This window comes from Misgurnus anguillicaudatus, chromosome 19 (assembly GCF_027580225.2).
Source record: "Misgurnus anguillicaudatus chromosome 19, ASM2758022v2, whole genome shotgun sequence".
Lineage (NCBI taxonomy): Eukaryota > Metazoa > Chordata > Actinopteri > Cypriniformes > Cobitidae > Misgurnus > Misgurnus anguillicaudatus.
The window spans coordinates 15,430,941-15,575,119 of record NC_073355.2 but is presented as its reverse complement, the minus strand read 5'-3'; the positions used below and the strand labels follow the sequence as shown (position 1 = coordinate 15,575,119).

At 37.6% G+C, this 144,179-nt stretch overlaps 6 protein-coding genes across 13 annotated transcripts; 4 read left to right on the top strand and 2 right to left on the bottom strand.

The window, feature by feature from the left end:
* The first annotated feature begins 63,207 nt into the window (after window positions 1–63,207).
* On the top strand, window positions 63,208–114,131 carry mrtfbb (myocardin related transcription factor Bb). 3 transcript variants are annotated; one of them, XM_055189548.2, is made up of 17 exons: window positions 63,208–63,365; window positions 70,621–70,704; window positions 76,710–76,923; window positions 92,642–92,707; window positions 94,281–94,336; window positions 94,566–94,641; window positions 96,301–96,462; window positions 96,603–96,772; window positions 96,988–97,098; window positions 102,433–102,680; window positions 103,409–103,577; window positions 103,660–104,364; window positions 104,443–104,523; window positions 107,719–107,865; window positions 109,240–109,374; window positions 109,472–109,532; window positions 109,615–114,131. In XM_055189548.2, exons 3-17 carry the CDS (start codon window positions 76,770–76,772, stop codon window positions 110,049–110,051), a joined length of 2,778 nt encoding a protein of 925 aa, XP_055045523.2. In that variant the 5' UTR covers window positions 63,208–63,365; window positions 70,621–70,704; window positions 76,710–76,769; the 3' UTR covers window positions 110,052–114,131. The 3 variants fall into 3 exon arrangements, with proteins under 3 accessions (XP_055045523.2, XP_055045517.2, XP_055045527.2); XM_055189542.2 differs by having other exon boundaries at window positions 76,707–76,923; XM_055189552.2 differs by lacking the exons at window positions 63,208–63,365; window positions 70,621–70,704; window positions 76,710–76,923 and adding an exon at window positions 85,677–85,956.
* A 6,877-nt stretch (window positions 114,132–121,008) lies between these two features.
* snrnp25 (small nuclear ribonucleoprotein 25) lies at window positions 121,009–123,052 on the bottom strand. Its single transcript, XM_055189529.2, has 5 exons — window positions 122,631–123,052; window positions 122,424–122,514; window positions 122,228–122,333; window positions 122,077–122,151; window positions 121,009–121,323 (listed from the first exon to the last, which is right to left on the bottom strand). Exons 1-5 carry the CDS (start codon window positions 122,835–122,837, stop codon window positions 121,266–121,268), a joined length of 537 nt encoding a protein of 178 aa, XP_055045504.2. The 5' UTR covers window positions 122,838–123,052; the 3' UTR covers window positions 121,009–121,265.
* Window positions 123,053–123,150: 98 nt separating this feature from the next.
* On the top strand, window positions 123,151–124,138 carry polr3k (polymerase (RNA) III (DNA directed) polypeptide K). The gene is made up of 3 exons (XM_055189534.2): window positions 123,151–123,449; window positions 123,545–123,632; window positions 123,736–124,138. Exons 1-3 carry the CDS (start codon window positions 123,339–123,341, stop codon window positions 123,861–123,863), a joined length of 327 nt encoding a protein of 108 aa, XP_055045509.1. The 5' UTR covers window positions 123,151–123,338; the 3' UTR covers window positions 123,864–124,138.
* A 394-nt stretch (window positions 124,139–124,532) lies between these two features.
* cdip1 (cell death-inducing p53 target 1) lies at window positions 124,533–134,150 on the bottom strand. Of its 5 annotated transcripts, none has more exons than XM_055189526.2 (5): window positions 133,978–134,150; window positions 129,325–129,463; window positions 126,831–126,941; window positions 126,396–126,663; window positions 124,533–126,208 (listed from the first exon to the last, which is right to left on the bottom strand). In XM_055189526.2, the coding sequence occupies exons 2-5, from the start codon at window positions 129,407–129,409 to the stop codon at window positions 126,097–126,099; spliced, it is 576 nt and encodes a 191-aa protein (XP_055045501.2). In that variant the 5' UTR covers window positions 129,410–129,463; window positions 133,978–134,150; the 3' UTR covers window positions 124,533–126,096. The 5 variants fall into 5 exon arrangements, with proteins under 5 accessions (XP_055045501.2, XP_055045485.2, XP_055045476.2 ...); XM_055189510.2 differs by having other exon boundaries at window positions 126,780–126,941; window positions 133,978–134,149; XM_055189501.2 differs by having other exon boundaries at window positions 126,780–126,944; window positions 133,866–134,148.
* A 3,411-nt stretch (window positions 134,151–137,561) lies between these two features.
* Window positions 137,562–139,832, top strand: LOC129431509 (intercellular adhesion molecule 1-like). The gene is made up of 5 exons (XM_055189442.2): window positions 137,562–137,809; window positions 138,293–138,553; window positions 138,657–138,980; window positions 139,218–139,457; window positions 139,717–139,832. Exons 2-5 carry the CDS (start codon window positions 138,397–138,399, stop codon window positions 139,785–139,787), a joined length of 792 nt encoding a protein of 263 aa, XP_055045417.2. The 5' UTR covers window positions 137,562–137,809; window positions 138,293–138,396; the 3' UTR covers window positions 139,788–139,832.
* Window positions 139,833–141,317: 1,485 nt separating this feature from the next.
* Window positions 141,318–143,760, top strand: LOC129431502 (intercellular adhesion molecule 4). Of its 2 annotated transcripts, none has more exons than XM_055189428.2 (5): window positions 141,318–141,455; window positions 141,872–142,135; window positions 142,218–142,553; window positions 142,794–143,030; window positions 143,274–143,760. In XM_055189428.2, the coding sequence occupies exons 1-5, from the start codon at window positions 141,392–141,394 to the stop codon at window positions 143,363–143,365; spliced, it is 993 nt and encodes a 330-aa protein (XP_055045403.2). In that variant the 5' UTR covers window positions 141,318–141,391; the 3' UTR covers window positions 143,366–143,760. The 2 variants fall into 2 exon arrangements, with proteins under 2 accessions (XP_055045403.2, XP_073713118.1); XM_073857017.1 differs by having other exon boundaries at window positions 143,204–143,328.
* Window positions 143,761–144,179: the final 419 nt, after the last annotated feature.

Genomic DNA, 144,179 nt, shown 5'->3' with positions numbered 1-144,179 from the left:
TACTTCATAGAGCAGAATGAACTGAACAAAGAAACATGCAAGCAAATATATTAGCAGATCACAGAATATGCCAATTAGTTTTAAGGAAAATGTCCTTGTTGCACACAAAATTTCGCTTTCAGATTAATTTTTAGTAGCCATAAAAATGCACATTTGTACGCACACAACACCCATCCCACACTTTTCATCTATGATTATTGTAGACAACAATTCTTAGATGCTACGCGTGGCGATAGTATGGAAAGAGGTGAGGCCTTCACTCCCCCAACCTTCTGTCAGGCACAACCGATCTCTGTCTTTGGCCATGTGGAGTGTGAAGTGAGCCCTTGATCATTTGCTGCTTGATAAAAAATAGCACAACGTTTGTGTGACGCTCCCTTGAGAGGAGAAACCAGTGGCTGAAATAAATAATACGATTTCAAGACATCCCACGGATGAGTATTTTAAGTGAAAAATATGTGTGAAGTGATCATTGGGATTCTCTGTTTGCATCATCAGTGACTGCATCATCAGTGCTTAACGTCATGGGGTGGAATCAGTCTGATATTAAAGAGCCTTTTAGTCTTTTTTTTCATTTGAAAAGATTTGATGAACGTTATAGCAGCACTTAATTATTTTCAACTAATTGAAAGTTATTAACTTCTTGAAGATTTTGCTACTTTGAATACATCAATGTACTCAATTTCTATATAAAGTAAAATGTAAGTAAAGCTGCTTTGGAACAAATGTAAAATGCGCTAAATAAATAAAATTTAATTAAATAGTTTCAGAAAGACTCCTTCAAGTGCTCTCCAAAGTCTTGCCTCTTCCAAACACAGTAGGTGTGTTCGAGATCATCCGGTGCTGCGCAGACCGATGGTTTGCCGCTTGCAGTCGAGGGAGGAACTGAAGACGGAGCCGTCAAGCCGGACACCTCCTGCTTGCCGTAGTGACGTGTGCGCCGTGTTTCCTTGTTTTTGATCGCGAATGAAGTGAATTAGATGCTGAATTTGATAAAAACAAATCTTTTAATAAAAAGTTGCAACCAGAAACATTTTATATCGAATAGATTAATTGCTGCTTATACTGTATACCCAAAAAAACGTGAAACAAGCCTGTATTATTAAAATACAAATAGGGTTTGTTATTTTCATTTTTATTTTATTACACGACACAATATAACATTTATGCATAATAACGTGTTTTAAAACATGAATTTATAATGTTTATAAGTGGAACTAAAGGTTGGATTAAACTTGAAACGCACGTGATCGTTGTCATCAGTGAGGCGACCAATCACGTAAAGCTGTGTCTTCATCACAACTCCATGCAGCCGCTCTTGAGAGGCTGCACCGGCTGAGCTAGCCGGCTACTCTCGAAACGCTCTCGCGGTACTTAAAGGAATATTCTACTCATTTTCAATATTAAAATATGTTATTACCTTAACTAAGAATTGTTGATACATCCCTCTATCATCTGTGTGCGTGCACGAAAGTGCTGGAGCGCGCTGCGACGCTTCGTTAGCATTTAGCTTAGCCCCATTCATTCAATTGTACCATTTGGAGGTGGAGTTGGAGGTGACCAGACACATCAACGTTTTTCCTATTTAAGACGAGTAGTTATACGAGCAAGTTTGGTGGTACAAAATAAAACGTAGCGCTTTTCTAAGCGGATTTAAAAGAGGAACTATATTTTATGGCGTAATAGCACTTTTGGGAGTACTTCGACTCGCCTGAAAAGTCCGCTCCCCTTCTCCCTCTCATAATGGGAGAGGGAGGGTGTTACTGCGCCGAGTCAAGTACTCCCAAAAGTGCTATTACGCCATAAAATATAGTTCCTCTTTTAAATCCGCTTAGAAAAGCGCTACGTTTTATTTTGTACCACCAAACTTGCTCGTATAACTACTCGTCTTAAAGGTAGGGTAACACATTTTGAAAAATGCTAACGGTAGCCGCCTAGCAATGAAATCCCGATCCCACTCTCAAGTCAAACCGCCATCCAAAGTCACGCCTCTTCCAAAACACATGAACACGCACAGATCAGACGGTCACATCTCATGTCTCATTCAGCAGTGAGAAAACTTTGCAGTACAAAGTCGAATAACACTTCCAAAATAACCAAACAACTGGTTTACATCTGAATTAGTTTAAGCACACGTTCGGTTGTGTAGACGTAGTAACTATATCGTTACGCTAATCCGTAAACGAACTCAAATTTCATAAGCAACACAATGTTTCATCAAAGTAGAATATCTGAATCCATCTCAATACAAACATATCGCGTACCTACCTTACCAAAATAAACTGTGCAACGACTCTTTCAGACCCTTTGCGTCCTGCAGCTGTTTGCATCTCGTGGTAAGCAGTAAAGTTACCGATGTTAATTTGGGGTTTTGCTCTTGCTGATACAGGCAGTTTTTGCTGTTGTTGTTATAAAAGATAACGCAGTGCCGCATGAAGTCGAACACACCTATTAACTTTTTAGCTCTTCATAGCTAGTCTTTTATTTTTAACCTTTTCTAGTGCCATGTTCTTGGTCTGCCAGGTGTAATGAGACATGCAGGTTTTCAGGCCTGCAAAACAAAACCACTCGAAAACAAGCCTAATTATCTTAGCCCAAATATCATTTTTCATATTTTCATAAATAAAATAATTTTAAGAAAATCACCTTTAGATTGTAAGCAGGAGATTGACTGCCTGGGCAGGCTGTGCAGAAGTACGCAAATACATAGCAGGACATCCTATAATTGCATTCGGTCTGAATGCAGTGATTGGATGAAAGTTTTATAGTCCTTCCACAGAAGATATGTGTTTATTTAGACCACATTACTTAGTGAATGCTATCAGGATGTAAAGAGATTTTCAACCAGCCTAAAAAAAATTCAGGAAAAAGTCGCCCGCCCTGTCTTTAAATGCATTATATCTGTATAAATATCATTATAAAGACATCTGCTACATTGGCCAAAATAGACAAATAATACTGAGTGCCATTTAAAGGGCACCTATTGTGCAAAATTCACTTTTACAAGATGGTTGGACCTAAATGTGTGTTGGCAGTGTGTGATCACTGTACAGTGGGAAAAAAAATCCACCCACTCACTCCTTTTTTAAATCTCAATTAAACCAAAGCAGTCTCTTTAGACATTATTCATTTGTTAATGTGATGTCATACTGATAAAGCCCCACCCACGGCCACTGACTGACAGTCCCTCATTGCCATAGTATCCACCTTTAGCGAGTTGTACTCTGTCTGCCATATCTCAATAGTGAGGTAATATTATCTCAGACTGTATTTACAGGGATCAGATCAGTTTTAACTGAAAGCACTTATTGTCTATTTTGGCAAGGGAGTGAGGAGCAGTAGCTCATTTGCATTCAAGTCATTCCCCGCCAGCTATTTTTTGAAAAGTTGCCTGCCAGCATTTTTTGTGATTTTCACAAAAGTTTTACAAAATGCCTTCTAGGAAAATGTTCTACTAAAAATATACACACATACAAATATATCAAATGAAAGAACAGACCTTCTGCTTTCAAACAAACGACAAACAAACAAACAAACATCTTCATCCTATCTATATTTTTCTCTGCTTATACTATAAAAATGTAACTCTTAAAATATGGGATATATAATTGCATTTTTGTGAATTTTGTGAGAGATCAAATTCAGAACGATTATCAAAACATACACAGAGTTTAAAATTGGTAAATAAAATTTTGGCTTCAGTTTTTTCATAAATTGGGTAAGTGCACCATCTAGTGAATAATCACTTTATTGCCGATTACCATAATAATTTATCAGGAACATATTTTTATGCAAATGTTTTCTATTAATTGACGAGATAACTTGTCATTGGCGGGGAAAGAGTTAAATGTACAGACACGAAAACACGCTTTTTGGCGCACATCTAAATAGGGACATTTTGAACACGTTATATCAAACGATCTGTGGGGTATTTTAAGATGAAATGCCACAGACACATTCTGGGCACACCTGAGACTTACTACATCTTGTAGAAATGGGCATAATATGTGCCCTTTAAAAATTAACTGTTCAAATGTCTTTCTTTGTTGCATTGTTTAGAAAAACAGGTAGCGTCAGGCCCTGATTGGCCATCGGGAGGGCCGGGAGAATACCGGTGGGCCGGTCTATTTTTTTTGGCCATGAGGGCCGGCGTCACGCCACCGGGTTAAAGGATGCTGTCCCTATAGGCTGCCAGCACTCACAATATTATCCAGCCCCACTCTTTGTGGGTAGTAGATGTCCCCACCGCTTTATGCCCAAGTTGATTGTGTCCCGACCACAGAATTCTTGCATTAGGGTCCTTTAACATCTAAAACGCATGAAAAAGGCAGGACGTGCCGCTTTCTTTTGCTTTTCAAAATGCTCGCCTGTGAACACGAGTTTTGTTTCAGGTGTGATTTGACTTTTTCAACCCAACAGGTAATCTCAAGATCCACAATTTTCCCAAAATAGAAATATAGGGGAAAACACAAACACACAAACCATTAGCTGAGCCAAAAGTGGATATGATGGAGCACCTAAACACAGTAAAACACCAAAACATTTAGATCCCAGAAGACAACCTTCAAATGGGTTATTATAGTTTTTGCATTTTGAAAAAAAAGAAACAATTCACCATTAAGACAAATAGTTTTCTTAAAGGAATTCAGTTTGTACATACTGATTACAATTCTGTAAGGGTTTGCACTTGACAAAGCACATAACCCGGTTTCAATTGCATGAGCTCATGAAAGAATGGATTTTTGGGTTGTTTATATTAAAACGCATGGCTGTACTGAGCAGGCGTGCACCACAGAAAATGACAGTGACATTAAAGAGGATTGTGTGACAGAGGAGAAAATAAATCTGCAAATTGCATTTGTTTCTCAATTCCCATATCCAGGCCTGCTTTAGCAGCTGGCTTTTCAAGATAAAACAAACCGTATTTGAACATTTCAAAAAGCTTGTAATGCCCATCTAGTAAACAGACCAAATATTTTTGCCGTGCCTAAGCGTTAAAGCTTTCATGAAAGATTTCTGTCAGTTGTATAAATATTGTGATCCCCCAGTAGAGCTCATAGCGAGCAATTGTTCCACTTTTAGCGTATACACAAATAGTATTTTCAAACTTAAGTCACACACTAGAACTGAAGTATTAATTTTATTTGTCGTGCTTTCTTATACATTATAGTAGTATAAACATTATATTAGTAAGCTATTTGTGCACTGTAAAAATACTTTGCTGCCTTAAAATTTTTTGTTAAATCAACTCAGATTTTCAAGTCATGTCAATTATTATTATTTTTTTTTAAGGTATATTTTTTGACAATTTTTGCCTTTATTTACACAGTGATTCAGAAGAGGACAGGAAAGTACAGGTAGAGAGGGTATGGGATCGGCAAATGACCACGAGCCGTGAATCAAACTCGGGTCGCCGAAAGTTCAAAGGCACCACATGACGGAGCGTTGCCCACCATTGGTTCCGAGGTTAATTATTTATCTTGACAAGAGATGAGTTGTTACAACTTATAAAATAAGTTGACTTGAATCCGAATAGATTCAACAAAAAATGTTGTGGGTATACACTCACCTAAAGGATTATTCGGAACACCTGTTCAATTTCTCAATAATGCAATGATCTAATCAACCAATCACACGGCAGTTGCTTCAATGCATTTAGGGGTGTGGTCCTGGTCAAGACAATATTCTGAATTCCAAACTGAATGTCAGAATGGGAAAGAAAGATGATTTAAGCAATTTTTAGTGTGGCATGGTTGTTGGTGCCAGACGGTCCGTTCTGAGTATTTCCCAATCTGCTCAGTTACTGTCATTTTCACACACAACCATTTCTAGTGTTTATACAGAATGGTGTGAAAAGGGAAAAACATCTAGTATGCGGCAGTCCTGTGGGCGAAAATGTCTTGTTGATGCTAGAGGTCAGAAGAGAATGGGCCGAATGATTCAAGCTGATAGAAGAGCAACTTTGACTGAAATAACCACTCCTTACAACCGAGGTATGCAGCAAAGCATTTGTAAAGCCACAACACGCACAACCTTGAGACGGATGGGCTACAACAGCAGAAAACCCCACCGGTACCACTCATCTCCACTACAAATAGGAAAAAGAGGCTACAATTTTCACGAGCACACCAAAATTGGACAGTTGAAGACTGGAAAAATGTTGCCTGGTCTGATGAGTCTCGATTTCTGTTAAAACATTCAGATGGTAAATTCAGAATTTGGTGTAAACAGAATGAGAACATGGACCCATCATGCCTTGTTAGCACTGTGCAGGCAGGTGGTGGTGGTGTAATGGTGTGGGGGATGTTTTCTTGGCACACTTTAGGGCCCATTAGTGCCAATTGGGCATCATTTAAATGCCACGGCCTACCTGAGCATTGTTTCTGACCATGTCCATCCCTTTATGACCACCATGTACCCATCCTCTGATGGCTACTTCCAGCAGGATAATGCACCATGTCACAAAGCTCAAATCTTTTCAAATTGGTTTCTTGAACATGACAATGAGTTCACTGTACTAAAATGGCCCCCACAGTCACCAGATCTCAACCCATTAGAGCATCTTTGGGATGTGGTGGAATGGGAGCTTTATGCCCTGTATGTGCATCCCACAAATCTCCATCAACTGCAAGATGCTATCTTATCAATATGGGCCAACATTTCTAAAGAAAACTTTCAGCACCTTGTTGAATCAATGCCACGTAGAATTAAGGCAGTTATGAAGGTAAAAGGGGGTCAAACACAGTATTAGTATAGTGTTCCTAATAATCCTTTAGGTTAGTGTATGTCCCTTAAATATGTAAACATGGTTAAACCTCCTTTAATCAGGAAAAAAACTCTTGCACCGTGAAGTACGTGCATATGCGTCATTCACTCAGTTCTTCTTCAGTGCACTTAAAGGATTTTGCTAAGAAATCATTGTGGTGTTGAGCTTATTCTGTCAACAAAGCTGTATGTCTGAATGACCTGAAGCCGGGATTAAGCGGATTTGAAGCCAAAGTATTTCATGAACGTATATTACGTGCCAAGAGCATTCGGTCAATATCATTATCTCAGATTTGACAGATAAAATCCCTTTTTTGATGCATTGCTCCTGAACCAAAGACAAAGTTCAAACTTTTCCTTCAGTTTCGCATGACAACTTTACTCAGCTCAAAGCTTTTCGATGTGTTAGTTGTGACTCATACAATGTTTCTAAGAGCAAACGTAATACATAATTAAATATCCGAATGATATTATGAGCCGACAGTCAGAGAGCCTAATATGATTTTATTGTCATGCACATACATAAAATATCACATATATTTGCATTTCACGTTGTCGCGGAGGAACAAACATAAACCATAACACACAGTAATGTTTTATTAATGCGTCTGATTAGCGTACCCCTGAACTGACAGTGCTGTAATACTCGCTGGCTACATCTCGGCTATAATGAGTAAACTGTCAGAGATATACATGTACGGTGAGTGTCAATGCTTCAATTTGTTTCCTTCCAACATTTCCATACGGACTCTCTCTCTCTCTCTCTCTCTCTTTCTCTCTTCAATCAGTCATCCTCAAATCCCTCTTTCCCAGTGGAAAAAAGCATGAAACAAGTTGTCCGATTTTCTTTCTCCATTTCCTGGGCGTTTGAAAAGTCATTATTGTGTTTCATCTGGCATGCTGCTGGTGCTCCTCCGCTCCAGTGAACTGTGATTGAGCAGCCAAACATCAGCATCAGAACTGGCCTTTCTCCGCTCGCCCGCCAGGGCACGGCCCTCTGCCACTCCACCGGTAATTGAAAAAGGAAATGAACGTGATACCTGCTCTGCATGGGTCCACTGCTTTACTCGAGGGGACGTGCTGATGTGAATCTGGTCTATTCTGTTTGAAATAAACACAAAGACAAAGAATACGAGGGTGGAATATATTGTGTCAAGGACACAATGGTCTATGCTCACCTGGTCACGGGTTAAAGTTTATTCGTTGGAAACATGATCAAATGAAATGCGTATAAAACAGAAATCACTTGAGAGTGGACAGTATTGCAATAATATTAAATTTAATATGAATTAATATTTGCTTTATGTTCATAGGTTTTTATGTTTGATTGGTTGTTACATATTTCTATTTAGGTATTTTACATAATACTCCTTACTCTTTAAAGCTCCCCCTCTAAAATGCTCAGTCTACTCTGATTGGTTAAAATGGTCCCGTGTTTTGCGTTCTGTCACCAACTGTATCGGAAATGCCCTGCCCCTTGTCATAACCGTGAGCTTCAGCTTCTCAGGTGTAAACAGTAATAATGCCATCAGTTTTTCTTTATCAATTCGAAAACGAGTTTGAAAATGAAAATGTAGAAGAACAAGCGAAACGACCTTTGCAAGCGTGACTTAAAGGGCACATATTATGCCCATTTTTACAAGATGTAATATAAGTCTCAGGTGTGCCCAGAATGTGTGAAGTTTCAGCTCAAAATACCCCACAGATCACTTGTTATAGCATGTCCAAAATGCCCCTATTTGGGTGTGAGCAAAAAAGCTACATTTTCATGTGTACACCTTTAAATGCAAATGAGCTACAGCTCCTCCGTTTCTTACCAACAGACGGTGAGCTCTTTTGGTTAAAAAAAGATGGATTTCTTTAAATACAGTCTGAGAAAATAGCATGACTTAGTAATAAGTTAACCAGTCAGTCAGTGGCCTTGCAGGGCTTTGTTTGTGTGGCATCACATTAACAAAAGAATTAAAACAGCATGTCTAATGACTAATTACTTTGGTTTAATGGGGATTTTTTTCATTGTATGGTTGTGTTCACACACTGCAAACACACATTTAGGTCCAAACACCTTGTATAAGTGAATTTTGCATAATATGTACCCTTTAACTCTTTCCCCGCCAGCATTTAAAAAAAAAATTGCCAGCCGGCGGCAGCATTTTTCATGATTTTCACAAAAGTTTAATGCCTTCCAAAAAAAGTTCTTCTTTAAGCATATAAACATACAATGGGCCATATTTTAACGATCTGAAATGCAAGTGCGAAGCGCAAAGCGCAAGTGACTTTGTGGGCAGATCTTGGGCACTGTTGCTATTTTCCCTGCGGGAGAAATAACTCTTGCGCCAGGCACAAATCAATAAGTGGTTGGTCTGAAGTAGGTTCATTATTCATAGGTGTGGTTTGGGCGTAACGTCAAATAAACCAATCAGAACGTCATCCAACATTCCCTTTAAACGCAAGTGCGCAAGTTCCATGGCGGGTTGCTATTATTATGACGGATTTACCAGGCGCACGCCAGGAGCGGTTCACAGCCGAGGAGACTGACGTTCTTGTAAGAGCAGTCAAAGACAGAGAAGTTGTTTTGTATGGGGATGGGAGAAACCCGCCCAAATCAGCGTCGGTTCAATAGGCGTGAGAGGAAATAGCCACAATTGTCTCATCAGCTGGCATCCCCATCGTTGCACCAAGCGCTACAATGATTTCAGGAGACGAGGGAATCCCAAGCTTGCCAGCATAAATCGTGCACGCCGTGTAACGGGAGGTGGATCTGCCTCTACACATGACCTGACGCCAGCATCGCTGCGTCCACCCCCACCGCTGAAAGCCAAGAAACGCAAGCAGTCCAACCCCAAAGTACACTTACAAATCAAGTTCACATACATTAAGGTTTCTTATGAAAACATTTTAATTATTATTTACATAAAATAAACGTTATACAGCCACACAACAAACTTATGAAAACATTTTAATCGTTATTTGCATGATCATTTTTTAACAAAGCCACACAAAATAAATAAAATCTATCACCACAATGCTCACCACAATGATTTCCCTTATCTCGTGTGTTAATATTTTTTATTGTAACAATTTATGATTTGCAAAAATAACTGTTGCATCTGTGTAAATTAGATAAGCTTATACCACGGGTCTGTTGAATGCTGCATTCTGATTGGCTGAGAAATGTTCTATGGCTGTTGATTATTTTTCTGTAAACCGCACACCTAACTTGTCAAATGTCTTAAAAACAGGCACCAGAGCAATGTTTGTGGTAACCGTGGTATAAGCGGAATAATTGACTCCGGTCCTTTGAATTATTTGAAAATAATGCACACCTGCGGTTTTAATTTAGTATTTTTTGTCTGATACATTTCAGATGCATGTTACAATCCATTTACTTAACATACAGTAGAGCAGATTTGAATCTTTATCACCAGAACTACACGTGGTGAAAGAGACTTAAATAAGTCAAATAATTGAGCCTGCAGCTAAACACTACATAAACATTCATCTTTCAGGACAGCAGAAAAGTGGGTGGAAAATCCGGGTTGATCTGAAAGTGGTAAAAATGCATAATAAGGGGCCAATCACATCAAACACGTTTTAAACGCTTGGAAACGCAAGGCACTTTTATATTGCTAGGCAACCACCGAGGCAGCTGTCTTGTCAATCAAATACCGAAGCGTGAGCGCTCTTTTGCTGTTAACTGTCATATTAGCAAAAACTTTCAAAAGAGGGGGGTTGCTCTGAACTTGATCAAGGGTGAGAGGTGCACAAACACACAGGAGGGAGTGAGTGACTGCAGTCAGGTTGCTCTGAGCATTTGTAAACTTCTGTGTCACCACAACGAAAGACCCGCCTCTCCCTTTATTTGATTGGACAATGGAAAAACGCGAATGATGTCGGGCGCCTTTCCACTCTGAGTGCTCCTTCAAAAACGCGTGGTGCGGCAGGAGGCAAAAACGCAAGGCGTGCATAACGCTAACTGCCCATAGAAAACCATAAAAAAGGCGCCTACAACTGTGATAAATGCATTTGGTGTGATTGGCCCCTTAGACACCTTTAAAGGTACAGTTTAGTTTAATTTAAGCATAAGATCTATATGGGTTCAGAAACAACAGGGTGAGTAAATAATGGATAATAATGAATATTAATTTGCTTATTATTAATTTTTTATCTAAAGTGACTAAGAGACTAATAAATGCCCACAGCCCACAGAAGAGCACACAGACTCTTCAGGGACCTGAAAACACAAAATAGTCCAGCCAAATTGCTCCCTTGTGTTTCCTTTTCACACAAATTGACACCTACTGAATGAAACGGTGCCATTTACAACAAAGATCTCTGGCCATTAAAGCAGTTTGATAGCAGAGGGGATAGTATACCAAAAATGAACATTCTGTCATCATTTCCTCACCCAGACAGGGTCCAGGACTAGGCCTTAGTTATATAAGGATATTTTACAAACATATCTTACAAAACACCATTTGTGCATCTTGAGACAAAATAATGGCACTTGATATGTCAAAGGTCCGTTCTTTTTGCGTTTTTGTGAAGCTTTGATTGTGTTTACAGTGCGCGATATAACATGTGTTCATTTTTCACGTGTAAAAAACACAGTATTTTTCACACAATTGACTTATCTGTATAGCTTTGTTTTCACTGTCTAAATAACGGGCTGATGTCTTCCTTGTTGTATGAAGTCCCTCCTTCAGAAATACGTAATGAGTTCAGATTGTGTATTTTATTCAGTGTGTTTTGATTCGATAGCAGCTTAGCTTGCAGTTAGCTTAGCTTGCCGTTAGCTTAGCTGGCGACTGACGTATTCCTGTGGGCGGAGTTTAGTCAAAAAACTGTTGTAGTGATGTCATTAAAGCAGGAAGTAGAGGACTGTAGTGCAAACTGGCCGTTCACGGTATGCTTTGAAAGGAGAATTATGTTAAAGAAAATATATCGCCTGGCAGTGAACTTTATCACTTTACAGGTATTATTTATGCTATTATAGCAACACACTAACTAGGGTTTAACAACGGGATCAGAAAGAACGTGACCTTTAAGTTATGTCGGTGCAGAATGTTTTTAAAACATGGAAAACCACCCCATAATGTTGCAAAAAAAACTACCTTTTCATCATTGAAAAGGGCTTTCCAGTGGGTAAACAGGTGGAGCATGGCACTGCCAATGCCAAGATCATGACAAAAATGTAAATCCTCAATACACAGCATATTGCTTTGGATAAAATCATCTGCCAAATGCATTAATTTAAATAAAAAGTTGTTATTGAAAATGTGTGTCCTTTATAGCTCTTAAATCTCATTTGTGCCAGTTTGGAGAGGCGTGATTGGTTTATGAGACACATGAGAGTTGACAGTGTTTGCCATGATTAAAAGAAGATTTGAATGAGAGCTGCAGCAAAGGGCTCTCATTTTCATAAAACATTTGATCTGTTCCTCACACAAAGACACTTCAGAAGACCTCCTCATACTTTAAGTTAGATAAAGCTTTTCCCTCATTTTTGGCGCCCTGGCCAATGCTTTTGTTGTGCAGTATTCATGAGATGAGTGTGACCATTTTTCATAACATCTCTTTAATGCTCCACAGAAGGAAGAAAGAAAGTAATATGGGTTTTGCACAATAAGAGCGTGAGCAAATTATGAAATGATCTTCATTGTTGGATGAATGAATATTTTAATCTCACATACTTATCCAACAGATTGTAAAGAAAACCAAAGACAGTTCAGTTCAACATTTTTAATATAATGGGTGATTATTACAAAAGTCCACCTTCTTGAAAAACCACACCACCAAAAATGCATTCAATATTGGATACACACTTTTATTCAGTGGCGGCTCGTGACTGCTCATTCAAGGGGCGCTAATTCAAAATAAGTGTTCGGAGTGTCATGTGTGTTTGTTGCGTCATGTAAACCATGTGCATCATGTATTTTGTCAAAATAAGTGCCTGGGTGATTCTCACGAAACCATTGAAACACCACGGCACTTATGATTTTAGCTTTAAAATGTGTAATATAGTAACATTAAAAAGCGTCAAAATTAACACAATACTGTGTTCTACCTTGCACAATGTGTGATTTCAACATAAGAATTTATAATTGGAAATTTTATCTCATTTTCTGCTGAAATTCTCATTACCGCAATGTGTCCGGCTGTGTTTGAACATGCGTTATGTTGTAATTTAATCAAATTAACACAAAAATATTAAGAAAAAAAAAATGGATGTTTTGCTAGACTACTTTAGACGACAGAAAAAATATTTACTGAATATTCATGTATAATAATGATGAAGAAAAATTAGGAAAATGATGTGTCCATACCTGATGTTCTCATCCTCCGCAACACTTTTTGAGAACAGTTTAAGCACACATACAGAATTTTAATAAAGTTTGATTTTGAGTGAGCAAGCACATGGACCAGTTACTTCAAGATGGCTACCAGGTAAGATCATTTTTTACAGTTAATTTGAAATATTGTCTTGTCAGAATGCTTACACGACATTTTGATTATCATTACCGCAACAGATGCTTATTAAATGTTAATTTAATTAATAGAAGCATAATACTTTGATTTTAAATGCATGTGCAGAATCTCCAAATTATGTTCTTTCAGGTTTTCATGTCATTTTGAAAATATGTCAGTGTTGATGTTTTCTGACTGTTGCGGTAATGAGATTTTTTAGGACTAATTTTTTAATTATGTTACAAAAAGTGTTAAATGATAAGTAAAAGTTTTTAAATTAATGTTCTCATTTACTCCAGACTTTGTTTTTCAATGTCTGGTGGGAAAAAAAGTAAATGTAAGCAATTTTTACATTTTCATGCTTGACATTTTTAAAACCAAGTTTTCGTGAGAATCACCGTCTGCTGCACAGGTGTCAAAACCGTTTATGATAAAAAGAACGCTAGACACACCATTACGCATGAGATTATGCGAGTATCTGGCAAACGCGAGCGTCTCTTTTATCATGAATTTGCATCGAGCGCTACATTTTGGTGGTCTTCTCTAGACAAGGACAAATCAATCTATGTAAATGTAAATAGCGATAGCGATAGCATAGTCTAGTCTCGCATTGCACTGCTTTACTACAGATCTGCCACTTGCTAAGATTCCTTCTAATCTTGTACATGGATTTTCAAAAACATGTCATAATTTTGTCATTACTTGACATCCACAGTTTAATGGACCTTTGAAATGTCTGAATCAGGAGCCACAATTTCAACCCCTATTGCAGTAACTCTCAACAACTTTAGCTACCCTAAGCAAATGCTCCTGATTCATAAATAATGGACCCACGGCCATCCATCCAAACTTCGGGTATGTAGTCTGAGCCTCGGGCAGCACACCCACAGATGGATTACAGATTACCATCTGATGCATATTACACACAGTAATGGCAACAGATCCAGTCGGTTAACTGACTACAGTGTAACTTCAAGGATATAAGTGCATGAGGAAGTACAGTTTTAATTACAAGATGCCAGGTTGCTACAATAACTGCTTCAGCAGATGATCCGGTCACATAATTTGCGAAAGTTTGTTGAGGTTTATGACAACAAATCTTAAAATGTTTAAAAATATTTAGTTTGGTTCCAAAATGCAATAAATCCATTTTGACAAATTTCGGTAAAAACTTGTTTTCTATACCAAGAAAGTGACTAGATGAAAACCACTATTTGCTGTTACAAACGTTCACATAGCATCTTTAGGTTATAAAAACATAAAAAATTCAAATCCATAACTTGATTTTCAAAGATTTATTATAAAAACTGATTATTTTTTCCACAAAATGCAATAAATCCATGCAAGTTTTTATTCAAAATGCTATAAATCTATTGAATCAATAGCCTATATAAATGTGCATTCATCTTTGCCACGTTATATTCATTTAGTTGACTAGTTGTACACACTAATTAAAAATATGAACATTAATGTCATTAATCAAAACACTTACTTTGTCATATTAAGAACACTGTCATTGCTGCGGTTACACTTGACGTCGTCACTTAACGTCCTGCTCGATTTTTGTTGACTTTGAGTAAAATTATGGGAAGTTTTTCATAAGATCCTCTAGGGGCAATGTGTTATCATGACAAAAACTTGATGCTGTCGTCTCCCGAGTGCCTCTTGCCAGTGGCGGCGCCAGGGAGGAGCTAGGTGGTGCTGTAGCTCCGGCTATAATATCCATAGCACCCACCCAACACCCCCAAGAAATGTCTGTAATTTTTTATATTTATATTTTAATGTTTGAATAGTGTTTTCATGTTGTTAAAAAGGGAGTTAAATAATAATTTAAAAATATATATTTAGCTAAAATATCATGACGCCCAAACATGTATCTTCTTTGGCCAATGGGTGCAGCACCCGGTGAACTTTTGACCTTAACGCACGGCAGTTTTTGATAGCGAGTTTAGAAATGTAGCCAAGTAAAATACACAAAAATGGATACACCAAAAACTACCCGAGGAACAGCAGTGGACACACTAGGACCAGTAATCTGGCACTTTTGGCTATAAATACAAAGAGAACGAGGACCCTTGACTGCGTCAACATCATTGATTATGCTGTTTTGAAGACGTCTATGATAAGTGCTTGATTTTCCCCTCTGTTGGCTATTACAAATTGAATTAATTTGGTGTTTAAAGAACAAATCTTGGCTCTGCATTGTTACATCTATAGGGTGCATACCCCAAACGTGTCATTCTTCCCGGACGCGTCCTGTCCAGGATTTCGGTGCGTCTTCCGGAAGTCATATTTGTTGACCGCATACGCCATTCAGTTAAAAACATAAGAAATACAATCGTAGTTTCATTCTTACCTTAAAATGTAATGGTTGCTTTTCTGTAATAATAATAATAATCCTCTATGACGTATGCGGCAGAAAAATTCTGCCAGAAGACTTCCAGAAGATGCACCCGAAATCCTGGACAGGACGCGTCCGGGTCCGGTAAGAATGGCACGTATGGTCACCCTATGATGCTCCAACAATAGAAACAATGCTGATTCATCACTAGTGTTGGTAACTGGCTGTGCGATTTCGTGATCTGAGCATTTTAAGCCGAAGCGTGCACAGTGTCTGTTGCTGCGTTTGCAGCTCCGTTGTGTTCAGGGCTAGACTGTGGCAGATCTGTGAAATATTATTTTCAGAGGTTTACATTGGCAGGCTTATGTATGTTGTTTCTACAGCCCTTGTGTTGAATACTTTTACATAGTCGTGGAACGAGTAGGCTAGTTAATGCGGGCGTGTACGCGTGTATAAAGGGTGGTCCGATGCGACCTCCTTAATGAAACGCCCCAAAATGTAAAGCACCTTCTCTTAAGTGTTGAGCATCCCCATAGCACCTGCATCAGAAAATCTCTGGAGCCGCCACTGCCTCTTGCACAAATTATTAGATGTTGATGGCTTACGTTTCTTTCACGTCACAGAAAACCACCACAGGTTTATCAATGCCATTAAAGTATTATTTTGTTTTTGTTTGTTTGTTAATCATGAGGTACAAAGTAGATGAGGAAAACTAGGATTCTGTGTACTCAGCGGGCCACCATTGTTTGTTTACATTGCGTGGAATGGTGCGCTGCCTGTAATCTGTTGAGCGGATTTATGGCATTCTGTAGAAAAGGGGGAGTGCCGTGTATTGCATTTTGGGAAAAAAGGGAGAAAAGATGACAGAATAACACGGCGTATATTGGATTTTGTGTAAAATTAAGAATTAACTTTTTAATACTGACCTGATATAATACTGATAACTCATTTTTTTTTCAAAAATGGCATTTATTGCGTTTTGGAACCAAACTCTTCATTTATTTATCAAAATTGTTTGAGATACTTTTAACAAGTACACAAGACGCATGCGACTTACAAAAAGTACATTTAAATCAATGTAAATATTTAAATATCGGTTTACTTACAAATCTTATTTTTTGGGTTGCTAATTGGTATCAGAAGAACGCTTAGAAATGAACCCATGTTGTCAGTCTTCACTGTCTCAAAAAATGCTCCCAAATTGTCATTTGAGCAGTACCCATTAAAAGGTCCTAATGTGTACCATTTAGGTACCCATACAGTATGTAGGTCAATGACGTGACGTTAATTATTTTGTGTCCGTATGGTTCAAATTTCAAAATAAATTTGCAGATTATTTGCATTCATTCTCATTTTTGATGACGAAGTCAAAAATTTCTGGTTTTATTTCATTTTGAAAGAATATTTGGGGGATAACTGCAAAAATGTCAATGTGGTGTAACCGGTCTGTGTCAATTGGTGTAACTAGTATTTTTTTTCAAATGAAAATATAAATATATTCATAAAAATTTTTTAATAAAATATAAGCATCTAGTTTAGTGTAATATGATTTTTTTTTTTTTTTACATCATTTGTCAAAGATTATTTAGAAAACAGCTGTTTTCAGCATATGTCAGGACAAATATTAGAATTTACATTTAGAAAATAACTAATACAATTATATTTTAAAATGTTGTTTTTTATGCTTATATGCCACCAAGGTGGATACAAAATTTAAGATTTCTCATTCTTTGGCGCAATTTGTGGTTACACCATTTGACATTTTCAGTTCCATTCAGTCTTAATTTTCATAAAAATGTAATGCATTTTTTTTATTGCATAAAATTAACAGAAATACAATATGTGCATTGAAATAATCCTGATGCGTGCTTTTAAAACAAGTTTTTTAAAGATTCTCGCATTTCTCATCTTGCCAAATCGTTTTTGTCACCGACCCATGTACACTGAAAAAATGATTCATTGAATTTAATAAATTTTAAGGTAAGTGGTTGCAATCAATTTATTTAAGCTACATTTAAACAAAAAAGATTTGTAACGTAAAATAAAATATAAAAGTTTTTTTTAAATGTAGCTTAAATAAATTGATTGCAACCACTTACCTTAAAAAAATTGATTAAATACAATGAATCATTTTTTTTCAGTGTATACTGTACATTTGGTACTGATATGTACCTCTGAGGTACCATTATGAACTCTTTAGGTACAAATGTGTGCTTTAAGGGTACTGCCCTTGGTGACAACTACACTGAAAGAAATTATTTATTGAATTTAATCAATTTTTTTAAGGTAAGTGGTTGCAATCAATTTATTTAAGCTACATTTAAACAAAAAAGATTTGTAAAGTAAAATAAAGGATAAAACTTTTGTTTAAATGTAGCTTAAATAAATTGATTGCAACCACTTACCTTAAAGAAATGTATTAAATTCAATACAATTTAGTGAACCAGCTCTCATCAGCATAGGTAGACCCTGAGGTTTCAACAGTTTATTCTCAATGGTCTTTTATAGCCCCATCACAAGAGGTCCAAATCATTACACCTGTTTCCATAGTTACATGCACACTATGTTCTCTGATCATCATTCACAGGTTAAACACTGAGTCTGCTTCACCTTACTTGTTCTTCCTGCAGATCACTTGGTCTGATATTGTTGTTTCTTAGTCATGATCTAAATATTCAGAATATTCACCAACTATATTTAGCTGTTTTAACACTGTCCCAAACACAGCTCTTGTAAATCACACTTTGGTAACATTGAGCCACATAAAAAAAGGCAATTGGACTGCAGTGTTGTTTTAATATCCCATACACTGACTGTTGAGAGATAAAGTGTATACTGTAAAGTGTACACTCTGGTGTAGCTGCGACATTCCCAGATGAGCCAACAGATGAGCACACCTGTGAGCTAAGTAATAAAAGTGGCATGTTGACAATTTCATCGCTCTGGTGGTTTGCGTAGACATAAAAACATTGAAATGAGACTTGAATGCTTTCCTTTGCAAGTATTGTGACGTAATTAGGCTGTTGACAAGCAAGCCTGCACTTTTATTACAGTGTACTGCATATGATAGACAATATAATGCCGTGTTGAGAGAATGTTTTTTGTCCAGCGCTTGGCTGCTAGTCTAACACTTCACAAAACACAAGCATGTACTATAAGTCACCAGAATTCACAGTTTTCTATATGGCAGCATTTCTGTGATATAAATTTAGAAGTTGTTCAACAAAAATTGACATGTGGAACATTACTGTACGTGTCATATTAATGATTAATGTCCTCATGCTGCGCAAAAAAATTCAGCACACAAAATGTATATGCAGACCCCTGCGAATATGGGCAGCAACTGGATATAATATAACACACTAAAGTGTTGTTTTTATTTACACAATATGAATGTTGATGTGTTTGCACCCTTATTGTTGCTTTTGATATTATTGTAGCTACAAAAGATTATGTGATACTGTTCCAGATTAACCTCAACCTGAAAACGGTCCTCTGTCTTCGTGTGATTTAAACTTTGTGATAAACCGAATGCAAAATGTATGAGCTTCACACGGCCGCAATCACACGGCTCTCCTGATTTTGTTAAGTGGTTAATGTCCTCAGGGCAACATTATGTTGACCTTGGGACAACTTTTCCCCAAAACAGTTAGATTTCAGAAATGAGTTTGTCTTAAGTTTAAGCTTACAACCAGGATTAGCTGCTTCTAGACCTGTGTTTCCCAATCCTGGTCCTTGAGGCCCCCCTGCCAGAAAGTTTTAGATGTCTCCTTATTTAAAAAACACCTGATTCAACTTATCAGCCTCCTTCAAAAATGGTAAACATGTCTCCCTAACAAGCTGATGTGTTAAATCAGGTGTGTTCAATAAGGAGACATCTAAAACTTTCTGGGAGGGGGGCCTCGAGGACCAGTATTGGGAAACACTGTTCTAGACCAGTGTTTTTTTACTTATTATTTTCCTAGATTGATCTCACAGAAAGTTGTGTTATATTCACAAAAAATGTATTCATTTATTCATTTCTATTACAAGAAATTCAACTTTTTTCGTGCGTTGAGCAAAAATGTATTTTATGTGTCACTAAATTCTATAAATAGTTTTTCGTGTCCGTGGCACGACTTTCTTTTTTGTTTCATTTTATGTATTGTTTTTCATATTTTTTTCTATTTTCTTACCATTGTCGCTTGGGGTTGGGGTTAGAATCACTTTCTGTTACATTTTTAAACATCCCAAAGCCCGATTTATAGTCTTGCGTTAGCTCTACGCAGTAGGTTATCAGTAGCCTGTGCGTAGCTCTGCGTAGCCTAACGTGCACCTCGCTAAATTTTTAACAGCACGTCAGTTCTACGCTGTTCTACGCTGTGATTGGTCCACCAGAACCACTCCCGTCAGGTAAAAAAACAGTTTCATAGGTATTTCTGTTGCGAAGGTGAAAACAAAGATGAGCCAAGTTGAGGAGTGATTTAACGCAAACTGCAACAAAAGTCGCTGTTTCTTTACTTCCGTCATTGCTGGTCTTCTCAAATCATACAAGTTGCTGTTTCTTCTTCGTTTGTGGGTTAACTTGCCAAGCTTCTTCTTCTTTGACGGCCGCGCTGCTACTGTGGTTACACGCGTGCAAGGCCGCCTTAATGCACGGGCTTACCTGGGCTGAAGCCCAGGGGCCTCCCAAGTTCAAGGGCCTCCCAAGTTTGCGTTCATGACGAGCTGAAAATGTCATATTGTTTTGTAACTTGTCAGGTTTTCTGTCAATCACTCTAATTGCACGTTACATGGCTGCTGATTGGTCCGTTGTAACTTAACGTGAAATAAAATGTCAGCGGGACGCACCTATAGCCGACAGCTTAGGGCTGGCGGCAAAAAGAAGTCCTGCGGATATTTTTTGCTACCTGGGACGTAACATAATTTTTATTCCGCGTAATGTAATTAAGTGCGCGTTGTCAACTTGACATTCCTGCACGTTAGACTGAGTGTGACAGAGAAACGGGAAATAATCCACCAACAAATGAAAGAGTAATATCTGAAATTTCATAATAAGCATTAGTGAGGTGCAGCTCTCTCTCTCTCTCTCGTTCGTGCGCGCGCTCGCTCGTTCGCTCTCTGTGCTGGTTCAGCTGAGTCTCTGGCATGCAGAAGTCTCTGACCCGTGCACAAGAAACTGTGCCGCTAAATTAAGAAAGGAGTTCCCGCACATAATGCTGTTAGTTGTTATAAAGTTTAAGTTTACTCGCATTTATATCAGTGACGCGTGCTCAGCTGGAGCGATGTAGTTTGACGCGACGTCAGCTCACAGTACACACATCTGTTGGTAGAAAGACGAGAAAGAGACGCAACGGTAAAGGTGCAAGTCTAAAGTAAAGAGCGACAAAACCATCTCAAATGATCATCCCCTGATAGCACCATTATAATCTCATTATCTAAAGATCTTATATACAGGTATGTTCCCTGTCTGTCTTGTGCATATTCATACTTGGTCGTTTTACATGCTTATGTATCAACACGTATGCATAAATACTAAATACAATGCATACTATATCTTCAATAGCCTACAAAATAAATCACTGATTAAAAAACAAGATTCTGTCTATAAAGACTTAGGTTTTGTTATCATTAATGCATTTAACAAGATTATGTCTATAAAGACTTATCTTTTGTTATCATTAATGCATTTAACAAGATTATGTCTATAAAGACTTATCTTTTGTTATCATTAATGCATTTTCACTTAACTTATTATATTTTTAAAACTGTGGTGAGCATTTAGTTAGTGAGTGGCAATTTTCTGAAAATTATATTCCAAAAACTATATAAACATAAAGCTTATAAACATATAAACTTTTACACATTTTGGTTTTATTTTCACCACAAGTTGCTGTGTGTGGTTGTTAAATAAATCTAATGTCTTGTGTTTATGCTCAAGTGGACTCAGTGATATGTTAATAACAATATTATGGTGTTTTCTGGGTCAAAGAGGGAAAACTCACTGTTGTATGTCTCGAAAGAAACTAATGCATTTTGTGATGTAGATTACCTAGATATTACACTTAAAAAAGAGACTATAAATCGACGGGAAGGGGGGCCTACAAAACCTCTTAGCCCCGGGGCCTCACATTAGGTTAAGGCGGCCCTGCACGCGTGGATACTGCCTACCAGCGTGTTTGTTTAACGATATAAGCTATTAACGAGTCCTTAACCCAAACCCCAATTCTAATTCCAACTCCAGACGAGAATAGTTTTAAAAGCAGAAGAAAAACATGTAGAAACCAATATATAAAAGTACATCCTAACCCAAACCCCAATCTAACCTCAACCCCAAGCGACAATGATTTAAAAGGAGGGAGGGAAAATGAAAAAACAGTACATAAAATGACACGAAAAATGAAGTCGTGCCACAGACACAAAAAACTCTTTATAGAAATTCTTGAAACGAAAAAGACATTCGTGCTCAAGGCATGAAAAAATGCTGGATTTCATGCCATGGACACGAATAAATTAATCAAATTCTTCGTGACTATAACACGACTTTCCGTGAGATTATGTTGTGTTTCCTTCTGATTTTAGGGTTCAGGTTGGGGTGGGTTTAGGTTTTATTTACAAAAATGTTGTCTTTGGGTCAACACAATATGTTGTCCTGAGGACATCTCTCACTTGCAAAATCAGGTTGAGCGCAATGGCACGATGCATAATGTAGTGTGGCAACAGCTTTACTGTTGCATTGTGATTGCGATAATGATATCCATCCATCCAAAAAAGGCCCTTAGCTGTCACTGGGGTGGTTCCCTCTTTTCAAAAAGTAGACATTTGCTCGTAAAGAGTTCATATAAGTACCTCAGACGTGCATACTGTACTGGTACCAAATAATGTAGATTAGTACTTCACAGGGTACATATTGGTACCAAATGTATACCTAAATGGTATAGATTAGGACCTTTTTAAAGGGAACTGCCCCAGTGCCCCATTTTTTCCGATATTGTACTTTGAAGGTACCTAAAATAGTATTTTTATGTTATAATAGCATATCATATAGCTTATGAAGTAGGTTATGTCATAAATCACTTGTGAACTGTATTTCAGTTCATCTCCACGGTAGTTGTCTAGCATACAGTACTGGTGTAGTTGTGATAGTCTTCTGAAACTAACGAGCCAAACCTTGACATCATTGTTTAATCCACAGCATCAGGAAGTAAATAAACCACAGAGAGACTAGCAGAACGAGAGATCCAGTTGTCTCAGTTGACTAGTGGCATTTTAATCACTGCTAAGAGGACTTCAAACACAACCTCTTCGAAATGGAAGCGAGTGCCAATATTTATTTTCGGTCTGAATTTCAATTGCTTTCATGTCAAATGTGATATAATCTCCTTAAGCTCTCCATTCCTTAATTATCATTTAAAAACATGACATTTGATTCAACCTCTTGTTTCATCCAAACCACCTGACGCATTTACTGTATAAACACTGAAACGGGGAAAAAAGGTGTGATGTTGCGCTTTGGCAAGCCATGTTCAAACAACCCACTCTACATGATTCATTTTCGATTTAACATGACTCAAAATAATTCCTGGAGAATCCTACCAACCTTGACCAGCATTTTTTTATTTTTTTTATTATTGGTGCTGTACATTGCAGCAGCACAAATGTATACCACATGACTGGTTGTCATCAGAGACATTTGGTAAAATGAGAGAAAAAGCACATTTAGTTATACTAGCATTCAATCTTCAAGCCCCAAGCTCCAAAACAAATCGTTAAAATCCAATATTTACTGTGTTTCGCTGGACACAGAAGGCAGAATGCAGAACGCCTCAGGATGAAAGCTTCACTCCCCATTCACTTGCTATTTTGAGTGAACTATCCTTTCAAGATCAAATACAGTAAATATAACTCACAATAAACTCTGTTGAGACATTTTCAGGCACTTAATGAGCGAATGGAGGTTTTGACAGCATGGTCTGTGCTCCCTTTAGGCCATGGGAGGTCATCACCATATCCCCACTTGTTTGGTCAGCTCCGAAGCGAACGTGCCAAGAGGTTGTAACGCTCTCTTTTCACAAAACTTTTCTTTATATTCTTTAATCAGAGAAATATTTCACTTTGTGCACTCTCATTACACTCTACCCAGACTGCTGGTGGTTGGTGGAAACCACTTTACTTTAAGACCTCTTGACAGTCCAATATCTCCACTTATTGTTGTAAAAAAAATATGTAAATCCATATTTATACCAGATAAGTACCATATTGGGGAGGCGGTTGAATAAAATATGGTCCTCGCCGTCCATCTCACTAAAGATCAAGTTTTGCATGTCACCTACATTATAGTCCCGACAACTATCTATGCCAGTGAGACCCTACAAAATATCTGCAAGCATCAAAAACAGACTCAACGTCTTCCAGCACAAGATACGATATTTCAACCACATTACCAATGAAGAGGTATTCTGGAGGAGTGGTGTGTTCAAACTCCATAACATCAAAGAAGACTACAACTGGCCCGGCACAAGATGGCCATGCTATGGGTACCCCATGGCCTCAAGGCACTCAACATGGCATGCAACAATGGCAAAGCTTTCGCCCAAGATCGTAATAGAGCGTAATAGTCCTGCACTATCTTCTACGCAGCATCTGAAGTTTGCATATTATTTATTATTTCTCTCTCCAGAAACCACTCGCATGCATTTTTGTTTATGATAAAACCATAAAGGAGCGCGGCGCGCCGTTCTATGCTGGTGAATGATCTGTAGATATTTGACGAGCTCCCTGATCTCTGCTTTAATCATTTCTCATCGTGATTGTTAATATGCATTTAAAACCACCGTTTTGAGGAGCTGAACGATATATCTTGTTGGGATGACGCATGGGTATTTTCGTTTATTATAGCTCAAATGAGCACTTGACGCAATATTCTTTTATGCTGCTGAATGATCTCCGTTTCAACGCAGTAAGTGACGAGCTAACTTACCTGATATCTGCTTCAGTCCAGTTTGCTGACATTTCTCGTCGTGAATGTTGTAAATCCCTCATTTTAAAGAGTTGAACCAACTTCATGTTGCCAAGACACGCACGTCCTCACTACGGCACGCACGTCATTGTTTATGCGTCTCATTTATCATTTCCTGATAATTGCTTCAATCTAGTTTGCGACATTTCTCGTCATAATTGTTGATATGGATGTAAATCTCTTGTTCTAAAGAGCTAAACCATAACTTTTTTTTGTGATGACACGCGCGTCCTCACTATGACACTTACGGCATTGTTTCGGCTTCTTGTTCACACAGAGGGTTTTCCATGTATCTTACTAGGTCCTCTTTCTGGCAACAATCCCAGAAGATTTATGGGACGTGTTTGGGTTCACACAGAAGCTTGTCTGGAAATTTTACAGGTATTTTCTGGGACCAAAGGTTTGTGTGAATGGGGTTTATGGGAACATGGCAATCACGCTCAGATCCACACCAAAACAACTGCCCGATTGCAAACAAACTCTGGAATGGTTCGCTATAAATGTGAAAGTAATCCGACCCAATGGACCAACGAACAGGCTATCTTATTGCTTATTAACTATAAACATAACCTGATACCTCTTTGATAACTGAAAGCCACACAATAATCATGCAAATCTGCGTTCTGTCAATCCTGATGGAAAACTTTGAGGGGAAACACAGAAAATAAACAGATGCACTCTGATGAATTAAGGAGAGTTTACTTGCATGTGACTTGTCCATTTGGAAATATTGCCATTACACATTAGCCATTTAACACCCGGTTTCGGAAGAAAACAATTGATCTACAGGTTTGAAAAACGCTACGTTTACAAACATAGGGAATGTGTGCAATGTGAAAAAATAACAATGTAACTTTTTTATATGTTACTTTTGTAAACCCACCCGCTGCACAAACAGATCCTTCTAATATCCCAAAGATAAATTTCTACAATGCCTTTTCCATTTTAGACCTGTTCAAGCATCCAGGATTTCGAACCATAAAAGTCACAAAAGTGTTCCAAGCTGGAAGATAGGTAGGAAACCCCTGTTCATGATTATTTTCCCATGGTTGTGAACCGCAGATCACGACTTCATGGACACAGGTATGGTCTAGTGCTGATAAGGTATTCATTGCACAGGATTTGGTCACACATTACTCACAGTGAAGGTGGCTGGATAGGATTGAAGCTCTGCTGCTGGTTAAACCTCAGCTGGATGACTATCAGAGGTGGGCTGTTTCTTCAGGGTTCACATAGAGCAGGAAATTAAGGATATTCTTTTTTTTAGTGCCATGTTGGAATACCACTTAAAATAAACCTCAGGAAATGTCTGGGTTGACTGAAATAGAATCTACAGTATGGATTTTTCAAGATCTATGAGCTAGTCTTTCAATTGCTGCTACCCTGCAAGTAAGCCTACGATGGGCCTGTATGGGCATAGCCCAAGGGCCCCGCACAGGCCTGCCCACCGGCGAAACGCCGGCCCCCCAGCGCCGGCCCTGCACGGGCAGCCCTCACTTAGCCCCCAGGAAGTCCTCACACAGAAAAATCCCCAGAGTAAAAAAGCGCTGCTGGATGTATATATTGTCCCAATCGTTCAGAGTGTTAAAAAGTAACAATAAAGCAGAATTAAAAGCTGTGTTATCCCCTTTCTCACCATCTCTGTCTGAAATCTAAAATTGCATTTATAAACGCTATATCAGATTGTTTTAACATGTATCCTTATAGATAATGTCTGTTTTATATTTATGCTTGAGTATTGTTGGGTTTGAATATTGTTGTGATGTTTATGTTTTGTTTTAATTTAGTTAGCTTATTACGAAAGATAGACTGTAATTTTAAACGCCATATAGGGCATTGTAAAGGGCAATATTAAGGGAGAATTGTAATGGGTAAGACATTGTCGAGTTTAATTTAAGTTTTGTTTTCTACTTTAAAATGAATTTCGCTTTCATCATTTGTCTCTTAAAGGCGGAGTCCACGATGTTTGAAAAACGCTTTGGAAAAGGAGACGGGCCGACTACCAAAACACACTAATAGCCAATCAAATCAAATCAAATGCCGGGTTGCGTATGTGTGGGGCGGGTCTATCAACAGAAGGTGCAGATTCTATTGGGGTAGGGGCGTGTTTGTTTAGGTGATTTCAAATATCATCATTGGCTTTCAAACATCATGGACTCCGCCTTTAATTTTAATCGATGTTTTGTTGTTAAGTTTTGTAAATATAAATGAATAAAAACAATAAACTTAACGTCATTAATATTTATTGCTTGTTTAGCTGCTTGCGCTTTTAGCTATTTCTGTGTTGCTAGCGCAGGACGTGCACGGACCTCGCACACTTTTAAAAATAAATGCAATAAGCATTTCTGTAGGCTAAAGCTATACTTCACCTCTTACTATGTTTGATTGAAGTTTGCATTTGCTGAAATTTATTTTTGCTTCAAGTTCGTTTAGTACTGTTCACTTGAATGCTATCTTTTTAAATCATAAAGACCTTTCTGTTTAGTTATAAAATCAACATTAACCTATTAATCATATTAATATGTTGTAAGGGGGAGCTAGAACAGTATAAGACTTTCACATTTGGGTTAAAAAATAGTGTCTGTTGTAGTTGCCAGCAAAGGACCCAGGTATGAATTTTGTCAATATCGCACACCCCTAGGCTGCATAAATGCGCAAAGGTAAGTTATTATTAGAGTAATAAGTTATTTTACACCTTTATGCGCATTCCCAGTTTCGTGATTGGTCATGTTTCATGCGTTTATGGTTGTGATAGTGTGGATGAAGATTCTTTTTAAAATGCCAGTATAAACGAGGATCGTTTTCATTTTAAAATGCCGTTTTAAAACGCAAATGCTCTAATATAAACAGGGTCTTAGTATCGGAGGAATGACTAACAAATGAAAAAAAATCAACATGGGAACATTTTACCAGTGCAGTTTATTCCATTGGGGCTGAGGAGAAGACACTTCCAGTAATTAAAAAAGTGGTTTGACATTAAATAATGGGCCAAATAACGCGTCACAGCACACTGACGTGACATCAGTGCAACTGGATGAGGAAAGACAATGGCAGAACTTTCCACCTTGGACAGCTGCATATAACCAGCATCATCGGCACGATCTTTGAAAACATGCTCCCTGTGGAACGAATGGTTTGCCAAGTCCTCCAATAAGGCAAGATAAGCCATTGCACTGTGTCTAGCATTATTTACAGCTTTCTTTTATAGAGGTAGACACCCATTTGACGTAAAATCACAACAAATCATTAACTTCAACACTGATGTACTAAAACTAATCGTTTTTAACACCTGGGTGTGAATAATAAATACACAAAGTGTTCTTTTAACACTGAGGATGGTATAGTATCGCTATTCTACCACTAGATTCACTGCGTAAGCATGCTCAGGGGTGTGCGTATATTTACACACATTTCTACGTATAAGTGCAAGTTGGTAAATTCCACACTGTTCTTATGCACTCATTACACACACATCTGTTCGTAAGCACGGTTGATAAATGAGGCCCAAGGAGATGGTCAGTCAGATTTCACTTTTTTTGCAACCCAAGTCTTTTTGCACTTTTTATACCAATGTAGGATGATTGCCATATGCCATCCTCTCAGCTGCAGTGGACACACATCATCAACGCTTGAATGTAAAGGCCGCTGATGGTGAATAATTCTGAATAGTTTTTTTTTTGCTCTTCCTGTGCAGCTATTATCCCTCATTCAGAACTCTGATCAATGTGTAAGACATTGCAGTCTGTCCCCGAGGATGCATTTGGAAGAACTGAGGCTGCCTTCCTGCTGTGACCGAATCCTAAATGGCGAGATGAAAGAAGGCTTTGAACCTCTGAATATTGCCTCTGGATAATAATAGAGAATAAAAGTCTTACTAATAATCATTAAACATGCAGTTTATACAACGATGCCTGTCTGACATATTCTTGGCTATAAGACAAACAACAAATCGGTTATGGTATAGATGATAGATGTTAAACTCAGGACTTGTCTATTTGTATTTATATTTTTACTACATGTATCACACCTTTTACACATTATTGACATTTAAGGGACTGTGTAATATATTGATGGGACAATCTTGCGTCTCGATCAAGGACAATAGGGATGGATCATGGTTTACATCTTACAAAGATCAAACCATCAACAGTCCAGTTACCAGATCTGAGCTTTAAAGGAAAGCTCACCCTAACATGAAAGTTCAGTCCTCATTTTGTCATAATTCCCCCCCAAAATGACTCAGGTCGGTTCTTTACTCATAGCTATTGTATATAAGTTTGCTAAACTTTTCCTTTATCGTCTACCGAGGCAATCACATAGCTATGAAGCAACATAAGAGTGAATGAATAACGACATACTATATATGTTTTGACCACCTCCCTGCACAAAATGGTATGTCACAAAACGCTGAACAGCCATCAGATGACCTGCTTCCACTGTAGAAAATGATAAAGTGGATCAAAGATAGCCAAGAACTGGCCTGCGTGATGAAGCATCGTGTTTTTCATGACAGCACCTTTCTTTATTACACTTTGATTGATGACAGTCACCACAGATGTAAATGATGTTTGATTGTTAAGGTGATCTTGAGAACAGATGTCTTTCATGAGCCGACTCTACGGATTGATCCGCCCTCTCAGCCTCCCTCTATTAAACATGAGCTGTCATCTGCTCCAAGGATCTGGGAAAAGTCTAAGTCTAATTCAATTTCCAATACTCTGTGTATGACAAGCACTTTGAACATGTAAACTGTACAGTATGACCCGAGAGGCAACCTTTCGATCTCTTTGATGAAGCCAATACGAAAGTGACTAAAACTGCAATTCATCGACGCACGGCCAAGATATGGCGGTGGCAGGCAACGTCTACTTTAAGCTTCAAAAACGATCTTCACAAACCAATGGGTGACGTCACGGACACTACGTCCATATTTTTTTACAGTTTATGGTATGACCTCATCCCTGAGTAATAATACAAAAATCATACTAATTCAATTCAGATTTCTATCGTTTTTGCACCCATTGACTTCCATAGGAAAAGCAAATACTATGGAAGTCAATGGGTGGCGTCAACTGTGTGCTTATCATTTATGAAATTATGTTTAACAGAATAAAGAACCTCAAACAGGTTTTGAACAACATAAAGGTCAGTAAATGATGACAGAATGTTCATTTTTGGGTGAACTATCCCCAAGCCCGGCACCAAGCCGGGCAGCATGAAAATCATTATATACTCATAATTGAAAATGATCAGTCATTGCTCAAAAATTTCTCATGTACTAATACAGTATGTGCGTTGATGTAATAAACTACACAAAGTGACTGAAAACTCTCTAAATATTTATTACATGTTATTTGGTCATATGAATATGGCATCCATGTAGGTACAGTAGGCATTCAATCATCAGACATCATCATTGGCTTTATATACATAAACTAATTGAAAAGGCATTAAAACATAAGGTATATCTTACCTGGTCAGGCTGGTCACGCTGAAAGGCCATCTTAACCCAACTTGACCAGGCTGGAAGCTTGGCTAAGCTGGTTGGCTGTTCTTAACTGATTTAAGATGGTCCTCCCAGCCTGGCAAAGCTGGTTAAGTTGGTCAAACTGGTCTTGTAATCTGGTCAAGCTGGTGGGTCAGCTGGTTTTCAGCTAAAATGGTCTTTTAGCTGGTCTTTTCAATAGGGAAGATGGATATAACATTTGTGTACATTTCCATTTGTGTACTGACTGACCCAAATACGAGACTCCTGTACCAGGGTGGGTGATTCTCATGAAACCATTGAAACACCACGGCACTAATGATTTTAGCTTTAAAATGTGTAATATAGTAACATTAAAAAGCATCAGAATTAACACAATACTGTGTTCTACCTTGCACAATGTGTGATTTCAACATAAGAATTTATAATTGTACATTTTATCTCATTTTCTACTGAAATTCTCATTACCGCAATGTGTCCGGCTGTGTTTGAACATGCGTTATGTTGTAATTTAATCAAATTAACACAAAAATATTACGAAAAAAAATAAATGGATGTTTTGCTAGACTACTGACAGAAAAAAATATTTACTGAATATTCATGTATAATAATAATGAAGAAAAATTAGGAAAATTATGTGTCCATGCCTGATGTTCTCATCCTCCGCAATACTTTTTGAGAACAGTTTAAGCACACATACAGAATTTTAATAAAGTTTGATTTTGAGTGACCAAGCACATGGACCAGTTACTTCAAGATGGCTACCAGGTAAGATCATTTTTTACAGTTAATTTGAAATATTGTCTTGTCAGAATGCTTACACGACATTTTGATTATCATTACCGCAACAGATTTAATTAATAGAAGCATAATACTTTGATTTTAAATGCATGTGCAGAATCTCCAAATTATGTTCTTTCAGGTTTGTCATGTCATTTTGAAAATATGTCAGTGTTGATGTTTTCTGACTGTTGCGGTAATGAGATTTTTTAGGACTAATTTTTTAAATTATGTTACAAAAAGTGTTAAATGATAAGTAAAAGTTTTTAAATGAATGTTCCCTTTTACTCCAGACTTTGTTTTTCAATGTCTGGTGGGAAAAAAAGTAAATTTAAGCAATTTTTACATTTTCATGCTTGACATTATTAAAACCAAGTTTTCGTGAGAATCACCCGCGTACACAGACAAACTTTTACTGTTTGCTTTCCTGCGATTAGGTACAAACCTGAAAATATTCATACTGGAAATTTTTTAAAAAATTGACTAAACTATGTGGGTGCTGTGCTTCACTATTATAAAATAAAAGGAAATACTGTGCATGGCTGCATTTTCAACTAATGCCACATCCACAATACGCTTTCAATTAAAAATAAATTTTTCCAATAAACACATAAATGGATTGGAAAGCACTTGTAATGCTCCCGCATCACATTAAGCAAACTGTTTTCATGCTGAAGTATTACACAGAAATCATCTATCAGTTGATGCATTATTTGTACTTTGACGTTTGCTCTGATCTGTGCCGTGGCTGCGGAATCTATGAATTGGCGCTTAAATAATGCAAACTAAAAGACAGGGGTGAACCGAAACCCGGCATCATTTTCATAATGATGTGATGCTGAGGTAGTGATTTAGATGCAGTTAGACCAATGTTTGCATACATGACTGACCGTGGCGTGCCAGAAGGCAGGACCCAAAGAAAAAGGTCAAAGAAATGCAAAAACACACACAATGAATGCAGAATGAAAAATGCAAAAGCCGATTCCTGGACAACTTTTTTTTATCCAAAAAGAGGGAAAGATGACATATACATTCACCCTACTGAAATGTCTAGAAAAAAATTATGTTATTCGTGTACTGAAGAGACAACAGCCTATTAGTCGCTGTTCATTTTTGTATTTGTCAAATCATCAAGTTCTTCAAGGAATTCTGGGATTTTTCTTTGAAGGCTAGGATGGAAACCTTGATAACAGCATTGTCGTGTTTGAAATGCGTGTGCTCTTTGAGAGGCACCGGAGCCCCGTCAAGTGATTATTTCAATCTCCTTTTGATTAAGATGCCGCAATGCTTTTTAATACATTTTGCAAATACACGATTCTGCTTTCTGTTATTTGTGCTCCTGTCTATTATAAACGTCACTGTGATTCGATAAAGCGAAGGAGCGGCTTAAATCCAAACAGACTTTTTCTTCATCATTCCTGTCAGAAAATCATTTAAAATACTATGCAGTGCTGTAAACTCACTAATGCTTAAGCTTTTATTTTTCTATTGTCAGACTTGCACACATTGTAAATCCTTTCTTGTTGACATGCGGCCAGTAATCCGTAATACTCACAATTCCATGTTTCTCCACCTTAACTTGATTCTCACGTATTGAGTTTTGCCGGCTGTGCTGAGCAGGATCAGCGAGCCCACGGGGAACTGAACGCTGCGTGTGATGAAGTCAATAAACACCTTTAGTTTTCAAATGTTCAAATCCAGAACTTCAGGAATTCCAGATGAAAGACTTAAATGCTAATTTTACCTTATCCCAAGCAAACACTTCCCATAGGCACATCAATCAAGAATTTGGCCCGTCGCCCTTTTTCCAGCATCCTCAAGTCGCTACACTATCAGAATTAAGGCACAAAGGCAGCACTCTTTCCACGAGTAGACTTTTGTACTTCAAAGGAACATACTGGTACCAAATGTATGCTTATATGCATACATAAACAGTACATATGAGGACCTTTTAATAGGGTACCATTTGTTCTGAGATTATACTTCCTAAACCTTAGTATTATAGATGGTAACATGTCTTTTACCTCTAAAACGTTGCACATTGTGCAACACACTGCAACTTCACAGTGAAGTTCACCCAAAACTTGATGTCTTTATTCATCTGTTCATAACACTTATGGTACCTTCTCTGTTAGATTTCTTCATCATGCTTCCTTCTTGCGGCTTGCATTAGCTAACCTATCAGGCTCCTCAGTCCGTGACAATGAACCTATCTTGTCGGCCAATGTGCAGGACTCAGAGGAAAAGAGCTGGCTGGTGACACCTCCTATTCAGCACTCGGCTTCCCAAACCCATCGCAGGACTTTTACTTTGTGACAGATTATATTAACGGCATGAGACATTGATGGATTTGCTCTATCGCGAGGTGCAGTCTCTGCCTTTTCACACTCAAATCACGCACATCAATCAGAAAACTTTCCCGCTGAAAAACCTGTTCCTTTTGGACATTTTTTCAAACATTGCTGCTCTAGCAATGCAGAAACAGATTGCTGATGTTGAGCGGGGACATTGGGATGTGAAACTGGAATTAGTCCCACTGAGATAATTTTCTCACTGTAATGAAAGCCTCAGATTTAATTTTCACTGTGAGATTTGATTCTATGACAGAAGGGATTTTTTGTAGACGGCGCATCCGCTCGCTTGCCTTGAGCCCTGGAGGGCGGCCATTTCGGTTCGCACGCCTCACTCTTATCACAGGGGGTAGTGAAATTATTCTCACCCTTGGTCATCTATTCACGTTCCATTTCTTTCTTGAAATGGTTTTGTTTTGCTCTTATTTCAACGGCTTCATTGGACTTTCTTATCTCTGGTTCACTTTCAAATGAGGTGCATTGGACTCATTTTTCACCATTCAGGAATTTGATCTCTTTTTTGCCTTTTCATATTTCTTATTTACGATGCAATTTTGATAGAGCATTCAGAGCCTGACTGAATGAGTTGATTCAAAATTCGCTTGAAATTTCCCCAATGGTTTTGTATGTATTACTAACTGTTTATATGGCCCTTTTACTGCTATCACGTACCCTAGTGTGCTTAATAGCTCAAAACATTGAATCTAAAAGCACTCAGCAAACAATACATTACTGTATTTAGGATATCTCTTAAAGGCTGTTTATGTATTTTGATGCTGTAAATAATTGACTCAAATTCATCAGGGAATCACAGCAACATATTTGTACAAATACAGTAAAGTACAGTACTGTGCAAAATGTCGAAAAGTTGTTTGAGTAAAGTTTTAATCACCATCTATTTTCCCTTTATTTATTAAGATAAAAATAGAAAATACTGGAAATATGTGAAGAGTTTGGTTCCAAAATGCGATAAACACCATTTGAAAAAAAATGTTACCACCAAAATCAGTATTGTATCTGGTCAGTATTAAAAAATAAATTCTAAATTTTACGCAAAATATGATATCCGCCATGTTATTCTGTCATCTTTTCTTTTTTTTCAAACCATGACAAATGCCTGTCTTTATTCTCTGCAGAATGCATTAAATCTGCATAACCAATCACAGCGCACCATTCCACGCATTGTAAACAATAAGGGCGGCGCTTTGAATAAACAAGGAATCCTAGTTTTCCTCATCTACTTTGTACTTTGTGATCAACAAAAAAAAAAAGAATAATAATAATACTTTTGATATCATTGATAAACCTGTAGTGGTTTTCTGTGGCGGGGAAGAAGCGTAAGCCATCAAAATCGAATAATTTACGTGAGAGGCACTTGGGCGATGGAATAATGCCAGCTGTTGTTTGTTCTCACACGACAGCATCAAGCTTCTGTCATGCTAACACATTGACCCCAGGGGTCTTATGAAAAACTTTCCATTATTTTACGCAAAGTTAACAAAAATCAAGCAGGACCAAACATTTTACAGCTGATCGCTGTCAAAAAAGTTCAGCGATGACGTCCCATGCATGACAGCAGCAATGACAGTGTTCTTAAAATGACAAACTAAGTGTTTTTTATTTAGTAATGCCATTAATGTTTTTTTTTAAATCAGTGTATACCACTAGTCAACTAAATGAATATAACATGGCAAAGATGAATGCACATTTATATATTGATTCAATCGATTTATAGCATTTTGAAAAAAATCAGTTTTTATAATAAATCTTTGAAAATCAAATTATGGATATGAATTTTTTAATGTTATTATAACCTAAAGATGCTATGTGAAAGTTTGTAACAGAAAATAATGGTTTTCATCTTGTCACTTTCTTGGTATAGAAAACACGTTTTTATCGAAATTAGCCAAAATGGATTTATTGCGTTTTGGAACAAAACTCTTCATGTACATGTCACCAGGTGACGATCTGTAAGGGCGGAACCAAAAGTTTGGAAGACGGGTTCCGCCCGACGATGGTTCCGCCCGGACGACTAACTCCGAACACCGGAATTTCCGGGGTTTCCCCAAACACAAAATCAGGCCAAACTAGACACAGGTGAAGACAATTTACACAGCGATTTCTGATAGGTCGATCAGGAAAACAAGTAGAGTACAAAAAGGCCTTTGAAGAGATCAGAAGGAGGTTGTTGGTGTACTTTGTTCATGCTGTGTTGGGCCGCTGTTTTGGTCCACATCGATCCCTTGGGGAAGAAAGAGGCAGAAGGTAACTAGGTGAAGAAGTTTGTTGACGGATTTACTTACGAGTGTGTGAAACCCCGAGTCTACAAGTGCAGTAAACCCCAGGCTGTGAGAACAAACAACGAGTGAGTAACCGCTGTTGTGTGTATGGATGCAGTATTTAGAGTCGGCTGCTATTGTGTACTCTGGGTGTATGTAAGGTACCGGGCCCCACTGTGAAGGGAAGCGTGGGTGAGCCATAGGACAACAGGAAGTACGAACAGGCTGTGAGAACAACCAACGAGTGAGTAACCGCTGTTGTGTGTGTGTGGATGCAGTATTTACAACCAGCTGTTATTGTGCACTTTGAGTATCTTAAAGGTACCGGGCCCCACTGTGAAGGGAAGCGTGGGCGAGCCGCGGAACGACCGGAAGCACGTAACAGGAACCACTCGCTCAGGGAAGCCGTCTGCTGTAAGTCATCTGGCCCTGGGAAACACAAGAAGAGCGGGTGAGCCAAACAGGTAGCTAATAACACACAGGGGTTGTGCTGATTTTCCATTGTGTACTATTCCATCTCTCTTGCGACGAAAGCGACGCCTAACCAACCTCACTGACCGGTCGAGGCTAGGTGGTCCAGTCCCGAAATTCACGTGAGTGTGTTGAGTGCTGTGGGTGAGTGAAATTATTATTGAGTCTACACAAAGTTTGCTGTGTGTGCTGTGCTTGCAGTGCCTAGAACTGCCCCAGCCTCGGACGATTTGTGAGGGAAGAAGAACACGTTGTGGCTCGTGCCCCGTGCGAAGAGGAGACTTAAATCTCTCGGCCCCCTGTGTGTCAGTAATAACTGCATCACTTTGAAACTAGGCAGTGGTGAAGTCCAGCGTTACATCTAAGTGAGTAGCAACTAAGTGTACTGTACGGATGTTGGGTCGTGGCAATATTTGATTCTATCCCCCAGAAGTCTATGGTGTGTGCGGAGCCTCATCGAGAGTTTGCCCCAGCTCGCGGCCCCCGGCTGTCCAAGCAAGGAGGGAGAGCTAGGGAAGCGTTCGGCTCCGTGGCACTCGACCCATCAACCCTATGACACCCCTGAGGCGTAAGTAGACGGGTGGAGGTATACGGTGCATGAACGCTGTTGCGAAAGCCCACTGTCCGAAGGACACGAGACGTCTAAGCCCTGTGAGTAACTTACCTGTGTAATGTGGTAATCTGTCTATGCTTATAGCAGAGTCCTGAGGAGGAAACGAACTGTGAAATACCTACCTTTGCCCTAGTGTACCGCCTCGCAGCAAACGAGAAGTCCAAGCCCTGTGAGTAACTTACCTGTGTAATGTGGTAATCTGTCTGTGCTTATAGCAGAGTCCTGAGGAGGAAACGAACTGTGAAATACCTACCTTTGCCCTAGTGTACCGCCTCGCAGCAAACGAGAAGTCCAAGCCCTGTGAGTAACTTACCCGTGTGATGTGGTAATCTGTCTGTGATTATAGCAGAGCCCTGAGGAGGAAACGAGCTGTGAAATGCCTACCTTTGCCCTAGTGCACCGTCCCGAAGCAGACGAGAGGCCCAAGCTCCATGAGTAACTTACCTGGGTTTTGTATTAATCCATATGTGCCCACAGCAACGTCCTGCGGAAGGAACGAACTGTGTGGAAGGATTCAACTACTTACCTTTGTCCCAGTGCACCGTCCCGAAGAGAGTGAGGGGCCCCAACAAGGGGAACCTGAGGGTGTAGGAGAGACGGAGGAAAAAAAACAGATTAGTCGCAATACCGTGTTGAAAATAAGCCACTAACAGTGTTTACCTGTTTTGCCTCCAGGAGAAAGCGGAGGGCGCCACGGGTTCAAGAAACAAGTGGACAGGAGACCGGGCCCCCGCTCCATGGTTGAAGCCGCCCTGGGGGGCGAGAAGAAGTGTTTTTAAAGTGCCCTTTCCCCTTTTCCCCTCCCTTTTCCTTATTTTTAATTATTTAAATAAAGATATATTTTTAAACGTAGTATACTTGTCTGTCTGGTCATTGGAGTGGTCTTGGGAACCTCCTCGAGGTGGAAAGTAGAGAGGGGCGTGGCCTTTTAGTCAACTTGGGTCCGCCCCGGCCGTGACATACATAAAAACTTAATTAACAAAATTGCTTCTTCTGGTAAAAGTCTGTATTTAGTGTGACCTCTCTTTGCCTTAAACTCCTTTGAGGAGACTGAAGATTTAATTAAAAATTAGGCCTTTATTTTATTTAGGTTTAAGAAAGCCCGGAGGTTCCTGCTATTGCTCAGGTGTAAGACGAGGTCACGCTAAATAGTTCACACTTTAGCATTAAGGGTGTCACGATTTTAAATCGAAATCGATCGTAATTAAGTCACAACCTCGAACTTCGAATTAAAAAATGGGATCGTCAATCCCGATGTCCGGTCGGCTTGCCAAGCGGGGGAAAATAAACTCTCAGAGGTGCCTTTAAAAACATCGGTCCAGCGGAACGCAATTTATATTTTAAACACGAGGGATGTATTGTTACAACTTTTTGAAACGCATATCAAAAGGGGATTATTTACTACCTAGTGATCTGACTTTGAACAGAGCGCAGCTCTCTGCATGCAAGTTACGCGAGAGTGAGAGGATTTTTGTGCAGCGGGTTATATTTAAAACAAAAGGGATAGTTAGCCTCAGCTCGCATGAAACGCATAAAACTGAACGAATACGCAAGGATTACTTATTAAGTTTATGTTTAGACTTCGGACAGATGACACGTGAGATAAAGAGAAGCGCAGCTGCTTATGACGCACTGGATTTATTTCAGATGCTAGGAGTCCAACACGCGCACATTAAGTACATGTGCGTGCAAGAAGGAATCCTCACTCTACAAGCTCTCTCGCGTAAAGTGAAGCCCACAAACCCCCATGCGAGCAAAAGCACGCAATGTGCATGATAATGTGAAACTATAATAATAATAATAATAAATAATAATGGCATAGCATTTTTTTGTCTTTCAAAAAAAGTACAAATCGAGAATCGAATCGAATCGTGACCTTAGAATCGAAAATGTTATCGAATCAAGGATTTGGAGAATCGTGACTCCCCTATTTAGCATATAAGTTTATCGGTCCCTTGTTGGCAAACGCTAATTACACTGGCTCCATCCACCAATGTGTGGTTGGACCACTAAAGTTCTGTGGCGCAGGCTGTAGCGCATATGACTGGACAACGCTAGCTCACGAGAACTCGTACATATTTTACGAGTTGGATAATTCGTATTAATTCATACGACCACATTCGTACGTTTTGGTATGATTTGCCTTGACCCCTGAGATGTTGGGGTTAGGTGTGGGGTTAGGGGTTTGGTTTCGTTGTTGTTTTTCATGAGAATCATACGATTTTGCACGATTAACTTCATATGAATTTATACGAATTAGCCAACTTGTAAAATATATACGATTTCTCGTGAGATCAGGATGGGCTGGAAGTGGCTTTTGAAGCGATGTCCCTGGTTCAAATCTGCCTTTTGTCAACCTTGCTCTTCTCCCTTTTCCTATCGCATATCATATCAAAAGGCATTTATTTAAAAAATATATTAATTCTGAAAAGTGTAACTAAAGTTCCCAAAGAGTGTTTTTATTGCAGGGTTAAGGGTCGGTGTAGGGAGGGCTTTTATTCTCCCAATAATGCAGCATCCATTTAATAATTTTAATATAATCATTTACACTTTATGTTAATTATTGCATCCTGTTTATCTACAAAAATACAAGGTGCAAGTAATAGCTGCTAATATCCATAGCATCTAATTACTGTTCACCTAATTAATTTTATTTTATAAATGAAACGTATTTTCACCTACTGTAAATAGCATATCCCTAAGAACATTTATATATTTTTACTTAGTGTAAATAGAATATATCTCTATATTTTTTTACTACAAATGCTTTTGCCCAGTACTATATATCCATCCCAAATGTAAAATTAATAATATACAGCTGATCCGAAGATGAGTTCATGCTTTATTTAAAGCCCATTACTATGATAAATACTTTCAACTAGTCGGAAAACTCCATAATAGCCTACCTAAAAAGTTTTTGTTCTCCCTGGTGGTGGTTTTCTATCTTTGGGAGCACTTTTTATAATTTCAGGGTTAGTGGGCAAAAACATTTCTGTTCCTAGAGACCTGGTAGTGGTTAGATTGCTAGCCAAAGGGCTCTTACCCAAAATTGACAGCCGATGACATTTATGTACACACAGAGACTACAGCACAGTATATTTCAAGTGTAAAATACCCATTCTGAAATAACAGAACAAAAAATCCAGTCAGAAATAAGCTAACGTTATTTTACATAAAGAAAACTTGATTATAAACGACTCAAATTTCTTGAATTGATATAAAACCCTAATGATAATTGCACAGAAGGAATATTACTAGGATGCATATCATTGGTTATTTGGCGGGACACATTCAGTGCAATGATTGACATCTGTGCCGTAATGATAATGATATTGAATTGAAATAATGAATTGACGATGATAATGACAGCTTGATTATGTGTCATTTACATCATCACTATTAACGGTAATGCAGTCATTTTGCTGCAAGACTAGAATCACAGATCTCACCGACACACTTTATCCAATCTAAAATTATTCTGTGAGCACATGTGAAATTACGTCCACGTGCCATCTAGATCTCTCAGTCAAGAAGACTGATGTGGGACCTCGCTTCAAGATCCACGATAGCGCTGTAATTACAGACTATTAGCAAAGCAAATTAACAGGTTTTAAAAACCCTTTTTATGTGTGCCGATGCACACGCTGAGAAAAATATGGAAATGGATTTACTTTAGTATGAATTAGTGTTTCGCCTATTTAGTTACATGCAAATCGCCACCGTTGTGATGCAGTTCTCCCATATTTGATTTTACTTTTAATGCACTTGGGGAAAAATACTAGCATCCCTTAGATTTAATGCTAATTCAACCTTTCTAGAGCCTTTGGGTGATTGAATGTGTCAAGTCACTATTGTTCTCATCCGCATGCACCTTTTAAACACCATTCAGGATCTCTGACATACTGCCAGCTGCTAAAGCTTTGTTATATATGTCCCTGTCTTCATATAAAAGCCTGGACCGCTGCCCTTTGAATTGAAGTCTTTTTAATCCTCAGGTTAAGGCGTTCCTACTTATCGCTTAATGCGAATTCGTCTTCTGTGACTAGACTGCATTATGTTTCGCATATATTACGCACATTCACATATTGCAACATGCATTTGACATTCATTTTCAGGCTGTGATTGCTTTTTTAATGTTGTTTCGCACCTACAACGCAGTGAATTGGAACGCATGACGTGCCTGTGTGAAACGCTGGCAAATGTGTTGTGATGATGACTGTTTGAAACATTTATTTGCTGGTGAGGGATGCGGGTTCAGTATGACACTTTTTGGACAGGAGTGGGTGTTCAGCCCACATGGAAAAATGAGTGGAGAGCCTGCAACAGGCTTTTGTTATTCCAAGTACCGGGCTGTTTGGGAAACATCATGTTCATATTGTTTTCAAAAGCTCAGATTGTTGTTTTGCTAACGTCACAGGTATACTTACAGGCAATAATGCTAAAAAGACGTTTGAGTCACAGAGTTTTATTTTTCATCATTTTCGATCAAACTGTTTGTACTCTGCAGATTTTTCCTTTCATTATAATTTGATTGTATATTTATCTTTTCCCAGCATATGCACCAATTATTCGTTTTCCACATGTGTGAAGAAAAAACAATTGACCCTTAAAGAGATATACTCATGCTCATGCTGTTCCAAACCTGTATGAATTTCTTTTTTCTGATGAACACAAAATAAGATATTTTGAGAAATGATGGTAAACACACAGCAGATAGTGACCATTGACTTCCCTATTAGGAATAAAAAAATATGATGGAATTTAATGGGTACCGTCAACTGTGTGCTTACCATCATTTATCAAAATATTTTCTTCATCATTTATCACAATACTTGCAAAATATTTTTTCCTACTTTAGAAGTCAATGGACACTATCTGCTGTGTGTATACCATCATTTGAGGATAAGTAAATGATGACAGAATTTTCATTTTAATCCCTTTAAGCACCACAACTGTTTTCATCTGGTCCAAAAGAATCAAATGTAAGACCTCCAAACAAATATGCTCTAAAATCTTTCTGGTTTATATGCCTTACTTATAAAATGGTCAAATTGGAATAGTTTGCGATGAGAGGAATTGGATGTGGGGTGTCTGCAGATGGGCTGACAGGCCACTTTTTTCTTTTATACCATTATTTGGCACACTCAGAATGCAGGAAGAGAAGTAAGTGGTTGTCATGACAACAGCTGAAAAACAGTCTAGATGACCATTAGTGAAGGATACCTATTAGAATGGCCCATGATGAGATGCCCCCTTTGACCTGACATCATGAAAAGCTGCAATACCCCCCCCCAAAAAAAAAAACAGTACCACATATATGATGCACTTCACCACCTTAAAGGATTAGTCAGTTTTCTTAAAAAAAAAAAACAGAAAATTTACTCACCACCATGTCATCCAAAATGTTGATGTCTGTCTTTGTTCAGTCAAGAAGAAATTATGTTTTTTAAGGAAAACATTGCAGGATTTTTCTCATTTTAATGGACTTTAATGGACGCCAACACTTAACAGTTTTAATGCAGTTTAAAATTGCAGTTTCAAAGGACTCTAAAAGATTTCAAACAAGGCATAAGGGTCTTATCTAGTGAAACGATTGTCATTTTTGGCAAGAAAAATAAAAAATATGCACTTTTAAACCACAACTTTTCGTCTTCCTCTGGTCATGTGATGCATCAGTGTGACCTCACGTAATACGTCATCACGTCAAGAGGTCACGGATGGTGTATGCGAAACAACGCCTCCAGTGTGGAAAAAGAGGACCGTTCCGACGTTGTTGTATGCGGAATGATACTAATTAATTTCTTTGTGTCAGTTTATTGTTTAAAATGGTCCGCAAATATCATATATGTAACACGTGATCTTTACACGTCATTACGCAATTACGTGAGGTCACGCTGGCGCGTCACACAGCCAGAGGAAGACGAGAAGTTGTGGTTTAAAAGTACATATTTTTTATTTTTCTTGCCAAAAATGACAATCGTTTCACTAGATAAGACCCTTATGCCTTGTTTAAGATTGTTTAGAGTCCTTTGAAACTGCAATTTTAAACTGCATTAAAACTGTTAAGTGTTGGGCTCTATTAAAGTCCATTAAAATGATAAGAATCCTGGAATGTTTTCCTAAAAAAAAACATAATTTCTTCTCGACTGAACAAAAACATACATCAAGATTTTGGATGACATGGTGGTGAGTAAATTATCCGGATTTTTTAAAAGAAAATGGACTAATACTTTAACATGTAGCTTAATTGCTACTGCAGTTGTTTTCCTCTGTTGGTGCTCATTTGCACTTAAAGAAACTGTTTAAAAAGTCACAGAAGTGAAATAACATTCAGTATAGAGCCGGTCTTTCAGAACAAAAGCAAAGATTTGTTTTAGCATAACTAACTGTACATTCCCATTGAGTTGTTCAGCACTAAAACACTGAACGAAAGACTGAACAATGTATTGGCTTGTATAGCAGAAAAGCCAAAAGACTTTTGATGTTTAGTTGTGGTAGAGCTCATCCAACACGGTTGATTCTGACAGTTTCTCTTGCTTAATTGTGCTTCAGGGGATTGCGGATAGAAATCTTGCCTCATTATAATAAATATGTAAACTGTTCTCATTTTTATCCCAAAGCCTGCATTCAGTCATTCTTACAGCACTTAGAATGAGAACTGAATTTGAAATGACTTTCAATCAGCAGGGTCGAGTGGAAACGCGGCACTTGGGACGCTGTGGGGCTTCTGGTTTCTGACAATGTTTGAGATGTTTGAGTTTAAAGCTCAGGGTGAAGTGTAACACTAAAGGATGAACTCTAGTGAACTATATAAGAATCCAGAAGTATGGATCTGATGGATGATTTTCATATGAATCGATGGCTTTGACTCTGCAGTGGATCAGCACTTCAATACTCCGGATCTCCGTCCGCTCCAGTTTACTGAGCACACTAAAGTCTCTTCCCAAATAGTGGACTTTCTCTGTTTTTCTGTGGTGAAATACATTTCTTTAACATGCATTAAACTATAACAGCACTTTCTAAATATATTGTTCCCACTGAACTTTGAAAACTGGTGAGGTACTACAAATAGTGTAGCTCCTGTTTGGCAAATTGCTTTATGTTTAAATACTGAATGTAATGTGAAACGTAATTAGAAAAAGACATGAAAACATGCTATTTGTTTCTGGGCTTCAATCATCTAATTATAATATTTTTGCTATAAGAAGTAAACTTTTTTAGAAATGAGAAATGAGAAGTAAGATTCAACCTTGATCAAATTTGCTTTTCCCTGCTGCTGTTACCTATCACAACATAATCACTTCAGGGCTTTAGACTCGTATTTGCACTTTTCATTTTCGTACAGCGGCAAGAGAAATCAGAATAACGAGACATTAGGGCTACAAGTAACATTAAAATATAAGACTGAGTCCATCCATAATTCATCTGCGTGCCTAACATTCATACCCATCATATCAAGGCTATGCAAACACGTTAATGAGAAAATAAATTCAGAGCTTATCCTGCATGGTATGGTATTAATGTAAATTTAAACCATTTACATTTATATTGACCTCATATGGTTATGGTGGGTTAAACCATAACTAAAACTTGCCAAAGAAATGACAGCTATGCTAGGAAGTCGTATACCCAAGGGACAGAAGCTATACAGTATGGCAAATGATTGACAGACGTTTTATTAGCAGAACCCTGCTGTAATATAGACAAGCTCCGGCTGTTCAAGGATCTGTCCATAATCTAAATTAATTACTATCTGGTGATTGATCTTATTCCACCATTAGCATTAGCTTCATCTGTTTCTATACAGTAGGTCTCGCCCATATGTTACTGTAGGCAGATTCTGAGGCGTCTAAAGAAAAATATGAACTTATCTTTAAGTATGTTTTTATTTGAGTGTTTTTTATCAGAAAAATCTAAATGAAATTAAAATGTTTTGTTATGAAAGGCACATAATATGCAAAATCCACTTTTACAATGTGGACATAAATGTGTGTTGGCAGTGTGTTAACACAACCAACCTACAATGAAAAAAATCCATCTACTCCTTTTTTAATCCCCATTAAACCTAAGCAGTCTCATTAGATATGCTGTTTTTATTCTTTTGTTAATGTGATATCACACTGATAATGGCCACTGACTGACAGTTCTTCATTACCATAATTTGTGCCCTCAGCTAATTGTGTGCTGTCCTCCATATCTTATAGTGAGATACTATTGTCTCAGACTGTATTCACAGGAATCAGATCTATTTTATCTGAAAGCCTTCACTAGTCCCTTTCACACAGTCTTTACTAGTAATTTACTGGTAAATTGCAGTTAACATGTCATGTGTGAACAGAAGCTTTCCGGTAAATCAGTGCTCCCAATTTACCAGTAAGCGCTATGTATGAACGAAAAATATAGGATTACCGTCATTTAGAACGGACGACGTCAGACCGCGCTGCCAGATCAGAACGTTTTTTATACAGGTGACGCGTTTACCCCCGAATTGTTTACGGACGTTTCCACACACATGCTGTTTAAAAGTCAAGCACACCTGAAGTTAACATCCAAATTTCTTCACGAAAGTTGTTTAAAACAGCTTACCGTCTATTTGCCATATTGCCGACGTCCTTAGCACACTATCTGTGAAGCCTAATGTGCAAACGCAGGTTGAAGCCGCCTCACGCAATTTGTTTGGTCACGAGCAACTTCGCGACCGTTTGCCACAGATGTGAAAACAAAATACGGACCGTGGATATTAAGTCATAACCCGCCGTTGTTTACATATACGATACGGAGCTCACCGGCCGCGCCCCACAGGTAACTTCCGCTTTTTCTCAGAGTTTACCTGTATTTTGATACTGATGTGTAAATGATGTCTTACTGGGAAAAAGACGGAACGTCACTGCATGTGTGAACAGCACATTTTTTTATTTACTGGTAAATTCATGGTAATTTACCGGAATTACTGTGTGAAAGAGGCTACTGTCTCTTTTGGTAAGGGACTGAGGGCAGTAGCTCACTTGCATTTGAAGATACAGACACGAAAACAGCAAGGGGCATTTTGGACATTATATAATGATCTGTGGTGTATTTTGAACTGAAACCAGGATGTACTGTACTCAAAAAGTTACGACTAGTTGCATAAGATTGAAATGTTTTGTTTGCAAAACTACTGGGAATTGTTTAAATTACAGTCATTACTGTTATTTGCTAATAATGTATTTATTACATTACATTTTCCAGTTGTGTGATAGCCAAAAGAAACAGTATTCATTCAACTCACATTTTTCAAAGCAGCATGTGAATGAAAATTACAACAAAGCGAAGTTTGCATCACTCCCCAAAATCCCACAGAAATCACCATCATTATTTATAGCCATTTTTTATTACATTATAATTTGTCTGGTTTTTAATGAGGGTGTCTGTATTTTCAAAGATAACGCAATGAGCTTGCAACCAAATCACAGAGAATCCCAAACCATCACATGTCTTACACGTCCATCTCAGTTCTAACTCGGGTCTAAAAAAGCTCTCTGATGCCAGTCTACCCTCAAAATATTATGACATTGCTGAGGAGAGGTGAAAAGAGTGTCCTCAGGTGTAGTTTGACAGCGGTGTTGGAGAGGAAAGAGAGAGTGGATGGAAAACAGTGCTGACATTTAGGACAAGACGATGGCACTTATCCGGGTAGGCATGACTCACACGGTTTTACAATCAGTAGACCAACACCAACTTGTCTCATTAATAGAAAACTCTTAAGGTCGCCATGAAATGGAAGTAGCGATTGTCTTATTTTCCCCGTGGTGACATGTATCCGGGTGAAACAGCTTCTGAAAAAAACTGGAATTCATAAAAAAAATGAAAATACCTTTAAAAAATCTCTATTGGTATTGTAATAATATAGGCTTGTTTCCCATTATTTTCGGGCATACAGTATAAACAGCAATTAAAATAAAGATATAAAATGTTTCTGGTTGCAACTTTTTATTAAAATGTTTCTTTTTAACAAATTCACCATCTAATTCACTTCATTCACGATAAAAAAAAGGAAACATGGCGCACACATCACTACGGAAAGCAGCAGTTGCCAGTTGCATAAACATAGCCGTGACATTACTGCGTCTTAAGAAAAACTAGAAATTAGTTAGGGCTAATCAGTCTTATTATTTGGATTTAAATTAGACCAATCTACCTTTCAATGTAACATACTTAAAACAGTTATGATCAGTCTTGAAGAAAAAAAATCATGACTAACTTTTAAAACTAGTTTTATGCCACTGGCCACTGGTGTCCGGCTTGACGGCTCCGTCTTCAGCTCCTCCCTGGACTGCAAGGGGCAAACCTCGCCGATCGGTCTGTGCAGCACCGCATGAACTCGAACACACCAATTGTTTCGAGGAGTGGAGGAGATTTGCGCTTTTGATTAAAGAACAAAGGGCACATAAAAAATAATGAAGCTCAAAGATAAGTAATTTGTTTAAATTTCATTGAAACTTTAACATTCTAATATTTATTTTAGCGATTTAGTATCCGTAATAAGTATAGAAAAATATAGTATATATGCAATAAGCTACAAGAGGCTGTGCCGCTGTGCTGTATCGTGGAATAAGTTGTGGCACATTAATTCATATTATACAACAGTTCTTTCTGGTTCTCGAATCTGATTGGCTAAGACCTATGTGATATTGTACTGATAAGGGCACAGTAGCCGCTTCACCTTTCGTATCATTCCGCCACCTAGTGAATGGAGGTCCTAAACAGGCTCATCTCTGAATGGAAAAACATAGACGCCCTGTTGGTAAACACTCTCCATGTGTCTTATTAGTTCACTAGCTCGTAAATCAGTCTGTGAATCCCCAATCGGAAGCTATTATTCCGTCAAAGATCAGCGCTCTTGGATGTTATGTTAAAGTTAATGGGAGTAATGTCTTGTCACATCTTGTGGACGATTAACACTTGGAAAGGGGAATGTAAACAGTCATTTTTTTCTGGAGAAAATGTAAAACACTGTGGAACTGCAGGTAAGCACCGCAGCTTTTAAATGTGGACATTGATCATTTATTTAATCGCGACGTGACTATTAAAACATGTTATGAGATATCGCCACTGGTATATTTATAAGCAGCATGCAAAAACATCTCTCTGACACTTATAAAAAACAGTTTTATATAGTACTAACAAGAACGAAGTCTAATAATAACCGAGTGCTCGTATCGCGTTAAGAGTAAATGGGAAACCAATAGTAACATTAAACAAGTATAGTTTTATTAACTTTCACCTCGCGCCAAAACAATAACAACACAAAAGACACTAAATATGAATAAGAAAACAAGTAATAGTTTTATCATGACACCAAATACTGGTGATTTGATCTAATTTTTGATCATCAGGCCAACATGAGAGCCAAGGAATCCCTGTCGGAGATGTAGCCCAGAGAGGGCGGTTGTCAGCGGGGCGAGTGAACACTGACGTCCGCTCATGCTTTGGTTCTCATACGTACCGAATCTCACTAAGCAAACGTTCAAACAGGCGCTATCTTTACTAATCGACTGTACATTTAAATATTATACATATATATTCTCGACTAAACTAATCTTAAAACTACACTTTGTGACCAAGAAATTGTAATATTTAAAAACTGCGAATCCGTCCATTGAGTTAATATGAGATTCAAAGCAGCCGAAAATGTTACCTGTCATTCTGGCCGCCCTCAAATCCGTGGCGGAAGAAGTAGTTCTCAAACAAAGAGGCTTTTAAAAATTACTCTGTTGTTGTTTTCTAGTTTTCGTTTTTCAAACGGGTGCTGTCGAACTGTTGTATAAAAGCAATATCGCTCTCGGAGTCGTGTGATATAGAGCTATTTCACACTCCTACTCGATATTGCTTAAATACAGCGCTAGCCTCAAGAACCTTAATGCTTATATATAACGGTTAACTATAAAATTCAAATATTAAAGCACATAAAATGTGTATTTAAAAGCGTTTCTTTCGCTGTAAAAATATATTCCCTGACCGACTGTGAACAGTAACAAAATGTTTTCACTATAAAACAATGCAACATGAAGTTGAAACAACTTGGAGGCTGTTTACACTTGGCATTAACATGTGTTTTCGTCGATCGGATCACAAGTGGACGACGTTAATGCCAGGTGTAAACGGTGTTCAAAACGTTTTGAGCTCGTCCACTTTCGACCACTTTCAACCACATCCAGAGGTGGTCGAAACCATTTTCGATCGGATCGCTTTGGAGTTGCGGAACGCACATGTGGCTGAATGCGTTCGAACAGCCACACGCGACCACCTTCTCTCCGCCCATTTATCTAATCTGAGGTATTAAACACAAGTTTAACGTCTTTTTTGACTTCTGGCATGAACATTCGGTGAACAGCGCTATTTTTAGCCTTTCATTGATAAAACTAAGCAGCTGATCTCCGTAGTTTCGTTTTGAAAGCGTGTGAAAGTTGCGCGATCCTGTTTCATCAATTGCGCTGAAAATTCAAAGAAAGCTCTTACACACTCATGTACAAAACACTGTGCAGCATGTATACTTGCTAAACAAGCAGTGCACTCCGACATAATATTAGTTTGCGTCCATATAAACTCATAATTACTCCCGCTCGGGTTTGAATGACAGCAGAGAGACTCGCCCACCGTCTCACAGACCACCCCCTCATAGAATTCAGCACAGAAGCGGTCGAAAGTGGACAAAAGAGACGGATTTAAATACCAGGTGTAAACGTAATGTGTCTCTCTCGTCCACTTGTGATCCGATCGATGAAAACACATCTTAATACCAAGTGTAAACAGCCCCTTGGTTTTGTAAGTCAATTCAACCTATGACTGTTTTAAGTGTTGATTTGTAATAAGTTGACATAACTTAAAAAAACAAGTGGAAATTGTTTAACTTAATTTGTTAAGTTGACGTAACATAAAAATGAATGTTGATTAGACATAATTTTTTACAGTGTATGTTTATGTTCCTAAGGGTGTTACAAGGGTGATACACAGGTGCACAAACATAGCCGGGTGTTATCGTGAATAAAATAGAATCAAAGACATTAAGTAACTGTTTTATAAAGTATATTATTATACTACTAATGTATTTTGTTACAAATAACAAACACGTTTCCTCTTTTTTTTTTTTATAAAGACAAACCAACAGTTCAACAGCCGCACTTGGATCATCTAAGGACACTTGAGATCCTCAGAGGGCATCAAAAGGAAATGCCGGCCTACAGGAACACCTGGCTCTCCATCTCGCTGTGTAATACGAATCACAATGACTTCGATCTGTTCTTCTATTCAGAGCCTGTGTCAACACAATTCCCCCAAACGCCAAATGATCTGAGTATTTCAGATCAGTGGCTGGATCAGAATAACAACTTATGAAAACAGGATAATCAATTGGTCATTATTCCTAGTTTCATAAAAGTAACGTACAGGTACGTCTTACAGTAACTTACTTCATTCATCCTGCAAATACACAAATGTGGCAGGACCCCAAATTAGTACTAAGGGTCAATTACCTAATTTGTTTTTAATCAATAATTTAGACCTATATAATGTATTGTTGGCTTTTGCTACAAATATATCCATGCTACTTAAGATAGTTTGTGTGGTCCAGGGTTACAAATATTACTGTAATATCGAAGAATAATAGACACTATACTGTAGTCTACCCTACAGCACAATGCAATAAAACAAATCTTTACGGCCTATGGTTAACTTTATCTTCAAGTATCAAGTGTTGGTCCCTTAACATACCCTTATAGATCAGCAGTCTATCAAAAGTTTACTTTTCTTTTGAAATTCACATAAAACAAGCATATACTTCATCTTGCTAGACGTACCGGGTTACTTTAATGAGACAGTGACACCAGCACCACATTTCAAAGCATTGCTACTGTCAGCGTTTGTCAGCAACCTCAAATATTTCCCATCTGTCTCAATACCGCCATACCTTACCATTTATTTCTCCAACAGTTTCTTCTCACACTCTCAATCTCTACTGAAACACTGAAGGCACTATTTCATATCAGCTAGGAAGTCTATTTGTTTTGCCCCCCCCCCCTTTTTTTGCACTGTGTAAATTTACTTTCTCAAGTCGTATATCTCCCTACCCACAAACAATATTTCTCATGTTTTATTGCTCCGGTCACTTCCACAGTATCGAACTTGACAAGCTTGTTACACTTTCACAAACAATCGCATACGCTATAATCTCTACAAGAAGTTTCTTAGCGTGTATTTTTTGACAGATGAGAGATTGCAGGTGCGATGTTTGTTTGTCTGAAGATGAATTATTAAAACAAGCATTCTCAGAATAAAAAATAACAAAGCACTACAGACAAAAACTGGGCTCTTGTATAAACTCTTCACTGTTGTTTCTTTCTCACACCTACGGTTATTCATCTAGGGTTCAAACTGGGGCGGAGCTTGACTTGTCCGTCAATGGATAGAAATAGAAGTCTGGTTTACATTCAAACCGGGTGTGCCTCATAAGCCTTGAAAAGTGAAGCCTCTGGCTCTTTGATCGCCCCCTGGTGGCAGGCAGCAGTACAAGTCATAACCCCGCCCTATCCATTCAAATGAAAAGGACTTTGCGATAAATAAAAAAAATATTTACACTTCCAATAAAAGTTTTCGAAAGATGGTTTTGGTCCTTTCAAGTAGTTGTTATCACGCTGATATATGCTCAAGTGTTAATTTTTGTGATAAGTTTCATTTTAGCTTGTAATTTGATGCTATAGAAACGGGGCGTGTCGTTATGATTGGAGTGGTTGAATTGGTCGCGCGAGCGTTTGGGCGGAAATTTGATACCGCGGCTCCGCCTCTGGCTTCACGGACGATTCCTTCTGCGCATGCCTCGGCTCCAAACTGACGTTTTTACGTAACATGGCGGCGACCGTGGTCGGACATTTTTGGCTTCAATTCATTACAATGGTGGGAGGCGACGTCGCGTCGTCCATCTTTTTTTTACAGTCTATGATTCAAACCCTAAAAATCAGTTAATTCCTGTATATAAACTAGACAATTTATTTAGGATATTTTAATTATTTCAGCATAAGACTTGTCTTGAGTGCTTACTTCACAGTATCCCAGGTACCCACCAGTGATGGCTGGTGACTTCTTTTTTTGAAGCGCGCGATGCGAAGTTCGTCACAACATGTATGTAGCTTCGTCATGTGTGGTTCATCATTTCAAAACATGTGTTCTGCGCTTTGAGAGATCGTGTCATGCCAAAATAAGTGCCTGCTGCCTTGAACTTGAAAGAGACGCTCGCGTTTGCCAGATACTCGCATAATCTCATGCGTAATCAGAGTTTACTGTTAAGGGAGTGTCTTGCGTGTATTTAGGGAATGTGAGCGTCTCTTTTATCATAAACGGTTTTGACGCATATGCAACAGGCACTTATTTTGACAAAACACATGATGCACACACAATCTCTCCACACGCAGGACACATATTTTGGAAAAGGGAACCACACACGTGACAATCAGAACACTTATTTTGAATTAGCGCATCCTCGGAAGAGCAGTCACAAGCCGCCACTGGTACCCACTGAAGACCCATAACCTATACTTTTGATAAAGGCTTTGAACCAGTTCACGAAACGAAAATGATAACCAGAAACGTTGCACGTGTTTCAAAGGCTTGCAAATGTTAACACTTTAGTTATTTTAAACAATTTAACCGCAAAAGGCGCTAAAGTGCGCACATGCGGTTGAATGTGTCCGGTCCAACTCCAATCAAACGTGATTATCCCTATGCCCTTCAAAGATCCGAACTCTTGATGTATAACTTGAGAGAGAGTTGCGCTGCTGTGTCTTATACTGTAGTCCGTTAAAATACATTTGGCGAATAAAGTACTGAAAAACAACATAAGTTTCACTTTATGTGGACCGACCATTTATGCTGCATCCTCTTCCCGAAGCGCTGTTTGGAATTTGTCCTCTGTCTGTGTGTGTGCGTGTGTTTAAGTGCACTGAGAAGTGCATACACGGAGAGACGCATTTCAAATAGCAAGTGATCAATCTTTCTGTTCTTGACAGGACACATACAAACAAAATGATCTCGAAATACCACAGTATTCTTTTTCTAATAAAAACATTTGTTTAAGTTGTTTGCCAATAAACGACATTGCAGAAATTTGCCTTGTCTTAATTCATGTATAATGCTGAAACAAATGTAGGCATGTCAGAATTGCATTTATGCTGATTACATAATGTAGCATTTCTTAATGTTTGACGACAAGATAAAAACTTGTGGAAAATTATGTAGACTAATAATTTAAGTTAAATGTCCTAATGATTAGCCTATTTATATGTCCCACAGCTGACATGGAACAATATTAACTGGTTCGGGAACGTTTTAACCAGTTCAGGAACATCAATTTTAGGGTTGAACCGAAAACCGGAAACGTTAAAATACTGTTTCAAAGCCCTGCTTTTGATACTCAACTTGTACATTCAGTCAAACATGGATGACCCAGAAATATCTTTCAAACCACATCCTGCATTATGACCACTGTGCCTCTAAGGAAGGTGCTTAACCCCATTTAACTGGCTTGTGCATATGCTCAATTGCTCACTTTCATAAAGACTCATTGCACAAAAAAAATGCATAGAGAAAAAATTTACTGTGGGCCTTTCTCCACTAGGCCAATATGTAGGCTACACTATGAAGCACATTAATGGACCCCTCTAAGCCCCAGAACAATGATGCCCCACTTATGACAACTGCCCTGGATTTATGAAAAGCCAACAATCAGTCTGTACCTGCAGAGATGTTCCTGCTGGATCTGAACAGCCGTTATTACACTCTCACCCAGGTATGTTTGTTTATTATAGATTTTTTTGGACTATAATTGGTTATGCTTTTAGCTAACAGGTGTTTAGTACTCTTAGTTCCACTTGATACATTTCTGAGCCTTTAGAGCTGTTTAGTCAAAAGAAAATACTCTGTGTGTAGATATTACATGGATAATATACAGGGACAAAAACTTGGTTTCTCAAAATGTTAATGCATCTAATCAAACTAAGACAGGGTGGGGGTGTTACTATAAATAAAAGCTGACACAATTCTGAATGTAAAATTGGGAATGAGACCATTTGTCGTATCTCTTTGTGTAACATATTTTAAAATAATGTGGTGGTTTAGGTTAAGCCAGGACTAGGCCTTAGGTAAAATAGGATATTTAAGTCATTTTTAAAAGCATAATTTGTGAATGAACGCTAATGGTGTGCATCTTGAGACACAACACTTGCACTGATATATTTTAAGATATGTCAGAGCAAGTTGGTTTTGATCAAGACAACACTAACATTTAAGTTAGTCTGAGACTAGGCTAAAGCCCTGTCTGGGAAACTGCCCCAATGTGACCCTGGACCACAAAATCATTCATAAAGGTCTTTTTTAAATTGAGATTTATACATCAACTGTATAAACATCCATTGATGTATGGTTGTAAGGATATAACATTTGACAGAAATACAACTACAGGTATTTGAAAATCTGGATTCTGATGGTGCAAAAAATCTTAATATTGAGAAAATTATTTTTAAAGTAGTCCAAATAAAGTCCTTAGCAACTGCAACCACTCAAAAAACATTTTAATCAACCTGATCTCACAAAATATGTGAAATAGTCACGCATTATTTTGTTCAGTTTTGCGTGGAATTTCCACCATTTTCACGTATTGGTTAATTAACAGTTTTTCTTATTTTCTTACAATTGTCGATTGGGTTTGGTGTTAGAACAACTTTCTTTTACATAAAATGACATCCTTACCCAAACTTACCTAAACTCTAACCCTAACGTCAGCCTACAATGGTTTAAAAAGCATACAAAAAATAGTATAAACCAATACTTAAAGTGACATCCTAACACAAACAGCAAATCTAACCCCAAACCGAAGTGACAATAGGCTTTATGCCCAACTGCACTACTTCCTGAACTTCAGCCAGATCCTTGTTTCCTGTCTGCCATTGTTGGACAAACTAATTAATCCAGGTGTGCCTGACCTCAGTAGTCACAACAACAATAATCAGACACCTGGATTGGTCAGTTTGTCCAATGGTGACAGACAGAGGGCAGGAAGCTGGCTGAGGTTCGGGAGGTGGTGCAGCTGGGCATAAAGCCTATTGTTGTAACCAATACGTGAAACTGACACGGAAAAGAAATGCGTGGCATGGGCATGTAAAATTGTGGAAATACGTGACAGTGCCACGCAAAACTGAGCAAAATAATGTGTTACCATTTCGCGGAAATTTCTGAGATCATGTTGTTTTGCTATTTTTACAGTAGGAAATGTACAAAATATCTTCATGGAACATGATCTTGCATAATATCCTAATGATTTGTGGCATAAAAGAAAAATTGATTAATAGCTAGACCATGTATTTTTGGCTATTGCAAAAAATATATCCATGCGACTTAAAGGGACACTCCACTTAAAAAAAAAAGGCTCCCCTAGAGTTAAACACCTGATTTAAACCTTTTTGGAATCGATTTAGCCGATCTCCGGGTCTGGCGGTACCACATTTTGCATAGTTTAGCTAAATTAATTGAATCTGATTAGACCAATAGTCATAAAAAACATTTAATTTTCCGTTGGTCTTAGTACACGATGTAACTTCAGAAGAGTCACGTCTTAAATAGGAAAAATATTGAAACACTTTGGCTATTTTTTAGCACAATGCTAATGGTCTTATCAGATTCAATGGATTATGCTAAGCTATGCTAAAAGTGGTACCGCCAAACCCGGAGATCAGCTGAATGGATTCCAAAACGGTAAAACTAAAATGTTTAACTCTAGGGGAGCTGGAAAATGAGCATATTTTCAAAAAAAGTGGAGTGTACCTTTAAGACTAAAAAATTACAGTACTACATTAGCTAGCTATTCAGTTGATGATGCACAAAAGCTTTGAATTAAAATGATCTTTTTGGACAAGAAGTGTAAGTGTCATAAACTTTCGTTATACACAGAGCTTATTTAGTGACAATCCAAAGTCTATACACTCTCAGAAAAGGTACATGACGGTACAAAACTTCTCACTAAGGTTTTTCAAACACTTAAAAGTTCATCCAGTGTTGGTACTTCTGAGGCACTGGTACTATACCTTAGATGTACATACTGGTACCTTATATGTTAAAGATGCAATTTGTATAATCCGTGCCGCTAGAGGGCGCCAGATCAAATCAATAACAAAACGTAGATTAATGATGCTCTGAAGCAGCGTGGACTGGTGGGATTTGTTGTCTTTAACTCAAACGCTGATGGCCATCAATCAGACGGGAACGAGAAATCATGTTACACATGAGGTAAAGTAATCAAGTTTTATAAATGTTGTGTTTGATGACATCGGTTTTTTTTTCATTATGTAAGCTTTCATGTCATGTTCAAAACGCAATTGTTAGTCATAGATGTTACAGTATTAGTCCAATACGATGGTTTGTTAAAGGGGGGGTTCAATGGTATTTCAAGCATACAGTTATACACAGTTATAAAGTTGTTTCCTGATCCTAAACGTAGGCAAAGTGTCAAAAAAGCAGTTGGACATGTTACAGAGTATTTCTGTGCCGAATGCACTTCGCCAGGGTTCGTACAAGTTTCGGAAAGTTTTTTTCGATTACAGTTCCAACTGACGTTTCAGGGGTTTTCTATACGTATCACTTCTTTAAAAGGGCACTTCCCCCGGAAAACCCCGCCCACCCATCAATCAGCGGGAGACGCTAGAGCTTGCAAACAGCTTATCACGCCACTCAGCTTTGTTTAATTTCAAAAGTCAACAATGACACGAAAGATGAAGTGTGTTTTTGGATGTAAGGAGAAGAAAGCCAGCCTTATGAAAACTATGGATATAGTTTATTATCCGGGGTAGCAGCGGAGTTTTGCGTGTGTGTTTGATGCGGTGGATTTTCCCAACCGGGTCATGACGAGTTGAATGCGGTAAGACTTCTGTCTTATGATGGAAATAGTCGCGTGCATATTATATAAATGACACGAACATGTAGTGAATCATAAGTTAAAACAGTGTTGTATAGTGTTGCATGACTCGTACTCGCTCCTCCTGCGGTATAACTCCTCCTTCTTCGGAGATAAAGGATGTCATACTACTCTATAGGTACTCCAGATTAACATCAGAAATGCAGAAACAGCGTGTGTTACGTGAGCTTTAACACATCACAGAATTAAGTGTTCAAATGAACAAACTTACCATAAAAAAGCGAGTGGCCTGACAGACGCTATTACTTCCGCTTTTGTCCACGACACTGTTGTCATGTGGTTTTTACGTCAGTAAAAGGGTAACTTAGATATTAACGTCATTTACAGGTGACTGCACTGCCCTGTGTCACTGTTTAGGGCAGAAATTTTCTCATAATTTACAAGTAGTTGAAAGCATAGATATTGTTAGTAATCAGCTGGACAAAATATATTACACCGGACTAGTGGTTTTTGGATATTTTACTGCAAATATCTTACAAACTGTACCTTTAATATCTGTATAAATGTCACATATTAAGACCTTTTTTAAAGGTACCGTCTCAGTTACAAAAAGGTACAACTGTAGTGTAGTGAAAATCAATGTGTTTTTTTTTTTTTGATCGAGGGAACCAATCTCTTGCTAACCTCTGGGTTGGCCTACAAATTACATCATCCCTGCGTGACACTGTATTGTCACACTGCTGCACCATCCAGACAACCTAAACCAGCATAAACCAACCTGGACCAACATGGAAATCCTAGTCTTTCATAATGGACCGTAGCTTAAAACTTATTTCCTGTTAATTTAAAAACATGCAAATGAATTCATTTGAAAAGATTTGACCAATTGTTCTTTCAAAGATTTAACTGTAAGGTACGGTATAATAGTTTAACATACAGTGGGTAGTTAGCAAACCAAAAATTCAAAATGTTATGTTTTAAACTAAACAATCAACCATTAAATGGCTGGGTCATATTTCTGCTCTCTCTTCAATGTCATACCCTCCGGTCTGGTTGGCATGAGGGACACACACCACTCTGAATGTCAAATAACAATGCGACATTTTGCTCTACCATGGGATGTCATTATGGACACTTGTAGAATGCAGTGTGAATTCTGAAGCCTGGCAAGACTTTAAGTGTCGCAGTATAAAAATGCACGAGTGCCACAAACAGCTGTAAACGGCTTCGTCCTCACGTCATCATACTGTAGGAGGGACACTAAATTACACGCAGATGTTCAGCTTTCAACATCCATCTAATGAAAAGGGTTTCATTACACACCAAATAAAGCTTCCCTAGACCATCCCCATACTCATTCTCTCTCTCTCTCTCTCTCTCTCTCTCTCTCTCTCTCTCTCTCTCTCTCTCTCTCTCTCTCTCTCTCTCAGATATATTGAAATATATCATAAGATATTTGTGTCAGCATTTAACTTATGTTGCTGTTCTGAATTAAATGTCAGCAAGGCTGTGTGAGAGTTAAATTTAGAGGATAGAAAATCAGTCTGGTATGACAACAATGGATGGCTTTGAGATGTCCTCACTAATATAATAAAACAAACCTGTGCATGTATAAACCATTGCATACAGTGCTTAGATATTTATGTATGTTATTAATTATCGTGATCTATTTATAACAGGGGTCACTGCCTGGAGTCCATTGTCATTACTCATGGCACCTTATTGCATATAGCAGAGTAATTACAGACATTTTTTATTTAATAGTAGGCTATATGTCGTTCAAGTTAATTTCATGTAGCCATTGCCATTTGCTTCTGTAAGACGTTTCCACATAAATGAAGTTTTCAAGCACTTTCTAATTTCCTCAGACATGTTTTTCCTTGAAAAAAAATAATTTTGCTCTGGCTTAATGGATCAAAACCGAATGTCACACTTCCCCCCTTCCCAAAAATAAAAAAAAAAACAAAAAAAAACTAATGTGTAAAAAATTTACCCAAAAATAAATAAATAAACAGTGCGTGTACAAACATAGAAATACTATACTGCCCTCTTATGGTTGTGTGATTAAGTCCCAGTGATGTGGGGTTATGTAGCTTTCAGGGAACTATAGGTTTATGATGTTTATTTACATTTTATGCTGCTATTTGGACTTCTTTGTAAACTAATAAGATTTGTATTTGGAATTTTTTTTTTGTATTGTTCTTTGAGGAAATAAAAAAAATAAATATTCCTAATGTTAGTAAAGCAGAAAGAAATTGCTTTCAGGGGATAATTCAACTTACAAACAATTAATTAAATAATTAAAGAAATGTCATTATTTCTTTAAATCCTTAATGTGTATAGTACTAATTTATTTTAAAGTAATAAAGTTAGTTTTATGGAATGTATTTGTATTGACTTTTTAAGTAGAAATGACTCCATGTAACTCCATCCTCGAATATATTTAATAACTGCCATGCTTTGTTGTTATTTTCCCTTCTCTGTTTTGTATTTCTATTTCATGTGAAGCTGCTTTGGTTCGATGAACAATTGTTAAAAGCGCTATGTAAATAACAGTGCATTGAATAGAATTTTGTAAATGGTATCTGATATAACATGAGAATACATTTCTTTTGGGGTTGGTAAAGTGAACAGGGGAGAGTGAAGCACAAAGTAATGCTTTTTGGCTTTAACCCTTTCATTCAAAAAATATTTAAGTTTAATTAATCATAAATCAACACACACATCTCTGCTTTATCTGTCTATAGATAGATATCCACACATTCATCCATCCATGATCATTTTTCTAACCATCTTTGTGCATCAATGCATATAAATAGATTTTTTTTTAAGAGACTAAGAAAACTAAGAAAATAAATCATAATTATGAGTTATTTCCCGTGATATTGTCTTAACAGTTATCATTTTGATTAATAGTATTGGCATTGTTTCATTTTATTTTCATTGTGTACCTGAGGCTTAATTGTAACACTTTGTTACATTTAACCCTGCTGTGTAAAAATGTTTTCAATCCCAGCTATCGGTTACTACACTAAAAATACTTTGCTGCCGTACATTTTTTGTTGAATCAACTCGGATTTAAAAGTCATTTCAACTTACTATTATTTATCTTGACTAGAGATGAGTTGATATAACTACAGTTGAGTTGTTATAACTTATAAAATTAAGTTGACTTGACATGACTTGTAAATCTAAGTTGATTTAACAAAAATTTTAAGGCAGCAAAGTATTTTTTACATTGTATGAGTTGCTGACATGTTTCAAAATGATGTTACGTTTTAGATAACAAGACAGTGATTAAAATAATATGTTTCGATTTGTTGACTTACACACCCAACTCAGAAATTGAAGATAAAGGAATTTATCCCATGCCTCCAAAACACTCTTTGTTCAATATCTTAACCAAAACACTTTAAAACTTTCACAAATTCACAGATGATCATCTTGTGACAGTAAGAGAAAAAGACAGATTGCTCGGCCCTGTATAAATATGTAAAGTAGATGTGTTACAATTAACCGTTTGTTTGTGGCTCGCTCTCAACTATCAATGTACAAAATACTATTAGTAATGCCACACACACTTTTTCATCCAGTCTTATAGTTTTTGTTTTTTGTTAAACCTAAATCAACAGCAGTTTTCAGTTTCAATAGTTTGCATATTATAATCCTCAATAGAAATTAACATGAACTTCATTGGTTCAAGGTGCACTAAAATCTTAATTTATTTTCAGACTAGTGATAAGCAGATGTAAGGTATAGCATTCAGGTTAAAAGCAATGCCAAAAGGCAAATGAGGCAAGCAGCATCATCTGCACAATCATTAATATTATGTCCTTACTGCACTTTTGTTAAGACGTTCATTTGCAACTTGCAGATTTTTCCATAATTGTATGACTTAATAGCCTATTATATATGAATAACTGTTTGGATCATGAAAGCACCTGAATGGATCCAGGCCGAGTTTGTTAAATGGCTATTAAGCTTAATATTGTCCATAACCCACGCAATCTAGTGACGTCAGAGACGGAAGTCATTTTAAATGATTACTCTTGTCTTGGGGATAACACGTAGTAATTATTCACTCACTAAAAGACCATAAATGTGCATTGTTAAAGTAAAAAGGGGTTCATTTTGATTTTATATTGATCTTAAAGGCAAATTGACCACTCAGTGATGCCTTGCCATACATAAAAGTATAGCTTAATAGTATAAGCTGTTAAATGTACAGAGGCTCCTATTATATAAGACACTGGCTGTGCTTTTTGACAATAAAATACATTTTTTTTAAATTATATCTATATTGGATTTGCCATTTTGTGAATTCAGTCAGACAAGCAATGAAAGGGTCAAAAGAAAAGTTTAATTTAATCTAGAATCAAATTAATTCCTTCCACATCAATGTCGCGAAGCCACAGCTGCACCACAAAATGGTAATATACACACACAATAAAACTTCAAAACAAAATATTTTCATATAATACAGCACTGTCAAGTTTCATTCATTCATTTTACTTTTCAGTTCGATTGTTTTGGTTGCATAAACAAGAAACTTAAATAGTGTTTGGGGTTTCAAAGTCTCTCAGGCAGCTGGGTCTCTATCCTGACCATTATCTCACTGTGTGTGAGCAGCGTGTAAAGATTCAGAGCGCTACAATGAGTCACATCTCACGCCAGCACTCTCAGAGATACAGTTGGCATGCAGTCTTCAGCCTGCTTCCCCAGCACACCCCCTTCCCTAAACCACACACTATTCTGGGACATGATTAAGCCTCTCACACCTCCACCAACAGAGATGTGTGGGCAACGTGGGATATGATCATCGACTAGCATGTGGGAGTATACATGAGAAAAGGAAACTGGGGGGGAAAGAGGAAAAGGATCAACCTTTCATGACTCACACTATTTTTTTAGTGTGTTGTTTTGTTGGATCTCATCTGGTTTTAACAGATTATGTGTTATCTACTTATTAAATGCTCATAAGGGCATTCACACAGGTCGTATATTAATAAGGTGTGCTATAGCATGCGGTGTAAATCATGCGGTGTTTCTTATGGAAAATATAAACTTCAAAGGAACTACTTGCTAACTTTGTCATTTATGGTTAGTTGTTAACATCATAAACATCATAGCCTATACAGTCACCCATCAGATGTTGCATTCTTCTACATATTGAGGTGATCTTAGATATTGTAAATAATTAAGAATAAATATTTCAAATGCCCTTTTTGTTTGCCTTTGCATACTTACATTGAAATCCGACATCACATATTTTTTGGAAAGGTGACATTATATTTCAAAGAGCATTTCACTAATTATTTGTGACACAGTGTGTGAAAACCTTGTTCTTTTTACTTTTCTATTTTAAATATACAGTATACAGTAATGTAGACTATGAAGAACATTGTAGTAATAAAGAACATTCTGTGAAAATATAATCTTGATATCTTTAATATTGACTTAGTAAGATCATGTCAAAGATTGAATTAAAGTGAAATAAGTGATTAATATCAAACTGGTATCACAGACAGGGTCACGTTTTATTAGTTTTAGGCATACAGCTTTCATCTTCTAGATTTATCCAAATTAATTTTCATAATGGCCCTGTCACATCTCATTTAAATGACAAAAGGATGTCAAAAGGATGACAAAATACTGATGATATTGGGAAATTAATGTGGGTGGTCACAGCACCAAAATGTATAAAATTATACATTTACATGTTTATACACTGGTATATAAGACTGTTATGACTGGATAATAGAATGACTGTAAATATTTTTTTAGTAGTGGTAGAAGTAGTAGTAATAATAATAATAATAACAATAATAATATAATGATAACAAAATAACAATAATAATAATAATAATAATAATTATCATCATCATCATAATAATGATAATATTTATAATGTTTATAATGTTTATGACGGTAAAGAGCTTTACTTTCAAAGTAAATATTTTATTTGTAGTCTTGAAAAGACAGTTCACCCAAAAAATTGTATTCTCTTATCATTTTCTTATCCTTATTTTGTTTTAAACCTGTATGAATTTATTTTTTCTGATGAACACAAAAGAAGATATTTTGATAAATGATGGTAAGCACACAGCTGATTCAGCTGATAAATAATGAAGAAGATTATTTTGATAAATGATGGTAAGCACACGGTTGATGGTACCCATTGAATTCAATTGTATTGGCTTTTCCTATAAGTCAATTACCATCACGCTGTGTGCTTACCATTATTTATCAAAATATTTTCTTTTGTGTTCATAAAAACTCATACAGGTTTAGACAAACACGAGGATGAGAAAATTATGACAGAATTTTCATTTTTGGGTGAACTATCCCTTTAAACAAGTTTAGATGATCGATTATAAAGTGCCTACACCAGATGGCAGTGTCATACAAAAACAGGATGTTTTGTATATCTGTAAAGTTATGCTCTATATACACTATATTTATTATAAACATTATTTCATGTTCTGTATATTAAATTCAATCGAGTTATGATATATCTATAAACTCTCAGAAATAAATACTGTATATTTAATCTATTTAAAAAAGATATAAATATATATTCTTGCAGGTATACTTGTTAAGTGTTGTTGTTCAGAATCATAAAACTAGACTTAGAATGATGTTAATTTCAATCTTAATTTTTGAGTGTTGTAGTTCAGTTGTGTTGACTTTAGGAAGTTGGGAAGGGTTAACACAACTTCATTACATCATCTGCTCCAGCGACACACAATAAAGAGCGGCCATCTTTACACAACACTAACAACTGCTGCTCCTGCGTGAGAAAGAAGAAAGAGAAAACAAATGACCTGCCGGGATTTTCATTTCTACACGTGTCATTTATCTGAGGACATTTAAAGACAGTGGTAAGATTTAAATCCGATGTTTTATAGCCTACCTGTTGCTTTTATTGTTCTGTAGCCTACATTGTGCAGTGTGAGATGCAAATGATGATACACTGACACATACCTGCACTATAATTCATAACAATGAGTCATAAACTCTACCCAACGGCTTGACAATTTATTTATACTGTAGTTTTTCACAGCTGTACCATTGTGCCAGTTTACAACTAGTTGTAATTTGAGGTAATACCAAGCAACGCCATGAATGACACGATATGTGCCGGTAAAAGATGATTTGCTTGTTAACTCTCACATTAAGTTAATAGTTTCATATTTATGACTTAATGTAAACACGCATGTAATAGCCTAGTTTCGTGACAATGTCATTTTCAATACTTTCTCTTTTATCAGTTTTTCACTCTAAGAAGAAAAATAAAAATGGTCTGTCACTGGGTCATAAAAGGTGTACTGTCTGTACTATTATGTACCAGGTGTGCTGTACTTTATGTACTATTTGTGTATTTGTACTATTAATACACCTTTGGGGTACAACAGTAATACACACAGGTGCTACAAAGGTAACAGTTAGGGAAAAAATTTTGTCCATTTATCAGTGCACTATTGAACTATTTTGTTACATATTTCTAACAGTACTTTGTTACCCTTTGGACAAAAGTGTGTGCTTCACACAAACTTCACAGGTGTGATGCCGTTGGGTTTTGGCTTGTGAGGTATTTGCTGGCATGTACTACTGAAATGATCTTTGTAGTGCCTTGAAATGTTGTTAACTTTGCACACACTCATGGCATTATGGGTGTGTCTGCAAGGCGACATTGTTGAGCGCTCCCGTGCAGCGACCTTTGTGGCGTGATGTGATTTTGTGAAGGCATGAATGCTGCAACACAGCTTGTGTTTATTGCCAGAGGCCTGACTCATTATTTGGCAGCATTAATATACCTGAACTTCATCTGGACTGTAGGCCATGTTTTATATGGTAAACTTTCAGGAACTTTCATGTAAATGTAAACCAGAACATTCATTGGGTTTGATCCAAAGTTTTTATTATATTAATATAAAGTGCCGACAAACTGATTCGTCCAAGAAAGCGAATGTACTGATTAAGTGTAAATGCGGCTTTTAAAGGGCAAAGCCGCCATATGTTTTAACTTTGTTTATATGTGCCAATCCACCTGCATAATATCAGTTGCCAACGTTATTTGATGCTGCAGTGAACTTTTTCACCCAAATCCTTTGGGGTGGCTTATATAAGCGTTATGTTAGATTAGGCTTCCAATCAATCTTAGTAGTAATTGTTTATTAAAATTAGATTTTTAAAATAACACACTGTTTTTGTATTCGTTAGATTAAGGAAAGAAAATTATTTCTAAACATAGCTCGCAGAATGTCTGTAATGCAAATGTTGACCTAAGAAAAATAAAGCATTTTTTACTGATGACACATTGTGTCCTATCCAGCACAGTTGTCAGCTAACCACAGTACATTTCACCTACGTGACATATTTCTATTTATGCATTTGATGGATGCTTTTACATACAAAGCAATTTACATTGCATTCAAGTTTTTGTTCGAACACATGTCATGAAGTTTGCGCTGATAACACAACGCGGCAACGTTTATCTGCATATAAAATTGAACGAGATGTTCCTGTGACTCAAAATCGGAGGAATTCTGACCATGCTTAAGAAAACGTCCAGTATTGATATTGCCTTGATGTTTCATGTCTACATACACTTTTTTTTAGGGGACCTTAAGACCACAGCTGTGTTCAAGCAGGACTTGAGAGCTTGACGTCCTGGTATTTATAGTGACTGTAAGCATGATGTGTCCCTGGTGGTCTGGACATTGTTTTCTTAGTCTGCTCCGTCGCCTGTTTGACTTAAAGCTTGAGTCTTCAACATTGTTATCGTTACCTGTAATCTTTGGGTAAATGTTATTTTGTGCATTTGAACTGTAGTTTGGAAAGTTAAAGTTCACAAACAGGAATGACATCATTGCTTTCGCAGTTATCACTCTTCCGTTAAATCAAACATTTTCCTTTTTTTTTTTGTAGCTTCAATACATCTTTATTTTGCGGTTTTACAATCCTGCACTGCTCAAATAACACAACAACATTTCACTGAGATGTCATGCGATGTGACTTCATAGGCCTTGATGTTGATGAACCGGATTTATGTTCATGCTCGGGTGCCCTGAAATCAAAAACTGTCAAATCAAGCAATTTTATGTGCAATGCTTACTGGTAGGATTCTCTGTATGGTTTTCTTATTGTAGTATATAAGAGGATAAAGACTGAAGCTTTGACTGGTATGAATTTAATTTCACTTATTGTCATTGTTCATTTGATTTTTACTAGGAACTGTGTGGCATTGATTTTGGTTTTGTTTTTGATATGGTTTTATTTACCAAAATGCAAAAAAGTACACCATAAAAGCACTTATTTCATCACTTTGGTTAATGTTCGAAATGAACAACAGGTTTAGGTCATTGTTTGCCACATTGTTGCTTGAAGGAAATGGCATGCTATCATGAATCATACTGACAAACGTTTGATGTCCTGGCTAAGCTAGTCCTGTTTCTTGGAAATTATTGAAAAAACACAACGCACTTTCAATCTGGTTGTTGTGATCGATTGAAGAAGTCAATGCATGGGAACCAGACAGGCAATTTTTAAAGGGAACATCACTTTAAGGGAACCTACAGTATTATGCAAAATCCACTTTTCCATGTGTGGACATAATGTGTGTTGGCAGTGTGTGAACACAACCACCCTATTAAAAAAAAAACACCAGCTCCTTGTTTTTAATCCCTATTAAACCATTAGACATGCCATTTTTGATTCTCTTATCAATGTGAGGTCACACTGATGAAGCCCCGCCCACTTACAGTCCTACATTACCATAGTTTCCACCCTCAGCGAGTTGTACTCTCTAGGTGAAAAAGTAGTACACTTCCATAGTGTACTTAAAGTGCTTTATTTTCGGACACTAATTTTGTACTTAATATACTAAAAATCCACCTTTAGTACTTCTTAAGATGTTATTAAGATCATCTAAGTGTACTTCACTGTGCTATTTTGAGACTCCATAAATATGAACTAAAATGTGCTAAAAATGTATTTAGGTACCAGTTGTAGTAAACTTGAACCCATCTTTGTATGAAAGTTGAGTTCAAGTTGAATACAAGTGTTAATACTAAGGGTGTCACGATTTCGATTTTAAATCAAAATCGATCGAAATTAAGTCAAAACCTCGAACTTCGAATTAAAAAATGGGATCGTCGATGCTACCACGCCCCCATGTCACGTTCGGTCGGCTTGCCAAGTGGGGGAAAATAAACTCTCAGAAGTGCCTTTAAAAACATCCATCCAGCGGAACGCGATTTATATTTTAAACACGAGAGATGTATTGCTACAACTCCTTGAAATGCATATCATAAACAGGATTATTACCTAGTGATCTGCCTTCGGACAGAGCGCAGCTCTCTGCACGTGCACGAGAGAGCCGCCAAGATGCAGCGGGTTCTATCTTAAACAAAAGGTATAGTTTGCCTCAGCTCGCATGAAACGCATAAAACTGAACAAAACCGTAAGGATTATTACTTTAGTTTATGTTTAGACTTTGGACAGATGCGAGAGCGCGTGCACCTGAGACAGAGAGAAGCGCAGCTGCTTATGACGCACCGGTTTTATTTCAGATAATAGGAGTCTATCTGCGTGCAAGAAGGAATTCTCTCTCTACAAGCTCTCTCGCGCAAAGTAAAGCCCACAAACCCCCACGCGAGGAAAAGCACGCAATGTGCATGTTAATGTGAAACTATAATAATAATAATAATTATAAAAATAATAAAGGCATATAATTTTTTGTCTTAAAAAATTCATTTAAAAATCGAGAATCGAATTGAATCGTGACACCAGAATCGAAAATGTAATCGAATCGAGGATTTGGAGAATCGTGACACCCCTAGTTAATACATTTTTAATACAGAGATTGTATGTTAAAAGTGCATTTTAGTTCATATTCATGGTGTCTCAAAATAGTGAAGTACACTTAGATAATCTTAAGAACATCTTAATATACTAAAACTTCATCTTTGGTACTTCTTAAGTACAAAATTAGTGTGCAAAAATAAAGCACTTGAAGTACACTATGGAAGTGTACTACTTTTTTATTAACTGTATTAATCAGATCCAACTGTATTAATCAGATCCAACTGAAAGCGCTCCCTATCTGTTTGTTACCGTGGGTTCACACCAGCCGCGTTTGAGACGTCAAATTCGCGCCTAGTTGCCGCTTGAACATTTTGAGTTTACTTGCTTCATTCGCGTGTGAAATTCTAGTCATCAATACATACACATGATAATTTGCGTCATGGATGGGGCTTCTGCGACTCCGCTCGCTTTTTGTAATCACGTCAGTACTAGAGCAACCTCGTGATTGGTTAACGTGGTGCATTTTTCCACCAACGTAAAAATTTTTCGACTCGTGCGTTTGCCACGGCAACGCTCAATTCGCGCCATTTGCGCTAAACAGCTCATTTGTGCCGCGCCACCTCCAGATGCGCGTCAAACGTGTCTTTATATGCGTCTTTATATTGACTTAACATTGAAATCACTCCCGTTTGATGCCTCTACCGCGGCTGGTCTGAACGCAGCATGAGGCAGTGAGGAGCTGTAGCTCATTTGGATTTAAAGGTACAGACATTAAAACAGCCCGATTTAGCTACCACCCAAACAGGGGCATTTTGACATGCTATAATAAATGATCTGTGCGGTATTTCGGTAAATGGACTGCATTTACAGTATATAGCGCTTTTAACAGACCTAACGCCATCCAAAGCGCTTTACAATTTGCCTCACATTCACCCATTCATATACCGATGGCGGTGTTAGCTATGCAAGGTGCCAAACAGCTCGTCGGGAGCAGTTGGGGTTACGTTTGCTTAAGGAAAGCTTGACACTTGGTCCGGTGGAGCCGGGGATTGAACCACCAACCTTCCGGTTTGTAGACAACCTACATGAACCACTGAGCCACTGCCGCCCACAATCAATTTCGCAACCAACCAATTTTGAGCTGAAACTTCACAGACATATTCTGGGCACACCTGAGACTTATATTACATCTTGTAAACAGGCCCTAATAGGTGCCCTTTAAGTGAATCTGTGAACCTTTCTGTTGTTTGACTCTAAATAAATCTAATTAGTCGATTGGTTGGCAGCGGGCTATTCTGGTTTATGGTTTAGCTATCTGCTCATTACTGAGGTCCCATTGCGTTTTTGCCGGGGAGGTTGGTTGAGGGAAGTGGGAAGGGGAAAAGCCATGTCCAATCTGCTCCGGGACGGTCCCTTGGGATTCGGTTGGCTCTCTGGGAAAGTTGGTCGAAATGTGGGATCATTTTGGGGACTGGCAAAGGAATTTTCCCCTTTTCTTTCCTCTCCTCGCTCGAGCCGGTCTCGCTGTGTTTTCTTTCTCCCGATGCTTCTAAAAAAAACATGGAAAAGCGTCGGTGGGCTTTTCATTTTTATCCCAGATGCTTTTTCTGGCTGGTCTCACAGTTATATATAGTAACACAGCTGACCCCCTCCGCTTCACGGTGTATGAGTCATTCAGTGTTTGTGTGGGTTGAAGTTCTCATTGTGTAGTAATGCTGTAACACGGCCATAATTTGTTCAGCCAAGCCGCTTGGATCCGTGTTAGGACTTTACGGAACAACTGTTAACTATTAAAACAAACACGATATACACCGAAGGATTTTCCATTCAATACAACTCGATTTAGACTGCCTTTTAAGCAATTTGTGTTGCACATTCTGCTCAAACAGAAAGTCCATTATAATGCGTGATTGTGTTTGTTTGCGAGCCTCACCATGCAGCCGCAGTCCAGCTCCTCAGGGAGACGTAAATTGTTTGTACTAAGAGGTCTGTCATGCATTTCCTTCTTCCTGTTTTAGGTGGAGTGTAAATGCATCCCAACGCAAAGTATCCACAGCAGATGAGGTGTGGCAAAGGCTCAACCAAGTCAAGTTTTTGGCAGCCGGCGGTCCGATGGTGTCCCCGAATGGCTCAAGTTTCCTTTTCAGAGTCGTGAACGTAATTCTGTTTGAGGTTTCGAAATTGTGCTGGACTGTGAGAGGCTCAATGGTGATCTTTAGCGAGAAACAGCCGAACTCAAAAGATTGAAAGCAGGAAATTTAAGCAGCTAAGAAACCAAGCCAAGGCTTAAGTCAATGATGGAGGCTTATATGCCTTGAAAAGTTAAGACATTTATCAGGCTGTTGTTTTTAATTTGCAGAAGATCATACAGTGTTTACCGAGTCACTTAATCTGCTTCCCATAGAAAAGAAGTGTTTTTGCTTAACTCAATATGCGTGTAGTCTCTTAGTTCACTTATTCTTCATAGCAATAAAAAGAAGTAATAGATGTGGGAAAGGAGCCTGAAAATTGGCTTGATAAGCACAGTTTACTCTCTCCTGTGTTAATGCTTTTCCTATTAAAAGAGGAAGTTTTGATGTGAAATATCTGTGGGATTTGCGTGGTGCAGTCTGAATCATCACTGTTTTTAGAGATGGCCTGTTTATTTGAAATGCATGGGAAATACTGAACAAAAAAAACTTTATTGCACTTGTGTGCTTGTGTAAAGCTCAGTGGAAGGGCATTGCATTAGCGGCCAAAAGGGAACACGGGGAACATGCATACTGATAAAAAAGTACTTTGTAATGCACTGTAAGTCAGTCTGTAAGCATGCCAAATGTGTACATGTCATTTTAATAACATAATTGCTCAAAAAAAAAAAAAAAAAACAGAGGTGCAATGATACTACTATTACTGAGTGTGAATAAGTAAAGTACGCTGTGTTTCAGATGTGCAAAACAGAGCGACACCGCGTGAATATTTGTCTTGTGATAAATATTAATGCCGTCTTGTTTGCAAAGGTTGCGTTTGAGCACAGACCCTCATGAGCTTGTGTTTCATATCTCCTGATAGCCTCTTCTGTGGAGTGGCACACATCCATAAATATCAGTCGTGCTATTGTTTAGCCATTAAACAGTGCACATGCAGATTACTGTTACCACAGCAACTGCATTGATTAGATGCAAAGTAGACTTTCGCTTGCCTTGCCTGCTTCACTGCTCTTTTACAGCCGTGTGGGGAGGAACGATTTCGCTTTCACCTATGGATAACCCTTGTGCTAACAGAAATGATTATATAATTCATACAGTTTAGTAGTTAGTAATATAAGACTATTCCTCTTTGTTTCAGAGACACCATGACCTAGTGATCTTCAACAGGACAACAGCGGCGCAGAGTGTCCCACCTCTCCCTGAACCTCTGCACCTCTGACAGGTATGTTTCATAACATTGAAGCTTGTAAACATGTAGGTTGTTTACACTTTTATATGTTGTTAATACATATATAGCTGTTTATTTACTTTCAGACAGGTTTCTTTGATCAGCAAAGTAGCAAATATTATAAAACTGAATTGCTAAATAATTCAAGATGGGGCTTTTTATCATATAACATGAGGTTTATGGTCCAACATGGTTTTTTTTAAGTGATAGGAGAAGAATATTACCTGGCAATAATGTGTCAAAATCACATCATTGTAGGGGATGAGAACAGAGTGCCATCTACTGAAGCTTACCTGTAACTATTCAATTTTCTTGCTTATATAATAATTAAGTTTTTTTGACCACCTCGCGTCAACATTGTACACTGTCAGAAAAATGGTCAAAATATATACTCCAGCTGGGGTCACTGGGGTGATACACTTTCAGAAAGTACAGCTTTGCACCTAAAGACTTTTTCCACGTTTAAGTGCTATAATTGGGTCCCCAGTGCTTCTATCAACCTAGAAAATGTGAAAAAGATCAACCCAGTAACTTAGTTTTGGTAAACCATTCTCTGCGAGCATGTGAAAAAATAGGTTATTGAAATTTGCCTCCCCTTGTGATGTCAGAAGGGGATAACCCCCCCAAGGCCTCGTTATAGTCATGCGTAGGTCCTACGGCATAGCCGCGACGGCATAGCCGCCACAGCGGTTTTCATTTATGTTTTTGCGTCGTTGTCCGCGTCGACGTGCAAACACACCCGCAGAGCGTTGGTAGGCAGTAACCACGCGTGTAACCACAGTAGCAGCGCAAACGCCAAAGAAGAAGAAGCTTTGCAAGTTAAGCCACAAACGAAGAAGAAACAGCAACTTGTTGTGTATAATTTGAGAAGACCAGCAATGACGGATGTAAATAAACAGCGACTTTTGTTGCAGTTTGAGTTAAATCACTTCTCAACTTGGCCATTCTTTGTTTTCACCGTCGCAAATGGAAATACCTATGACGCAGTTTTTTTGACCTGACAGGAGGGGCTCTGGTGGACCAATCACAGCGCTTGCGGTCGGCGTAGAACTGACGCGCTGTTAAAAATTTAGCGAGGTGCTACGCAGAGCTACGCACAGGCTACGGATAGCCTACGTCGTAGCTACGGCGTAGAACCTACGCACGACTATAAATCGCCCTTTAATCTGCACTATCCAACCACGGCACTGATATTTATTGCAGAGATCAGCTTATTTGCATTTAAAAGAACACATTTAAAACGACACATTTTTGCTCACACCTACAAAGTGGCAATTTTAACATGCTATAACAGGGTTTCCCTTAGCACTCTACAGTTTGGGCGGCCCGCCTAAGCTGGGAAACCCTACGCCTTAACTAGGTCATCCAAAAAATTTTTTTTCGGAGAATAGCGCGAAATGAGAGACAGACGTTGTCCGTCACCGTCTGGAGGATTACTAGCCAGTTGATAAAACATCTCGGAGAATAGCGCTGACGCGCTTCACACTGCGAGCGTGCACGCGCGCCACACTTGGTCCGTCACACTGTCTGGAGGATAACCAGTTGATAAAACGCCTGTGTGTCCGTGAGAACTGTAAGTGGACTTATGTTTTGGGTTTATTTAAACCTGTTATTGTATTCGTCTATAGTTCTTGCAAATTTAAAGAAAGTTAGCTGGTGGTTATGTTGTTTAAGCAACCTGCTAGCAAGGTTGCAAGTGCCTGTTGATTCGATATAATTGTTGAGCGCTCTTGCTCACGTTATTTATGTGCATTATTTACATGCTACAGTAGTTACACTCCTTTAAAATAATTTAATTAATAGTGGGAAATAATCAGTTTTACAATCTTCGCGCTTTCTATCATCGTTCGCCAGATGTTCTACAACATCTGCTTCAGTTTGTGTTTATTAACCCTTTAGTTTCACTTCATCATGCAGCTATTCCCATTATAGGTATCTATTAAAAAACATTTAATTCATTAATAATCTAGTATGTGTTCATTTTCTGTCATAGTGTTTTAAATAAATATTTTCATTTGATTGCCACGCCCCCGGCCCGACCCACCCCCAGAACCCTATCACCTTAACTAACATATTTTCTGCGGGAAACCCTCTATAATAAATTACTAGTATGGTATTTTGAGAGAGAACTTCACATACGTACTCAGGGGACATCAAAGATTTATTTGACATCTTAAAGTCTTGTGAAATGTCCCCTTTAAAATAGGACCTACTAAATAAATATTGGTAACAAATGTGTACAGATTTGTACCTAATGGTACATATAGGACATTTTTAAAGGGTACTCCCCCTGTGTAGGAGCACCACAGGATCTTTTTAATAATGGAAATTAATACAAACCTAGACGTCCTTAAATTATACAGTGGGCAGAGGATGTTTTAAATGCTTTTGGTTGTGACACAAATGAAAACACAAACCCAAACGGATGTCTGTGAATATTTTCAATATCAGTATTGAATAACTCAAGCCCCCAGAGAGAAGATCTTGAGAAGATGGTGGGTGTCATACAGTATGGGACATCAAGAGACGTCTCGCATACTAAGACGGTTTCACAAGGCTTCGTACGGGAGTCATAACAATTCTAACCAACGTCTGATTTTGTATGATGATTGGAACGAGATTAAACATCTGAAGGATTATTTTACATGATTAATGTAAAAGCTTTTTAAAAATCACTTTGTTCGTCCAATTCATCACTTTGCACGCAGACAAATATCTATCCTTCCACAAAGAGTAAAAAATCTCTGTGTGAAGCTTTCCAGACAGGCTCATATCTGTGGCTCCGCCAAGCCAAATCTACTTTGTCTTCAGCGTGGCATGGAGGGGAGAAGCAGCCAAGTGCAGGATTTGTCTTTGACAGTAGCATTCGCGTTGCAGGATACCCGTTACCTCTTTTTCATTAGTCAATCTGTCTTCTCTTATGCTGCCTCATTGTGTTCCAGTCGCCTGGAATCAGGAGCAACTTTTGTTTCAAAACATCATGCACAGTACATTTTCAATTTAGTAGAGATATTTGCTTTAAGAGAAAAATCATCTACACACAGTGTTTGTTTTGGAAGTTAGATGATGTTTGTAAGTTGATAGTATGTAGTGGCCTGTACTTAACTTTAGTTATGGGCACTTAGCTTTGTATAATGGATAGCTACATATATGTGCATATACAGTATAGATTTAAGTTTTGTTGATCTTACATTTTTGCAAAAGTGAGCAAGTTTTGATGATACATAATAAACGGACAACTAACAGAACTTGTTCTTCATCACGCAGAGTGTTCTGAAATTTTCTGACATAGAAGAAAAAACATTTAATTTAATTAATTTAATGTAATTTAATGTTTTTCCAGCGATATGGACACACCACTGCATTTTCAATTACTGTACTGTTTTCATTTAATTTTAGGTGAATCTTAGCCTGACGTTGCCATACTCAATTCTAGTCAGAATTTGAGTCTGATACCGCTCCATTGAGCTATAATTATGAGGCGTGTCTCAACCGAAAAATGCCTCTGCACTCAATTGGATAGACCTACGACCAATCAGAGCAACGGAGTGTGTGACGTATGTTGAAATTACTTCTTTGCAGCCTGACTGAACTGCTAGTTATTTCGCTACAATGACACTAACATTGGGATTATACTGAGTTAGCGAATGTACATCAACACCTATTATGTTTACAACATTTCGTTTATATCACAACATTAAGTATTTACTAAGTAGAGTAAGACTATCTCTTACCATTTGTACATTAGGTGAACTTCATCCACGACGGTACCCATTACGTTTGCTTGAAAATATTGGAGCCTAGCATGTCCCTCCACTTATTCAGCAACCACGATTCCGGGCTTCCGAAAAGAAGCTGGCAACGACCGCTAATTATATCCATCTCGTCGTGCACGCCGAGTTGCATCGCCATGATAACGTTAGACATTTCAGTTGCGACCAACTTTTGCCGAATAGGAAGGACGGCAAAAACATCAACAAATGCCCTGCTCGCGTTTCTCTGTTCCTCTTTTAAAATCAATGCTCTGTCGATATCTTTTAGAACAGACTCAATGTCAGAATCCACACATCTGAACTCTACAGCGGCAGCCATTCATCAAAGCCGCTCTTTGGTGACGTGGTTCATTACGTTACTGTTGATTATCTGTCCATCATCGTATAAAGCCCGCCCTGACAATTTGATTGGTTCGACCAGCATTTGTCCTAGCATAGTAGCTCCTCAACGCAGAAACCCCAGACCCATCTTCCTGTTTACAAAATCTTGTGGGCGGGGCTAAGATCGGCTGGCACCCAGGCTAGGTGAATATGTCTCCAAATGCAATAAAATATAATTTTAGCAATATTATTATTATTATTATTATTATTATTATTATTATTATTATTATTATTATTATTATTATTATTATTATTATTATTATTATTATTATTATTATTATTAACACATGGAGAAAACTAAAAAAAAACACACATTATGAACTGAAGAATATTCATGACCTGTTATAAAACTATTTGACAGATTATTAACACTTAATGACATTTTTATGACACATTATATTTGTACCACTGTAGTTGAGGTCAAGAAAAATATTCATGATGCTGTTATAAAACTATTTGACAGAGTACTTATGACATTTTAATGACAAATTCAATTTGTATCACTGGTAAAAAGTGGTAAGCTATGTTGTATTGGTTTATGTCAAGTTGTCATAACAAAGAGATATCAAACAATGTCTTCTTTGCATTAAAAATGACATTGAATGAATGTCACTTAATGACAGTTGTCAAAAGCGTGCATAAAATCTTTAAAGTGTCACAAAATTATCATAAGCATAATTGTGTTTTTTTTTGCCTTTTTTCTGCTGAAAATGTATTACTGTAATGCATCCCTGCTATGTATTATATGTTGTAATTCAAACATTAAAATATTATGGATTTTTGTTTTTGTTTTGTTTTGCTAGATATTATTAAATGACAAAAAATGAAAGAAAATTAACTATATATATATATATATATATATATATATATATATATATATATATATATATATATATATATATATATATATATATATATATATATATATATATATTAGTTTTCATAACATTTTTAAACAATTTAAACACACTGACACTTACATTGTTTAATTTTGTTTGAAGAAACAAATCGTCCAGTACCTTTCAATAGTTTCAAAAGGTTAATAGATTACTTTTCTAGTAAAAAGCTTAATATTCTTGTCACACAGTTTTAATATTCCACCATTATATTTTTTACTATGTAATTTTATTGGCTACTGTCACATTTTTTATTTTATAATCATCTATTAAAATATATTTCATTAATGTCTAATTATGTATGATTAATAAAAACTTAGGCTTACCTATAGGCTTATCATGGTTCTCTATTTTTTTTTTCAAAACAAGCTTGGTATTGACTTAAAATGGTTACGGTAATGATATTTTCCAATGCCTTTTTTAAATAATTCAAAATTGTGTTGAATGTTCAGTAAAAAGTTTTTTTATTGTAAAAAGCTTTTTTTATGAAAAGTTATTTAAACATATCAAGCTTTATTTTAATGAATAAAAATAAAACTTGCTGATGCAAGTATTTAAAAAAATGTGACATCTTGAAACTAAGAGTTTGTGCTCTCTCGGTGTAGAGTAATATAAATCAAGTTGTGCCGGAGCATCTGTCAGAATAACGCATTAACAAATTAAACTTACTGCCCAGAAATACTCCCATATACAGTCTTGGTTTACGTCCAAACTTTTACAGCTTGCACTTTATAACATCAGCCATAAGGATTTAAGCGTTTTTAATAGGGATTACTGGGACACACTTATTTGATTAAATAGATAGGAGTGTATATTAAAAGGGTGGGAGAGAATTCACTGGTCAGATTTTCATTTTAGCTATTTAGAGGAAGATCTGTAAATGTGAAACATCAACTGCCAAAGACCAGTTAAAATTAATAAACAAAAAACAATGTTCTGTTTCTAGCAGACTGCAGTCCGAGGTCCCCGCCAGTTGCCTGACAGACATCGCCTCTCCCCCAAAAGAAATATGGATCCCTTTGGGAGTCTTTTGCTGGAGGGGGACTCTGGTGCAATGGGGTCCCTGGTGCCGAGCCCACAGAGTGATGCGGTGACCCATGACCTGGAGGAACTGTCTCTACAGCCCGTTCAGAGCCTTCCACCCCTTAAAGAGCGTAAGAACGGTGAGTGAGACCATTGCTCGTGCCCTTAGGCCGGAGCTCCGCTCCCAAGCTCCTATTTCCTCCTCATCCATTAAACTGCCGTCCCAATTTGACACTGAGAAAATAAGGACCGCCAGACTGTTGAGAAATTTGTTTGTGGTGAGACGTGGGGAATTACTCAGGAATTGCATATGAGAGCCAACGTTTAATCGTGGCTTACACGCTCTCTTGAACTCTTTGTAAATGTTCTCGGCACAGTTTTATATCGCACGACTGGTAAACTCATATTTTGCGTCAAATAAAATGGGCAAAAATGGGTTTGTGCTTTACGTTGCTGCTGTTGTTGCGACTCGACGGCTCCGAAAGACGTCAGCCATTGATTGATTGTATGTGATTTTATCATTGTTCCTTCACTGACCAATATGTCTGGCTATCATAAACACAGCCATGGGCTTCGGTCTGGAAATGTTTCACTGGTATTTAAACCATAATGAGAAGGGCTGGTCCAGTGGCACTGAACCTTTTCAAAATTCCCGTTGACATCTGCCCGTTCACATTCTGAGCCGACTGCTACAAGAGTTCACGTCTCGCTCCCTACGGACATCCATGCCCTTGAGAATGTCAGTGTGTTCCGGGGCTGCTGGGTAATTTAGTGCACAAGGGAAGGAAACGGACATGTTTGTATTTTAGCACCCACAATATGACTCTCTTTACTTTCTGTATTAATCAACAGTTTTTTTTCCAGAGTGGTTATCTCAAAATAGACACAAAACTGTGACTCATAGCGAGACTTAATATTGAACATGACCTTGGAATTGCCCTGTTCGCCTGCTGACCTTAATGTTACTGATAAATGTTTATCATAATGTAAACAAAGTACTGTGAAGAAGTCTTTTTAAAGCAAGATTTAGGTTTCAAAATGTCTATGCATTTTCTTTTAATATGTCGTAGGAAATATCCATATAAATTTCCAAACATTTCCAAGATTTTGTATTAACAAGGAGTCGTTCACAGACAGTTTGGCCCACACAAAGATGATCTCACTATTATCGAGTCATTAAAAAACCTTAAAGAGCAACTACGGTCCGATTCATGATTTTACATTTTCTTTGCTGTGTATTAGTACATGTTAACGATATGCAAAATGTACAAACTCCGAAGTAAACGATGAAGCGAGTTATTGTTCCCAACGTAAATCTTTTTTCTTGGACTACAACAAACACACAGATTGTAGGCAACAGTTTACTTCCTGAGCCTGTTGATGTTCAAGATCGACATTATCATAATTCCTCACGCTTCTGACTGACAGCCTACAAGTTAACTCCTGTTAGCATTGCATTGTGCGCGGATCTTGCAAACATGGTAAGGAGCGTCACATTTCCAGCTGAAATCAGAGGTATTTATGCCAATCACAACGTACAGATTAACTGGCCAATCCGGGACACAGAGCTTTTCAGATTGATGAGCTTTGTACAAAATCACACGACAATACGGGACGACAATGCGGGTTTGCTTAACACATGAATGCGCAGCAGCACAAATATGCTTTTAAATATGAAAGATTAAAGGATTGAATGTATCTCTTGGACATAAATGAGGACCGATTATGAGACATTAGAAGGCACAAAGAGCTGCTTCACCTGTAGCCTGTTAAGTAAATAAATGCTTTGCTTAAAACAATTGCATCTGTTTTTAAATGTTTTTTTTTTAAATGCTCACGGATTTATTGTATATGATGACTTTGTACCTGTGGATATTGTGAGATGAGAAACATTTTTAAGTAATGCTTAAAAAAAACTGACGCTGTCCAAGTGCTGAACCTTGCGGAGAGCCGTTTGTAAATTCTTTATCTCCTGTTTGTTACAAATAAAGTATTTTTACAGTACAAACCTTTTCTTACATACTTGTAAATTATTTTTGATGATATTGGATAGCCATACATTTAAAGCAATTAAAAGCCTGCTTTTTACTTCCATGACAAAAAGAAAACGGGTTTTAAAGGTTTAAATGAAAAAAATAACAATTTCAATACAAGTGAAAAACAACACAATTATTTAACGTTAATCTTAAACTGGGGATCTTCTTCCTCCACTTAGTTTTTCAGTTTACAAAGCCCGTCATCTAAATAGGGATTAGACATAGCGCCAGCGCAACAGGCTTTTAACTCATTCACCGCCAGCCTTTTTGAGAAAAGTTGCCCACCTGCATTTTTGTGATTTTCACAAAATTTTCACAAAATTCCTTGCAGGAAAAATTATTTTCTATAAATATATAAACATACAAATTATATCAAATTAAAGAACACACCCTCTGCTTTCAAACAAACAATAAACAAACAAACAAACAAACAAACTTTTTCCACTTAATTTAACCACTGAAATATGGATATTTCTCTTCAAAAATACAACATTTTGAGCAAAAAGCTTAAAAAATTGCGTTTTTTTAAAGGAATTTATGTTAGAGATCAGACTCAGAATGACTATCAAACATAAAGGCATTTAAAATAAATCTTAAAATCTTTTTAACATCCGTTTTTGATAAATTCGTTTTGGCGAATTTGGTGGATAAAAGCGGTATTACAATTTCACTTTGAAATTCGTCCAGAAAGGCATTTTTATTTGTTAAATATGAACTCATAAATGACGAGATAACTCGTCAATGGCGGTGAATGAGTTAAAGGGGATGAGAGCTGAGACTCTCATTGGTTTATTGCACGTTACGCCCAAAATACTCCCATTAATCATCAAAAAATAGGACCTACCCTTTTCGACCATGCGCTCGGCGCACAAACCATTTTTCCTGTCGTTAAATTAACAAAAGTGGATTTGGACAAGCCCATTTAGACGTTGCGCTGTTCGCTTTAGACAATGCGCTTAGATCGTTAAAATCGGGCCCATGGTTTTTAATTATATTTTTACGGATGACATCCCTTAGATGGGGAACATGTCCCCCCTGGGATTTCTGCCTTTGGGAAAGAGTGTAAGTGTTAATTTGGTTAATAGTAGTTTTATAGTGATTATGTCCCTGACTCACAAATATTCAGTGATAAGAGTCCCACTTATAATAAATCCTAATACAAGACATTGTTTCTGCTCTAATCAGCTTTCCGATAAAAGTTCAACATTGAGTAAATGTCATTTATCAGAGCAACTGCACCAGTAAATACCTTTTTAAAGGAACACATTTCTTTGTGAATTTACAGTCCGGACAAAAATATGAAGAGTTTGGTTCCAAAACGCAATAAACGCCATTTTTGAAAAAAATGAGTTACTGCCAAAATCAGTATTATATCAGGTCAGTAGTTAAAAGTAAATTCTTAATTTTACGCAAAATCCAATATCCGCCGTGTTATTCTGTCATCTTTTCTCCCTTTTTTCCCAAAATGCGACAAACGCCACTCCCACTTTTTTACAGAACGCAATAACTCCATTTCTGATATTACAGCCCACCGTTCACGCAATGTAAACAAGCAATGGCGGACGCGCTGAGTCCACGGAGTCCTGGTTTTCCTCATCTACTTTGTACTACGTGATCAACAAACAAAACAAAATAATACTTTAATTGCATCGCTAAACCTGTGATGGTTTTCTGTGATGGGAAAGAAACGTAAGCCATCAGCATCTAACAATTTCCCTGAGAGGCACTCGGGAGACGGGTGCTTGTTCTCCCGACAGCATCAAGCTTCTCATGCTAACACATTGACCCCAGAGGATCTTATGAAAAACTGTACATAATTTTACTCAAAGTCAACGAAAATCGAGCAGGACCAAAAACATTTTACAGTCGATCGCTGTGAAAGACGTTAAGCGAAGACGTCAAGTAACCGCAATGACAGGGTTCTTAATATGACAAAGTAAGTGTTTTGATTAATGACATTAATGTTTATATTTTTAATTAGTGTGTACAACTAGTCAACTAAATGAATATAACATGGCAAAGATGAATGCACATTTATATAGGCTATTGATTCAATAGATTTATAGCATTTTGAATAAAAACTTGTCATGGATTTATTGCATTTTGTGGAAAAAATAATCCGTTTTTATAATAAATCTTTGAAAATCAACTTATGGATTTGAATTTTTTATGTTTTTATTACCTAAAGATGCTGTGTGAAAGTTTGTAACAGAAAATAGTTGTTTTCATCTTGTCACTTTCTTGGTATAGAAAACACGTTTTTACCAAAATTTGTCAAAATGGATTTATTGCGTTTTGGAACCAAACTCTTCATATGTTTTAGATCGTTTTGCTGCCAAAAGTGTTCTCTTAATTGAGTCCCGCTCCATTGTGTCTAAAGATATTTTAAACTTAGAGTGGATTTGTTAAGCTGTATCAACTTGATCTGTTCCTGCTAGAGAACGGACCGTTCCATCCTTTCTCTTTTCCTTAAACCCAAAAATGTAATTTACTTGCCCTCATGTTGTTCTAAACCTGTGAGTTTTTTTTCTGTTTAAAACAAAAGATATTTTAAGGTGGTCATCTACTCCCATAGTAACCAGAAAACCCTTCAAACTTTAAAATGACCCAACAGTTTTAAATAAATAACTAATCATCATGACTTGTGTCATATATTTTAAGTGTTTTGGAGACATTTACTCTTCTTGTGGATATCGCTAATGTTTCAGTTGTTACACGTTATTTAAAGGGGACATTTCACAAGACTTTAAGATGTCAAATAAATATTTGGTGCCCCCAGAGTTCGTATGTGAAGTTCTAGCTCAAAATACTATAGATAATTTATTACAGCATGTTAAAATTGCCATTTTGTAGGTGTGAGCAAAAATGTGAGTTTTTGGGTGTGTCCTTTTATATGCAAATGAGCTGATCTCATGCACTAAGGCCCTGTTTATATTAGAGCATTTGCGTTTTAAAACAGCATTTTAAAATGAAAATGATCCTCGTTTATACTGGCATTTTAAAAAGAATCTTCATCCACACTATACACGACCATAAATGCATGAAACACGACCAATCACGTAACTGGGTATGCGCATAAAAGTGTAAAATAACTTATTACTCTAATAATAGCTTACCTTTGCGCGTTTATGCAGCCTAGGGGTGTGCGATATTGACAAAATCATACCTGGATCCTTTGCTGGCAACAACAACAGACACTATTTTTGAACCTATAAAAATGTGTTTGGGAAAGTCGTATACTGTTCTAGCTCCCCCTACAACATATTAATTTGATTAATAGGTTAATTTTGATTTTATAACTAAACAGAAAGGTCTTTATGATTTAAAAAGAAAGCATTCAAGTGAACAGTACTAAACAAACTTGAAGCAAAAATAAATTTCAGCAAATGCAAACTTCAATCAAACATAGTAAGAGGTGAAGTATTGCTTTATCCTACAGAAATGCTTATTGCATTAATTTTTAAAAGTGTGTGAGGTCCGTGCATGTTCTCCGCTAGCAAAACCGAAATAGCTAAAAGCGCAAGCGGCTAAACGAGCATTAAATACTAATGACATTGAGTTTATTGTTTTTATTAATTTATATTCACAAAACTTATCAACAAAACATCGATTAAAATTAAGAGACATATTATCTGAAATGAAATTCATTTTAAAGTAGAAAACAAAACTAAAATTAAACTCGAAATAATTTCTGACCCATTACAATTCTCCCTTCATATTGGCCTTTACAACGCCCTATATGGCGTTTAAAATTACAGTCTATCTTTCGTAATAAGCTAACTAAATTTAAACAAAACATAAACGCATTACAACAATATTCAAACCTAGCAGTACTCAAATATAAATATAAAACAGACATTATCTATAAGGATCAGTGTTGGGGTTAGTTACTCAAAAAAGTAATATATTACTTATTACATATTACTCTCAAAAATAGTAATGCCTTACTTTACTTTATTACTCCCTGGAGCAAGTAACTAGTTATATTACTAGTTATATTACTAGTTACATTTATTTTCTGGGCAAGAATGTTTATTTGGGCAAGCCACGGCCAAGAAAACATCCAAACACAAAACTCCCAAATCAATAAAAAGTTACAATTTTATTAGATTAAATTTGATAACAATTTACTCATTCAAAATACAGGGATGACAACAGGTTGCAATTATTTTTAGATGGACAACTTTAAATGGACAGCTGATAAAATAATGACGGTTCACAATAAATTATTTCCTGATTAAGACTTCTAAGAGTTCTGTATTCTTAGCAGGGGGATACCATGATGTTAGTGCACATTATTTACCCACCCACTATACACAGCAATGCACAGCAAATTCATCCAACACCCAAACATATAAATATATCAATTTAACACCGCAAAGTAATAAATACACAATCAATTCAATAAATATCATTAAAATCACTCAAGCTAAAGACACAGCCTTCGTCAATTACGGTAAAATTGATATACAAAATTGATGGGATAAACAACCTGCACGCAACCCGTGTTTACATACAAACAAACAATGAAATGAGCGCCGGGAGACCGTGGCATAACCTCACATTCATCAAGGTCTCCACGGCGAGAAAACCCACCGTAAATACACCACATTTTAATACAACATAAAAATTACTGCTGGCTTCCTTACCCGCTACCGGACGTGGGGCACAGCGTTCGGAGAAACATTAAAGAGTGTGCACTTCACCGTCAAGTTATTTTCCTTCCGTTGAACATAATAAAATAATGACTGAATCTCCTCCCGTCGAAACTAGCGAACCTTCCTCTGAAAAAAAGCTTGCCGTTGTTGACGCTTCCATTTTCCCGATCTGTCTTTGAGTGTGCCGCTCTGCTGCCGGCTGCCGGGTGTCGACCAATCGGTGATGGTAAATGATACCTCATGCCAAACTTAGACCAATCACTGTTCCATTCACGCCCTCCTCCACTTCCCTTTTGTTCTCTGTGTTGTGTGCCTTTGTGTGATGAAGGTGCTACTGGCGAATGTAACGCAAGTAACTAGCTCGGGAAAACTGTAATAATATTACCATTTTCAGACGGGTAATGCGTTACACTACTAGTTACTGAAAAAAGTAATATTATTACAGTAACGCGTTACTTTGTAACGCGTTACACCCAACACTGATAAGGATACATGTTAAAACAATCCGATATAGCGTTTATAATAGCTGGTTGGTAGATGTCTACTATTTTTGGCAAAACCTCCGTTGCAAACCTCCATTTACCTGAATAAAAATTCTTTTTGAAAATGATGTCACGTTAACATCAGCTGTTTGTTTACATAAGACTCTGTCTTTGTTCATTTACACTGCAGCGCAACCCCGGAGTTCTCAAACTAAAACAGGTCTTCAGCGTTTATGAACGAATCCGTTTATGAGGGTCGAAAACGGTGATGTAGTGTAGATGAAAGGCGTAAACGTAGCAAAAGTAACGCGTTTTAAAGGATAAACGCATTAATGTAAACATAGCCTAAATGGCAGTGTTGTGGTTGGATAGTTCAGAACAAGGGAGGTCTCTGCAGAACAGAAAGAGGCGTTTCCCAATTTTGGAGCGTTTTCAAACTGAAATGAGTGTTTTTCCACTTCTTTGTCTGATTGGCTCAAATGCATTTTTAAGGAGGTCTCTGCAGAACAGAAAGAGGCGTTTCCCAATTTTGGGGTGTTTTTAAACTGAAATGGGTGTTTTTCCACCTCTTTGTCTGTTTGGCTTAAATTGAGTGGGCGATTCCCAAATGCATTTTTAAGAAGGAGGTCTCTGTGGAAAAAAAAGATGCGTTTCCCAAAACTGAAATGGGTGTTTAAAAATAACGATTGTTTTTCAGGGCTTCCGAATGTTTTTGATTAGATGGTTAAAAACCGCCTAAACCCAGTTTGAAAACGCCCCAAAATCTGAAAACGCCCCTTTTTTGTTTGATTATGGGGCGGTATTATCATCAGATGATCCCCTTCTGACATCACAAGGGGAGCCAAATTTCAATGAGCTATTTTTTCACATCCTTACAGAGAATGGTTTACCAAAACCTAAGTTAGTAGGTTGTTCTTTTTCACATTTTCTATGTTGATAGAAGCACTGGGCACCCAATTAAAGCACTTAAACATGAAAAAAAGTCATATTTTTATGATATGTCCCCTTTAAAAGTAAACATAAATTTCTCCTTTACACTAAATCTCAGCGCCTGCATATTAAACAGACCTCTTCTTCATTGTAGTCTAAAATGGAGAGATTGTGTAAACTGTCCATATAATTATAATGACTCAATTCTCGGTTAAAACAGCCTGGCCTGAGTCCACGCACACATACTCCCATTGTTTATAATCCCTCCATCTGATTTCAATAACATTTAAATATTTTCGTTCCCTCTAAGCAATATTAATCTCTACTTATTATGACAGAGCACTGACTGTATAGATAAAATCAATTTAATGGCATTTTTGCCTGGAACCCCACTAGACACACGATGCTTTGTAAGACGCTTGAGATACAAAGAAACTGTCAAATGTTAAATCTCATCTGTAATGCTTAGATATTATCTAACTCTTGCCACACACCGAGTGAAAACCACAAACAGAAATCTCCCCATGGCTGCTGTTTGGTTGTTTTTGTCATTTCTGTTCCATGATGGTATGTTTTGGTAACAACATGTCCAAAATTAATCTTCTTGCAGCTAAATTTAGTTTACGATAAAAGTGTCATTGTAGGAAGTTAAAGTAATTATAGTTGCACAGAGTTCCTCTTTATTGAGGTTCATTTTTCTTTTGAAGTGATCGTTGTTGTTGAGGTTTAACAGCTACAGCCTTTAGCCCCGCCTCTCCTGTCTGTCACTGACACAGAGTCAGAGCTGAACCACTGCAGAGAGAGAAAGAGCACACGCACAAAGACGCTCGCCCTGCTGAGACGCACGCCCACAAACGCTCACACGAGCGCTCTAGACACAGAACCATAAACTTGTAGGAGCAGGCTGGAATCACACTCCAAGCTTGGGATTTTCTAGGAAATCTTGCTGTTTTGCGCCGGTCCTGATTTCCCAAGGCAATCCATGGGACTCCGGATACGATCACTGCGCGATCCATTTCTCAGCTCAATGGCCTGCCTTGAAGTGGAGACGGTGAATGTCTGCAGGGGTAAATCTAAATCATTTAGATAAATAACAGCATGCATGTGAACAGTACTGTATGATGTTGATACTAAATGTGAGTCAGTGATATTGAACTGGGTAATGAGAGCATAGTTACAGTTGACATGTTGTGGTTGTCTTGTATATAAACTTATAAATGTCATTTAAATAAATATTCATTTGTTTATTGGCTGTACGGTTGGTGATGGTTGTAAGAAGAATTACAGGTTTTACGATATCCGTTTACATTTGAAAAAGCGCCCACGTTTTTATTCACACTCACACCCAAACATTACCTCATCGTTCTGTTAATAATTCGTCTTTCTTATCTTTCAACTTTACGAAGGTTAACTGCTTTTAGTGCCCTATGGGAGTTACACCTTTACAGGTTTCCTCAGACACGTGAAGGATATCTGTGCTGCCCTCGCCGCTATTGACGTATGGCTTGAGTTGTGAGAGTTTTAAGTATGACTTATTGCTTGCTGGGATTGCACCCATCAACGATACATAAACCAGAGAGTATATTCATTTTTCAGATCTCAGACCTGTGCCAAGAGCTTGCCTCTCTGCAAATACAGGAAAGACTCTGTGATTTGTGGAATTGTTGTAATATACTTGTAATTGTAATGTTAACAGAGGCCCAGTCAGGGTTGAATTGTTTCCTAAACATTTTTGTAAGGGATTCAGTAGCCATAACAAAATTGGTCTTGTTGGCATCTGGTTAAGCTTTAAAAAGAAGCTTGAGGACTTCACACTACTTTAGTTTACTCCCAAAAAAAATCATGATGTCATATTTTCTTATTTCCCCCTATGTCATTCATTAACCATATGACTTTTTTTGTGTACCACAAAAAAACTTAAATGTTTACGCTTCCCTTTCACCTTTTACAACGAATGCAAATAAGGATTGGGACTATCTGTCATTAATTCACCCAAAAATATAAATCATTAAATCATTTATTCACCCATATGTCATTCTTAAACTGAAGAAGTCAAAGAATAGAGACAAGTGTACTTTTTCCCCATTACATTGAAAGTTAATGCTGACCAGGGCCGGGTTTACCAACAACATTGTAATGCTGCGTTCACACCAGCAGCAGTAGAGGCGTCAAGTGTGAGTGATTTCAATGTTAAGTCAATGTGAAGACACGTTGACGCACGTCTGGATGTGTCGCGGCGCGAATGAGGAATTTAGCGCGTTGCGGTAGACGTGATTCCGCCTCATTCGCGTGTCCAGTTTGCGCAAACTGAGCATTGCCGCGCAAGTTGAAAAATTTTAACTTTGGCGGAAAAACACGATGTGTTTACCAATCAGGAGCTTGCTCTTGTAGTGACGTGATTACAGGAAGCGAGTGGAGTCGTAGAAGCCCATGACGCGAATTTCCACGCGAATGTCTCAATGATTAGAATTTCACATGCGGCTTTCACAAGCGAATGAAGCGAGTAAACTCAAACTGTTCAAGCGGCAAACTAGGCACGATAGACACGATTTTGACGCCTCAAAGGCGACTGGTGTGAACACACGGTAAGGCTAAGTAGATTGTAAAAACGATCGTACAAATCATCTTAGAATACAGGCCATTTCCCAAAAGCTTCATAACTTAAGTAGCACTTAAAAATCATCGTAGATCTACGAGTGCTCTGGAGTAATCGTTAATTCATAAGTGCATTGTAAGACAGTTACAAGGTCACCTGCAGGACAACCAGTGAATTGCACTCCTGCAATGACGATAATGTAATGTTTTAAATGTATATTTATTAATTGGGTTCTTCTTTGTTTATTTGTTTAAATTACTTTAATATAAATTCAAATCAGAAATCTAATATAAATGACTAAACATAAATTAATAAAGAAGGAACACGTATTTGGTACCATTTTTGTAAAAGTTGGTACTAGCAAATTGATAAATGGTTCCTACTAATTGCTGCTATAATTCATCTACGGTAAAAAAAATGTTTTGAAGGGAAATGGCATCTGATTAAAGAAACCAAATAAATATTTATGGTACAATGCAATAATCTATAATAATAAATTAAAATATATATAATAAAAAAAAATAATAATAATAATCTAAACTATAATATAAAATGCAGAGTCCTAACTACATACTGAAAAGAATATTTCATTATGCACAAATTATTAAAACATTTTAAAAGTTGTTCAACAATAATGAAAAATTATAAAAAAGATTAGTGCACATCAGCTGAAGATCATTAGCATAAACAAGCTTCTGCTACAAATTGGAGTCATTCTATTGGTGACATTTCAGCACTTGACAAACGGATAGCGACTCGTAAGTAGCACTTAAAGCAACACCAAAGAGTTTTTTTTACCTTAAAATAACGTTTCCAAAAAAGTTTCAGTGGTTCATCCACACAAAACAGGTTGAATGGCACTTTCACATTCGCTTTGCAGCCCTCTATCGGCCAAAACCGCACTAAAGAAGTTTCCAACCGTCGGGTAGCGGTCCTGTAGTTCGAGTGAAAACTACAAAAACTTGCTTTACGGCAGACCTACAATCCAATCAGAGCCAGCTATGCTGCAGTATTTGACGACAGTGGTAATGAACAATTACGCTTCTAACCTGTAGGGGGAGCAAAGAGCCAGAGTTCTTTAGTGTTGCTTTAAAACCCAGCTGCGAGCGATCGTTTTACGTGCATCTTTGGGAAACGCACGTAAATGAACAACGAATGTTCATTAAGTAGCTCGTAGAAAGTTCAGTCGTTATCGGGAAACCCAGCCCAGGGCAATAATTTTCTCAAAAATAAAATCCCCGATGATATTGACGCACCTGCTTGTCATTCCTAAACTGTATATTTGTTTTTCCATGAAAACCATAACAAATTTTGACTGACAGCCTATTTACTTTTACTGTGAAGGAGATGAAAGGTCAGTGTCAATATTATTTTGCCTAGCATCTCCTTCAGTGTTCCCCTAAGGAATGTAAGTAGTACTGGTTTGGAACGACACACGAATAAGATAAATTTGGACAAAGTTGAAATTTTTAAGTGAACTGTAATTTTAAGATTGATTCTTGAGAAAGCTGAAGGCATCTGAGCTGGCTTTTGTTTATTGTACAGATTGTGTATGAGCTTGAAAAGTTCAGTCAGGGTTCACAAGTGAACATCAGGGTTGACATCATCTCGGCAAACACCAGGATGACTCCATGCATGTCGTGTACCGGGTACTGATGGGAAGATGATTGTGGTATTTTTCATCATCCATGAAACGTCTCTCCTCCGTCAAGTTTCATTCACCACATTGTTAAGAAAACGTTTCATCCTTCCACAAATGTTGATTTGTAATAGATAACTATTTAAAAGTAAACACACTAGATAACCTCTGGCGCAAAGGGACGTTGGAAAACATGGGCCGGTACAGACTGTTCTGAATGTTTTGGGTTTTAGGAGGGCACTCGGCGTGTGCTCGGCTCAGCCCCCTATTAGTCTACGCAATCTTTACCCAGCTGCTGTCTGGAGAATGGATGTGTTCTGTCGAACCCTCACGCCCCCATGCCATTTCCAAAATCTTCTGTTTCCCAGGCCTTGTTCTCACAACGGCTCGGTTTATTTTAGCAGGGGTGAGTCAGGCAAGAGTGGTCCCTCTCCTGGGAGCTCTATGGGACCGAGTGTGCTAGGCCTCATTCTTCAGCCAATCAGATTCAATCTTTGCTCCCAGCGCTTATGCTCGGAGATGGGTGCAGGGGGGTTTAGTCTACTAAATATGTACAGCGCTCCGGCCATGTCGTTTGTCACCATGAACTGTCACGCTCCTCCTTAAACGTTTTTGCGGGAGTATTGTTATTCTCATGAGCAAACATGTCCACGCTTGTTTGTTTATAACTTTGTACACAGAGCCGCATCTGCAGACTATTATAGTTCAGTAATGTACAGTGCTGGCCAAGGTGTAATACATAATCCCTACATTTTACTTATTCGCTCATGCATTCGCTGTCTGTTTGATGTTTCTGGTTTTTTAATGGATCGCTGCTTACCGATCCGAAGCAAAGCACAAGCGTTTCGCTTTTTATGGACAACACACGCAAAGGAGTCGGTTCGGCCAACTCCTAAGATGACATCATGTCCAGAGGTTGATTGGAGCACTGCAGTGTTTATTGTTTTCGCTCTTATGTGCTTCTGGAGGCTCTTGTTGTTGATCTCTCTCTCTTATAAACAACTATTTTTATATGTTTGTTTTTTAAAGTCATTGCAGTGCTTCTTTTGTCCCTTCTGATACTTTTTATTACATTCCAACGAATAGAAATTTAAGGCTGACCCTCAACCCTGTCAACTCTGAAATGTTTTGAAATCTAACTATGATAACTTTAAAGGAAACATGTCATTGTTTATTTATTAGTATTTTTAGTATTAGTTTTTGAGTGATTCATAAAAGGCAAACCAAAATGAACTGATAATACAGTACAAGAATATACCCTGTTATCTATTGAAATTTGTGTTATTTAAAGTATTCCAGACTTATCGTGACAGTTTTATTAATGATTTACGACGGGTGTGGAATTATTTAAAAATAATGCACCTGGTAATGCGGGTATGACGCGAAGCAGAGTTATTATTATGCTTATACCACTGTTACCACACCATAATGCTGTGTACACACCAAGCGCAAGGGTTGCGTTCCTCGCTCTAGATTACTTATATTTTAGAATATTTTCAACTTGCGCAGACGCTTTTAAGGCGAATAGCATGTCTTTTCATGGCATTCGCACTGCCCAATTCATGTCATTAGCATTGCTACATGCGAGTTTGCTTGTGTTGCCTTTGCATTGACTTTGTATCTAATATACTTGTGCAAATTGTTGATTTGGTTTGGTGTTTACACCCCCATGAGACATTGTTCAGATAAATTTGGCCAACATGATCTCACAAAGTTCCGTGCGATAGTCACAGAATTTTTTGCCCATTTTTCTGTGGCATTCTCACAGATCTCCACATTTTTCTGTGGCCCTGCCACGGGCTTTCTTTTCTGTGGCATTCTCACGGATTGGTTACTCAACTGCTTTTTCCTATTTTTAAACCATTGTCACTTTGGTTTATGGTTATATTTGGTGTTTGTGTTAGTATGTCACTAAGTATTGTTTTTTACAAGTTTCTTCTGATTTATTCTTTTATATTTTCCAATCTTTAAAACAATTGTCACCTGGCGTTGGGGTTAGAGTTGGGTTTGGGTAAGGATGTCATTTTATGTAAATCTAACCCTACACCGAAGCAACAGTGGTGAGGAAATGGGTCAAAACAGCTGGGTTACCAATCCGTTAAAATGCCACGGAAAAGAAATGGGAGATCCGTGAGAATGCCACGGAAAAATTAGCATAATAATTCTGCCACAATCCCACGAAAATTTGTGAGATCAGGTTGAACTTGGCATAGTCCTATGGAACTGTCATGCGGTCAACAGAACTGGAACTACTTCAAAGGTGTGCGATTGGTGAAAAATAATGCACAACCTTAAAACGTTTTATCAACCAATCAGAATGAAGCATTCAATAGCCCTGTTGTATAATTACAAATATACAATTATTTATGATTTAGCAATTGAAGAATCCATAATTTTTGAACACTTTGACAATGATCGTACTCAGAATGGATTAAAAATCTGTTTAGCTGTGGTTGAATAGTTTGTCCATGGGATGTTTTGTGTCCAATTCTGTCTAAAGGGGTGGTCACACTAAACTTTTCGCTCCATTGACTTCTATTCATACGCATGCAAATGTGTCATACCGAAAACACAAGCTCGTGCGAAGATATTTCACATTTTGCTGCGTAAAAAAGTTTAGCCTGTTATGAAGCGGCTGAAATTCCACAAGGGGGCATGTTTGTTCCTCAGACGTTGCACAATAAATGTGACACCCGAATGTAGCTTTATAAATCGTGAATGAAAAGTGAGAGTCAAACGAATATCCGATAGTGAACTAATTGTTTACAGTATTTAATTCGGTCAGAAACGTCAATATTGTGAGGCGAACAAATTGTTTTGGATTAAAAGGCTTGGATATTCCATTTCCTTGGACTTTTGGGGATTTATAAACAATTTGTTTTGGACAATTTCACCGAAGCGGATAAAGGGAAGATTTTGAAGGTAAGTAAATAACCTAAATCGGTGCCGCCCTGTTCAGGTAACTAACAACTAGATTACAGTTTTATGAGTGCTATAAATCATTATGCTTTGTGTGTGCGCTTAATGGAATCCTGAGAGTCTAAGCTTTCAAACGATGTGCCGCATGACGATATAGTCTGAAGATTTAATGCTTCAAAGTTACATTAACATTTTTGCAGCCTCACGTGCGAGGGAGGGGGTGTGCCGTGTACGGCACAGTGATCTTTGTCAGGTTAAGTCTGGTGAACTCTGACCTCCGAATTCCTATCATGTGGAGATATGTGACCAGTAGCAAACCGGTATTTCACATTTTGCTGTGTACTAAAGTTCAAGTCTGGTGAACTCTGACCTCCGAATTCCTATCAAATGGAGATATGTGACCAGTAGAAAACCGATACGTCACCGCGTTACCTTTTTCTCTGCTGAAAAACAAAAATTGAACGAAGCAAAAGAACTTATATTTACAAAGCATTCCCCACCCATATTCGCATGATAAAAGTCTAGTGTAGTGTGACCGACCCTTAAGCATGAAACATAATTTGGTAAATTTTTCATGTTTTGTTTCTCACTTCCACAGTGTTGCAGCTAAGACTACAGCAGAGGCGCACCCGCGAGCAGCTCGCAGCCCAAGGCATAATGCCACGTGAGTATGAATCCTTCACAAGAGTAACACAGTTGCATTCCAACTATCAGTGTTTAGTTTTCTACCTAAAAGCGGACTTTTATTAATGTACTGTCTCTTTAAATTAACTCTTAAGTTACCATCACGTATATCTTATATTTAAGCCCAACACAAATGCATTCTCTCACTAAACTAGAACACATAGACTGGGCACCATGACTTTGTAGATTGCTGCTTTGGTAGTGGGGGGATGGACTAAGTTATGAGTGTCGGTAAGGAGGGCAGTTCTAATAAAAGAAAGTGTCTGTTGAGGAAATAAGCTGATAAGAAAGACGAGATAGAACAATGGTGTGGTTGATGTCTGTCTGGAACAGCGGGACCTGTCCTGATCTCTCAGTGCTTACCGACTGTAGAGGCTCCTGATGTCACGGTCCAAAGTCCAAAAGTGAGTCAGCGACTGAGCCTGCGCTTCCAGTCAGCAAGATCTGTGGTTACCTCACCAAGCTTAATGGTCAACGCTTAATGGCTCAGAATCTCCCACAAAGACCAATTATTTTCTCATATGAATGTTAGGATTAGAGCTTTTACAGATAGTCTTAATGTAGTAGGTGAGCAGGCTGTTTCCACCCCTTTATCATTAAGGCTGGCGCCGGTGGTGAATCTCAATCTTAAATCCGTATTGTGCATTTTCACACAAAAAATCAGGCTTAAAATCTTAGGGAACCTGTGATGTCAGTAGGCGGAGCTTCCACTACAGATTGCAGTTTGTAAAACCCGAAATGCACAGGCACGGTCGAGCGCACGACATTGCAAAGTATAGTTTAGTTGATTTGTACGTGTATACAGATGTTTGATGCATGCGCATTGCAACAAAATGCAATGCATCTCCTGGGTTACATACTACATGCTTCTTTAGGTGCATGCGCAACCATGTGTTCAATGTAAGTGGTGTTTAAAAAAATCAGGTGGTGCGTGTACCTGTACGTGGACTCTCATGTACATGTAAAAAATTGACCATATGCCTTTAGGCGCTATATTAAAAATGTCAGAGTTCATAAAATTAACTACTTAACAAGCATTTTTAGATGCATTACTGTTACAAACATCCACATTGTTGCAGCTTGACAAAAACATTTTAGGAACGTTTTATTTTAAGAGTTTATGACTAATCAAAGAATATAGCTTTGCTTCTCAAGACGCTTTTGTCAGGCGGTGCATGAGTGGAACAAATTTCCTGTTGACCATACACGTACGTGACAGCTTAACACCCACAGAAATACTCATAGCTAATTTGTTCCTATGTTGTGTTTATCGTCATGTCTCGGACTTTCTAGTTCATTTTAAGATGACAAGACAATCTCAGTTGTGCCCTACAAGCGTGTGAACTTCCTATAAGCAGAAGATCTATGACATATTGCTGTTTTAAGAAGTTTCATACTGTCATACTTGCAGTACATGAAGCTCTATGAATCATATTACAAGTATAAACCACTTTACTTGCTCGGAGGTATTTGATAAAGATAAGATATTGAATAAAAATAGCATGTCACGTTTTTGTTTTTAAATGAGGGTTTTGAATTTATTTTTTTTCCAGCATTGAAGACTCCAGCAGTTTTTCACGAGCAGGTCCGAAGTCTGGAGAGAGCAAGGGTAAGACTCCACCACGAATATTTTTTATTTTTCATTTGTGAACTAGGTTAGGGAATGATCAGTATGTCAGAAGATGATCTGTGATCTAATAAATCTAATAACTAGTATGCTGAAGTTATAGATCGGTGCAAATGCTAGATTTTGGGCATTTTCTGCTGTGATTGTAATAACTAAATTATATTATATTGAAATATGACGTCATACTTTGTGCATTTTTCCTCATGTACAGACTGAGAATTTCTTGAAGCATAAAATCCGTAGCAGACCTAAACGGGCTGAATTGGTCCGTATGCACATCTTACAAGGCAAGTACCCGACCATTTGGATGGTGTGATCTTTTATTTTTATTTTTTTTTGCCAGATCTGTTCAAGTCTTCTACACATTGGGTCTCATTTACTAATAATTGCGTATGTTTTCTATATTTATACTCGCATTTGAACTTCTTACAAAACCTTTCCGCCTAAGCAGCACGTGAATTTATTCTTACGTTCTTCATGATTGGCCGTGTGCACAAGGTTGGTAATTTGCATAATACACGCCCACACAGGCTCCATATAAAGGCTTTCCGCAGTCTAGCGCTGTTCCACAGCAAATTTTAAAACGTTTTGTCACCGAAGCAAAAAAGCTTGAAAAGAAATCCATGATGATTATATTTATTATCTGTAATATTCTGTTTTGCTTTGCATTTTTTAATTTGGGAGGTTTTGCTGTTGGCGGAAGAAGCCAGATGTGTCCCCCGATGTTAAAGAAGTGTTGGATAAGATAACAAAGACATTTAATTAATATGACTTCACCAGAGACACACTTTTGTATCTAAAATAAAACAAACAGGAGATCAAGTGATTGACGTTTGAACTTCATTACATAACGTTTACATTAGGCATTAGCAGAAGCTTTCACATAGAGATTTAAAAAGTGAGAAAGCAAAGCATGAAGATTAGTCACTATATGTGTAGAAAAAAATATTTGGCTATATAATAATGTATAATATTCAGGGTTCCCACGGGTCCTTCAAATCCTTGAAAGTTTGTGAATCTGGGAGAAAAATTCAAGGCTCGGGAAGTTTTTGAAAATATACATACATAGATACAGGTCATTGAAAGTGCTTAACTATTTTATGCAAGAAGTTTTCTGGAAAAAATCCATATTTCCTGTGTAGTGTAGGATAATAACATAAAAATTCTAGACTTTTTAAGCACACGTGCTAAACTGTTATCTTTAAATGCTTATATCTTCTGTATGTGAAGAAAAAATGCTTTTTTTGCATAGTTATGTTTGACACACAAAAACGTCTCTGGTTACGTATGTAACTGTTGTTCCCTGAGAAGGGAACGAGACGCTGTGTCTCCCTTGCCATACTCCTGCGTCCCTGTAATGCCATCTTCAGCAATATTTCAGAAAGCGATATACTTCCTGGCTCCCGCATCACCCTGTCTTTGTCGTTAAGCCTCACCATTGGTTAAATTTTATATACACATTCAGACGCTCTTACCCCCTGGAGGCGTCCCCAAAGTGTCACCACAGTGACGCAGCGCAAGTTCCCTCGAAAGGGAACTGTAACAATGTATCTTAAAAGGTAACACGATGTAACCTTGCTCTCACTTAAAATGTGTCCCCAATTTAGTCCTTTAATTTGAGGATATTGGACCTGAAAAGTCCTTGAATTTAAAGTTAACTAAGGTGTGGGAACCCTGAATATTCTGTATATAAAATTAGTATAGATAATGTGTATATAATAAACAAAAAAATACATAATATTATTTATTTATTTATTTTTATATAGCTTACGTGATTATTAGAAGAAATTTTGATACAAACGTTTTTGTTAAATCAAGATTTGTTCGTGAAAACATCTGTACGCATATCTCCCGCACAAATTTGTGGGTACGCATGCTTGCTGAAATAGACCCATTGTATTTTACTATACCTTTGTTAGTGACATTTGACATTTTTTATGTTTTAGAAACCCAGGCAGAGCCTTCTTTGCAGGCCACTCAGATGAAACTAAAGCGGGCTCGTCTGGCTGATGATCTCAATGAGAAGATTGCACAGAGGCCTGGACCAATGGAGCTGGTGGTCAAGAACATCCTGCCCGTCGACTCCACTGTCACAAAAGCTATCATTGGTAAACCCAAAAAGAGGAAACTACGTGCTTAATCATAACAGTTACTGGAATAAGGGACATGAACATCACATGACTTAATGGCAATCTTTGTTTTTGTTTTGTCTTGTTTGGTTTTTTGTTTTGTCTTTTTGGCACCGTAGACAATGATGAGAACTCGCTGGATGTTTATAAATTCGAAGAAGACAGTAGTGATGCTCTTTCCCCGGAGCAGCCAGCTAGCCATGAGTCTCAAAGTTCTGCATCATCCCCCGTCGAAGCCAGAATGTCTGATATTTCCTCTATTTCGCCTTCAGCTGGCTCCAGCATACAGGTCAGCCATCAGGTCACATCCAGTAAAGTGACTAATAATCCTACATGAAACACAGATTACACTTAACTACCAGACTTCATCAAACCATGCTTTATCAACAGCTATGAACTATGATGTCAGTTTGTTCTCTGGGAGTTATCCGGATACTTGCGTTAGATCTGTACTTAACTACTTAACCTCGTGGTCATATGGCTCTTCATCTTATTTTATCTCAGTTGTGTCCACCTACAAACCTAACCAGAACATCAGTAGAAGATCAAGCAAACAGTCGTGAAAAGACGATCACTGCTGCAGCTCCCACTAAGCCCGGACCCACCCTCGTGAAGGTAAACCATGTGCTGCTATCACAGTGATGTCATTTCCTGCCAGTGTTTATTTTCTCTACATAGATAGCGGTCAGTGACTCACTGCATTACCAGATGATTTCTCAATATAGCAAGTCCAGCTAGATAATAAAGTTCATCAGGCTGAGGAACAGACAAGCTGAGAATGAAATCTTAAAAATAACTTACAAAACATTTCCTTTTTCTGACCATGTTGATGTGATTCGCAGAATTTCACAGGACTGGGCATGAACTGATGAAGTAGTTTTTTGCCTACACAGATTATGCAAACACAGTCATTCATTCAAGAAACAAGAACTCAAACTCACCCCTTATTCAAATGTATTCTCTAAGCCCTTTTAACACACAGATTACGGAATATACACGAAAATGCGTCTAGGATTTGTCCGAGATTGTTTAATTTTTTGGTTCGTTCACACTGCTAATGATTTTCTGGAATCTGTGCGTGCATTCACACACATACCACAAAGATCCTGTTAAGACATGTGACATATTTCTGCCACAGCGCCTTAAGTTTGCTAATTATTCGTGACTTCTTTCTCAAGAAACCATGCACATGTATTTTAGTTTATGACAAGATCATAAGGAGCATGTGATGCGCTGTCCTGTCATACTGGTGAATGGCTTTCAGCTTTAGTCCAGTTTGCCGACATTTCTTGTCGTGAATGTTTATTTGCATTTAAATCTCAGTGTCAAAGAGCTGAACTTCTGGTTGCGATGACACGTTGACACGACATTGTTTGTGCATCTTGTTCACACAGAATGCTTTCCGTGTATGTTAAGGCAATGTTACTAGGTCGCCTTTTGGAAGTGATGCCAGAATATTTACGGGATGCATTTGTGTTCACACAGAAGCCTCTCTGCCAATTTTACAGAAATTTTCTGTGACCAAAGTGCTGTGTGAATGGGGTTATACATTACATCTACATTATTGTCAGAGTAGAATAGGCTTAGTGTAATAGAAATGTTTTGAACGTAATTTTTAAGGGGCAGTTTCCCCGGATAGGGTTTAAATTGTATAGGACAAGGCCCTTAGTTGTATTAGGACAGTTAAGTAGTTTTTACAAACAAATCTTACAAAAAACAAACCTGGAGTGCATCTTGAGACCAAACGATGGTACTGATATATGTTAAGATACAGGCTGTTTTTAAATGTAGTGAGCTCAAATATGCATTTTAGTCTAGGACTAGGATAAAACATGTTCTGGAAACTGCCCATAAATCTTTTTAGATTAAAAAAAAAGTTGTGCCCATGTTACTTACACCCAGCATATGTTTTGAATGCTGTGGTCTGCTTAACTATTGCCACATTTACACTACAAGAGTTCAAGTGAGTCAATTCCAATTTTTTCCTCCCATGTGGTACAGATAGGAAATGACCTGCATGTAAGCAGGAAAAGTCACATAAATAAGGCCTGAAACCCATTTGAGAATATCTGAATTCATATGTTGAAATAAATTGGATATGGGTTGGATATGTGCATTTGTGCCTGCCATGTAAACCGAGAACTAGGTTAGGATATTCTTCTGTCAAGGCGAGTTGTACGTCATTAAAAAAGTGACAGTGGCAAATGACGTCAGGTGGACACCAATTATGAAGACATAACTCTTTTCAATTGTGCAATGGAGAAAAAAATTGTGTGGTAATGCTGAAGTACTCAGGGTTCTCACGGGTCCTTGAAATCCTTGAAAGTTTGTGAATCTGGGAGAAAAAAATCAGGTTTTTGAAAATATACATACATAGATACAGGTCATTGAAAGTGTTTGAATCTATTTTATGCAATAAGTTTTCTGTAAAAAAATCCATATTCCCTGTGTAGTGTAGGATAATATCATAAAAATTCTAGACTTTAAGCACATGTGCTAAACTGTTCTCTTTAAATGCTTATATCTTCTGTATGCGAATATTGATTCATACCAAAATGCTTTTTTGCATAGTTGTGTTTGACACATAAAAACGTCTCTGGTTACGTATGTAACTGCTGTTCCCTGAGAAGGGAACGAGATGCTGCGTCTCCCTTGCCATACTTCCTGCATCCCTGTAACACCGTCTTTGGCAATATTTCAGATAGTGATATACTTCCTGACTCCTCACCCTGTCTTTGTCATTAAGCCTCGCCATTGGTTGAATTTGATTTACACATTCAGACGCACTTACCCTTGGAGGCGTCCCCAAAGTGTCACCGCAGCGACGCAGCACATGTTCCCTTGAAAGGGAACTGTAACAATGCATCTTTAAAGGTAACATGATGTAACCTTGCTCTCACTTGAATTGTGTCCCCACATTTAGTCCTTAAATTTGAGGGTATTGGACCTGGAAAGTCCTTGAAAGGTCCTTGGATTTGAAGTTTACTAAGGTGTGGGAACCCTGAATATTGTATATGTGAACAGTACTTTTTCTTCAGTACTTCATGTAATTATTTGATCTAGGTTTATATTATCAGGAATGAAGCAAAAACAAAACTGAACAATCAGGCAATCAATGTTTATTTATTGTATTTATTTTCTTTTTTAATTTTATTCATTTTATTATTATTATTTTTCTTTTTAATTTATTTATTTATTTTACTACCACACAAATATTTATGCTTTATTTGTTGAAAATAAAATATAAATAATTAATAAAAATAAACTTTGCGTAGTGATATGGAACTGAAATGCGATCGACAGACCTGGAACTACTTAATAGGTGTGCGTTTACTAAAAATGCTGCACACCCTTAGGACGTTTGTCAACAATCAGAATGAAGAATTCAACAGCCCCCATGATAAAAACAGAAATACACAGATTATACAGAATAACGCAATATAATCTTGTATATAAATCTTTTTTAATTATTTAGGCTGCACCCAATGTGTACACTGCAAAAAATGATTTTAAATAAAACATTTTCTTAGTATTTTTGTCTTGTTTTCAGTCAAAAGATCTAAAAAAACTCTTAAATTAAGATGCTCCTCCTTGATGAGCAAAACAACCCAAGAAAACATGTCTAGTTTTTAGACGAAAAATATCAAATTTAGGTGATTTTGTGCATAAAATAAGCAAAAAAATCTGCCAATGGGGTAAGCAATTTTTTTGTGCATTTAGTGTTTAAGAAAAATATTCAAGATTTTTTGCTTACCCCATTGGCAGATTTTTTTGCTTGTTTTATGTACAAAATCACTTAAATTTGATATTTTTTTGGTCTAAAAACTAGACTTATTTTTTTGGATCGTTTTGCTCATCAAGAAAAAGCGTCTTAAAGGTGCAGTGTGTAATATTTAGAAGGATCTCTTGACAGAAATGCAAAATAATATACAAAACTATATTTTCAGGGGTGTATAAAGACCTTTTTATAATGAACCGTTATGTTTTATTACCTAAGAATGAGACGTTTTTATCTACATACACCGAGGGTCCCCCTACGTCAGTGCTTCTCAAATAGTGGGGCGGGACCCCCAGGGGGGGCTCGAAGCGACACCAGGGGGGGCGCGCGAGACCCCGGGGAAAATACTTTTTCAGGAAGTGATTTTTAAAGATATTACACCCCAATCACGCTGATAAGCCGCTCGTGTTTTTAATTATTATTTATTGATTATATTTAGTTTAATTTTTCAGTATCAAATGGTCAAAAAATATTATACTTTAAATAAGGATTGATTTTTTTATTTCAGGCAAATTGATGCATTTTAAGTCTTTTCTGTTACAGACTAAAAAACAATGTTAATAAAGTTATTCTTTGTTGTAAGTTGATCAATATTTATTTTTTTGTGTTTTCTTTTTGTGTTTTCTCAATGTTAATAAGGATACAATGTTTTGCAGATGTGTAATTTTATAGACAAATTATACTATTTACAGTCTTGGCGGAGAGTTGGGGGGGGCGCGAAATGTTTACCTCTTCCTAGGGGGGGCGTGCCAGAAAATAATTGAGAAGCACTGCCCTACGTGGAAGTCGCCATTTTGTGCTGCTGTGTTTCTACAGAAGCCCTTAACGGACAAACATTTTTAACTAAGTTGTCTCCGACAATGAGATGTTTTTCCGGTGGTGGCTACCGTAGCTTGTCTATGCGTTTCAAAAGTGAGGGGTCAACAGTGGACTGAGCCATTGGTTGCAATTCGCAGCCTCACCACTAGATGCCGCTAAAATTTACACACTGCACCTTTAATTTAATAATTTTTAGATATTTTTACTGAAAACAAAACAAAAATACTACGATATTTTTTTCTTGAAAATCATTTTTTGCAGTGAACGCACCATTTTTACTTGCTTTGTGGCTTAAAGTTTTTCGGGTTACATCTATCCTGTATTGATTTGCCAAGTGTATAGTGTAAATGTAGATACAGGTCATTTTTAAAAAATGTAAGCTGGTCTTCAAAAATGTCAAAAAAAATCTGATATAGTCAACAAATTGGAACTGTGTAAATGCAGTCTATGTATTCCTGTATCTCAAATGGTAGAGCATTACGAATCAATTTAAAGTGCAAAAATGTATACCTTGATATGTACAGTATGCCTACATGATCCACCAGCTATAACCTGCATAAACCTGCTTAAACAATTGTAGTATTGGTACTGCTGACTTAACACAGTGCACAGACGGAAAGCACCAGATCGAGCTGTGCTTTGTCTTTTTAAACCGCTTGTTCAGAACAACTGTTAAGGGTGTCTTAGGCCACAGAGTTTAAAAGAGCAGCAGATGCAAAGTTAAATATGCAAGCAGTGCCTTCTGTGTTCAGACAGAGGTCAAATGAAATACTTGCACTGAATACTAAAACGGGGGTCTGGCAATAGCTTGTGCATTTATCATAATCCATGCCTTCAAAGCATACTCCACATTTTTACTTCATGGCAGAAGGTCACTGCTGGTCTCTCCCATTGGAGCTTGCGGAGAAGGGTGTGAACTTGGGGAATCTGTTCGTACATAAGCCATCTTGAAATGGTGTTATTACATCCTTATAGCTTTCAACTCCCTTCCTCAGAAGCCAAACCATTTTCACATGTATCCTGTCACTCTGTGTTTTCAAACAATGAGGGTCATGTCCTCTCCACATCCTGTTTCCTCTTCCTGTCATTTTAGGTAGACGTACGAGCATGTCCCACCTATTCACAGTTGCATACTTACGCTCCTGTCTACAAATCTCTCACCTTGTGGTTTTGTCAGAGTGCTGATACCTCATTTCAGGAGACTCCCATAATCCTCCTGCTCTGTAGGAGACTCCCATGATTTCAATCACAAACTAAATAGGCTGGTGTTGGCACCGGCAAAGTGTTGGCTCTAGTTCGTTGTGGGATTTCCTCATGATCTCGACTCACCCTGTGTACCTCTTTCCATGCAGCAAAGCCAGCCCAAACCGGCCGGCGAGAAGAGTCGCAGCAAGAAGAGCAGAGAACCTAAACCCAGAGTTAGGAGGCTGAAGTATCACCAGTACATCCCGCCTGACCAGAAGCAAGAACCCAATGAAGCTCCCATGGACTCGGCGTATGCCAGGCTCCTTCAACAACAGCAGCAGTTCCTGCAACTGCAGATCATCAGCCAACAGCAACAGCACTACAATTACCAGGCAATTTTGCCGGCGCCCCTCAAGTATGTGTCACATTTCTAATAAAGTTTCCAAAAGACCCCTTTTATAAGACTCAGGCGCCAGTGTTTTAACATAAGCATGCTGTGTTGTTTTAACCACATAGAAACCATTGCATATAGCACTTCCATTTATTTTTATTGCATAAAACTGCTCGATATAATATGGCTGTTTTTCTTTGAGCGCCATAATACGACCAGGACCGTATCAGTCTCTTATACATCTATTTTTTTTTCGTACTGGCAATGACCATGCAATGCAGTTGCGCAAGTTGTCTACACTTCAAAAACTGAAATTGTTTGAACATCATGTTACAATGATAGTCCTCGAGGGTTCATTGCAATGTGAAATGTTGCGTTCCAGTATTATATACTTCTACTTATAAAGCTAGTTACGGCGCTATGCAACTGCTACGATTTTGATATATCCGTGTCAGCTCTGACATTAAAAGGATTTAGTATTGGGTTCATTGCATTGCAAGGGAGCTACGCTACTTGGCGATAGATGTAGGAGGCATTGTGTGCTATGAATGATAGCCTTTAAATACCACGGTTTTACCTATTAATCTTGCTTAACAAACCTTTCAACAGTTCAGCCGTAGTAGTGCAGTTCCTTCTATTCTTATTCGCTGCGAGATACAACCTCCATTTCTATTCTGTAAAAGAGCTGTTTGTGAATTATGAGGGAACAGGAAGTTCTCATTGCGTTTAAAATACACTATACTCCTCTGCAGGCCAGTGGCTGAAAGTCAAAACGGCTGCCCTAACGTGACCCTGACCAACAGCCCAAGTCTGCACACTCCATTTGTGGTATCTTTACCCAGCACTGCCCCGTCACGTCCCAACAACACCGTGAACTGTCGTAAACCGAACACCTTGCCTTCCAGCCTAGATGAGATGAAGGTGAGTAATATTCTCATCTTTTTTCAGCATGTACTTAATATTTATCAAATTGCAAAATTAGAGACGTCCTTGTATCTTATAGGTGCCTGAGCTTAAGAGGGAGCTGAAACTGCGCGGACTTCCGGTGTCTGGCACCAAGACGGACCTCATCGAAAGACTCAAGGCCCGCCAGGAAACCTCTCAACTTGCAGACGCCAACATCTCCAAAAGTGCTCTGCAACCTGACGGCATGAGCACGACTCCCCCCGTGTCACCCGAGCGCTTGGAGGCCTCTAGCGTCAACATGGAGGAAAATAAGGAAGCGATATGCGTCTCACCCCTCAAACACGAAGACGTGGCCATGGAGACCAAAGCGTCAGAAAAAGACCAGCGGCTCCACGAAAAGGAGCGCCAGATTGAAGAGCTAATGCGCAAGCTGGAGCAGGAGCAGCGTCTGGTGGAGGAGCTGAAGATGCAGCTGGAGGTGGAGAAGAGAAGTCAGCAGACCGGAGGCCTACAACCCGAACCCGAATCGCCGGTCCACGTGAAAGATGAAAATGGTGCTGCCCCCAGCTGCAACTTTAAAACCAGTCCCCTGCGGCAATCCACGGTGGTGAAACAGGAAGAGTCACGCTTTCAGATGCACCACACCCCAGTTCAGCAATACTACATCAACGCCCAGCAAGTCCCCAATGTGCTGCATCAGCAGACGGAGGCTATGATCAACACTCAACCTGCTACACAGATCCTGTTGCCCCTGTCTCTGCCCAATAGCATCAGCTTGACCAGTAACCCCATCACCACACAGGTCTCTTCACATTCATGATATGCCGTTTACGCTATTGTGTAATACAGAAAATTTATAACTTTTTTGTATGCTTTACAGGCACAGAGTATTCTTCAATCATCAGTGCCCGCTTTGGCTCAAAGCCAGCAACACTCCAACCAGACGCAAACGTCACCTCAAGTAAGCACAAAACTTACTAAGGCCCCGATCAGACAAAACGCGTTTTTCAGGGTTGATCAGCGAGACGCAACGCCTTTTTCATTATTATGAAAAAAGTAGTGCGCTGTGTTTATGTCGCACGGCAACCACAAAATCAACAGTGCAGTCAGTCAAGGATTGTAGCGTGATAAAGAATCTTAGGCATGCTTAAACAGTCATACACCTCGTTCCGAATTGTTGTGCACATGCCATTTTTGTTTATTTTTCCGATATAGTCAGTAGGTTTGGAAATTTTGTTTTGCCCTCAGCACTTGTATGACAGTGTGGATGTTATTCTATTTAAATGAAATTAAAATGTTAAAAGATACTTTGAAAAATATGCTGTTCCGAATTATTATGCGGGTTGTAGTTCTCCTAAAATATTAGTATGAAAAAAGATCTTTCTAAAGACAAAAATTGTGCATTATCTTAAAAAAGAAAATGACTTCCTATAACAATTTATATTTAGTGTATTTAAACAGAAATTATTGAACTATTATAAGATTTGTGAGTCATTTACAGTACAGAAAGATTTGACTATATAAAGGCATTTTTAAATATATTTTTAGGAAAATATTTGGAAAAGGCAGCAATAAAAAGCCAAATATGAGGCAAACATGTATTTAAACCTGCTGGTGTCTTTGGAACACCCTTTAATACGGGATCCTTTAGTTCATAAAGCTGTATTTCTACCCCTCCCTCAAACCAAAACTTGCAAAAATGAAACATTTGCTGTGAGCTCAGAATACAAGAACACTATTTTCACACAGTTTTATTCATTGACATGCATAATACACTGAATAATGTAGATGAATGTCATTCTAGATTGTTGGTGTATAGCCAATATGTTCAAACAAGTCTGTAATCATATGGAGAGGTGGCAGAGTAATGATTTGGACTTGAATATTGGGAAGTAAGATGGTAGGTCCCTTTAGGATCCCTGAGGGGGTCAAACGGGCATCTAGAAGATATGCAGAGTTTCTAAAAATATTTTTTTTCACATGGGATATAACAGGAATCATGTCTTCTGAAATAAATGTACTTTCATGGAGGATAATACACCATCCCATGCTGCAAAAAACATCACTATTTTAATTCATATGGGCATAAAATAAGAAAGATATCAAGGTGTGACCACCATCATCCTCTGACCTTAGTCCTATTAAGAGCCTGTGGTGCATCATTGTATGAAAGGTCTGTGGCTGGACAGCACTATAATTCAAAACATCAACTTAGGGATGCAATACTAGCGTCTTCAAGTGAAATAAAGACAAGTATACAATATACTTTTATACTTACAAGTTTAATGAATTGGAGAGTTAAAGTCATGTCAAATATATGCTCATATATTATTGTGTAAATACATTATTTATTTTAGATTGTGTTTGTTTTGTGTCCATACACCACTTTTATCAGATATCTGTTTTTGGATCATTTTAATCCATTATATCATTATAAATTTTGTTAAAGTGCATTCTGCATAATAATTTGGAATGGCACATTTTGCATATTTTTCGAAGTATTACATTATCTTTTGACATTTATTTCATGTAAATAGAATAACATCCACACTGTCATATGTTTGGGGTAAGGTCGAATTTGTAGGCTTGCTGACTGTATTGGAAAAATAGACAGAAATGGCATGTGCATAATAATTTGGAACGCCGTGTATTTGCAGGAAAGCCTGCCTGTATATTCATTTAATTGAACAATGGAGAAAAACGAGAATGACGTTGGGCGTTTTATGCTCAGTTTTTTCAACTTTATGGGCCAGGTGTTCAAAAGTAATCGATTTGGAAAGTGATTCTGGGTGATCGAACCCAATTATGCTTTGAAAACCAGGACAAAAGTGAGATGGTTTACCTGATCCTGGATAACAAAACATAGAATTTCCAAATCTGGATTATTTTGATCCCGATTAAACTTTTTGAACGACTGGTGCTCAGAGCGCTTCTACAAAAACGCAAGACGCAGCAGGTGGGTAAAACATGAGGTATATGGGGCGAATTAAAGAGCCCCTATGATATTGCGTAAAGGACGTTATTTTGTGTAATGCAATGTTTACATGGTTTATGGTTTAAAAACATTATTTTCCACATACCGTACATTATTGTTGCTCCTCTATGCCCCGCCTTTCTGAAACGCGTCGATTTTTACAAAGCTCATCATTCTGAAAAGCGTAATGTGTTCCGATTGGCCAGCTATCCAGTGCATTGTGATTGGCCGTATAATTCAAGCATGTGACGGTAGTTTCACGCGCGTAAGACTATACAAACTCGGTTTGTATAGTCACTATTACATTTGTTAAATATAAAAACATAGATTACTTACAGTAAGGCTGTGAGTCAGAAGCAGGCCTGATTATGATAATGTCCATCGAGTCCACGTCAACTCGCTTGGAAGCAAACTGTTGACTACAATCCTTGCGTTCATTGTAGTCCAAGAAAAGAGATTTATGTTGGAGATGATAAATCGTGCATTCGTAGACTTTGGTATTTGTAACTTTGCAGATCGTTTACATGTACTAACACACACTCACACACCAAAAGAAATGTAAAATCATGAAAAGGAAAATGGGGGCTCTTCAACAGTGCGCAAAAGGCTCACTGCTCATAGAAAACCATTTTTAAAAGGTGTCTCTAACTGCAAAAATCACGTTTTGCCTTAGACCTTCTAAGCCTTTTTAGTCACATTGTTATTAATGGCATAAACAATGATAACAGTCAGAAAAAAATGAAAAGTATGAGCATTTGGTGTGTTTTTTTATTCAAGTCTTTTTTGAAATGCATGTAGATTTTATCTCGACCTTTGGTTTCGCTCTGAATGTTCCCACACGGCATGAATCTTAATTCGGTTTACTAATGCGATGACAAGGCCCAGATGCATTTCCCTCTGATTTGGCTCAGATGATAAACCTCTCAGAAGGCTCGCAGTGCGCATCTCAACTGCTCTTTGCTTGGCAGCATCTGAGTTGAGGTGATCCATTATCCTGTCGACAACATCAAACGAAGAAATGAGTAAATTGCTGACAGAAAGAGAGAAGTGTAGAGGAAATCAGTCAAATTGAAGGAAACCTGGTCCAAGAAGATGAGGCTGCTGTTTACACACTTTCATACACATTTTCACTCACGTATGGCACTGGCATGATACTTCTTTCTATCGCATGTGTTTACGCAGGCATTGTCTCTGTGTGCAAGCTCCACCTCTGGGTTTGAGTACAGACAGAACCAGAATCAATCCATGGCTGAAATGCCCCAGTGCTTCCTCAGCACTTCACCTAGAGTCTCGCCGAGACACACGACCCCAAACGGACCTATTAACAAAGTAAGTTGACTTAACTTGTACATTGAATTATTTTCTGTAAGGCCTGAAGCATACCATATGCACACTTGTGATGGTTTCGGCTCATGCTCGGATCAACACATTGGCATTTAAACCAAGGGGCAGCCTTCTGGTCTCTATTGTGAAGCTAACACGAAAGTGACTTAAACTGCAATTCATTGACTGGCCGCTAGAGACTGGGTCCAAAAGGGAGTCAATCCTATAGAGTCCTCCACCATGTTAACATGCACAGCTTTACAGCAGAAATTAATGTTTGCAGCCTGGGACAAAACGTATTTTTGATCTATATCTAATTTTGCCCTTCATTAATTTTTTTGTAACTCATTCATTTAAATTATATTAAAGGGATAGTTTTACCCAAAAATAAAAATAATGTCATTACTGACTCAACCTCATGTCGTTCCAAACTCGTAAGACCTCCGTTCATCTTGGGAACACAGTTTAAGATGTTATAGATTTAGTCCGAGAGCTTGTTGACCCTTTACTGAAAATCTAGTAACGATATACTGTCCATGTCCAGAAAGGTAATAAAAACATCATCAAAGTAGTCCATGTGACATCAGTGGGTCAGTTAGAATGTGTTGAAGCATTGAAAATACAAAAGTAACAAAAATTATGACTTTATTCAGCATTGTCTTCTCATTGTGCTAGGCTCCACCCATGTCCCGTCTCTTTGCCCGTTTTTGTTTATCCATGAGTGATGAATGGTGACGTGCTGCCAAAATGGCGACGACAGGCTCTACCAACTTTTGGCTCGAAAAATGCTCTTCACAAATCAATAAGTGATGTCACGGACGTCACGTCCATATTTTGTACATATTTAGACGTGTCATAAATGCGTAATGCAGTTCTTAGCTTTGCCACAAGGGGCAGTAGACAAATGATCGTAATTATAAAATTTACATTTAAAATGAAGTGGACGTTAAAATAATTTGTCCTGTGCACTTTTAGGGCAGGACAACCTGTTTTTGTCTGATGAATGGTGGAGGGCAAAATCGCTAGCCCGACTTCCTGGGGCTATTGTGACGTCTAGTCGGAAAAGTTATATGTACTTAATGCATTGAGTATTGAAATTAAGCTTTTTTTACTTTCACTTTTCATTCGTAATTGCTCAAACTGTACATGGAGCGGCAGTATTGATCGGGCAACCAAAAATTAAAGAGTGCCTGCCCAAAGGGCTACCAATTTTGAAATTTTGCGAGCTCTGGAAGAGGGTTAGCATTGTTATTAAACCTGATATGCACTTTTATATGTACTGCAGTACATTATGGTTACACTTGGTTATTTAACTGTACCGTTTCAGGCCTAAATCTACTGCATTTATGTTGATTTGTCACTTTTATATTTTCTGATCAGCCCCCGTCACCCTGTCAGATCAGTAATATTCTCCAGCCATCTACATTCACCAATCATCACAGCCCAAAGAGTAAAGACCCACCTCGCTACGAAGAGGCCGTCAAACAGACTCGTGGCCTTCAAGCCTCGATGCAGGTAATTTTTAAAGCAAATTTAATTTTAATGACGGAGCCATGCCTGGCTTTTTGAATACTTCAACCTAATAAATGTACACCATATTCTTTCATTTAAGGTTCCCACTGCTACAAGTCAGCACATGGACGACTTGTTTGACATTTTGATCGAGAGCGGAGGTAAGAACAGTAAACCGAAACCATCCCGAGTTTGTTTTCAGCCGCAAAATATTCGCATAACATTGCATTTGTTTTTGCACAGAAATATCCCCTATGACCAGACAGGATCCTTCTCTGGACAAACACCTCCCAGTTACAGCCAATATCACCACCCTACCTATCAACACGGTGCTCTCACGCCCTCCGCCACAGATACACGTGGCCCGCACGCCCAACCAACCCCAAGTGGCCCTGGCTTCAGATAACCAGCTGGAGGCCCTGCTGGGGGAAACGGAGCCACGGACCTTGCGACTGATCGAGGAACTGAAAAGCCAGCTGCTGGATCAGCCCCACTCCCCGATGGACACTTCAGATCTGACCTTTAGCGATGCACAAACCCCCGCCCTACATCTGCAGGACACCGGCCTCGACATGGAGTGGTTGGACCTGACCATTCCGGGCACTGCTGGTATCTCCTCTCCTGCTGTCTTTTCTTCAGACTTTCTAGACTCACCCGATCTACAGTTACACTGGGATTGAGGACTTCGGGATGGACTCCTGGGACCTCATTTATAAAATGCTGCGTAGAAACCATCCTAAATGCAATCATTTTGCGTACGTGTGATTTATTTAAAAAACGTACGCCATATTGTCAGATGTGAAATCTATAAATCATAAATGATCTTAAAAATTGTGCACATCTGAACAGTTTCAGATATCCGCCTTAAAATGATGCCTCATTAATGTCATTGGCATGTGAAAGAGCAAGTGACAATGTTTAAATCCTTTTCGAGCAGAAAGAATGGCTTACATTTCCAAAAAAAACTGACGTGACCCTAAGCACGTTTCTAGCCTGGTCCAACCAGACTCTCGTACATTCATTTCATTTGTACAGAGAGTCTGGCCATGCTCCATTGCAAAACATTACTTCCGTTAAGGAAGTTTGTTGAAGTTTAAAACTATTGGATCTGCCCAGAGTCACTCCGGATCTGCCATAGGCAATCGCTAACGTGTGGTCGTGACGTATATCATGCGCCGAAACCGGCCGGAAACAACAAGTCCAAATGATCAGACCAACAAAACTTAGCAAACATTGTTCTTGCTCCGGCTTTAACTTCTGTATATTCGGCAGTTTTGCAACAACGGACCGAATAGCTTTTCTCACGTCTTTCTCCGCTGCCATTACTGAACTACAACTCAAACTGACGCACAACCTCAATGTCATCGTTTTTAGCAACCCCCCTCTGTTCGCTGATGGGACCTGCAGATTTTTGCTGGAGAAAACGAAACTCTACACCGCAGTCCCAGACGTTGTACTGAAGCACAATGAAAATTAAGCGGAAGCACGTAGGAGGGCGGAGCCAGGCTAGCACGTTTCCACTTCAAAGATTGTTTTCATAATGCTGCGTTAACACCAGCCGTGGTGGAGGCGTCAAGCGAGAGTGATTTCAATGTTAAGTCAATGTGAAGATGCGTTGACGCGCGTCTGGAGGTCTGGCGGCACGGTAGACACGATTCCGCCTCATTCGCCCGTCTAGTTTGCGCGAATGGGGCGAATTGAGCTTTGCCGCGCGAGTTGAAAAATTTGAACTTTGGCGGAAAAACACGCCACGTTAACCAATCAGGAACGTGTTCTAGTAGTGACGTGATTACAGGAAGCGAGCAGAGTCACAGAAGCTCCTCCCATGATGCGAATTTCCGCGTAAATGTCTCGATGACTAGAATTTTGCGCGCGAATGAAGTGATTCAACTCAAACTGTTCAAGCGGCAAACTATGCGCGGTAGACGCAATTTTGACGCCTCAAACGCGGCTAGTGTGAACCCACGGTAAGGGATAATCAAGGGCTTTCCATGCATTAATGGTATAGTATGGGTTTTTAGCGGCATCTAGTGGTAAGATTGCGAATTGCAACCAACCTCAATTCCGAAACGTAATGAAAAGCTACGGAAGCTTCCACAAGACAAAAATTTCGTCCGAATTTGACCAAATTGGTAAATTTGGGTTATATAATGCGTTATTTTCGTCCGTTACTGTGCATTAAACTATTTTATTCCATACCTTATAGCCAATCAGAATCAAGAATTCCAACAAACCATAGAATCAATACGTTGTCGTTCATTTTTGCGTATGCACACTGTACGATCAAACTGCTTTATATATGAGGCCCCAGAAGAATGGATGAAGACTGTTAACCCTAAAGGACCACAAGCGAGCGAGTGATGTCCAGTCTCTGTAGACTTTAGGAACTGGTACTGATTCACTTGTTCAGATTTTGCTGAGCATTCTGGGATCACACGATCTGTGCCCAGACCACAATTTACACAGATGGCGACCACTGATAGTTTAGCATCGGCTTTTCTCATTTGTGCCTATAAATGCAGATCTGTGCGTGGTAGTATACTGTTACCAACATCTCTTTCAAGGCAGAAATGAATGTAGAGACACCTCATTATTTTCACTTATACGTGTAGGCAGTTTTGACCTTTTGCTTTCCATATTTTGAAGCAGTTAAACATGGCCTGTGTTTTTTATTATTATGCTTTGAATTGTGACCCTGTCTGTGAAATCCAGGTTAAAGTCTCAATGTAATTCTGAGGTTAGAAGAATCAAAAGTTTGATTTCGATCATTGGCTTTGATGACCTTACTCAATATTAAAGATGTCAATGTTATATTTCTACACATTATGTAGGATGAATTTATGTAGAAAACTGTTAAACATGAAAAAATGACTTTAGCTGCGTTGTCACAGACAGGGTCAAAATTGATAGATTTATAGTGAGTTCATATGTTGTGTTTTTGACATGTGCCTAGTTCAGAAATGTTTAGATTAAAATGTCAAACATATGTGAGGGAAATATAGTGCCATGGTAGTTGTTGAATTACTGAAGGAAATCAGTCCGGTGGATCACGTAGATTTACAGTCAGCTGCACTTTTCCATGAGGGTACTCTGTTAATTTTGGCAGCTAAATAATGGCGGACAAAGAAGAGATCTGTTGAAACACATCGCTCTCGATTTGCAAAACATTCAAATTTATCCCCGACACATCGCTGGCAACTGGTCTGTGGACAATCGGGAAGAGTTTGTTTACCAAACCCAGCGTGGGCCAAAAACAAAGCGAATGAGAGGCACACAAACTTTACTCTTTTGTTATGGATGATAATGGCCCCTCTAGTGTAAAGAAAGGTTGGTTTAACTCGGCACACAGGGCAGATGATCTAGTATTGTTGTGTTCTTAACTGAGAAAAACAAAGCCATTGATTTGATTTTTCCATATCCTGATATGTGCAGAATGACATCACTTCAGTTTGATTGGTCAGACTGCAGTGTGACTCGTGTACTATGTACTGTAGAAGCCTAAATTTACAATATTTCACAGCATTACAGCTTCATTTATTAGCACTGAGTACAGATGATGTGTTTTTGTGAATGTACCTTAAGCACTAAACCTCGGCTTCATTTATTGCAAGGTTTCAGTTCGTCTTTGTTTTTCTATGAAATGTGAAAATGTAGCACCACCTGCTGGAAATTGTTCAAACAGACAGCTGAATGAATTTGTACACCACTTTGGCAGATGTTATAGCAGATCACAGCCTCAATATTCTGTAAAATATGCCAAAAAAAAAAATGCACTTACTTGACTTCGGAAGGAACATTAACTCATTGACAATCATGTCCTTATCCAAACATGTCGTCAAAGTGAAAGAATGTATTTCTATATTTGGAAATGTACTTTTTAAGGGATTTTTATTCTGTCTCTAGCAGAGATCCAAAGCTCATGATTATGTAAACAGACCATTTTACTGCATTTATGCAGTGCTCGCATGTATCTTAAAGGGGACATATCATGACATATCAGACTTTTTCCATGTTTAAGTGCTATAATTGGGTCCCCAGTGCTTCTATTAACCTAGAAAATGTGAAAGACTTAGTTTTGGTAAACCATTCTCTGTAAGCATGTAAAAAATAGCTCATTGAAATTTGTGATGTCAGAAGGGGATAATACCGCCCCTTAATCTGCACTATACAACCACAGCACTGCCATTTAGTGCAGAGATCAACTCATTTGCATTTTAAAGGACACATTTTTGCTCACACCTACAAAGTGGCAATTTTAACATGTTATAATAAATTATCTATGTGATAAAACTTCACATGCATATTCTGGGGACAACAAAGATTTATTTTAAATTTTAAAAAAAGTCTTCTGAAATGTCCCCTTTAAATGTATACATTGTTTAATGTGCAAATAGACCTTTATATGTATTATAAGGCTTTATAAGGCTACAGCTGACAAAATTATATCAAAGATCTTATGGGAAGTTATAAAGGTGATATGAGGTGTTTAAGTTTTTTTGTACATGCCCAGCAAATTGATTATCTGTTAGGCTGATCAAGTTCAGTCTTTAAAGACTAGCAAGTGAGTCACTAAATCCTTTTGACCCTTTAGAGCGTGATATAGATTGTATGCCTCATATTTGCACAGTGTATATATTTTTACATTCTACATTTTATACAAACATATTTGTGCAAGTGTAAATAATGTTTTGAGGTTGTCTTTGTATATATTTTTATTGTATATACAGCCTTTTATCATTAAAATGTTTCTGTATTTGAAACCTGAACTTGTTTGGCTTTGATTTTAGCAAACCAAACCAGATTAAATGCACATTAAGTTACACAAGAGACCATGCATATGTTTAACACAATTCAGAAAAAATTAAAGTTCACAATACAGTATGGTGTCAAGTGCCTTTTATGAACAGTTACTATTAAAAAAATGATAAATATATATGTGTCCATATGTTTTTATTTAAGTATAAAATGCTATTCATTAAAAGATATTATCTCTAACATCCTCACTGATACTAATAATATTATTCCTTATACTTTTACTGGACCGGTACCCTTTTAAAAACTACTTGCACCTGAAGAATTCATACTAGTACTTCAAAGGTAAATTGGTACCAGATGTATATCTAAATGGTGCGGACCTTTTCAAAGGGTACTGACGACAGCTTGGGTCAACTTTTGACATTTTCTTCTGACAGGGTAACTCGGTGAAAAAAATTATATTAAAATTAATTTATAATAAATTAACATTTCACATTTCTAACTGTTTATGTTTTTTCTTAAAAGAGAGACTGGTATCAGAAGCAGATTATACACACTGTAAAAAGTCGAATAAAAATTACTTCAATTAGTAACACTTAAAAAAAAATTTTTTAATTTAAAATTTCATTTTGGTGTTACTTTAGGTAAAAAAAAATTACGTTGAATAAACATTGCATATCTTAATCCATATTGCAAAAGAGAGACCGGTACTGATAACAGTTGAATATACTTTAAAAAATTACTTCAATTTGTAACACTTAACATATATTTTTTTTATTTAAAATTTCATTTTGGTGTTACTTTAGGTAAAAAAACAATTACGTTGAATAAACATTGCATATCTTAATCCATATTGCAAAAGAGAGAAGGAGATTACACACTGTAAAAAGTTGAATATACTTTAAAAAATTACTTCAATTTGTAAAACTTAAAAAATAATTTTTATTTAAAATTTCATTTTGGTGCTACTTTAGGTAAAAAAAAACATTATCTTAATCCATATTGCAAAAGAGAGACCGGTATTAGAAGCAGATTACACTGTAAAAAGTTGAATATACTTTAAAAAATATTTTTTAAGTTTTACAAATTGAAGTAATTTTTTAATTTAAAATTTCACTTTGATGTTACTTTAGGTTAAAAATTTAAGTTGAATAAACATTTTTAACCCTTATGTTATGTTGGGAACGTTTTCATCCATTATGGGATGCTGTTGAGTCTTAATTTGGCCACAACTTTCTTTATGTTTCAGCTCAGGATTTTTGTTGACAAATCTTATTTTGACACACATTTTGGGACTTTAAAAAACTCAGTACATTGTGGGCAAATATTCACTAACCTTTCGTTATGTTCGAGATGCTTTTTTTCCACAGGCCTTTTTAAAGGGTTAATGGTTTCACCTGGTAATCAACAGTAATAATATCTAATTTTACCAGCACCAACAATCAAAAATGCATGATTGTGTGGTGTCATGGCTTTGAAATAAAAAATCATTATAATGGAAGCCAAAAAGGGCAAAAACAGCCACAAACAGTAAATGAGGGGGAAAAATAAAATCTGATGCTGCACAAAAACAAACAATGCATCAAAACCAATGTTGTTACTAATCTTTGACATGCCCAAGACTGTGATAAAAGGTTAAACATTTATATTGAAAATAAGTCATTTTGTGTTTTTCCCAAAATCAGTGACATCATTTTTGAACTTGGCAAATTCGGGGAGTTTTGTAAACATTTAGTAGTTTTGATCAGGGGCCCGTACCATGAAAATGGTTAAACAAACTCAGGGTTACAGGATTAGTTTCAGGTTGACAAAACCAAGCCAATGTGCAGGCCTTGTTGGTAAAAGCTATTTTCATGGTACCTAAAACCCAGGATTTGCACAAACTAATCTTAAACAAAGCTGGCTAACCAACTAAACCAGCTTCATGGTATAGGCCCCTGGACTGAGGTTGATTAAATTATATTTATATAATATAACTAATATTATTTATATTTATTTATTTATTTTAAATTTATTATTACAGCGCAGCAGTCTTTAAAAAATGTAAAAATATTTAAATAAAAAATGTAAAAAGTGAAAGGTATTCGGTACACAGTTACAGAATGTTCACAGTTTTGTTGCAGTGTTGCATCTTAATCCATATTGTATCTTCGAGTACATCCTAAAAGTATTTAGTGCTTGATTGAGTATTCATCAGTTTTAAAGCATGCATATAAACCTTGAATGTTCTTGAAGCTCGAAACATGAAAAATACATCAAGGGGACATCTAAGGAGCCGCTTACCATTCTCAAAACAGAATAACTACATGCATCCCTGAAAGGACACTTAAAGGTCTATATCTTCAGGGATGCTTGGTATAGTTAATCTTCAGGGCTTAAAACCAGAATGTCGCTGGATCAAACGCTACAAGAAGCTAGCCATGATCCATCCATCATCGAGCAAGTCTTTTAATCTCAGGATGGTTCAGGCATTCGTGTCCCTGTAGTATCTTTGTGATGGCGTTGTGTGGTGACGTCACATAAATTCCAGTGACTCGAAAATATCCTCATGATAAAAAGAGGAATAAATAATCCCACTAACTACAGATGCTGTGATATCTCCATAGAGATCTTATCCAGTGGTTGAAATCACCTGACGTGATTTTGAGAGTTCCACCCTTCAGAGTTTTTTGCATGTGTATATGTGACTCCGACATCTTGGACACTTGTGTTCAATGTTTTTGAAGGAATCTATACAGAATGGGATCAGGCAGCAGCCAGCTACACAACTACACCACAAACAGATAAAAACACAAAACATGTGTTATCCTTAGTGATGTATTTTTTAAGGAAACAATTACGCAGCAATGAATTTTAGAGCAGTGGTTCTCAAACTGGGGGCTGCCGGATGGCATTTTATTTTAAAGGGGTCAAGTTATGAGATCTTTTTAAAGCCCGGAATACACTGCACGGTTTTTGTCCTCTTATAAGATCTTATCACACTGTGCGACATGTATCGTTTAAACTCGGGTACATGTACGAGAGGCATGTAGACTGTACGATGATGACACGGAAGCTTCGGCGGCTGCGTCACACATTGCGCAACGTCACCAGCATGCGCTCGTGGTAAACAAATACCGGCGCGCAGGTCGTAGCAGCAAACACACTGTGCGGTGATCATGCCGAATTTCTGACATTGCCAGAAAACTATCGTACGCTATCTTTGGACGCAAGACCGGGAAAACGGCCGTCTTTGAACCTCTTTCACTGTACGACATAGGACCACCGATGGAGAGCCACGATCACAGAAATCGCGACGATAGTTTCACGATGGCAATCTTTCGTCTGGGACAGCCAATTATCGTGCAGTGTATCCCGGGCTTTAGATGTAAAATAAGTCGTTTGTGTCCCCAGAGTGCGTATATAAAGTTTTAGCTATACCTTAATCTCTTTTCTTGGACTACAACAAACACATAGATTGTAGGCTACAGTTGGGGCGGTTGACGTGGACAAATCTTTTTTTTTTGCATTCTGAGTGAATCTTTCAAACGTGGTAAGGAGCGTCACATTCACGGCTGACTTCAGAAGTATTCAGACCAATTACAAAGTACAGATTAGCTGGCCAATCAGCGACACACAGCTTTTAAAATCGATGAGTTTTGTACAAAAAAAGTGCGTTTTAGGAAGACAGGAATATCTGGAGTTTTTTTAACCATTAAGCACAAGAACACATTGTGTACCAAATACATAAAATAATGTTGATTTTTAGCAACGAAATAGGTGCTTTTTAAAATTGCCACTTTGTAGGTGCGAGCAAAAATGTGAAGTTTTTGGTAATGCAAATATGATGAAATGCAAACACTGATCACCATAATTGTGATTTGCACTAAATGGCAGCAGTAGCGGCTCGTGACTGCTCATCCGAGGGGCGCTAATTCAAAATAAATGTTAGGAGGGTCATGTGTCTTGCTTGCGTTTTCAAAATACGTGTTTGTTGCGTCCTGCTGCACACGCGTCAAAACCGTTTATGATAAAAGAGACGCTCACGTTCACAAAATACACGCAAGACGCTCCCTTAACAGTAAACTCTGATTAGGCATGAGATTATACCAGTATCTGGCAAACGCAAGCGTCTCTTTTATTATAAACCCTTTAGACCAGTATTTCTCAAATAGTGGGGCGGGACCCCCAGGGGGGGCTCGAAGCGACACCAGGGGGGGCGCGCGAGACCCCGGGGAAAATACTTTTTGATTTTTTTTTGCATTGTCACTTAAAGACATTACACCCCAATCACGCTGATAAGCCGCTTGAGTTTTTATTATTATTTATTGATTATATTTCATTTAATTTTTCAGTATCAAATGGTCAAAAAATATTATACTTTAAACAAGGATTTGTTTTTTTTCAGGCAAATTGATGCATTTTAAGTCTTTGTTGTTACAGACTAAAAAACAATGTTAATAAAGTTATTCTTTGTTGTAAGTTGATCGATATTTCTATTTTTGTGTTTTCTTTAATGTTAATAAGGAAACAATGTTTTGCAAATGTGTCATTTTATAGACAAATTATACTAATACAGTCGCGGCGGAGAGTTGGGGGCGCGAAATGTTTACTTCTTCCTAGGGGGGGCGTGACAGAAAATAATTGAGAAGCACTGCTTTAGACGCATCTGCAGCAGGCACTTATTTTGACAAGACGATCTCTCGATGTGAAGAACACATATTTTGAAAAAAGGAACCACACACATGACGGGCTACATACATGTTGTGACGAACTTTGCATCGAGCGCCCTCGAAAAACGAAGTCACCGGCCGCCACTGAATGGCAGTGCTGTGGTTGGATAGTTGCAATGGGGTGATATTATTATAATAAGACTCGCTACCTACGTCACAAAACATGCAAAATCTTAATGACCTAATTTTTCACATGCTTACGGTTTACGGAAACAAAGTTACTGGGTTGTTCTTTTTCATGTTTTCTAGGTTTATAGAAGCAATTATAGCACTTAAACATGGAACAAATCTGAATTTCTCGCTATGACCCCTTTAAGAAATATATCAATTAATGATAAATTCTGTATAAAGTTTGAGAAGCACAGTTCTAGAGAAATAAGAAAATGATACAGTGACTCATTCAACTTACCCAACCATAACTAAAACTAAACAGATGAGACATGGCACACTACCAGAGGTCTTTGTGACCTCTGTGGTTATATATTCATGACAGTATGGACACTGCGTCAGTGATGGGGATGGAGGAAGTTCCTGAACATCCAGAATAACCTGTGGAGCTGAAATAAACATACAAATCAGGTACTTTCAGGACTCTAAATATGTATTTGGTTGCTTTTATTATTCTGACACTATACGCATCAAAATTAAAACATTATAGAAATTATTAAAGCATAAAACTCAATAACCTGGAAAGGATGGTGGATTCTCCACAACAACAGATGAAACAGTCGTGTCTGAAATTAAGGTGCGGAAAATTGTAATAACAGATTAACTAAGAAATTTTGGATCAATCAAATGTACAAGCTATATGTATAAAGGTCTATCTAGAAATTGTCCAAATAAATAAAATACCAAAAAAACATACCAATTAAAATATTAGGAGTTCCTGCCAGTCTGTCGTGCTCCATCTGCAGTTGAATCTTCCTCTCCGAGAGGACTTTAAGTTCTTCATCAATTTCTTGCATTTCTTCATTCTCCCTAAAATACTCTGTTGGTCACAAGCAGCATAAATCATTTAAAAAATGTATCCCACACTTAAAACAGTTATAATAGTGCATCTTTATTAACACAATACGAAATCACAATGTTCACAGTCATTAAAGGGATAGTTCACCTAAAAATTGTGTCATCATTTACTCACTCTCATGTTGTTACAAACCTGAATATTATTATTTGTTCTGATGAACACGAAGAAAGATATTTTGAGGACCAAACCATTTATGAGCCCCATTTACTTCCATAGTATTCTATGGGGTCCACGAACAGTTTGGTTACAAACATTTCTTAAAATATCTTCCTTTGTGTTCATCAGAACACAGAAAATTATACAGGTTTGTAACAACATGAGCGTGAGTAAATGATGAAAGATTTTTCGTTTTTAGGTGAACTTTCCCTTTAACAACGGTTTTAATACTTACGTTGCTCATTTTGGCCGTTGTTTCGCTTAAAATCTATCAGCAATCCCAAGACATTGCGTCTGTCGGTGAGGTGCTGTCTGCGCAAGGACAGCTTGTTCAGCTCTTCCGAGATCTTCAACAAGTTATCATCAGATTGTTCAGGCATGTTGAGAAGTCACAGTTCACTCGATCCCAGTTCTCTAAGAGCCCATGCCTTTCAGACCGATATTAACATCCATATAGAGTCTTATTTAAAACTGTACAATAGGATAACTTTTCTTGGTTTGAAAAATGTCAAGCTGTACAAATGTAAAAATTATATTAGAAAATGCACCATATCAATGATCAGAGGAATACATTTAGTTTAATTCTACACAAATAAAATCCATTGTTTAACTTTAAAAAAAAATTCTAGGTCACATAAAATGATATAAAGTAGTTACCTGTGCTTTCTGTAGTGCATTTAGCCTCACTGATCCTCTGTTCACAAACAGCAGTAGGCAAATAATAAGACTACTCATACTGTGTCATAATAATACTGAATGAGGAACATATTTACAGTATTTAAAGTAGGTGGTTACATTTTTTTATTTCAGTTAGCAGGGCATTAAAGGTGGGACAGTCTTGGTAAAGTCATGTGGGACCAAAATAATAAATAATTAAACTTTAAAAAAATAAAGTACCTCAGCAAGTGCTAATTTTATTATTTGACTAAAATAAAAATGTCCATTAAATTTCACAATTATACACCAGATTAGTGATTCAGACCCAGATGCAGTTTGTGGTGTTTATTTTTTTCGTTATATATTTGCATGCTTCGAAAATGTAACAGTATATGAAAACAAAATAAAAACAAAGGCCCTTACAAAAGAAAGGTACTTTGAATATTATATAAAGTATTTTAGGAACCGATGAATAAGTCCTAAGAATGATCCGGCTGTTTCTGTGAATGACTGCCTGGGAAATTTGACAGTCACTGAAAGTCCATGTCAAATGTGACCCATACACAGGAAATCGCACTTATCCATGTTTATTTCTTCCTCAGTTTCTTCAAGAACGTCACTTCGTCTCTGTTTCTGATCCCGTAACTACAAAATGTGAGAAACGGAAACAGTTTAAAAAACATCGGACATCTTAATGTATTCCTGCTTAAAAATGAAGAACTCAAATGCAAAAGCCGCTAAACAACACATTGGTCAAAAATGAGATGATGATATTGATCTAATGCTCTCTGTACTTATTATATGTGATCACAAAACCAGTCATAAGGGTCAGTTTTTTATGCATGGCTTGACAATATTTGGTTGACTATTTGAAAATCTGGAAAGTGAGATATCAAAAAATAAAAAATATTAAGAAAACCAAATAAAATCTTTAACAACACATGTTACTAATGATAAATACATTTTTTGATATACAGTACTGTGCAAAAGTCTTGGGCCACCATGCATGCCAGAATTAGATTTGTTGTTTTTGCAATGTTATAGTGATCATATATAATTGTTTCTCAGTCTCTTAAGAATACATCCAAAAAATACAGGAAATGTGTATATAGTATTAAAAACAGTATAAACATGTAAACTGATGTGTCAAGTTTTTATGGTAAACTCCCCTTCCACTTGAGCAATAGCGGGAAACTGCAGGAACTCTTAAATCTAAATCAAATTAAATCCTAATTTTAAAGAAATTTGTCTTTTTACTCAAGATGTGTTTAGTGCAAAGATAGGTCACACTAAACAAATACGATGCCTAAAGAAGACATTTAGTCCTGAACATTTAATTTTTTTGTACAGATTTCCTGTATTTTTTTCCTGATTCAAATCTTACTATCTGTAACTCACTCCTTAAGCTTCCTTTTGTCATCTTCCATCTTTTCTCCATTGAAAACCAGGTGAAATGTTCTCCATACATATCTCCTTGAAAAGAAAAGTGGATTGGTCACATGGATATATGAATGTATGAACATAAATGAAGCTTAGACACACGTCTTACCAGCTGATGTGCTTGACACCACCTTCTCGCTGTTGTTTGAGCTCCATAAATCTGGAAATGGCCTTCTTCAGATCCAACACCGTAGCAGACTGCACCACCACAATAGCTGAGGAAAAGAGCAATACAATAAATATTTCCTTTTTTTCATGCTCCATGACCAAATCCAGGTATAAATCTTATCGCAAGAAAAACTCACGCATGACTTCTCCATCAGCTTTACAGACTCGAACAGTCATGGCTTGACCATACTCCAGAGCCACTTGAGAGTTCACCTCCTCCAATGTGACCTATATATTATAGTTAAAATATAAAATATGCTTAGCTTTATAGGCACAATGTGTGATTATCCCTAAAATGTCTATATAAACAAATGATATATATGTATTGTACTTTGATGACACACCTGAATCGGTAGGTCACAGAGTAAAGGGTCCTGCACCATCAGGGCGAGCCCTTCCTCAAAGATGTCCAGAAATTCAGAGTGTGGCAACGCCTCCTCATCCTCTTCTTCTTCTTCTTGCTCCTCTGTTTTAATAACATCTAACGTTACCACAGATTTCTCCTCCAGTTCTGCTTTATCGACATCCATTATCTTTGGACATTCATCCATTCTCAGCTTTATATTCTGGACGTCCAAACTAATCGTTGTAAATCCATAAATCTGTTATAAATGACTTTTTATGTTACGTGTACATAACGTCCAGTTGAACACAAGACCACGATGTGCAAGTGAAAATATTGTCCGATAAAACCATAACACGAGCAGCTGGGTTGTGTTGCAGCATATTTTTACAACCACGCTGTCGGAACATTTTTGGTGACGGACCAATATTTAGTTCCGCGTGTAATATTGTACATCTGCCATTATCTATATAAATTCTTAACATGCACATATTAATTGGTTCACGTTTTACTATGACTATCACGTGTCAACATTAAACTTCTCACTATTATTAACGTTTATTCGCATTAATATTTCGTTTCATGCCGAGCCGAAAATAGTGTGACGCATTGCCCGTCATGTGTTTATCATCATAGCGAAAGCGCTCGAATAAGACATAAAGAAAACCAATATTATTATTCTGTATACAGTTTTTACACAGGCTCGAAAATGCTTATGTTTTGTCCAACTTGTGGCAATGTGCTAATCGTGGAAGAGGGTCAGAGATGCTACAGATTCGCGTGTAATACATGTCCATACGTACACAACGTCACGAGGAAGGTAATGCAAAGACCATCTCGATTTCGAGATAGACCGTGTAAATGAAAGTTTTATTGCTATAATTATTTTTAATATGTGTGTTAAATATATTTCAGGTGAATAACAGAAAGTATCCTAAACTGAAAGAAGTTGATGACGTTCTCGGAGGCTCCGCTGCGTGGGAAAACGTGGATTCAACAGCAGGTAAAGCAGTGTATACAAATGTCATGTCCTACTTGTGCGACTTCATTTTGATGGCTTATAATTACTTCTCTTTTAATGCATATGTTCACTTTATTCCTTGTAGAACCATGTCCAAAATGTGAGCACCCAAGGGCTTTTTTCATGCAGATACAAACTAGATCTGCAGATGAACCTATGACAACTTTCTACAAGTGCTGTAATCTGCAATGTGGGCATCGGTGGAGGGACTAAATCATATTTTGGATTATACACCCTAATAATACATATGTTTAAATATATAGGATATATAATATATAGGATTTCATATAAGGAGCTGGGAGCCAGGTATATCCAATTAGAAACCTTGGAAATCTTTGCACATACTTTTATCTTTAGTTTACTATTATCAGCTCATTCACTAATCAGTGTTCATTTATTTATGTCTGATAACTGCATTGTTTACAGACAGTATGCAGTCTTGGTGACTGAAAGATGTTTTGTGTATAAATAAAAAGATCACTCGTGAAGGTGTGGTTTGGCCATTTATTTTCTCAAATAATCATAATTCATTGTTTTGTTTTACATAGACATCTCGAGGCATCTATCTACAGGTGCTGCATTCCAGTAACACAAGCTTGACATTTACTCTTGTCTGGCACAGCATCAAGTCACCTCACGAAGCATGTAGAGCATATTACTGTAGATTAAAGGGAGACAGCCCGGATTGTGCACGTTAACCCCGTGAACATGCATACATAGTTACAAAAGATTGTTATTCAGTGATCAGATACTTGGATGTATGGAAAATACATATGAAATGTTATAGCTCACAGTTTGAAATGGTATGAATGAGGTAACTTTCAGTCAGATAAAGTGAAATTTCTTTGTAGTGGAATCCTTCAAAGCAGAACATGATACAAACTGTGATGCCATATTAAGATTAAGATTCAGTGTTACCTCAAAACACAAAGGGTTTATGCATATTTACAGAGAGAGGGAGAACTACATTTATTTCTTCATGGTTAATACTACAGGAAACATCTGATGGCCTTAATAGCTTTAGTCAGATTGTCCAATAGAAAGCAATTCACAATTAACATTCAGTAATGCAATATTCATATATATATATTTATATAGTGTCCGTGCACTGAGGATGTGTAATTTTTTGAATCGCAGTACCACATATTTTAGACCAGACAATAATTTATGTTTATAATTGGTATTTTGCAAACAGTTTCTCTGTCCCAAGTACTGATAGCCCCACTTAGTCATGTACTTTTTGGATAATGCACACATTTTTGTTCAATGCATTTCCCCATAGCTAGAATTAGTAGAAATGACAACAGTAAATGCAAAAAAAAAAAAAAAATGTAGAGACAATCATCTCTAAATCCCCGTTGCACACAGCATTACGTGAACAGTTAATCCGCTTTGAGTACTGAAGCTCAATGTAGCAAGCAGCAGAGCGTGACGTGTTGAGCTCAGAGCAATAAAGGGACATATAGTGCACTGTGAAAGATTACAGTGATGTCATGCATTGGCCTTTATCATGCTGGTGAAATCCAACAGTAAGAAACATTTCTAACCGGTACCAAAAATCTCTCCCTCTTTAGAGAAAACAACTTTACTGTGTTCAAGGAAATAAACCTGCTCATCACGTTCCTGACCAAAATTAACACTACATAAAGATGCTTCGATTATTTACACATCGTCATTATTACTGTATATATCAGTCAAACTTATTCTACTTCATTTACCACTGTAGCTTACATAAAACAGCTTTGATTCAGTTTGAATTTAAATGTGTATGGGTCACATACAGTATATGACCCTTAAATGGCATTAATACTCAAAGTGCACTAGTGAACTCTATTTAAATATCCTATTACTACAAGGAGATTGAGATGTACACACATGTCCCTTAGTAACATAAATAACACAGATGTATAATAATGCATGTTACACTGATAAGCACATCAAATGGAGAGGGAAGACAAATACAGACAAACAAAAGTTATGGGAAAATCCCGATTACATTTGCATAAGATAAGAGAACTTACATAAGAAACTTATTTTTACACATAAAGACAATCACATTAAATAATAATTATTATTATGACTAGTAATATGTTAAAGAATAAAATTACAGTTCATACAACTACAATTAAACAACACTGACCTGAAGTGAACATCGGTTTTGCTACACGTATGAGCTTTACAAATTTACCACTTCACATAATCTCTGAACTTAAACGCTTCGTCGCTAAAATTAAATTAATGTCACAGTTTTGCATATAAACATCATGCCTTCCTTCAATGCCTGCTAGACAGCACATTATAGTTTCTGTACATTACGTGTAGGATGTATATAAAGTGGAAGCGACTAAAACGTGGGTTCGAACATATTGAACAGAGGGAAAAGAAAGTGAGTCGTCAACACCCACCAGACTGAGGTCACAGCACGATTGTTTTCAGCATATAACTGTTAGCATATGCGCTTGTATGTGTAAATATAACCCTTGCAGTTTGGGCAGGTATGCGTCACATCCTTCAGGTCATCGAGCATACAGGGGATCAAGCAACAGCCGAAATCACAACTGCAAGGAAAACATTCGAATTGCGTCACCACAAGCACAGTACTAAACTGTAAACTGACTGGTTTCTTTTTGACTTCACTTCTAAACTGGTCGTAATAATGGGTATAACACCCTTGTGACATTGCATCACCTTCAATTTACAAAATGTCACATTGGCTATGTATCAAATCATACTGTTCAAACTTACCCGACAAAGAAGCAGAACAAACAAAAAAAGGTGTTCATGAGGCCGATGTCATGGCTGATGCGGGTGACGATGGGCTGCTGGCAGTGTGGACAAATGGTAGGCACTGGAGTTGTCTGAAACATCTCCCCCTGCACAATGGTCACGGTGGTGCCTGCACCAGAAGGGCTGAAGACCGTGGCCGTGTGACTCGGCGCAAAGTTACTGGGCCCTGGACCGTAGTGCTCTGGCATCATATGAGGAAAATGCCCAGGGGGAGGGTTGTAACCACCTGTGTGAGTATGATACACATAAAAGGCTTTTAATAAAGGATCTATTATAGCACATGTACTTTTTAATAACACTCAGAGATTATATGCACAGGATACGTTTGGCAGGCAGACCCACCAGGGGACATAGGCATAGGTACTGCCATAGGCTTAGGCATTCCACTCTCACCAGGGACGTGCGGTGGAACAAAGCCAGGCTGTATGGCTTCATATGGTGGAGGTCCATAGTCTGGAGGCAGGGAGTGACTCTGTGGAGGTGCTGTCACTACTGGAGCACTGGCTGCTGGTGAAATACAGTTTAATTTCAAATAAAAGAAAGCCACCAGTCAGAATGCTTTTATTTAATACATTCTATGATATTATGATACAATATGTTAGGTATATTAAAAATTAGTTCGTAATTACAAGATTTTAACGTGTAAAAAACGTTCACTTCCTTGTAGAGCTCATAATTGCGGCTTTTCTTAAAATGATGACTTGAACCGTTGGACTACTGTAATTTTACGCTGAACCATTTCCAGCATGTTATTATTGTTACCTGGCTGATGCGCTTTCTGTGTTATGCAATATTTAGCAGAAGCATTCCAATCTAATTGAATGTATTTATGTATTTTACAGCTGCCTACAATACTCTTTCACGCTGATTCATTTTGCCATTGTTACTATTGCTATAGAAATGCTCAATTCCCAGTCTGAGGGTGTGAACAGCTTCGAGTAGAGCACCATGTGTTGTCATCTTGAAATAAAAGTAATTACTTAATGCTAAATTTAGAAAATTTTACTTAGCAAAAGTTAAAATGAAAACTTAACTCTTTCCCTGCCAGCTTTTTTTAAAGTTGCCAGCCAGCGGCAGCATTTTTTATGATTTTCACAAAGTTTAATGCCTTCCAGAAAATGCTTGTCTTTAAAGGGACACTCCACTTTTTTTTTGAAAATATTCTCATTTTCCAGCTCCCCTAGAGTTAAAGGAATAGTCTACTCATTTTCAATATTAAAATATGTTATTACCTTAACTAAGAATTGTTGATACATCCCTCTATCATCTGTGTGCGTGCACGTAAGTGCTGGAGCGCGCTGCGACACTTCAATAGCATTTAGCTTAGGCCCATTCAATCAATGGCACCATTCAGAGATAAAGCCAAAAGTGACCAAACACATCAACGTTCCTCCTATTCAAGACGAGTAGCCACACGAGCAAGTTTGGTGGCACAAAACAAAACCCAGCGCTCCTCCAAGCGGATTCAAAAGAGGAACTATATTTTATGGCGTAATAGCACTTTTGGGAGCACTTCGACTCACCTGAAAAGTCCGCTCCCCTTCTCACTCTCATAATGCGCCGAGTCGAAGCACTCACAAAACTGCCACTACGCCATAAAATACAGTTCCTCCTCCAAATCCGCCCAGAAAAGCGCTACGTTTTATTTTGTACCACCAAACTTGCTCGTATAACTACTCGTTACTCGTTATAGTTTGTACATTTAGGAATTCTGTAGAAATATGGTGGCAAGAAATGGCGCCTTCCATGTAAGGGGCCACATGCTGTATGAAAATGACTCATTCTAAGGTAATAAAAACAAACACAGTATTTATGTACATTATACTGCATTTCTGTCAAGAGATCCATCTAAAAGTTACACAAGGCACATTTAACAAGATTTTGAGAATTCTTTCTCATTTTAAGTATAGATGCACTATTTCGGCCAATCTGTATTACGGACACAATTGCTGTCATGGTGGACACATCGAGAAGCCTTGATGGCATCTTCTTTTTGTCTCATCTCAGTATATAGCCTAATAAAGCGCTGTTTATAAGCCTTCTTTGTTTACAGTATAACGCTGGTAGTGAATGTATAAGCACCATGTACTGTCTGAGAGGGAATCCGCACAATCTTATTATAATATACAGAATATTTAAATCTAATTTAATACTAAAACAACTTCTGATGTCACAGGTAAGCTGCATGTTTGATCATTATACTTCAGATGAAGTTGTTGCCTCTATATTCAATTAGCTACAGAATTTTAGTCTGTTAAGCCGGTTAACAAGCAAATAAACATCTTGTTAATGTACAGTTTCACTCTTTCTTGTCTGATGCTTAAACAAACAAAAAGAGCATTCAGTATCAGAATCGGCCCATTTGCTTACATAATAGTCTGGTAACAACACTGGCATGTTTTGAGTGCCTTTCTATTGGTGCAACTTAAAGAAACATGCAGTGCTTTCCTAAAATAAAGGCTTTTTTCTTGTTTCATCAAATCTCTAAAAAAAGGTTGTGGGAAATGTGCTTCAATTCATGTCTCCATGGTTTCTTCCAACAACATTTTGTAATTCTGCAACAATGATTGTGCAGACTCTGGCTTTCTTCAAAGCATTGTAAATATCTAACCCTGCCTGTGAAAACCCATTTTAAGTCATGAAATCATAAAATACATTGTAAAGCACATTCTGTAAAATGTAACCTTCATAGTGTAACAATCAAAGTGAAATCAAACTTTGATGGTCCTAATCTCATTATTAGATTATGAGACTTTATCTTAGATTTCGCAGACTCATATTTACTTATTTCTTTAGTGTTTGTGTGGAAAGCATATAAAAAAGAAAGTTTAAGTAAAATAACTCTGAAAGTTCAAACAGATGAGAAAAATATCTAGTAGGAATTTACCAGAAACTGGAGGTTGCCCATTTTTCTCCTCAAGAAGAGGGGCATTGGGGCCCCCTGGGTAAGGAGGAGGGGGGTCATTGGACATGTTGGTTCCCAGGAAGGGGGCCAAAGAAGGAAGCGTCGCTCACACAGCCTGTTTCTAAAGCAAACACAAACATGATTTATAAATCAGTACCCATCATCCAGTTGTAACCTGAGCTTCATCTCATACTACCTGTGCTGAAGGGCCATTCAAATAAAACACATTTAATTATTTCTGAGCAGATGCTCAATGTGTCTCAACATTCTCCTGTAATAAAGAGCATATCCACTTTTCTTTGGACTTTAAAGGAACATGCCGACATTTTGGGAATTTAGCTTATTCACCGTATTCCCCCAGAGTTAGTTAAGTCCATATATACCTTTTTGATCTCCGTGCGTGCCATAACTCTGTCTGACACACCCACCGCTAGCCCAGCTCAGCACAAAGGCCGAAAGCAAACGGCTCCAGCCAGCACACTGCTCCAAACAAGCGACAAAATAACGACAACATTTTCCTATTTATATGTTGTGATTTGTATAGTCACAACGTGTACAAATAACAATGTCATATGAGACACAGCCATCTTTGATAGGAAAATGTTGGTGTCACTTTGTCACTTATAAGGAGCAGCACGCCAGCTGGAGCAATCCACATCCAGTCCCTGCGCCAAGCTAGGCCAGCGTTGGGTGCATACAGAGATGAAAATGCTATGTATGGACTTATCTCTTTGGGAATTTAGCTTGTTCCCCGCATCGGCATTTTCCTTTAAACCTAAATTGTCGGTAGGGAAAACCACATGGCTCTTAGTTACAGAACATAAATAAGTCAGAACATACTACGTAATACATACACGCACCTAAAGAATTATTAGGAACACCTGTTCAATTTCTTATTAATGCAATTATCTAATCAACCAATCACATGGCAGTTGCTTTAATGCATTTAGGGGTGTGATCCTGGCCAAGACAATCTCCTGAACTCCAAACTGAATGTCAGAATGGGAAAGAAAAGTGATTTAAGCAATTTTAAGCGTGGCATGGTTGTTGGTGCCAGACGGGCCGGTCTGAGTATTTCACAATCTGCTCAGTTTACAAAGAATTCTGTGAAAAGGGAAAAACATCCAGTATGTGGCAGCCCTGTGGGCGAAAAAGGCCTTGTTGATGCTAGAGATCAGAGGAGAATGGGCCGACTGATTCAAGCTGATAGAAGAGCAACTTTGACTGAAATAACCACTCGTTACAACCAAGGTATGCGGCAAAGCATTTGTGAAGCTACAACACGCACAACCTTGAGGCGGATGGGCTACAACAGCAGAAGACCCCACCGGGTACTAAGGGTGTCACGATTTCGATTTTAAATCGAAATCGATCGACATTAAGTCATAACCTCGAACTTCGAATTAAAAAATGGGATCGTCGATGCTGCCACGCCCCCATTTCACGTCCGGTCGGCTTGCCAAGCGGGGGAAAATAAACTCTCAGAAGTGTCTTTAAAAACATCCATCCAGCGGAACGCGATTTATATTTTAAACACGAGGGATGTATTGCTTCAACTCCTTGAAATGCATATCATAAACAGGATTACTACCTAGTGATCTGCCTTCGGAGTTCGGACAGAGCGCAGCTCTCTGCACGTGCACGAGAGAGCTGCCAAGATGCAGCGGGTTATATTTTAAACAGAAGGTATAGTTTGCCTCAGCTCGCATGAAACGCGTGAAACTGAACAAATACGTAAGGATTATTACTTTAGATTATGTTTAGACTTTGGACAGATGCGAGAGCGCGTGCACCTGAGACAGAGAGAAGCGCAGCTGCTTATGACGCACCGGTTTTATTTCAGATAATAGGAGTCCAAGACGCGCACATTATGTCTATCTGCGTGCAAGAAGGAATTCTCTCTCTACAAGCTCTCTCGCGTAAAGTAAAGCCCACAAACCCCCATGCGAGGAAAAGCACGCAATGTGCATGTTAATGTGAAACTATAATAATTATAATAATAATAATAAAGGCATATAATTTTTTGTCTTAAAAAATTCTTTTAAAAATCGAGAATCGAATTGAATCGTGACATCAGAATCGAAAATGTAATCGAATCGAGGATTTGGAGAATCGTGACACCCCTACCGGGTACCACTCATCTCCAATACAAATAGGAAAAAGAGGCTACAATTTGCAGAGTTCACTAAAAATTGGACAGTTGAAGACTGTTCGGATGAGTCTCGATTTCTGTTGAGACATTCAGATGGTAGAGTCAGAATTTGGTGTAAACAGAATGAGAACATGGATCCATCATGCCTTGTTACCACTGTGCAGGCTGGTGGTGGTGGTGGTGTAATGATGTGGGGGATGTTTACTTGGCACACTTTAGGCCCCTTAGTGCCAATTGGGCATCGTTTAAATGCCACCGCTTACCTGAGCATTGTTTCTGACCATGTCCATCCCTTAATGACCACCATGTACCCATCCTCTGATGGCTACTTCCAGCAGGATAATGCACCATGTCACAAAGCTCGAATCACTTTAAACTGGTTTCTTGAACATGACAATGAGTTCACTGTACTAAAATGGCCCCCACAGTCACCAGATCTCAACCCAATAGAGCATCTTTGGGATGTGGTGGAACGGGAGCTAAGTGACCTGAATGTGCATCCCACAAATCTCCATCAACTGAAAGATGCTATCCTATCAATATGGGCCAACATTTCTAAAGAATGCTTTCAGCACCTTGTTGAATCAATGCCACATAGAATTAATGCAGTTCTAAAGGCGAAAGGGGGTCAAACACAGTATTAGTATGGTGTTTAATCCTTTAGGTGAGTGTATGTATAATGCATAATCCTTGTGACATAGGCTGTCAAGCTGCCTAAGAAATAAAACTAAGAAATATAAACAAATATTAGACTAAACAATAGCATAAACCTCCACAATAAAGACCAATGTTTCATAAAGAAACAACAAACTTGTGAGTTTTAGTATCTCGAGTTTTCAAGTAGACAGGTTTTGACATTAAGAAAAATACCAATATTTACCATAATAACAAAGCCACCCCTACTGACAAATCCAGCTAATACCAGCATAAGCTGGTAGCTGGTTCTAGCTGGTTTAAGGTGGCAGTAGCTGGTTTAAGATGGTCCTCCCAGTGTGGCAAAGCTGGTCAAGCTGATGAGTCAGCTGGTCTTCCAGCCTGACCAGCTAAGTCCAGATAGACCAGCTTAAAAAGTGACTAAAACAAAGCTAGATCCGCTTGCTACACCTGCAAAACCAAAAAAAACCAAGCTCACGCTGGTCTTAGCTGGATTTTTCGGTAGGGATGGCACAGCTTTCTTGGAAACTGAAAAAAGTGGGTCAAGCCTAACCAGATATCATGCATTGTTTGTTATTGTTAAAAATGTGTCCTTTCACTGAAAAGAAAAGGGAAAATAAATGCAAATGGGGAAAGAGGAAAATGCCGAAGCTCATTTGGAAGTCAAATAAACGTGTCTGAGAAGTCTATGACTTTATCTGCCCATAATACACTTTAATAATCCCATAATATGATCAAATAACTGCACAAATGCAGTTAGGTAAACACACCACCACAAATATTACCTACACATGCAAACATTCACCTTTAGCTAGCCAACTATTTTTATTATATATGTATAATGGCATGGTTCACTGAGGTGTGACCCTTACACGGCTTAGATAAGCAGGTGATGTGTCACCAACATGATTGAGACAACTAGTTACATGTCAACTTGCATTGCAAATGTTATTTACCTAGAATAACTCTCAGTAGCCAATGAGGATAAAGCAAGAAATGCAAATTTAAAGGCATTTGACTACTACTAAATTTAGAGTATGTATATATTGTGTGTGTGCTTTCTGTCTTTTAGTTTATGTAGTCAGGGTAACGACTAAGTGGATTTAAGTGCACGGACTCTATTACTGCAAAGATTGGAAGCTACAATGCATCAGTTGTTGTTGTTGTCCACGTATCTCTATAAGATTGGCGAGTCATTATTGGGGCGTTTAAGGCGTGTGTTCTAGTCTTTTCTAGAGTGTTGTGGATGTGGATTATCCATCCTGAGTTTCATCCCAACCAGCACTGATTACATAACTTATCTAACTTTAATTTTTCCAATATCGCTTCATTTGTGTTTATCATAGCATTGGTATAAGAAGTCATTTAAATGGACATTTGTGTCATGGCCTCATCATCACACAGAGATGACATCAGAAAAGCAGACAATTAACTAGTACTTAGGCTAAACTTCTAAAAATACTCCAAGTTCTTCACACTAGATCCCAAATATAGCACACAAGTGTGGTGACCATATCGCTTTCATGTCGTCTTCATTCATCCCAGTAAAACCAACAACGAGCTTCATTAGCTAACAGCTCACTGCCGTTGACGCACATTAGCATAACAAAACTGAAGTATGGTGAAATTAAAGCTGTCTTCTTAAAATCGTACACGGGTTAAAACACGTAAAGACTGATAAATATGCGTAGCGATTAACATGATCCGACGATCTTACTTGTCAATGATGCGAATACCGTTACAGGCCCAAAGCAAAACACTTGCTCCAGTAATGCTACCATGACAACGCTCTCAATCGCATAATAATAGCGCGCGCAACGTTCCGTTACCTTTTGGATCCTTATGTTAATGAAACGAAGAACTTTCCAGGGTTTTTTGGATCATACGTTAACGTCCGTGTCCACACTTTTCCAATAACATCCGCTGCTGGGTGGGATTTGAGGTAAACATGGAAGAAAGGAGGCGGATAAGATCCATGTGGAATTCCTACTATGGCTAAGGATAAGCTCATGAATATTAATTTGGTAACGTAATTTGACGTTCCAGAAAACGTCAGCAGTACGTAATAAACATTCATGCGCCACGGTTTGCCGCAAATTTGTAGGTGTGCTCCGTTATCTTCTTTTAATGTCCCAATTTATTTGTGTTGTATAAATGCGTATATGATGCAGAAATTATGTTTTTTAAAACTGCAATCCATAAAGTTTTTTGGTAAAAAAAATCAGTTATTCATCAAGTAAACAATCAGTGTTCAATACTGTCTCATTACTTTACCACGATTCACAAAGGTATGCTTATAATTATCATTAATAAAATGAGCTGTTAGTTTTTTTTACTTCTTGTAGATTTGAGTATGTAATATAACATGCAATTCTTCAAAATAGAGAGGCAAAAGTTACACATTGCAGCTTTAACAATTTGTTAACAAACATTTTAAATAAAAAAAAATTCAATTTTATTTTGCATTTCGTTACATTATTTTTTTGTATTATTTCCATTTAAACTACAGGAGAAAGTGGGTCTCAATTTCACTGTAACTTTAGACTATTAAAAATTGATATGTGTGTGTGTGCAGTGTTTAATTTCGCTAATGTGCTACTGAGACGATAACAGTTAATGATTCAAGGACTTCATCACTATTCACCAGTCAGTCTAGGGCATGCAGTAAATGTGTTTTTTATCAGGATTTATAAAATGTATAAAAATTATTTCTGAATGATAGAGGATTAAGAATAAGCTAAAATAAGAAAAAAAATCAAAATAACTACAACAACATTATAATATTTCGAAATTAAAAGTATTGCGAATAAATAAATATCGAGATTAAAGTTGTGATATTTAAATAGCCTAAGGTCAAAATTAATTTACAAAAATAAAGTCATAGCAATAAGAGAGCAAAGTCGTAATATTTTTACAATAAAGTCAACATTACACAAGTTGTGATATTTTGAGAATAAAGTAAAAATTATGAAAATAAGGTAGCAATATAGCAGAGATGTCTAATCCTCTATACTTCCACAGTCTTCCAAAGAATATGGAGTGTCCATCTGAGAGATTGACTTAGTACTCACTTTGACACTTTCTATTATAATACACTACAGTACATTAAGAGTCAAATTGTGTTTATTTTTTGTTCAAAAAGTCACTAAATCTGCAGATATGACTTCATTTTAATAGTTAAATTACAGGATATTTTTTTTAAATAAGAGACCTTCTGCAAATGACACCTAATTCATTTAACAGTACCTGTTTTAGAATAAAATCTGCAGGACTGCGGCACTCCAGGACCACGTTACCTACCCCTGGTTACTTAAATGGACTGCATATGGCCCATTAATGCGACCTCCGGAGGACGCAACCTTCAAAATAAAGGAGGCGCAGATTGAGTTTTAAAAATCCACATGAGTGCGTTTGTAATTTGTAAAAAACAAAAACATTACAGATGTAAAATTGAACAGATAAACTAGATGCTTTCCATCATTTGCTCCGGTAGGTGTCTGGCAACCCATGTGAGCGTTGAGTCTGATGAGGAGAGGGAAGTGAAAAAAATCTCTCCAATATTTTGAATTTAGACTGCGGTACCAAGTTCAACCTCTAGATGTCAATGTTACACACTGCATTTTTAAATACATTGTGGAGCTTTATTGATGACCCATTATCATGTATTATACTTCCCATATGTAAAAATTTCAGTAGACTATATGCATAGTTTATTTGGTGTTTTATTCTTTGTTGAATTTTTTTGTTTGTACCAATAGTACGTTAACCCTAAGAGCACTCAAAACTAAATTTGGTTTTTTTCATCGTGACTAACTCATTTACATTTTTTGTGTAATTGTGCCAGTTATTTTTAAACTAATAACACTCACTTAATTTTCTGATATTATTATTTGTACATTTGTGTATGACAGTACATGGTTACTTCCAAAAAGTTATAATCTTATTGGTTTAATAGAGACAGAGCGCAGTTATGCAAATTTGAAAACCACGCCCACCGGGGGGGAAAGCAATCCAACCGTCTCCATTGACTTTGTATAGAGACAGAGCACAGTTATGCAAATTTGAAAACCACGCCCACCGGGGGGGAATTCAATCCAACCGTCTCCATTGACTTTGTATTGCGAGAAGCCGCCTCCTTGTCATTTCTGGCTCATAACAAAAAAGTGAATAATGCCTAAAAGCTGCTGTGTGACAATATGTACAGCTAACAAGCCAAAGAACCCAGAAATAAGTTTTTATAAGCTGTCGAGCCGTAAAACCCAGCCTTTAAGGAGAATAAAGTGGATCGCCGACTACGTTTCCCCCTAGTGGACGCAGTTCTACTAATAGAAGTACTATGAAAAGTTGCCTGTATCCATTTTTGTGTCTTTAAACGGTCGTTTTTTGGGGTCGACAGCTTATAAAAACGTATTTGGTTTTTTTGGCTTGTTAGCTGTACACTTTGCCTCTCGCAATACAAAGTCAATGGAGAGTCGGTTGGATTTGCTTTTCCCCCGGTGGGCGTGGTTTTCAGGTTATGACGCGCTGCGCTCTGTCTCTATACGGACTACCGGCACATCCGGGAACTTGACTGTAAATTTCGTCACTGCCCCTTTTCGGGGGTTAAAAAAGCAGCGCCTCCATTGGCTTCCATTCAAAATAGCGGAACAAAGTAACGGTTTTACACAGCCGGCAGGCGTAAATAACTTATGAAATCACTCAGATTAAACATGTAGAGTATTTATCTGTCCATCCTGCCTGCCATAGAGCGCGAAAGATACATTAACACATTTAATTTGGTCAATATAAAAACATGTCCCTTTCATTCTCACAGCGTCAAATTTGTGTAACAACGCCATCCAGTGATTGCTGAAAATATCGCTAAGCCAGTTAGTTGTATGGCTGGACGGAAAAGTGCACTCATTACTCTAAATATAAAGACATAATAAATAAATACGAAGTAACTTTCAAATACGAAGTAAAATCATTCACTTGCTTCCCTGTTGACTTGATGAGGTACGTGTTTAATGTCCGGGTAAGACACCTCTGGCCAATTGGGAGCGTTGTTACACAAATTTGATGCTGGGAGAATGAAAGAGACATGTTTTTATATTGACCAAATTAAATGTGTTAATGTATCTTTCGCGCTCTATGGCCGGCAGGGTGGACAGATAATTACTCAACGTGTTTAATCTGAGTGATTTCATAAGTTATTTACGCCTGCCGGCTGTGTACGAAGGTTGCTTTGTTCCGCTATTTTGAATGGAAGTCAATGGAACGTCTAGTGCGATTTCCCCCAAAAGTGGGCGTGAACCTGTTCAGAGACATTCTATGACGTTGCGCCGGTTGTGCGTATTGGTAAATAAACATGCTACTAATAATAAAAAAAAAAAAATAAATAAAAATAAAAAAAATAAACATGCTACTGAAACCTCTACTGCAACTTCTCGATCAAAGGCTGGGTGGGGTTTGTTCTTGCTTAACTTCTTTCTTAAGTTAAATCTAAACCGTTATAGATCTCAGTGGAGTGAAGATACGTTGTATGAAGATACGTTGAGTGAACTTTTATAACATTTCTTGTTACTTTCACTTTTAGTCTGATCTAAACACACACAACATGCTTCAAAGTTTGTTTGGACTTTTTTTGTCTCTCGGCGCTTTCTCAGTTAGTGACTCTCACAGGTTTGTATGTTAACTTAAATTCATTTTTTATATAAACAGCTGGTGGTATCGGTAAACTTTTTATAGTAAAATTTACGATAAATATTTCACAGAGGCATTCACAGAGATGGCTGAGCTAAAGTCAGGATTAGACCTTAGTTAAATGAAGATGTTTAAACACCTTTTTTATAAACATTCTTTAGAAGAAAAAAAACTACTGGTGTTTATCTTGAGACAAATCAATGGCATAGGGATATTTTAAGATCTGTCAGTGCAAGATATTTTCAGTTGAGACAGCTCAAACACGTGTTTTAGTCTAGGATACGGTATTGTTTGTAAAACCAGGGAGTGTTTGTCTCATTTCCCACGTGTGAACTTGCTCCAAACATTTCTTAGTAACTGTGTATTGCATTAACATAACTGAACTTAAAAAGTATAATCAAAGTTTTTTTTTTGAGTAGGCTACTGTGATTATAAAACGTCACACTCCATTCTTCATAACAGGTACACAAGCTGAATGTCCTATAAAGTTTAACCCACCGAGTGTTGTTGTGGAGTACGGCAGCTCTGTTTCAGTGGATTGTAGCACTAATGAAACACATGATGGGATGGGCTGGGAAGCCAAAGAAGGAGGAGTACCCATGACCAAAGACAAACTGATCACCTGGAATGTATCTAACCTGAGAAAATGGGATGTACGGCCAGTGTGCAATATAACCTACAACAAGGAACAATGTTCAGCTTTACTCCCAGTCACAGTTTACAGTGAGTTTCCATGCTTTTGTCATTAATTTTGATTCTCTGAAATACAGAATATAATATCTACATTCATTGATGTAATATCAAGTTTTAAAATCTTCTTTTACAGAGACTCCAGATAGTGTCTCCATCAACACAGTGAATCGACCAACAACTGAGGGATCACAGTATGAGCTCCAGTGTGATATTGTGAATGTGGCTCCTGCTAAGAATCTCACTGTGAAATGGTTTAAAGGAGAGACAGAGGTGTATACTAAGACCTTCACTGACACCATCAAGACTCCAGTGAGTGAAACATCTACAATCGGATTCATTGTAGACAGAGATCATGATGGAGCTCAGTACAGATGTGAAGCAGAGCTGGAACTGGGAGCAGGTGGACCTCAACCTCCTCCTAAAGTGACATCAAAACCTTTTCAGATTACAGTACTGTGTAAGTACACTCTAATTCATTGCTCAACTTGTATGATTTTTTTTGCATGCAACCAATGTAATGTGCAATCTCATCAGTTGTGAATGAAGTATTGGAATGGTTATGGATAACTGTTATACTATATGCATTAATTAGCTACTATATACTGTATTTTTGCAATGGCTATGATTAGTGTATGAATTAATACTACAGTGTAAAACCCAGTGATAGATAGAAGTTAATTTCTGTCCTCCTCAGATTCACCAAAACGCATTAAAGTAGTAGACGTCATCACGAAAACCAATGGAGAGGTCACTCTGAACTGTACAGTAGCAGCAAATCCACCTGCTACTTACTCCTGGTCCTCAGAGCATTTGACAGGGCCAATAAATTCATCAGTGCTCTCATCCTCTACACTGACTCCAGGAAACTACACATGCACTGCTACAAACCGTCTAGGCATTCTCACCAGAATGTTTATTGTTATTAATTTTGCAGGTGCGTTAAAAAAATTAACAGTATCTGTTTTTATTTTCTGGTCTAGTCTGCTGTAGTGATTTTTCACATGGGTGCATTTGCCATGAGCACTTACCTTTTACATTATCTTTTACATCGTGATGTGGAAAGGTCCTACTGAAAAGTGTCTGGCCTGCATGTTAATGATTTTTGTTTCAATCAAAGATAGATTAACTATCAGAGTTTTCTGGACTGTAGAGACAAAGCATTTGTGACATCATTTTCTGTTTTTCTTTCACAGGAAGTCTCCACACATTCATGGGTTATCTTATTTTCCTACCGCTGCTGGTTGCTTTAGGGATTGTCGTGTGAGGGAGATACAAATGAATTGTCCTGAAAGATTTATTCCTTTTTTTTTTAAATAAATGTTTAAAAGGAATTATAATGATTTATTCTGTAAATCGCTAGTTTGATATGCATGCTTTTATTTTTATTATAGAAATGTACTTTCTTGCTTTAAGATCAGTAACTGTTTTGCATTGAATGTGTAACACTGTAACAATTATTCATGACCTACGGCAATGTATTGCATCATTTTCCTGTTCCTTATATTGGTCCACCATGTCAGGAGTTTGGTGCACACTTGCTCCACCAGATCTGTTGAGAAAAAGAGTTGTGACACACTTTGATCTTGCTGCTATGAAGCACTGCGATTAAACAAAATGCCATGAAACCAATCAAAACTTGTCATTAGGTGCCATTTACAGCAATAATATGATTTTTAAAATCTATAAATTAGCCTAGTAGACGTCATAACTCCAACATTTATGTGACGTCATTAACTATGTTGTTGAGCCAACATGATTCGAACAACAGATGTGCAACATAAAATGGGGTTACTGCTGTGGTAAACAAGAGAAGGAAAGTAGAAAGGTTTAAAAAGAGGAAGATATACAGATTGGCTAACCAGAAGACAACCTCTCATTTAAACACCACCGTTGGTTTAAAAGAAGTCGTCATCCAGGCCAAAGGCACTGGAGACGGATGGTGAGACCTCTGATGGTGATGAGCAAGATTTAACATACAAAGTGGAAAATAAACGACTTGCTGCTCTGAATATATTTATTTGATCACATTGTCATATAGTGAGTGAAATGTACAGTTTTTATTATATGGCCTAAGTATAATCCTCTTAAATTGATCTGTAATATAAATCACTTAAATGGGCTTTAGTGCACAGGAAAATCCCCAGTGTTAAATTAACTCTACCAGTGTTAAATCAACACTATTTGGTGTTTATATAATCCACACCAAGATCTGTATTAAAAAAGACTGGTGTTAAAAATATAACTCTGAAGCAGTGTTAAAGTTAATGAGATAATGAAGTGATGATTAAGACATTAATGGTGAACACCTGCTGGTCATTCAAATCAATAAAATTTTAGACATTTTCCTGTCTCTAAATTTTCATTTTGATGACTCGTTTTCTGGAGAAAATACTACAATAATAAAGAAAAACAAATTCTTAAATGCAATAGATGAATACTGTTGGGTGTATCCATCCAAAAGCTGCAATATTTCACGTTTGCCTCTCTATCTGAAAAATAAAGTGATAACTTGCAGAGTTATTTTCTAAATGGATAAGTTTAACTTCTAAACAGCTGTCAGAACAAAATACAAGTGCTCAACTATTCCAGCATCCACACGCGTGATTTAGTAGACAAATCTTCTTTCTGACGTGATGTCTCACAAGTCAAATAGACATTTATCACAAAATGTATCACAATAAATCTTAAGTTTGTGTTTGTTATGAGTTGATTTGAAGTCACTAGGCTGGGTGGGGTTTGTTCTAACTTCTTTCTCAAGTTAAATCTAAACCGTTACAGATCTCAGTTGAGTGAAGATACGTTGAGTGATCTTTTATTACACATCCTGTTAAATTTCACTTTTAGTCTGATAATCTAAACACACACAACATGCTTCAAAGTTTGTTTGGAGTTGTTTATCTCTCGGTGCTTTCTCAGTTAGTGACTCTCACAGGTTTGTATGTTGACTTAAATTCATTTTTTTATATAAACAGCTGGTGGTGTCAGTGAACTTTTTATAATAAAGTTTACAATTAATATTTGAAGGCTTACTTTCACAGGGAGGGCTGAGCTAAAGTCAGGATTAGAGCTTAGTTAAATTAAGACATTTAAGCATCTTTTATAAACATTCTTTAGAAAAAAAAAAAACTGGTAGCTCAAACATGTGTTTTAGTCTTGAATAAAGCATTGTTTGTGGAATCAGGGATATAAGTGTTTTCTCTCATTTCTTATGCAACATGTGAACTTGCTCCAAGTATTTCTTGGTAACAGTACAGTATATTGCATTAACATAACCGAACTTAAAATGTATCACCATAGTTTATTTTATATTTGAGTAAACCGTCACTATTTAATCTTTATATTTAACAGGTACACAAAGTGAATGTCCTTTAAAGCTCAAGCCACCGAGTGTTGTTGTGGAGTACGGCAGCTCTGTTTCAGTGGATTGTAGCACTGATGTCACACATGATGGGATGGGCTGGGAATCCACTGTAGGAGGAGTACCCATGACCAAAGACAAACTGATCACCTGGAGAGTGTCTAACCTGAGACGATGGGACATACGGTCACACTGCTACATAAACTACAATAGGACAACACAGTGTGAAATTTCTCTCCCAATCACAGTTTACAGTGAGTTTGAACAAAAAAATTACAGAATATAATATCTACATTTATTGATGTAATTTCAGGCTTTTAAAATCTTCTTTCACAGAGACTCCAGATAGTGTCTCCATCAACACAGTGAATCGACTAATGGAGGAGTACTTCCAATATGAGTTTCAGTGTAACATTGTGAATGTGGCTCCTTTTAAAAGTCTCATTGTGACATGGTTTAATGGAAAGACAGAGGTGTATACTGAGACTTTCAATGACACCACCAAGGACACCATCAAGACTCCCGTGAATGTTACATCTACACTTGAGATTACTGCAGTCAGAGATGATGATGGAGCTCAATACAGATGTGAAGCAGAACTGGAACTGGGAGCAGATGGACCTCAACCTCCTCCTAAAATTACATCAAAACCTATTCAGATTACAGTATTGTGTAAGTATACTCTGTCTTAACTTTCAAGATATGTTAAATGCATGTTTAAAAACAACCAATGTAATGTGCAATCTCATCACTTCTGTTGTGATTGAAGTATTGGAATGGTTAACGGTTAACTATACTATGCATTAATTAGCTACTATATAATGAATTTCTGCTATGGCTATGATTAGTATATGAATTAATACTACAGTATAATACTAAGTGTGTTAAGAGGTCAATGTATGCCCTCCCCAGATTCACCAGGACACATTTATTTAGTGGAGATCATCAACAAAACAGATGGAGACGTCACTCTGAACTGTACAGTACCAGCAAATCCACCTGCTACTTACTCCTGGTACTCAGAGCATTTGAAAGAGAGGAACAATTCACCAGTGCTCTCATCCTCTAAACTGACTCCAGGAAAATACATATGCACTGCTACAAACACTCTAGGAAACTCCGACAAAGTGTTTATCGTCAATTTTGCAGGTGTGTTATGAATAAAAAAATGTGTCTGTTGTCACTGATATCTGTAAAACTATGGATCTAAACAATACAGTTGTATCTTTTTTATTGGTCTACTGTTAGTCGTGATTTTCCACATACGTGCACAGAAGCAAAATCATTGAAGCTGATATTATGAATTTGTCTTACCTTTCAAGGTCCTACTGAACAGCCCAGTACTGCTGCTGAAAAGCATTTGTGACATCATTTTCTGTTTTTCTTTCACAGGAAGTCTCCACACATTCATGGGTTCTCTTATTTTCCTACCACTGCTGGTTGCTTGTTTGGGATTGTCGTGTGAGGAAGATACAAATGAATAGTCCTGAAAGTTTTCTTCCTCTTCTTTATTTAAAATAAATGTAAAAAACAATTATAATGATTTATTCTGTAAATCGCTAGTTTGATATGCATGCTTTTATTTTTATTATAAAGATTCACTTTCTTGCTTTAAGATCAGTAAATGTTTTGCATTGAAGTCTTGTGAATGTGTAACACTGTAGCAATTATTTATGACCTAAGCAATGTATTACATCATTTTTCTGTTCCTTATATATACCCACCATGTCAGGAGTTTGATCCACACTTGCCTCACAACAAGAGCGGTTGTGACACACTTTGATCTTGCACTGTTCAACACCTGGAGTTTGGACTTGCAGCATCAATGAATATAAGAATATTTCAGCCTTTATACCCTAATAAAATATACTGTAGTAAAAAGATTTCACATGGAGTCTTAAACTTAAGATGTTGTGGTTTTAATTATTCCAGGTATCTTAAGTCAGGTGCATAAAGGGAATTTGTACCACAGTTGTAATGAGCCAACCGCAGTTGCACTAAAATATTTAAGTTTAATCAACTTAAAATGCAAACTATTTAAACTTTCTTGACTTGAGAAGTTGCCATAAATTATCAAATTAAAGTTGAAATAAGTTAAGCTAATTCAATTTTTTTTATATAATTTTAAGCACCTCCTTGTCAAGAAAGTTGAAATAAATTGAAAATTCAAGTTTATTAAACTTAAAAATGTAAGTGCAACAAGGACTTTTTACAGTGCATAAGTTAACAACAGATGTAAATAAGCAAAATACTTTGTTGCGGAAAAAAATGCGAATAAGCTCTTCGTTGCAAACAGAA

Bases quoted from the DNA above. Each gene is read 5' to 3' on its own strand.
- LOC129431502 (XM_055189428.2), top strand. From the start codon at position 141,392: ATGCTTCAAAGTTTGTTTGGAGTTGTTTATCTCTCGGTGCTTTCTCAG. The intron at 141,456-141,871 runs GTTTGTATGTTG...TATATTTAACAG, and splicing joins TCAGTTAGTGACTCTCACAG to GTACACAAAGTGAATGTCCT. The intron at 142,554-142,793 runs GTAAGTATACTC...TGCCCTCCCCAG, and splicing joins TATTCAGATTACAGTATTGT to ATTCACCAGGACACATTTAT.
- snrnp25 (XM_055189529.2), bottom strand. From the start codon at position 122,837: ATGGATGAATGTCCAAAGATAATGGATGTCGATAAAGCAGAACTGGAG. The intron at 122,334-122,423 runs GTGAGTTTTTCT...TCTTTTCCTCAG, and splicing joins AGCTGATGGAGAAGTCATGC to CTATTGTGGTGGTGCAGTCT. The intron at 122,152-122,227 runs GTAAGACGTGTG...TTTCTTTTCAAG, and splicing joins GGTGTCAAGCACATCAGCTG to GAGATATGTATGGAGAACAT.
- cdip1 (XM_055189501.2), bottom strand. From the start codon at position 129,409: ATGTCCAATGACCCCCCTCCTCCTTACCCAGGGGGCCCCAATGCCCCT. The intron at 126,945-129,324 runs GTAAATTCCTAC...GTATTTCACCAG, and splicing joins TGGGCAACCTCCAGTTTCTG to CAGCCAGTGCTCCAGTAGTG. The intron at 126,664-126,779 runs GTGGGTCTGCCT...ATACTCACACAG, and splicing joins ACCTATGCCTATGTCCCCTG to GTGGTTACAACCCTCCCCCT.
- LOC129431509 (XM_055189442.2), top strand. From the start codon at position 138,397: ATGGGCTGGGAAGCCAAAGAAGGAGGAGTACCCATGACCAAAGACAAA. The intron at 138,981-139,217 runs GTAAGTACACTC...TGTCCTCCTCAG, and splicing joins TTTTCAGATTACAGTACTGT to ATTCACCAAAACGCATTAAA. The intron at 139,458-139,716 runs GTGCGTTAAAAA...TTTCTTTCACAG, and splicing joins TATTGTTATTAATTTTGCAG to GAAGTCTCCACACATTCATG.
- mrtfbb (XM_055189548.2), top strand. From the start codon at position 76,770: ATGGATCCCTTTGGGAGTCTTTTGCTGGAGGGGGACTCTGGTGCAATG. The intron at 76,924-92,641 runs GTGAGTGAGACC...TCACTTCCACAG, and splicing joins CCTTAAAGAGCGTAAGAACG to TGTTGCAGCTAAGACTACAG. The intron at 104,524-107,718 runs GTAAGCACAAAA...GTGTTTACGCAG, and splicing joins AGACGCAAACGTCACCTCAA to GCATTGTCTCTGTGTGCAAG.
- polr3k (XM_055189534.2), top strand. From the start codon at position 123,339: ATGCTTATGTTTTGTCCAACTTGTGGCAATGTGCTAATCGTGGAAGAG. The intron at 123,450-123,544 runs GTAATGCAAAGA...AATATATTTCAG, and splicing joins TACACAACGTCACGAGGAAG to GTGAATAACAGAAAGTATCC. The intron at 123,633-123,735 runs GTAAAGCAGTGT...TATTCCTTGTAG, and splicing joins AAACGTGGATTCAACAGCAG to AACCATGTCCAAAATGTGAG.